The sequence below is a fragment of the Sminthopsis crassicaudata genome, chromosome 4 (assembly GCF_048593235.1).
Source record: "Sminthopsis crassicaudata isolate SCR6 chromosome 4, ASM4859323v1, whole genome shotgun sequence".
NCBI lineage: Eukaryota > Metazoa > Chordata > Mammalia > Dasyuromorphia > Dasyuridae > Sminthopsis > Sminthopsis crassicaudata.
The window spans coordinates 96,430,428-96,571,598 of record NC_133620.1 but is presented as its reverse complement, the minus strand read 5'-3'; the positions used below and the strand labels follow the sequence as shown (position 1 = coordinate 96,571,598).

At 39.2% G+C, this 141,171-nt stretch overlaps 3 protein-coding genes across 10 annotated transcripts; all 3 read left to right on the top strand.

The window, feature by feature from the left end:
- Positions 1 to 34,437: 34,437 nt before the first annotated feature.
- Positions 34,438 to 52,264, top strand: TNNI1 (troponin I1, slow skeletal type). 3 transcript variants are annotated; one of them, XM_074308758.1, is made up of 8 exons: positions 34,438 to 34,616; positions 38,809 to 38,843; positions 44,865 to 44,906; positions 46,316 to 46,447; positions 47,301 to 47,390; positions 48,711 to 48,887; positions 49,669 to 49,779; positions 51,739 to 52,264. In XM_074308758.1, the coding sequence occupies exons 3-7, from the start codon at positions 44,898 to 44,900 to the stop codon at positions 49,774 to 49,776; spliced, it is 516 nt and encodes a 171-aa protein (XP_074164859.1). In that variant the 5' UTR covers positions 34,438 to 34,616; positions 38,809 to 38,843; positions 44,865 to 44,897; the 3' UTR covers positions 49,777 to 49,779; positions 51,739 to 52,264. The 3 variants fall into 3 exon arrangements, with proteins under 3 accessions (XP_074164859.1, XP_074164861.1, XP_074164860.1); XM_074308760.1 differs by lacking the exon at positions 38,809 to 38,843 and having other exon boundaries at positions 34,438 to 34,634; XM_074308759.1 differs by lacking the exon at positions 38,809 to 38,843 and having other exon boundaries at positions 34,440 to 34,620; positions 44,845 to 44,906.
- Positions 52,265 to 64,864: 12,600 nt separating this feature from the next.
- On the top strand, positions 64,865 to 98,913 carry LAD1 (ladinin 1). Of its 2 annotated transcripts, XM_074308751.1 has the most exons (10): positions 64,865 to 65,231; positions 84,842 to 84,979; positions 86,337 to 87,375; positions 88,464 to 88,568; positions 90,773 to 90,816; positions 93,598 to 93,670; positions 93,914 to 94,051; positions 95,926 to 96,015; positions 96,301 to 96,375; positions 97,390 to 98,913. In XM_074308751.1, exons 1-10 carry the CDS (start codon positions 65,194 to 65,196, stop codon positions 97,393 to 97,395), a joined length of 1,746 nt encoding a protein of 581 aa, XP_074164852.1. In that variant the 5' UTR covers positions 64,865 to 65,193; the 3' UTR covers positions 97,396 to 98,913. The 2 variants fall into 2 exon arrangements, with proteins under 2 accessions (XP_074164852.1, XP_074164853.1); XM_074308752.1 differs by lacking the exon at positions 96,301 to 96,375.
- A 2,400-nt stretch (positions 98,914 to 101,313) lies between these two features.
- On the top strand, positions 101,314 to 131,686 carry TNNT2 (troponin T2, cardiac type). Of its 5 annotated transcripts, XM_074308757.1 has the most exons (14): positions 101,320 to 101,519; positions 106,621 to 106,672; positions 109,104 to 109,114; positions 113,974 to 114,036; positions 114,633 to 114,671; positions 118,277 to 118,310; positions 120,685 to 120,745; positions 121,267 to 121,383; positions 123,976 to 124,053; positions 125,034 to 125,144; positions 126,825 to 126,934; positions 127,637 to 127,727; positions 131,060 to 131,100; positions 131,378 to 131,686. In XM_074308757.1, exons 2-14 carry the CDS (start codon positions 106,635 to 106,637, stop codon positions 131,421 to 131,423), a joined length of 840 nt encoding a protein of 279 aa, XP_074164858.1. In that variant the 5' UTR covers positions 101,320 to 101,519; positions 106,621 to 106,634; the 3' UTR covers positions 131,424 to 131,686. The 5 variants fall into 5 exon arrangements, with proteins under 5 accessions (XP_074164855.1, XP_074164854.1, XP_074164858.1 ...); XM_074308753.1 differs by lacking the exon at positions 109,104 to 109,114 and having other exon boundaries at positions 101,315 to 101,519; positions 106,621 to 106,676; positions 113,945 to 114,036; XM_074308754.1 differs by lacking the exons at positions 106,621 to 106,672; positions 109,104 to 109,114 and having other exon boundaries at positions 101,314 to 101,585.
- Positions 131,687 to 141,171: the final 9,485 nt, after the last annotated feature.

The following is a 141,171-nucleotide window of genomic DNA, read 5'->3' as shown; positions in this document are numbered from 1 at the left end:
TTCCTTGTCAATTGATGTGCCTAGTCCTTGTAGTATTAAAAGAGCTTCAAAGTTTCCCAAAGTTAATTGAGCCTACTCCTCCAGCTTAATTCTGAGCTCTATTTACTGAGGCTCTTAATAATCAGTTATTTAATTAAATTTGGTGCTAAATGCTAGATTTGCTGGTCGTACCTGTTTGCCTTGTTCAGGCTCAAATTCTAGTCTATGAGCCTTGCTGATGCTGTAGAAATGGAGCCCAGCTATATATCCTCAAGCCACTAGGGGCCATGACAGACTTTTGGGAATCAAGGAATCAGTTAGACTGATCATGGGTGGAGCCACCACCTCTTTAGCAGAATGTGCTATAAATAGCCAGCAGAAAGCTTTTTTTTTTTTTTCTTCATACTGGTCATTATTTTTAGTATTCCAAATCACCCTCCCCTTCCTCACTCCCCTACCCCATTATATGCTATATCTTTCAAGTGGAAGAACTCTATGCTCCAGGAATATCTAGGTTATCTCTGACAACTCCTTTTTCAGAGAATTGTCTGATATCTTATCTAGTGTCCCCTGTAGGTCTGAGTGTTTTGTGTTTTCCTGGGGTTTGAGATTTGTAACCATTCCCAGTCAGGGATATCTAAAAATGCTTTGAGGGGTGTGTGTGTAAAATTCCTTATTGAATCTTCTAAGGAAGTGGAAATGGGAATGCAAAAAAGTCAGCCACTATATTATAAACACGGGTAGAAGCTTATATTGACAATTTCACTCTGCAGCCAAACCTTACCATTACTACCTTCCCAACTCTTAAATGTCTTCTCTCTTCTCACAGACCTTTATCACCTCTCATTATAACAATCTTTTCAGCCTTCTATTTGGTCTCCTATTCTCCTTCTCTTTTGAACACTAATTCATCCTCCACTCAGCTGCCAAAGTGATTTTCCTAAACTGCAGGTCTACTCATGTCTCCTCTCCCCTGCTCCTACATACTTAATAAACTCCCTCATATTTCCAGGATCAAATATAAAATATTTGATATCATTTAAAGTTTGGTATAAATTATTGGTATTTAAAATTCTTCATGAATTAATCTCTTGTCTTCTTTCCCTTGTTCCTCTATGATCCAGCTACACAATGTTCCATGATCTTGTACATGACACAATGTCTATGCCATTGTACTGACTGTCCTCCATGTCCTTCCTCATACCCACATTTTAGAATCCCTGGCTTCTTTTAAGATTGAGCTCTAATCTCACCTTTTTAGGAAGCCTGCCCTAGGCTCCTGAGCTATTCTTAATGCCTTCCCTTCTGAGCTTATTTTATTTTATCTTTCCATTTACTCTGAATATTTTGTATATGTGCCTCATTATTTACAATGTTCTTTTCTGAGGCCCACATGTGCAAAATGTTTGTGGCAGCTCTTTTTATGGTGGCAAGGAACTGGAAACTGAGTGAATGCTCATCAGTTGGAGAATAGCTGAATAAATTGTGGTATATGAATATTATGGAATGTTATTGTTCTGTAAGAAATGATCAGCAGGATGATTTCAGAGAGACCTGGGGAGACTTACATGAACTGATGCTAAATGAAATGAGCAGAACTAGGAGATCATTGTACATAGCAACAAGATTACATGATGATCAATTCTGATGGATGTGACTCTTTCCAACAATGAGATGATTGAGGCCAGTTCCAATGATCCTGTGATGAAGAGAGCATCTGTACCCAGAGAGAGGACTGTGGGAACTGAGTATGGATCAGCATTTTCACTCTTTTTGTTGCTGTTTGCTTGCATTTTGTTTTTTCTCATTTTTTTTACCTTTTTGATCTGATTTTTCTTGCACAGCAAGATAATTGTACAAATATATATAAATATATTGGACTACATATATTTACATTACATATGTATACACATATTGGATACACATATTTAACATGTTTAACATATATTGATCTTGGGCAAATCATAGAACCTCTCTGGGACTCAGCTTGCTCATCTGTAAAACGGCATCTATGTAATATCTAAGGATTTTCCCAGGAGTAAACCTACATCTCTATGATTTTACAATTCTTTAATATTCAATCTTCCTCCTGTTTTCCCATCTTCTTCTGCTTTCCAATCATTCTCCTCCCACTCCTATATACTCTGCAGTGATGGTGAGATGCTTAGACTTTGGCCTCCTGCTTATTCTTCAAATAAGACTCCATCTCCTGATGCCAAGCATTTCCCCTGGCTGTCCTTAATATTTGGGATGCTTTCCCTCCTCATTTCTGCCTCCTGCTTCCTTCAATTCTCAGCTTAAATTCAACCTTCTATAGGAAGCCTTTTCTGATTCCTCTTAATTCTAATGTCTCCCTCCCTCATTGATTATTTCCAATTTATCTTATATGTGGCTTTTTAATTTTATTTAATTTTATTTTTTTTTACATATAGTTGTTTGTGTGTTGCTTTCCCCATTAAACTGGGAGCTTCTCTAGGTCATAGCTTCTTAAATTGTGGTCTGCAACTCCACACATGGGTTCCTGTAATATAATGTGTGGATCATGAAAAACTTGGCAAAGTAAAAGGTATCAAATATTCCCACCAAGATTTAATTCTTTTTTTTTTTTAATTATTAAAGCACTTTATTTTTCAATACATTTGCATGGAAAATTTTCAACATTCATCTTTGCAAAACCTTATGTTCCAAATTTTTTTATTTCCTTCCCCCATCTTCTCCCTCACAGGTAAGTAATTCAATATATGTTAAATATGTGCAACTCTTCTATATATATATATTTCCATGATTATAATGCTGCATAAGAAATATCAATTCAAAAAGGGGAAAATGAGCAAGAAGACAAAATGCAAGGAAACAACAACAAAAAAGGTGAAAATACTATGTTGTGGTCCACACTCAGTTCCCACAGCCCTCTGTCTGGGTGTAAATGGCTCTCTTTATCATAAAATCATTGGAACTGGCCTGAATCATCTCATTGTTGAGAAGAACCATGTCCATAAGAATTAATTCTTTATGTAAAAATAAATAAGTACTTCCATCTCACTAGTATACTAATTTACTTTCATTTTTAATAAATGGTTAAATTATGTATATGTATATATATAAAAGAATTATTTTAAAATAAATTTGTTTATGATTTATTATCAGCACAGATTTGATTTGTATACTTATTTTATATACATTGCATAAAAATTTCTCACGTGAAAAGGGATTGTGAGTAGAAAAAATTTGAACAAATCTTGATCCAGATTAGGGATTGTTTTGCCTTCCTTTGTAACATCAGGGCTTTAGCAAAATGCTTAATAGATCTTTATTCATTCACTGAATGAACATATTGGGTAAGGATGCATAACTCACTTTACAGATAAAGAGACTGATGATCAAAGAAATGGTTTTCTTAGAGCCACAGAAAGAACTAGAGGCACAGTCTAGACTCTGCGTGGTAGAGTCCAAAGAACCCTAAAGTTGGAATGTTAAGTTCTGGGTCCAAATCTTGTTTCCGTCCCTATCAGTGCATCTTTGGGCATGTTAGTTCAGCTCACTAAGACTTCATTTATAACTGCATGGTCTTTAAGGCCCTTGCTGATTCTAAATCTCTAATTCTATGAAGACTCATCATTTCTGGGCCTTCTGGGTCTCAGAATGTAAACGAATCTATAAACTAGAGATCTGAACTGGCTGGTCTTTAATCTTTCTTCTAGCTCTAAAGACATGATCCCCTGCTCACAGGTCATGGAATTCTCAGAATTACAGTTGATTTCAGTATATGGTAATATCACTTTTAATTCCCTAGGTATTTTGCTCCCAAGTCCAGTGTTCTTTTCTCTGTCTAATCATTTCTTCAAAAAATGGAAAGATCAGAAGATTTTAAAGATGGAAGTGATTGTAAAGAATCCCCTAGTCCATTATCATTTATTAACAGATGAAAAAACTGAGGACAGAGGTGTTGAATGACCTACTTTCCAGGATTCAGTAGGACTCATAATATTCTAGGCACAAGGAACTGTACTACGGTTGGGATGAAATGGTGTAGATCTGTTGCTAATTAGCATAAAGGATCTGAAAAATCCCCTAAAATGCTTTTTCTGAGAATCGGAAAACGATTCCGTTTAAATTTGACTTATTCCTTGCTCTGCGTTGCCCCCTAGTGGCAGCAATCTTTGCTCAAACTGCACCGCCCCCCCCCACCTCCACTTTTTAATCCTTTTAGGGGACGCTGTTGGATACTATCTTCATGTAGCCTCTCAACACTGGCTAGACAGTAGTTCTTTAGAATTGGGGGTTTTAGCTCAGTATGAGTCAGCAGTGTGTGCTACAAGCCTTTAAAACCAATTTATCTTAGGCTGTTTTAGTAAAGGTACTAGTGTCCTAACAAAGGGATATGATATCCCTGCTGCTCGGGTTTAATCCGGTTCCATCTGGAGAACTGCGTCCAAGTCTGAGGTTGGTATCAGAGGTATCAAACTTATAGGAGCTCCTGAGTGCCTCAGGAATTAGATAAAAATTTATTGGGAAATATTTTACAAAATAAATATAAATACAATTATCATTTAGTCATTTCTGACTCTCTGTGACCCCATCTGAGATTTTCTTGGCAAAGACACTAGCAGGGTTTTCTATTTCCTTCTCCAGCCCATTTTATAACAGGGTTAAGTTACTTGTCCAGGGACACACAGCTAGGAAGTGTCTGAGAATGGATTCTGACTCCAGAGGATTCTCCCTGACTTCAGTCCTGGCACTCTTCCCACTGTGCTACTTTGTTGCCAATATCCATAATGTTACACTTGTTGTTTTCTAAGTCAATGTGAGATCAGTTTCTACTCGACTTTGATATACTTAAATAGACCAGATCCAGAGGAGACTACCAGGATGGGGAGAGCATTTGAAACCATGTTAAAATTAATGAAAGGAAATCAGGATTTTTAAATGTTAAAGTAAAAGATACGCTACATGGCCTCAGAACTAGGGACCAAGAAATAGACATTAGAGGGAAATAGATCAATTTAATGTTAGGAAAAAATCAGAACTTTTCAAAAGTGCAATGGACTGCTGTGGGAATTATTATGTGCTCTGTGATTGGTGAGGTGATAACTTTTTCTGTTTTTAGATTTGATTGAACTCTGAGGTCTCTTAAAACTGGATTTCGACCAGCAGGATGAATACAGAGAGGCCTGGAGAGACTTACATGAATTGATGCTGAGTAAAATGAGCAGAACTAGGAAATCATTATACACTTTAACAACAATATTGTATGAGGATGTATTCTGATGGAAGTGGATATCTTCAACATAGAGAAGACCTAACAACTCAGATCCAATTGATCAATAATGGACAGAATCAGTTACACCCAGAGAAGGAACACTGGGAAATGAGTGTAAACTGTTTGCCTTTATGTTTTTCTTCCCAGGTTATTTTTACCTTCTGAATCCAATTCTTCCTGTGTAACAACAACAAAAAAAATCAGTTCTGCACACATATATTGTATCTAGGATATACTGTAACACATGCAACACGTATGGGACTCCCTGCCATCTAGGGAAGGGGGTGGAGGGAAGGAGGAGAAAATTCGGAACAGAAGGGAGTGCAAGGGATAATGCTGTAAAAAATTACCCATGCATATATACTGTCAAAAATGTTAGAATTATAAAATTAATAATAAAATTAAAAATTAAAAAAACTCTGGATTTCTGTGATTTTATGTACAAAAGAGGGTGCCCCAAAGAGGTTTCTTCAAAAGCTAAAAGTCTACGGAAGCAGAAATATTTCAGCAAAAGCCTTTAGATTCAAAAGAGACATTCCCAGAGGCTTGATTAGGTCAATTCCCAAAGGAGGATGGGAGTTGAAACTGACTGAATTGAAACTATATTGAGGTCAAACAGTTGAAGTTATCAATTTCCTTGGCCATGTGTGTTCCTTTATTAGTGTCTCCCTGTTATTGTGCTTTAAGCCAATGCTCACAATACTATGGGTGTATTTGTGAGAAAGAACACTCTTGTCTTTGGAGGAAATGCTTTGTAACTATGATTCTTGCTAAGTCATTTGAGTAAATAACTTTTTTCCTTAAAAAAAACACAACAAATTAATTGGGGCAGCTGGGGGTTTGGTGGATAGAGTGCCAAGCTTGGAGCCAGGAAGATCTGAGTTCAAATCTGCCATCAGGCACTTATTAGTTGTGTGACCCTGGGCAAGTCATTAAACTTAATTCCTCAATTTCCTCATCTGTAAAGTGAGCTGGAGAAGGAAATTCCAATGTCTTTGCCAAGAAAACTCCAAATAGGGTTACAAAGAATTGAACATGTCTGAAAGGATTGAACTGCAAAAATAAAACAAATTGAATCTACTGGCCAATATTTAAGCAGAATAATAGCAGAAGTTCGTGAACTTGGGAAGATAGTTGCCCAAAAACTTTTAAAATGGTAGCCATTACTTCTTGGGATACCCAACTTGCCAGCCCAAGTGGACCAGAATCTGACTTCAGTTTTTGTCATTGACTGTCCCCATGACTGGAAAACTTTCTCCTTATTACCCACTCCTGGCTGGCCCTGGCTTTCTTATATCTCACCTTCTGCAAATAGCCTTTCATGATTCCGCCTTAATGTTAGAGCCTCCACTTTTCCTCTATAGAATCTAGCATAGGTTCTCATTAAATGCCCATTGACTGATTATTGTATCAGAACTTACCAAAATTCATAATAACAAAAAAAAAAAAAAAAAAAAAAAAAAAAAAAAAAAAAAAAAAAAAAAAAAAGGGATGGTGGCCAAGCTTGAGGTTGACTATGTGAATGACTGATCCTTTAGGACTGTGGGATGGACCATGTGACTCTGGGAAAATTTCCTTTCCTCTCATTCTACAGTTCTCTCCTGGTTCCACCCACCCAGCTGATAAGGTATCAAAAGGGCCTTCCTGTCTGCCAGCCTTCCTTATCCTGCTCTAATTTTCCCTTGAACTGCATTTCTTTTTCATAGTTGGGTAAGCAAGACCAGTTTCTGGCTCAAAGCAAGGACCAGGACAAGTATGAGCCTCAAAGAATCGCAAACTGTTGAAGTTGAAAAGGAGTCTAGAGATCATCCAGGCCTATGCCTAGCCAATCAGTTAGCAGAGAAGAAAATGTAGATCAGGAAAATATATAGCAGTGAATTGCCCAAGATCTTGAAACTTATCAAGTCAACAAATATTTTGTAAGTGCCCATTATGAGTCAGGTACAGTGCTAAGATCTGGGAATACACAAAAAAATATTCCTTAAAGGGGCAGCTAGATGGTACAGTAGATAAAGTACCAGCCATAAACTCAGGAAGACCTGGGTTCAAATCTAGTCTCAGACACTTAATACTTACTAGTGACCCTGTGTAAGTCACTTAATTCCAATCACTTCAGAAAAAAAAAAATTCCTTGACTTCAAGATGTCTGATGGGGGAGACAATAAACAAAAAGCAAACAAACAAACTATGAACAAATAATGAATAGAATAAATAAGATTATGTCTTAGAAGAAGATCTTTCAAAGTTGTTTTTTTTCTTTAATATTGCTTTAGTCGTGTGTCCTTCTTCATGACTCCATTTGGGATTTTCTTGGCAAAAATACTGAAAGAGTTTGCCATTTCCTTCTCCAGATCAATTCATAACTAAGGCAAACAGGGTTAAGTGACTTTCCCAGAGTCACATAGCTAGTGTTGAGGCTGATGTTGAACTCAGATCTTCCTGACTCCAGGCCCTATGCTCTATCCACTGCATCACCTAGTTTGTCCTGGTTATAAATATATACAAAATATCTCCAGGACTTTTTCCATGAGAAGATACAAGTGGAACCCTCATCTATTCCAGGAAAATGCTCTGGTATCCTCAGGAATGGGAGGGAAGGAGAAATGAAAAAATAAAAGAAGCAAAAAGAAATCAAATATCTTAGTCAGGGACAAGGAGAAGATAGAGAATGAGGAGGACCAGCAGAGGGAAGGGAGCCATCGGGAAGAGAAGACAGATTCCAGCTGGGACTTCAGGCCAAAAGAATCTTAGGGTACATGGGAAGGTCAAGGAAGAAAGATTCACATGATCAGATCCTGAGAGCTTGAAAGGACTACGGAGGCCATCTAGGGTAACTCTCATTTTGTAGATAAAGAAGCAGAAACCCAGACCTATAAAGTGATTTGCTCAATGTCACATAGATAAATGGCAGAAATGGGATTTTTACCCAGTCCACTCACTCCAAAGCCAGTAATCTTTCTAGCGTACTATATAGAGTCTCACTTTATTCTGGAGAAAGGAGTAGAATAATGGCAGCCTCTCCCTCATGAACCTTTTCAGAATCGAGCCTTCCTGATGAGAACATCCAGCCAGGTAGGGGAAGTTTGTCCCATTATTGCTATGAGGAATAGATCTAATCATCTGAGAAAGGGAGTTGAGAAGTGCAGAGAACAAACCCCATCCCTGCAACTTATTACCTATGACCTCGAACAAATCATCTAGTGGCTTAGGGCTTCCTTTTCCTCATCTGCAATAATAATAACAACTGAATTTATATGGTAGTGCTTTTAAAGTTTACAAAGAGATGTACAAATATTATCTCATTTGAATCTCACAACAACTTTGGGAGGTAAGTGCTTTTATTATCTCCATGTTACAGTTGAGGGCATATGAGAACAAATTACATAGTTATGGGCAACCAGATGGCACAGTGGAAAGAGTGCCTGGCTTGTGGTCAAGAAGATTAATTTTCCTGAGTTCAAATCTGGACAATGTAGCCACTTACTAGCTGTATGATCCAGGGCAAGTCACTTAATCCTGTTTGTCTCAGTTACCTCATCTGTAAAATGAGCTAGAGAATGTAATGAATGGATAACCATTCCAGAGCCTTTGTCGAGAAAATCCCAAAATCATCATCATGAAGAGGTGGATATGGTTAAAACAATTGAATATAATTGAGGAAATTAAGATAGACAGGGCTACTAAAAGTTTGGATTTGAATTCAAGTCTTCCTGATGTTAGGGTTAGCACTTTAAATATTCTATCCATTAGGCCACCTTTGCTGACTCTCAAATGAAAACTTGGAATAAAAGGACTTTAAGGTTCCTTTTAGCTCAAAATCTATGATTTTCTAATTTTTCAGCTTGAAATTCTTAATACTTTAACCTTAATACCTCCCCCATTCCATCCAGGACAGACCTTATTCCCACAGTGGTGGGATAGAGCATCAGAAAATCTATTCCATCCTCAAAACAACTTTAGAGTGGGCCGTTGATTAAGCCAACATGAGGGTGGGATAAGAAGAGGGAAATCTTTTCCAGACTTCCTATGGAGTATTTTGCTTCATGACTCTGGGGTAGGTTCGAGGTGAAAAAGAATAAATATAAAAGCAAGAAAAGCAAAAGAGTTGGCAGTGGGGAGATGATTCCATTTGGAAGGTGGGGGAGTTAGATGAGTTGGGAGAAGGAGTTAGGGAGGATCCAATGAGCTCATGAATAGGGTTAGGAAAAGGGGCTAGACAAAGCCTTACAGGGGAAAGCAGGGCTGCTTTGGCTCTCAGCCTCCCCACCAGGCAAAGGGCCCCAATACCCTTTGTCTGAGTTGGCATTGTGTACTCTGCTAACATTTCATGGTCCCCAGATTGGGCAGGGGCTGGGGGTGGGGTGAGATGCAGTCATATTTCAGGGGTGACCTCTGAGGGGCTATGTTTAAAAACCAACAAAAGCTCAGCTGTTGTTTCTATGTCTGTCTCCAGTAGCTTTTGTTGGAAGGGAGGAAGTGGGGGAGGGAGTAACATCACCTATTTCAAGGGCAATGAGGGGATGAGGGAAACAATGGTAACTTTCTCCTAGGATAGAAAAATTGCTCCTGGCTCCATATTAACCCCAGGAGTTTCATAAAACAGATCGCTTCTCACCTAGCCTCTAGTAGTATTGGCAAAGCATCCAGATACACCTCCCTAGGGTCTTAGACTTCTCCACAGCCAGAGAAAAAATTGATCAGTCAATTAATCAGTCAATTAAGTATTTATTTAATACTTACTATGCACTTGGCACTGTGCTGAGTTCTACAAGTACATAGGATGAAACGATCACTACTCATAAGGAATTTATGTAATAATAATAACTTGTATTTCTGTAGCACTTTGCTAATATCATCTGCTTGGATCTCACAACAATGCTGTGAAATAGGAATTATTATCCCCATTATATAGAAGAGGAAACTGAGGATGCAAGCACTTAAGGGACTTGCTTAGGGTCACACACTTAAGTTAGTATTTGACAATTAATTTGAACTTAGCTCTTCTTAACTACAATATGACTGCTTAGTTATCCCATGGGAGAGATAAGTATATGCAAAAATATAGACTATATAATATGAAATTAATGAATATAACTACATACAAAGTAGTAAAATATAAAATAGTCTGGGAAATATGTATAATTATAACTTCTAATGATGTAAATTTTAATATATATGACCACTTTATGGGATTTATTATTTGTCCTAATCAGGATCAACACGTTTTAGAGTATTTCTATATTTCTTATTTCCACATTCTTTCCATTTCCCTTCTCCTGCATTTAATGCTAACTAACACTTAATAAGTTGAAGGGAACATAGCCTGAGTACGATATCATCCCATTTCCTGCACATAAGAATTCTTATAAAATATTTGTGATCAATTAGCTAACATGACAGAAAAGGAAAATGAGGGAATAGGGGAAAATGGGGACACTAATGCACAGTTGCTGTAGTTGTGAAATGGTCCAATCCTTCTGGCTATAAAACTGTGCATATCCTTTGACCCACCGATCCCACCACTTGGAGGTCTATATTCCAAAGAAATTAAAGAAAAAGGAAAAGGATTTGTATGTACAAAAATATTAACAAGAGTTCTTTTTGTGGTGGCAAAGAATTGGAAATTGAGGAAATACCCATCAATTGGGTAATGACTGAACAAGTTGTGTTATATGATTGTGTTAGATTACTACTCTGCTATAAAAAATGAGTTTCAGAAAAACCTGGGAAGACTTCTATGAACAAATGCAAAGTGAAATGAGCAGAACTAGGAAATCATTGGACATAATAACAGCAATATTTCTGTGAAAGATTTAGCTACTCTGATGGAGGCAACAATCCAAGACAATTACAAAGGACCTATGATGAACAATTCTACTTACTTCCAGAGAGAGAGAGATCAGATGAAACATGGATTTTTAACTTCCTTTTTATTTCTTGCTCTTTATTGTTTTTTTCAACAAGGCTAATATGGAAATATGTTTGATATTATTTCATATCTATAATTGGCACCATACTGCTTGCCTTCTCAATGCATAGGCTAAGGGCAAAATGGATGGGAGGGATAGAATTTAGAGTCAGAGTTTTTTTTAAATAGTTTTTTAATAGTTATAAGACATATGCATGGGTAATTTTTCAGCATTGACAATTGCAAAACCTTTTGTTCCAACTTTTCCCCTCCTTCCTGCCCCCCCAGATGGCAGGTTGACCAATACATGTTAAATATGTTAAAGTATAAATTAAATACAACATATGCATACATGTCCAAACAGTTATTTTGCTATACAAAAAGAATCAGACTTTAAAATAGTGTACAATTAGCCTGTGAAGGAAATCCAAAATGCAGGCGGACAAAAATAGAGGGATTGGGAATTCTATGTAGTGGTTCATAGTCATTTCCCAGAGTTTTTTTCTCTAGGGTAGCTTTGTTGGAATGGATTTGGTTCTTCTCATTGTTGAAGAGGGCCACGTCCATCAGAATTGATCATCATATAGTATTGTTGTTGAAGTATATAATGATCTCCTGGTCCTGCTCATTTCACTCAGCAGCAGTTCATGTAAGTCTCTCCAGGCCCTTCTTAAATCATCCTGCTGGTCATTTCTTACAGAACAATAATATTCATAACATTCATATACCATAACTTATTTAGCCATTCTCCAATTGAGGGGCATCCACTCAGTTTCCAGTTTCTGGCCACTACAAAGAGAACTGCCACAAACATTCTTGCACATACAGCTCCCTTTCCATTCTTTAAGATCTCTTTAGGATATAAGCCCAATAGTAACACTCCTGGATCAAAGGATACGTACAGTCTGATAACTTTTTGAGCATAGTTCCAAATTAGAGCCAGAGTTTTTAAATTAATGTTAAAAATAAATAAAAGTTTGTGATGTCATCCTATGAAGAGCTTGTCCTCATCCTCCCTGCCTGTCCTATTCCTCACTACGCTCCATGTCTTTGAAACTAGATCTTCATGAGTTTCCTTGACCACAAGCCCCATTCATCCTCTTTTGGTCATCCCCATGTTAATGAATGCATCTCTCTGAATTTAGTCAGCCTGGTACTTGTAGGACAGACACAGCACACCCCAGACAAGGAGCAAATTCCCTTCCCAGCTTGATCAGACCTGCCAGAGCTTGAGCTTCATTGGTATAGGTTTCAGGAACCCAGACTCACCCTTATGTCATGATGAGGCATCAAAAAACACTTGAGAAAAAGCCAGATAATAACAGTTCAGATTTATATCTGCTTTACAGTTGCTGAACACTTTTTTCACAACCACCTCAAGAGGTGGTGAAAATGTTATTAGCACCATTTTACAGATAAAAACACTGAGGTTTCAAAAAAAGGATATGATTTGCTCAAGATCATGAAATGATAGAATTTTTGAACTGGAAAAGATCTCAGCTGGAACTTAGGCCAACCCATACCTGAAAGGAATTCCTATTAAAACATATAAAGCAGCCATGTATTCATTCTTTGCTTGAAGACCTCCATAAAGGGGAACCTACAACCTTCTGACTCAGTCATCTCTGTCTCTGTCTCCTTCTCTTCCTTGCTCCTTTCCCTCCTTTTCTTCCTCCTCCTCCTTCCACCTCTTCATCTTTTTTCTCCTTCTCCTTTTTCTTTTTCATTTAATGGTTTTTTACAAACTTCTATTTTTAAATTTATTCCATTACAACTTCTATCCCGTGGCTCTTGGTTCTGTTCTTTGGGACCAAACAGAACAAGGATAATTCCTTTTTCATGAGTAAGTCCTTCAAATATCTGAACCGAACTATCATTTCCTTTCCTATTCCTGAGTTTTCTCTTCTTCAAGCTAGGCATGCCCAATGCCCTCAATTTATCTTCATGTGACATAGAGACAAGGTCCTTCATCATCATACTGGTCATCCTCCCCTGGATACTTTCTCTACCTTATCAGTTTTCATAAAATGTAGAATTCAAAAGAACTGAATGATAATCCAGATCACTGTTGTTTTTACTTAGCAGGATTGTTCCCATTTGTGTCTTCAGAATTTTATTCTTGATCATCTCTCAACAGTTGACTCTGTAGAATTGTAAACCATGGATTATTCTAAAAGCTAACAAATATAGCATGTTAACCTTTGCAAAGTTCTTTCAATTCCTAGTTCTCCCTGATAGATTGGATCCTCAGAAAGCAGCTGCTACATCTTCCATCAGAGTCCTGGGCATAGTCCTGAGGTATTGTGAATGTTTAAACTATCACTTTGCTTCTTAAATTTTTGAATGTGGCAAAGCCATTGATCAATTAATTGAAGTATTGGGGAAGAGTGATTGGAAATGTCCTAGGAGGGTAGAGAGATAGATTTGAAAGTGGTATGTTTTGCCAGAGTGAGATTTCTGGCCAGGGCTCAAAGCTGAAAAAGAACTATATTGATATTAATATTATCATTTTAAAATTTCCTAAGCCAGAGAGAATATGTTCATGGGGGGTCTTTGGGCAAATGAATCAGCAACAATTGCATTAAACTGACTTGGCTGACATTGAAAGGAAAAATACTCCTGCAGAAGGTAGGAGGTGGAGAGAAAAACTAGAGTCACACCCTAAGGGGAAGAGAAGCTTGGCTCACAAAGGTGGGGAGACCGAGTTGGGTGGAGGGAACCAGTGAGTAAGACTGATTGACAGCCCAGCTCAGCCTCCAGCCACCACCACTATAATACATATTTTAAATCATGATCCAGAAATCCATATCCCTTTCTGAGACATCATCTTCTTAGCCAAATATTTACTGACCCAATAATCTTCTTTTTGGCATTCCTGTGTCCAATGGGTGGAAATGAGGGAAATAGAACTGAGGCCCTTGCAATCTTCAGTTTTTTGTCCAAAATTTTGCAACCGTTGGCCATACATTTTAAATTCCTTCTGGCTGTATCAGTTGAGTCCACATGATTCATTAGAAATGTGTTAGCATCTGTCTGCCCAGGTTGCATGTACCTTCGGATTCTAATGTTTATTGTGCAACAAGAAAATGATATTCGCACACATGTATTGTACCTAGACTATATTGTAACACATGTAAAATGTATGGTATTGCCTGTCGTCGGGGGGAGGGAATAGAGGGAGGGAGGGTAAATTGGAAAAATGAATACAAGGGATAATATTATAATATATATATATATATATATAATAAAAAAAAAAAAAGAAATGTGTTAGCAGTCATCTTCATCTGTCTTTGGAGGTGCTTTAGTGCTTCTTGGACATGTACTTTAGGAATACAGCTGCAAATGTAAAGCTAAAAGAAGGAACCCATGTCTTCTGACTCTATGCCTCTTGATTTTTCCACATGTAGTGGGAACCATGTTAGGTACCATGAAAAATCAGAAACTCATTTCAATGAAAGATTAACACTAAGAAGGGACCTCAAAGAACATCTTGAAGAAACTCCTAATTTTATAGAAAAAGAAAACAAGGTCACTGCCTTACACCTATTTGATTGGATAAAATGATAGGAAAAGATAATGATAAATGTTGGAGGGGATATGGGAAAATTGCGACACTGATGCATTGTTGGTAGAGTTGTGAACGGATCCAAACAATCTGGAGAGCAATTTGGAACTATGTCCAAAAGGCTATAAAACTGTGGATACCCTTTGATCCAGCAGTACCACTATTGGTCAGTATCCCAAGGAGATCATAAAAAAGGGAAGAGGAGTCACTTGAACAAAAACATTTGTAGCAGCAGTTTTTGTGGTGACAAAGAATCGAAAAATGAGTAGAAATCCATCAATTGGGGAATGGCTCAATAATTTATGATACATGAAAGTAATGGAATATTATTGTTCTACAAAAAATAAAGAACAGGCCTATTGTAGAAAAGCCTGGAAATCTTACATGAACTGATGATGAATGAAGTAAGCAAAACCAGGAAAATATTGTACACACAACAAGATTATATGATTATCAACAATGACAGACTTGATTCTTCTCAACAATTCAGTGATTCAAGGCAATCTCAATAAAATGTATGGAAAACCCTACTGATATCCAGAGAGAGAAAGAGAGAGAGAACTATGGAGACTGAATGTGGATCAGTGCCCACTATTTTCACCTTTCTTCTTTTTTCTTTCTCATGGTTTTTCCCCTTTTGTTCTGATTTTCCCTCCTAATTTGACTCATTTGGAATATGTAAAAATGAATGTACATATATAATATTATATATATATATATACACACATATATATATATATATATATATATATATATATATATATATATATATATATATATATATATATATATAAAAAAGAAAAAGAAACCAAGGAGTAGGAAGACTAAGCAGCTTGTTTGCACAAATAGTAAGCATCAGAAATAGATTGTGATCTCATATCCCTTGATTCCAGAACTATTCCTCTTTCCTTTATATCCTATTGCTTGGCATGGATGCTGCTAAGCAGCAGGAGACATAGAAATATATTTAAGACTCATCTCAATGTCTGTTAGGTGGAGAGGTAGCATGACATTGTGAATAAAGATCCAATTTTGGAATTACTGAATAGTTGCCTCTATGCAATGGAAGATGGAGCGCTCTCATGAGGGACTGAGTAGAGGAGGGTATTACCAAAATTAACCAAACTGGATAAATAATTGTACAAGATGTTTTTTTATGTGCTGGTTATTCAAAGGCAGAAACAAACCCTATAACAGTAACCACTTCTAACTCCACCCCCCCAGGAACTTACATTTTACTTGGGGATAGAACATGTAAATAAAAAAGCAAATACAATATAATTTGAGGAAGGAAGAAGCAGTTCTAACAATGAAGAGGATAAGGGAAATCTTCCTGTAAGACATGGCACCTCAGGCTAAGCCTTGAAGGAAGCTGGTACGTGCTTTATAATCTAGTCATTGGAAAAGAACATTCATAAATGTGAAAATTTATATAAGGCAGAGTAAATTAAATCCAAATGGTGCTAGAATTTATATTTTGAAAGGACTTGAGAGGCCAGATAGCATATTGAAGCTAGAAAAAAAAAATGCTAGCTTTAGAGTCACAGGGCTTGAGTTCAAATCCCAGCTCTGATAACTCCTACCTTTGTGACTGGACAAATAACACTATTCTTTCAGGCCATAGTTTTTTTCATCTGTAAAATGGGGGGTAGGCTGGACTAGAAGATCTCCAAGGTTTAATAGCTAATAATAATTGGTAGCATTTGCATTTTAAGGTTTGCAGAAATATTTTCCAAATATTACTTCATTTGATCCTCACAACAACCTTGGGGAATTGGTGCTATTATTATTCTCATTTTACAGATGAGGAAATTGAGGTGGATAGGGATGAAATGACTTGTCTAGGGTCACATAGCTATTAGGTGTCTGGTGTCAGATTTGAACTTGACTCCACGCCCAGTGCTCTATCCACTAGGATTTCCAGCTTTAGATCTATGGTCTAAAAATTATTTAACTTTTCTGAGCCTGCTCATTTGGCAAATGGAGATTATAAAACCTGAGGTACTTACCTTCCAGGGTTGCTGTGAGGATCAAGTAAGATAATGCACTTAAGGTAAACTTTAAAATGCTATAGGTCCATAGTCCAAGACTTCTCATTTTATAGATGAAAAAACTGAGGCTCTAAAAATGGTGAGTCATCAAAGTTTGCAGACATGATTTGATCCCAGGTCTTTAGACCCCCAAATGCAGTATTTTTCTCACTCTGCCCTAGTGTGGAATTCTAGGAGTTCAAGGGAGGGCTAGGAAGGCTCCATAGAGGAGGGTCATAAGATGGACTTAGAACAATGAATATAATAATAATTAAAGAAAAGGGGGGAGGGAGACATCTAAGGAGGAGAAACAGAACAAGAAATGATCCCAAATTTGGCAATCAGAAGGATTCATAGAATTAGAGATTTCAAGTTGCTAAGGATCTCACATCAGAGGTCTAGTCCAACTCCTTCTTTTACAAACAGGGAAACTGAGGCTCAGGTTGGTGACGTGACGTTGGAAGCAGTAAGAAAGTTATGTAGAGGAATAGTGGGGAATAAAGCTGGAAAGGTCAGGAAGGTGGTGATAAATGGTATTTGGGGCAGAGGGTGGGTCCAGTGCATAAATGAGGTAGCCAGCCAGGAGCCCTCCTTATTGAAATAGATCTCCTGTGACCTACTATCCCAATTCCCACTAGTGAAGGTCTGCACACAGCAGGTATATTTGTGAGAACTTTGGTTTCAAGGGTGGGGTCCACTTCCTGACTCGCTCCTCTCCCCATCCACGCCCCAGCCCACACACTCCCAAGTCTCACGGGGTCGGCCCCAAACATCACCTACTTATTACCTGGGTTTGTTGAAAGGCCCATGCAGCAGGCAACAAGCTAAGACATGGTCTCTAGACCCTTGGCTCACCATCTGAGAGGAACAAGTTGCCAACACAGCAGGGTAGCAACAGGAGGAGGAAGCCGCAGGAGGTCCTGGCCCACCCCCTGCCCCCTCAGTCAGAAGGCTTCACCCCAGTAAGTGGGTGGGGGAAGGAGATGCACCTGGGAGATGAAGGGTTTTAAGGAGGGTCAGGCCAGGCTGAGCCCTCTGGCCTGATGTCGTAGGAGGAGCTGCCTTGGGACAGGCTTGGGGGAGAAGGGGAAACCAAGGGAGAGGTTAAGTTACAGGTTAGGGCAGGGCCAGCAAGAGGGAGAAAGGAAGGGAAGAAATCTGAAGCTTAAGATGGGAAAGGGTGGAGGTTAAAGGCAAGCGCAAGGAAAGCTCAAATTTGATTCTAAAGGCAAAGAGGAGGCAGCTCCTCAGAAGAGCGAAACAGGAGGAGACAAATGGCAATATTGCCGGTCAGGTGTCATCTGGCTGCCTTGAGCATCCACTGTGAATCATGTAATACCTTGTTCTGCTTCCATTGGACCTTGGAGGATGTCTCATCTCCACTCCCACCCCCAAGGGGGCTGCGGTACTTTGTTAGCTATTTGTTTACCTGGAATCAGACTGCCACATGGGTCATGGCAAGGCAAGTGACCCCAAGCCCTAATCCTTAGCCCCACCCTTGGGTCACTGAAGCAAAAAAAAAAAAAGCATTCCAGAAGAATATTTCAGAAGAAATCCTATCAAGTACCCCACACCCTAATGCTGCCAGAACCATCCCTGGGGAGCTGAAATCAGGGCATCTTATAGAAGCACTTTGGGGTGGAGCAGGGGGGTGGGTCCACTTGGCAGTGACTCAGCTCTGCTAGTTGCTTTTAGAAAAGACCCAAGGCCCTTGTGGATACAGTTAGGAAATGAGTTTCTTATGATCAGGAGGATGATTTTAGAGAGGCCTGGAGAGAACTGATTTTAAGTGAAATGAGCAGAACCAGGAGATCATTGTACATGTCAACATCAATATTATATGACGATCAATTCCAATGAACGTGACTCTTTCCAACTATGTGATGAATTATGCCAGTTCCACTGATCTTGTGATGAAGAGAGCCATCTACACGCAGGGAGAGGACTGTGGGAACTGAGTGTGGATCAAAACATAACATTCTTACTCTTTTTGTTGTTGTTCACTTGCATTTTGTTTTCTTTTTCATTTTTTCTTTTTGATTTGTTTTTTTCTTGTGCTGCAAGAGAATTGTATAAATATGCCTACACATATTGGATTTAACATATATTATCACATGTATAACATATATTGGATTGCTTGTCATCTGGGGAGGAGTGGGGGAAAGGAGAAGAAAATCTGAAACACAAGGTTTTGCAAGGATCAATGTTGAAAAATTATATATGCATATGTTTTGAAAATAAGAAGCTTTAAAAAAATAAATTGCCAGCACAGCGGGAAAAAAAGAGGAAATGAGTCTCTTGTTCCCTCTGCCCTCCCCAAGGTAAAGCAGATTAGGCTCTTCCACTTTCCACCCCTGACTTCTGTTTTGTGGTCCCCTTGGAACCACATATATATATGTGGCATATAGGAGGGTCACTGGATTTGAATTCATAAAATCAGTTCAAATTATGCTAGTAGTTGCCCATGTTTGAACCTTAGTCTGAAAAAGGAAGCAATTGGAACTAGATGTTTTCTAAGGACTCATCTAACCCCAAATCCTAAGATCTTATGATTTATTTTTCCCTTCTCAAGATTACCCTAGATGTTGGGAGCCAGCTGACATAAAGGAAAAGGCAAACAAACCAAACCAAACCAAAACCAAAACCTGGTTCAAAGCCCAATTCTGCCACTCACTAGCAAGTCATATGGCACTTTTTTATTCCTCAGCTTCTCGGCAGTGAAATGGGTGTAATAATATTTATACTACTCAACTCATAATGTTATTGTAGGAAAAATGCTTTGTGAACTAGCTCAGAATCCAACACATTTCCTTCCACATGGTAGGTACTCCTCAAATGTTTGTGGAACTAAAATGGATTAAAGCTACTATAGAAGTGTGTGATGGGAAGGGGAGGGTTAATGCTCAATGTGTTCTTCTCTATGCTTCTAAAATTAGTTGGATGTTTTGACTCCTGGAATGATGAGACATGTTACCTTCCCCTGTCCCCCACCTCCACCAAGAATAACCAAGTTAATGCCTCTGGCGATGAAGAAGATGATAGGGGCCAGTTTTTTTTTTTTTTAATCATCTTTAAAAATTTTTTTTAAAGTTTTGAATCCCAAGTTCTATCCTTCTCTTTCTCTTCTTCCCTCCCTGAGATGATAGTCAGATACAAGTTATATAGCACAATTTTGTAAAATATTTCCATATTAGTCCTGAGATAGAAGAAGATTCAACTAAAAGGAAAAAAATGAAAGAAACTGAAACGAAAGTAGAAAATAGCATTCTTCAGTCTATAGTCAATCATTATCAATTCTTTCTCTGGAGATAGATAGTATGTTTCACTTAGTCTTTTGGGATTGTCTTACATCATTGTATTGCTGAGAATAACTAAATCATTCACAATTCTTCATTGAACAATTTTGCTGTTACTGTGTAACAGTCTTTTGGTTCTCTTTACTTCACTATGTATCAGTTCAAGGAAGTCTTTCCAGGTTTTGCTTCTCATTTTTACATCACAAGAATATTCCATTATAATCATATAATCCACAGCTTATTTAACCATTCCTCAATCAGTGGGGATCTTTTTGATTTCCAATTCTTAGCTACCACAAAAAGAATCTCTCTCTCTCTCTCTCTCTCTCTCTCTCTCTCTCTCTCTCTCTCTCTCTCTCTCTCTCTCTCTCTCTCTCTCTCTCTCTCTCACACACACACACACACACACACACACACACACACACACACACATCCCTACGAAGTGTTAAGTATCTGAGTCTAGATTTGAACTCATGTCCTCCTGTCTTCAGGGCTGGTGCTCTTTCCACTGCACCAACTGGCTGCCCCCATCAAAAGAATTTCTATGAATATTTTTGTATAAAGAGGTTCTTTTTCCCTTTTTCTGGGATGTCTTTGGATATAGGCATAGTAGTAGTATTGCTGGATCAAAAAGTATACGAAGTTTTATAGCCCTTTGGGTAATTCCAAATTATTCTCAATTGTATCAGTTCACAACTCCACAAAGAGTACATTAATATTCTAGTTTTGATTTGTGTTTTAATAGATTGGACTCGGTTCTCTACATATTTGAGAAATAAAACCTTTATTAGAGATATTGGCAAAATTCCCTCCCCCAGCAGTTTTCTGTTTTTATGATAATTTTGATTAGATTGGTTTTGCGGTGTCAGCAAGACTTTTTAAATTTTATATAATCAAAATAATCTATTTTACATTTTGTAATGTTCTCTATATATTTTTTGGTCCTAAATTGTTCCCTTATCCATACATCTGATGAATAAATTATTCTAAACGCTAGCAATGTCTAATGCAGAGCCCTATCTCTCTTTAAGCTGCTGTAGCAACTCCTAAGATCCCCACAGAGTAGCTGGAGGGGTCAGAAAGAACTCTGTAGATCAGAATCCTCCATGTTATGTCCTACTTAGGAATAGTCTTATCTCCTCCACCAGCCACTTATGGGCCAAAAAACAAGGTCAGATTTACCTTCCATCAATCAATGAATATAACACTTCCTCAAATACTATGAGCCCTTGATGAATGTCAAATGGAAGGTGATGGCCATTGTCATCTTGGGGAACATCACAAAATTTCAATTTAATCAAGCAAACCCTCAGTGAATACCTACTGTGTGCTAAGGAATATGCTAAAAGCTGAGAAAACAGAAATGACATTGAATCAGTTCCTGTCCTCAAAGAGATTACATTCTAATCAGGCTATGACACAAGTACACAAGTTAGTATAACCAGTAGTTTAAATCCTCCCTCCATTTTACTTCATTGTGGGGAAAAAGTATTTTTTTTTAAATGAGGGCTCTCCTAGAAGACTAAAAGCATGGATAGGTTCCTTGACAAGTTAGAAAGGCATCAGTTATGATGTGGTTATGAACTGTATGTTAATTGTCCAAATTTGGGTCTGGCTTAGTTTCATCAGATTTCTGGTGAAGAGAATTGGGAAGTAGCATAGCAACTTGGGAAAGTGACCCGTTAACAGTAGAGGAAGTATCCATTGGCGAAGTAACAGATCTTTTTATGTCTTTAAATAGTCATTTATAGGGTTTGGGTAACAGATCACCTCCATATCATCTTTTCATTAATTGAGGCTTATAAATTTAGCTTAATATAAATAAATCTGGACTATAAATGCCTCTTAGTATAGTGTTTAGGATCTAAGGACACTATTTGTCTTGGTACATTTTTAAAATAAAAAGCACAGTCTGTTGTAAGGAATGGGACAACAGCCTTGATATCAAGAAGATTTGAGGTCAATACCCATCTCTGAGGCATTCTATCTCTGTGCCCTTGTGCAAACTACTTAACTTCTCAGCTCTGTCCCCAAATATCTAAGATTATGAATTATAGACAAAATGCTAATCTGTATTTGTGAAAGAAGTTTCTACACTTAGAGTTCCAATGAACTTTCCTATTCAGACAAAAAAAAATATAAAGGCATTTAAAAAAAAAAAAATGAAACAAACAAGCAAGCAAACCAAACTCCACAGGTTTTATTGATTTTTTTTTGTTTCTACATCAGTCCTAGAATGAATTTCCTTTGTGATAAAGAAAATTCATTAAGCAAAAACATCTGAGATGGACCACATTTGAAAATGTTTACAACATTCTGTTCTGACTTCTCTGCTTTAAAGGGAGAGTGTAAGCCTCCTTAATTGTTCCTCAACATCAATTAGTTTTTCAATCATTGTGAGTCCTACATGTAACAGAACTTTGGAGCATACATACTATTTATTTAGATATACACAATATGATTTTATGTGATTGTATATATGTTTTGTGTACATATACATATATACGTATTTGATGAACAAATGACAATTTTCATTTATTAATCCTTTTTGGGCAGGAGAAATTAGGACAATCTATTGGAGAATTGGAAAAGCCTCAGCATGTCAAAGAGTTAACAATGATATTGATGTTACTGGGCAAATGATCTTTTCTCTCTTTGTTCCTTTTCTGCCCACTGTTCCCTCTCCTCCTTCTCCCTTCCCCAAGTCCCTACGCTTGTTCTGAGCCCCTACCCCCAATTCAGAAAGTCAGCAGGAGCGGAAACCTGATCTTAGAACAACTGACGAAGCTTGCAGAAGCAGAATCTTTTCTCTACTTGCTGTTACAGCCCCCGAGTGGGGGTTGGGTAGCAATGGGGCTGGGGAATGTTGGGGAAGTTGACCACAGCCTGGAGTTGTCACCTGCTAATTTTGGATCCTCTGTGCTGTGAAAACAATCCCTGAGGAGGCACAGGCTGACAGCTGTCAGCAAGCCAGATGCTTGGGGCCCTGTCTCCCCAGGATCCTGCCCTTATAAAGGTTTAACTGCATCTGTTTAAAGACTTCCCTCCTCCCATCATTCTAGCCTCATGAAAGCTATGGGGAGGGGACAAAGGTATTAGCTGAAACAAGGGAAATTTCAAGTTGGGAATCCTTCAGACCCCAAATCCCTTTTTCTTCTGCTCTTCTCTTTTTACCTACTGCCTATGACCTTTTCACTTTTTCCTTTTTCATTGTTTCTTTTCCTTGATTCTTCTATATCCATTATCACCTTATCTGGAAAATGGCTGAAAGGAAGAATTCCATATTGCACCTGGAGACAAAAGGCCTCAATTGGACTCTGGATTGGCCAATTCCTATAGGTGTAACCTTGGGCAAAATTTTCTTCTTTCTGTATCTCAGTTTCTTTATTTATAAAACAAAAGGGGTGGATTAGATAGCCTTTAATGTTCTTTGCAAATGTAACAATCCAGCTCTACAATCTCTTTGTGTGTAGGGATATATGTACAACATATATGTTATACATACATATAGTCACAAATGCATGTTTGTATATAGACATACATATACATATAATAGACACACATATATCTGTGTCTTTCTGTGCCTTCTTTCTGTCTTTGTCTCTTTCTCTCTCCCAGTCTTTCTCTCTCTTTCTATCTCTCTGTGCATCTCTGTTTCTCTCTCTGAAGTGTTGTAGAATGCAGGCGTCTAGAACTGGAAAAGGTCAATATGTCTAGTTCCATGATTCCAGGGAAGATTTAAGACTTAATTTTAAGTCTTAGTCGTATCACTGGGCACTTCAAGTTAACAGTTATTAAACAACTTTTGCTACCCGGCCCCAATGTACCTTCCTAGGCTTATATCTCATTACGCTATGGTCTAGCCAAACTGACAATTCCCAACCTCTCTTCATGCTCAACCTCTATTTCTCACCTCTGTATCTTTGCACAGGCTGCCTTCCATGCCTAGAATATAATAAATTAATTGTGAAGTCCTCTCTCCTTTTTAGTGAATCTTATAGTCCCTCTCTTCCTTCAGATATTGCCTTCTATGGGACTCCTTAACTGATCTCCCATTGCCCCTCTCCTAGTAAGCTCTCTTCCAAAAATTACCTGTTTTGGTTTAGTACATGAGATGTTTATATTTCTATAACCAAACCAATGACAGAACAGGGGTTTTTAGATTTAGATCACTGTTGGTCAGTCCCTTTCACATTCATTTACTTGTGTCTTGCCCAATAGAATGTATTTTCCTTGAGGGCAGAAGTTGTTTTGTTTTTAAATTTGTGTGCATAGTGCCTATTAAATACTTGAAATTTAGAAGGAGATAATTTTAGGTGCACATTGTGCTAAGGTTTGGGGAAACTACAAGATATAGAAGTCATATAGGGATCGATCATTCTTAAAGTAATCCCAATATTTATTGTTGTTCAGTCATTTTTTTGGTCATGTCTGACATTTCATGGTCCCAATTAGGGTTTTCTTGGCAAAGATATTGGAGTGGTTTGCTATGTCCTTCTCCAGCTCATTTTAAAAGTGAAGAAACTGAGCTGTGCTGAGTCACACAGCTAATACGTGTCTGGAGTTACATTTGAACTTAGGCCTTCCTGACTCCCGACCTGGCACTCTATCCATTGTACCACTTAGTTTCCCAAATAAGTGTATTATGGAGGTACAAAATAAAATGCTATGGGGATAGGTTGTTAAAGACTTGAGGGATAGGCTTTCTGAAAGAAGTAGCATTCAATATAGCTTTAAAAGATGAGTGAGAATTCCAAGAGCAGAAAAAAGGTATTCTGACATAGGAACCCATGTAAGCAAAAGTCGGAGGTAGGAAAGGTCTGGGTTGGGTCTGCAGGGACACAAACTAATCTATTTTTGCCTGAAAGTAGAATATGTAATGTGGAAAAAGGGAGGAGAAGGTTGGGAATTGAGGGAGGGCACCCACTTACGCAGGGCCTTCAACACCAGGCTGCAGAATTTAAACTCTGCTTAGGCAGAAGAAACATAAGCCAGTAGTGATAATGAGGGAAAGGAAAGGGGGAACTCCATTTCTCGGCGCATAGATAATCCCATGAGGCGCAGTGTCCCCTGTAAAATGAATTTACAGGCCCGAAAACCTAGATTGATAAATAAAAGGTTTATTGTAGGAATTTGGAAGTAAAGCTCAGTTAGAAAGACGCCAGTGCCAGAGGTAGCCGCTGGGTGGGCAGTAAACCTTACATGGCCGGCAGGATACCGTGTGTTGGCTGGGAGGGCTCCTGCAATGAAGGCATTCTGGCTCACCTCCTTTATACCCAAAAGATGATGGGCGGTACCCCTAAGTTCTCAGCAGGCTTTTCAGTTAGCTCAGATCAGGTGAGGGCTGGGGGAAGCTGAGCTGAGGGTGGGGGGCTGGGCCCAGATATTCAAAGGATGCCTTTGACCAGGATTTGTGAATCAAGGTCAGCCTGGGTTGGGCAATTAGAAAGGAATCTTAAAGGGACCCTAACCCTCATCAGTGATATGAAGAATGTTTAGATCTAGAGAAAGTAGGGGTTGGTTAGAAAACTAAGACTATTATGGCTGTTTAAATGAGTGACAAGAAGGGCCTATACATGGGAATAGAAAGGAGAGGATAGTGCTGATGTAGAAATAAAAGGGTTTAGGAACACAAGATGGCAGAGTGGAAGAGCTGGATTTCAGCCTTGTTTCTGACACTTAATGATTATATGATCTTGAGCAAATGACTTAACCTCTCTGAACTCAGTTTCCTTAATAGTAAAATGAGGGAATATCTTACATTGTTGTAAAGATCAGATGAGATAATGAATATAAAGTGTTTTGCAAATCTTAAGAACACCCTATACTTATTATTAACTGATTAGATTTAGGAACTAGGATAGTCAAATATGGGACAGCTAAGTGGTACAGTAGATAGAGCGCCAGGCCTGGAGTTAGGAAGACCTGAGTTCAAAACCAGAATTAGACACATACTAGCTGTGTGACCCTGGAAAATTTACTTCATCCTGCTTGCCTCCATTTCCTTATCTATAAAATGGGATGGAGAGCAGAATGGCAAACCACTCCAGTATCTTTGCCAAGAAAACCCCAATTAGAGTCGCAAAGAACTGGACATGACTGAAAAACAGTTAAACAAAGACAACGATATTACAATCAAATATAGCGCCAAGATTTTTTAACATGGAAATTAGGTGAAAAATAGTAAATCAGAGAAGGAGGGAGATTTAGAGGGAAAATTCTCATTTTTTTGAGATTTGAGAGGATATTTTATCAAATATTCAGATAGAAATACAGACGAAAGCTTAGATTTTGGAAACCTTTCTGAACTTCAGTTTTATTGTCTGTAAAATGGAGATAATAATTCCTGTACTTACCTATTGTTGTGATCCATCTCAAATTACTTTGAGCAGATTTAGTCTATATACTTGTTGCTTCCCTTCCTCTTCCTCCCCTGGTTAGCTTACTGAGAACTTTCTCTCTAAATGTCCCTCTTTCTCTAATCTATTTCCTTCTCTCTGTATCCTTAAGACTTAACATTATGCCTAGAACACATTAGATGCTTGATGTTTACTCGATGAATTGAATTAAATTGAGATATAGATGTGAGTTATCTACATGAATGTGATTGTTAAGTCCATAGGAATAAATGAAATTGAAAGGGAAAATGGAAGGAAACAAAAAGGCGGCTTAGACCAAAATCCTAGAGAGCAAAAGAAATCAGTAAGAGAATGAAGAGGCAATTAGACAGAGAGGGAATAGTTAGTGAAATGGGAGGAGAACCCAAGGAATTCAGTACTTCTGAAAAAGGGAGAGAATATTCAGAAGGAAGGGATGATTGACAGTCCATCAAAATGTATGACTGAACCTTGTCCATGGTGCTGATCAAAACTTCTATTTTGTGGGGGGAAAGGAGAAAAATGGAAGTTGCAGCCCAGAATTTCCTGTGTAGGTTTGAGTCAGGATCAAAGTGAGGAAGTGAGAAAAATCCTGAAGAACAGGCCCAGAGCTAAAAGGACCAGACAAGGAGGATGTTTGTTTCTGAAGCAAGGGCAGGATTAAGACTTAAGATCATAACAAGGTTCAAGACAGGACCAGCATCAAACTAGGTTCAAGGTTCAGGATGGCCAGCAAGGATGCTGCAATTGATTTCCTATATTCAGTTGGTCTCTAGGAGTCTATTTTATGCTTAAACATGTCTGGCCAGTTGCACATTCTCTAGTTTCTTCTGATATTCCTTCAGTTGCTGCCTTCATTATACTTGACAGTGGTAGACAGTTCCTGAAAGTATGAAGCACATAAGAAGCAGTATGGGGTAATGGATAGAGAGTTGGCCTTAGAGTTAAGAACACATGGATTCATGTCACATCCTCTATCCCATACTACCTATGTGAACTTAGCCTCTTGTCACTACCCCCTGCCCATCCTGGAAATGTAATTCTCAATTTAGCCTAATAAAGAATTGGAAATTAAGGGATGCCTGTAAATTAGGGAATGGTTGAACAACTTATGGTCTATGATTGTAATGGTGTACTATTGTGCTATAAGAAATGATGAAGGGGATAGATTCAGAAAAGCCTGAAAAGATTTATATGAACTGATATAGAGTGAAGTGTGTAGAACCAAGAGAACATTGTACATAATAACAATAAGATTGTAATAATGTTCAACTGTGATTCATTATAATTCTAATTCATTCTAATGATTGTCATTCTAATCAAAACAATGACCCATCCCAGTCCCAAAGAACTCTTTCTAAAAAATATCATCTATCTCCAGAGATAAAAATAATGAACTTTGAATACAGATTAAAACAAAATTTGGGCCACTTTTTCTTACCTTTTTTTTTGCAATATGACTAATATGCAAGTATGTTTTGATTAACTTCATATATATAATGGGTATCATGTCTCTTGCTTTTTCAATGTCTTGGTTAAGGTAGAGGAAGGGAGTGAATCTGGAATTTAAAATACAAAATTAATATTAAAAAATGAAACTAAATAAGCTGATTATGAATAGATAGAAAACAAACAAAATGAAGTGACAAACAGAAGCTATTTGTTCTGGCTCAACCTGGAGTTTAGATTAGAATTAGGACTAGGATTAGATAGGGTGCCAGACTTGATGTCAAATCTCACCTCAGATATATTTTAATTGTGTAATCCTGGGAAAGTTATTTAATGTCTCTAGGCCTCTGTTCCTCACCTGTAAAAATAAAGGAAGAAGGGAAACCCTGAAGTCTTTTCAAACGGTATATCTATGATCCCATGATTTTAGGATGATTTCATAGATTCACATAATTGGGCCCTGCTTCTGGCTAGATGGTATTATAGGGATTCAAGTACAGATACATAATCATAGATTTAGGGCTAGAGGGAATCTTGACAGCTAAGTGCTACTCCCTCATTTTACAGATAAGGAAATTAAGTCCCAATCACATTAAGTGACTTGCCTAGAAAGCCACATCAATAAAATAGCAGTCAATAAAAGGACCTCTAGACTATCTATGCATTTTATTATTTTTTGAATTTTTAAACAACTTTTAACTTTCATTTTCCTAATATCATAAGTTTATAGAAGGCACATCAAAAATGAGAAAGTCCAAATCTCTCATTTAATAGATGAGGAAACTGAGCAATGTGGTCATTTGGCCAAAGTCACATAGATAGTAAATAAGCAGCTTAGAAGGGATTTCTATAATATTCTATAATTCCATTTCTACTGCCTTTCTGATATAATTATTCCCGTACATGTCTCATTCTCCTTGTTGTTGTTCAATCATTTAGTTGTGTCCAATTTGTGACTTTACATGGAGTTTTCTTGGCAAAGATACTGGAGTGGTTTGCCATTTCCTTCTCCAGTAAAGTAAAAATTAAGTTACTAACCAAAGCTAGTGAGTGAATGTCTGAGGATGAATTTGAACTCAGGTCTTCCTGACTCCAAGCCTAGTGCTCTATCCACTGAGTCACTTAGCTATCTCTTAGTTCTGGTACAGAACCCAGGATAATGTAAGCTCTTAAATATTTGTGGTTGAATTGACAATATGGCTCATGAGGTCAACTGACCTTTGTGTATAACCTCAGACATGGAAAGGGTCCAAGGAAGGATCACAGGATAGAAGGAACTTTGAAAGCAAGCTAATCCTTCTCTCATCTTACAGATAAGGAAATTAAGTCCCAATAAGATTTAAGTGACTATCTACTGAGCCACCTAGCTGCTTCATTCCCCTTAATAGATTGCAAACTTTCTGAGGGCAGGGACTATGTCATTTTGTGTTTTTTTTTCCATCAATATGTTCTCAGTACCTGGCAAAGGATTTTGCAAATAGCAATTGCCTAATAAAGTGTTTGTTCTATTGAATTTTGAATTGAAAAGAGAGGAGCAAGAAGTCAGCTATGAAGAATCCTGTTGACACAGCAGATATGAATACCCAGCTTTAGAAATGTGTAGTCCCTGCCCTGGAGCCAGAAAAGAAAGGTGACTGTAGCACAGAGCAGGATATGTGCAGAAGGGGGATGACAGCTTTATGGGGAGTGAGGTAGTTGCAAGAAGAGAAGACTGCAGAAAGATAGTCTCCGGATACATGCCAGCATACTGCTGCTGTCCCCAGGAAAGAAGTAAAACTATGGGACCCCCGGTGAGGTGGGAGGTAAACAGGGACAGCTTACCCACCCCAACATACTGTTTCTAAGATTAGTGTGCTTCAAGAAAAGGGGAGGGGCATTAGCTAGGAATGCAAGAGCAGAATGAACATTAGTCTTCATTTATAGAACTTACTGCAAGAGACTTTGGAGACCATCTAAATCCCTTTCTTTTCTTGGATGGAGGTTCAAGGAAAGGAAGTTCAGTGCTCAAGATCATACAGCTGAGTCCTGATAAGTTCAAATAATGAATCTCACAAAGTGATTCCATATATTAATCCACCCTATTCGAAATTATAATTATGTACAATAGGATCTTTTGTTCCAGTTCAATGGAATTGATGCAGTGCAAATTTAAATAATGGGAACTATAACCCATAATTCATTGGTTGCACTAAGTGGGATCCAATTGTATCACAACTAGAAACCAAAGCCATGTTGGTTAATTCCACTCCCAGTGCTTATTACACAATGGATTCAGGAGTGACAGGGAAAGCTGGGGATTTCTGATTCCACATCTCTTATTTCAGTCACAGACCTTGCAAGTCACTCTCAATATGTCCTAAACTGCCCAAATTACCTTGTATTTTTTGTCTATCTCCTGTGGATACTTATCTGTGAACATTTATCTTTTGGAAGAATATGAATGCCTTAGGGCAGGACTGTCTCATTTTTGCATTTGTACTCTCAGTGCCTAATGCATATATTAGACATTTAATAAATGCTTATTGATTTTTAGATAATAAATGCTTAATTGTCACCTTTGAAGAGAAAGTTAGAGAACTAGGGGAAAAAAAATGCCTTCCATTGGTTCACAAAACCATCAATCAGCATTTCTACTACAAAGAAAAAATATTTAAATAAATAATGAACCAATGAATTAAAAACACCAGAATTCTAATTAAGCCCCTATAGACTTTGTATGCCTCATTTCTACCTATTGGGAGGATACATCTATTGGAGGAGCCTGAGCTATCCTTAAAAATCCCTTTTCTACCTGACTTCCTTGCATAGAGGTAAAGCTTCTCAAAGGCAGGGATTATTTAGTTTTTATATTTGTATCTCCAGTGTTTCACACAATATCTGGCACATGGTTGGTAATTAATAAGTGATTGCTAATAAATTGATGAAGCCTCTCTTTTGATATTGAGCTAGATCTCCTTCTACTTCTCTCTCTCTCTTTCCTATCTGTCTGCCTATCTCTCTCTCTCTCTCTCTCTCTCTCTCTCTCTCTCTCTCTCTCTCTCTCTCTCTCTGGTTATTGTTAGTCCTTTGGCCTTTTTTTGGTCTTTTTAAATAGATTTTAAAAAATTAAATGCTTTTTATTTACAAAACATAAGCATGGGTAATTTTTCAACATTGAGCCTTGCAAAGCTTTCTGTTCCAAATTACAGGTAGTCCAATACATGTTAAATATGTTAAAATATATGTTAAATACAACATATATATATGCATATTTATACAGTTATCTTGCTGCACAAGAAAAATCAGATCAAGAAGGAAAAAAATGTAAGCTTTTAAATATCTGTGGTTGAATTGACAATATGGCTCATGAGGTCAACTGAAAGAAAACAAAAAGAAAAACAAAATATAAGCAAACATCAACAGAAAGAGTGAAAATGCTATGTTGTGGTCCACACTCAGCTCCCACGGTCCTTTCTCTGGGTGTAGATGCTCTCTTCATCACTGAATAATTGGAATTGGTTTGAATCATCTCATTGTTGAAGAGAGCCACATCTATCAGAATTTATCATTGTATAGTCTTCTTGTTGCCGTGTATAATGATCTTCTGGTTCCACTCATTTCACTCAGCATCAGTTCATACAAGTCTCTTCAGGCCTTTCTGAAATCATCCTGCTGGTCATTTCTTATAGAACAATAATATTCAATAACGCTCATATACCACAATTTATTCAGCCATTCTCCAATTGATAGGCATCCATGTAGTTTCCAGTTTCTGGCCACCACAAAGAGGGCTGCCACAAACATTTTTGCACATGTGGGTCCCTTTCCGTCCTTTAAGATTTAGTGGAAACACTGCTGGGTCAAAGGGTATGCACAGTTTGATAACTTTTTGAGCATAGTTCCAAATTGTTCTCCAGAATAGTTGAATCTGTTCACAATTCCACCACTAATGTATCAGTGTCCCAGTTTTCCCACATCTCCTCCAACATTTGTCATTATCTTTTCTTGTCATCTTAGCCAATCTGAGAGGTATATAGTGATTAGATCTCCTCTTCTCAATCTTGTCTGTTCTCATTCCTCAAACCAGCCTTTTTTTTCCTCTTGGAAATCCATCCTACTTTGATATTGTCCAACTCTTTCCTCACAACTCTTTCAGCAAATCTTCCTGGATTGAATAAAGGAAATTTGTACAACCAGCAAACCTGGGGGCTCTTTAAGAATGAAGAAGAAAACATCAAGAAAGCTACAAAATCATGCAAACCCTTTGACCTAATAATACCATTACTAGACATGTATTCCAAAAGAGATAAAAAATAAAAAGGAAAGGAAAAGAACCTATTTGTGCAAAAATATTTATGCTAGCTCTTTTTGGGGGGCAAAAAATTGGAAACTGAGGGGAATGGCTGAATAAATTGTGTATGTGATTAGGATGGAATACTATTGTGCTATAAAAAATGATGAGCAGGAAGCTCTTGGGAAAACTTGGAAAATTTCCATGAGCTCATGCAAAATGAAATGTACTGTATACAAAGTAACAACAAATAATATAAGATGATCAGCTGAGAATGACTTTTCTATTCTCAGTAATAAAATGATTTGAGACAACTCTGAAGGATTTATGATGAGAAATCCTATCCATACAGAGAGAATGAACTGATTGTGTCTGAATACAGATTGAAGATATTTTTGAGAGGTTTTTTTGGGGGAAGGATATTTGTTTTCTTTTAAAACATTACTTTTATGGAAATGTTTTACATGATTTCACATGTGCCTTTTGGTGAAGGGATTAGGAATGGAAAGGGAGGAAAGGAGAGAATTTGGAACTCAAAATTTTCAAAACAAATGTTTACAATTGATTTACGTGTAACTGGGGAAAATATTAAATTAAAAAAGAATGGAGAAGAAATTTACAGACAGGAGGAGAGCAATCAGTCTTGTCTCCAAAGAATTTAAGCTCTTGAAAATCAGGGGGTAGACTCCTGAACATCATGAACCATGAATGGGTGGTGCTTCTTCTCTCTGTTTCTTAGGTCAGTGGTATTAAATCCAAATTAGTGGGCCATTAATCAATATCTAAGGAATTCTATTGGTTTCATATTGACTTAATTTTTTTTTCCCCCAAGGCTGGGGTTAAGTGACTTGCCCAGGGTCACATAGCTAAGAAGTGTTAAGTGTCTGAGACCAGATTTGAACTCGGGTCCTCCTGAATTCAGGGCTGGTGCTCTATCCACTGCGCCACCTAGCTGCCCCATATTGACTTAATTTAACATGCAACATTATTTTTATTGTATTTATATTATAAAATATTTCCCAATTACATTTTAATCTCATTCAGGCTGCATTCCATTGTGTTGTGAATCTGCTGTCATGTATCTGGCACCTGTCTTAGAATATATACCTGCTATATCTTATGAGGAAAGGGGGGGGGGAGGGCAATGAAAGCCAAAAAGAATTCTTAAGGGGATATTGGATGATAAAGGTTCCCTCCCTTAGTTCTTCTATGAAGAGTCGGTCTCCCTGTCTGTCACCAATGTTCCCTCTTCTCCCATCCTGGGAATTCCAGCCCCATGCCCAGGCTGAGCCCAGCAACTTAACTATAATAACCTTGGGGATTAACATAGCAAGCATTGTCTTTCCCTGACTATAGGGCTGGTATTATGTGTTCAAAAACTGTCTCCTAAAAATATCCAAAGAACAGGTGCAGTCCACGAGGTTCAGGCATGTTAAGAGTCCTCATCTGTGGTTTAGCTAGAAACAAAGATGTAAAGGGAGGACCCTTGCATATGGTTTGTTCTGAATTCAGTGAACTGGGTTCCTGGAAACCCACCTTTCTAAGGTTTCATAGCATCTCTAGATCTTCAGATGCATCAGTCAAGGAAAGCAGGATTTTCCCATTTTACCCTCACTCGTATCAGTAATACTGGCCTCCTCTTACCAGTGGACATAACAAGGTCTTAAATGTTTATTGACTGAGTATGGCTCACCAACCTCAGCTCTATTCCTCTTTGCTGCTTCAGCCATTAGCCCCCTAAAACTCAAGCATCTCCCCTATCCCAGATACACTCAGGGCTCTCTTGTAAACACCAGAGTCAGGGAAACATACCAAGAAGGAGAGGCAGGGATGACCATATATCTTGGAGAATTTCAATCCAATTTCTTTTAGGCCCTCTGCCTGACTTCATTTAGTTCCTGATCTCATGGGCTTTGGGAGCTTATTTTCGTGTCTGCTCTTAAGGACAAAGAGCTAGGAATAAATCCACAGCTTAGCAGCAACACACCACTTCCCCCTGAAAACCCATCCCCTGCCTCACAGTACCCAGGCACCCAACACCCCCCACATCTCCATTTTTTTTAATGCCTTCTACTCTCATCTCATTGTCCACTTGTACAGATCCTGCCCAGCTCTCATTTCTCCCTTCCTCTCCTTTTTCTGCCCAAGGATGGTTTTGCATTAGTCTATGGACTGTGTCCACAAATATTTGTGTGTGTGTGTGTGTGTGTGTGTGTGTGTGTGTGATTGTTATGGTGTGTTCTGAAGTTGTGTGTGCTTGGACAGCATGAGGAGTATTTGCTCAGATCCTGGATGTATCTATAGTGTGTGCCTATAGTGTAGGGGGTGGGGAGAGGGTGGGGGTGCACAGGAGCGTGTTCTATTTTTACTGGCCAGTTGCTGTGGACCGTAGATTTCATAGTCTCCACCAGGCTTCAGCCCCTTGCAGTCTGCAGTCCTCCAGCAGCCCTAGACCATCCCAACTCTCCTAAGACTGTAATAGGTAAGTGTCTGAAGCCTGGCTCCTGATTTTGGAAAATGAATCTGAAACTATCTGAGGTTTGAATCTAGGTAAAACAAGAACAAGAGGTGAAGAGTGGGACTAGATCCCAAAGAGCGTAGGAAGGAAGAAGGGGATATTTTGTGCCCATCCATTTAAGGTTTGGCAGTCTAACCTACTACCTGAAAAAACTCCCAGAAAGTTTCTCCTAGGTGAAGTAATGACATTTTCTTCAAAGAAAAGTCAGAGGAGAAAGTTGCATCTTTAAGCAAAGTGGCAGAGTCTTTCTTTTCAGGCTGGGTTGCCTCTACCTGGACTAGGAGGATATGCGTTTCCCACTTGAAAACTCTTCCAAAGCAGGACTTGATTGCAAAGGAGCAAAAATGGAGAAGGCAGATAGGGAAATTTTGGAGAATGGAATTTGAGAGCCTTGGGAATAGGGATAAGGAAAAGAACTGAGAAATTCCAAATATATCACTAGGGAATTTTTTTTTTTCTTTTTCTATGTCCTGGAAGGAAGATAAGGATACATCCTTATCATCTGTGCAAAAAGGAGCTGATAGGACAAGCTAGGGGATAAATACCACCTGGAGCAACTGTCCAAAATGGCATAGAATTCACTCCTCTGCTTCCCACCAAATTCACCACTGTGGGCACTAAGGGATGGAGAGCAGTGTCTAAAGGGGAGGGCAAGGCTGGATGGAAAGTAATGAGAGCATCCCTCAATGCTGTTCAGAGTTGGGGTGCATTAGGTCAGTCAATGCAGCCAATGCAATACAAGTGTGAGCTTCTGCAGGTAGGTGGAGATGTCTGAAGTCTTTAAGAACAATGGATGCCTTTTTCTTGTCTTTTTTTTTTTTTTTTTAAGTGGAAAGACAAATGGAGCTGGAATGTGTCATCCAGACAGTTCCCTCTAGAGAGGGAAAAAAGATAAGAGTTTCTTATTGACAGCTATAGAAGAGAAGAGGTGACCCAGAACCCAGAGTGATAAGCACAGGAATACTGTACTAATTGGCTCTCCTATCAAAGAGGAGAGGATGCCTTAGCTGGGGACATAATGTCTGGGGTCAACATGCTTGGGTGGGGGTGAAGAGTGATGGGAGAGAGGACAGAAGTAGAAATAAAATTAAGATAGGATTAAACATCCCTGTTTGTTAAGATTAATGAGAATAGTTTCTTGCACACACACACACACACACACACACACACACACACACACACAAGTACACACACCCCACACAAATCCCTTTGCCTAATTTTTAACCCAATGTTTAATTTTGAAAAAATCTTTCTCCAATCCTCTGGTTTTTGTGAAGTGAAAACCCTGACTTGAGAATGTTTTTGCAGCTCTCACTCCAATCAGATCAGCATTCCTGAAGGACTTCTCACTCATCCAAGGTTAGGAATATGGGATCTTGGACTCTGTAAAGTCTTGATGCTCCAGCACCATATGTATCCACCTGCTTTATCTCAAGGATATTATGTCTTATATTCAAGAAACAGTACCATATAGTCAAGTCAAACTCAAAGCTGTTGGCAGATGAAAGGCCCTCTCTGTAGAGTGTGGGGTGTCTGGGTCCAGATTTTCTTTGTAGAGAGTTATCAATGACTTCTTTGAGGGAAGGGGTCCCAAAAACTCAATAGTAGTGAATAGAGATAAGCCCAGGATGGGTAAAATGGAGTTCAAATTTGGTTCATTTTGGTTACAGGAGATGTGGGTACCAAGCAAGAAAGTGCAAAGACATGGCAACACTGGTGATTATTTGGTGAAGTCTGGGTTTACCCGTGGGCAATAGCATATGCCTACTGAAATGTTGGCTTTTCTCAGGGAAGTAACTATAAAAACTGTCCATCTGAGAACTGACTTCAGCAGACTGAGATTATGAGAACAGGATAAATACTGATAAACTGATCTAGGGAGTGGAGCTTGTGGGACACCATTAGCTCCTATTTCTCTTTGTACTTGCCCAGAATCGTGGGATGAGCGGGAATAGCAGATTAAGTAGCCGGCCATAAAAGGTCTAATTTCAGCCAAGCATTTCAGGAATTTATAAGTTGTCTTCTGGGTCCTGGGGCAGCTCTGCTTCTCTGTCTCTCTCCGAGTAACAGGAAGACAACTGGGACTGTGGGGTCAAAACTTCAGCCTTCCATCAGGGACAGTAGCAGGGGCAAAGGTGAGGGTTTAAAGGTCTTCCTAAGAGAGATAGTGAGGTCAGACAGAGTAAAGATTAACTAAAAACTCTTCCTCTTGGGGGATCACAGGCAATTATTTTACATAGGACAGAAGTGGGATAGGAAAGAGATGTAGGGGGAGAGGATGAAGGGAATAAGAAAGGGAAGAAATCTAGAATGAATTTTTAAAAGGCATATTCCTTTCTTTGGAAATGGCTTCCTGGATCAAGTCCTAATTCTTAATCTCAAATTTCAAGGATTTTCCTTTGAGGAATCTCAAAGATTTTCTGGTACCTCATGAAGGCACATATGATCATAGGATGCTAGAGATGGAGGTCTCTAGAGTTGATCTAGAGATCAACTAACTCCTCATTTTGCAAATGGAGAAATAGGCTCTTACTCCAGAACATTATTAATTAGCTGATAGTTAATTAGTTAATTGATTAAAGCCATGCTTCAAATCCAGTCCCTCTGATTCCAAGTCAAGGGCTCTTTTCCCTATTCAATAGCTCATTTATCAAGGCATATGTCAGCTTTCCCATTCTAACTAGGCACTATCATCTCCCCACCCTATCACATCCTGTACATACATTATCTTCACTCATCTTCACAGAATACTTGCATTTTTAGAAATGGAAGAGACCTGAGAGATCTCTTAGACCATAAGTACCTCCTTACTTTATAAATGAGAAAGTTAAGGCTCTGAAGGGTAAAGCCCAAGGTAAAAAAGATGGCCCTTAAGATATTCTTCTGAAGCCAAGTTTATTGCCTTGCAATCTCCCAATAAATCTCCCTTCAAGCCTCAGACAGCACAGGAAAAGTGTCACTACTCTCCATGCCCATATATAGCCTCTATCACCCAGAACTTACTTTTACCATAATTTTCCCTGTATCCCCCTCTCCATTATTCCTAGGCCCAAGTATCATTGAGATAATCTGAGAAACTTGGGCTAATGTATCAAAAAGTGGACTTTTCAGGCAACATTGAACCCATTTCTGTTATTGGACTTATTAGTGAATCCAGGAGTGAAAATTTCAGAAAAAGTAGGAGAGGACCAAAAATTTCTCCTAATATACTGTTTTCCAATTGCTCATGCTACTCAAAAAATATAGTTGTCCTTCCTTTTTGCCAATCCCAGATAAAACCCTCCTCTTCCAGGCAGTCCTCCCCTAGGAGCACTATTTGATTCAGGCCACTGAATTTATTTGAAGACCTGCTTTCCTTTCACTCAGTTCTCATCACCTGTGTCCTAATTCCTCTATTCTTAGTGTTTCCCTCTTGTCCTTGAGCTGAAGAGGCTAACTCTGCTTAAGTGCCCTACTAAGCTCCTGGACTGGAGTGTGAATTGGGGGTCAGTGGATGGGGTGGACAGTGGCAATATCACAGACACTGAAGCTAAAGGGCCTTGGTTTAAGTTCTACCTCTGAGGATGTATGCTGATGGAAGTGGATTTCTTCAACATAGAGAAGAGCTAATCCAATTCCAATTGATTAATGATGGAAAGAACCAGCTACATCCAGAAAAGGAACAATGGGAAATGAATGTAAACTGTTATTTTTACCTTCTGAATCCAATTCTTCCTGTGCAACAAAAAAATTCGGTTCTACACACATATATTGTATCTAAATTATACTGTAATATATTTAACATATATAAGACTGCTTGCCATCTGGGGGAGGGGTTTGGGGGAGGAAGGGAAAAAATCTGAATAGAAGTAAGTGCAAGGGATAATGTTGTAAAAAATTACCCATGCATATGTACTGTCAAAAAATGTTATAATTATAAAATAAAATAAAAATAAATTAAAAAAAAAAAAAAAAAAAAAAAAAAAAAAAAAAAAAAAAAAAAGTTCTACCTCTGATATTATGTGAACTTGGTCAAGTCATTCCTTCTTTGGACGCAGTTTCTTCATCTCTAAAAGAGGGGGATTGGACTAGCTGATCTCTGAGGTCCTCACAATCTACCAAGCTTCAGATCTATGGTTTTCCCTGGCTAATTAGCTTATATCTGTATTGATTATAGGCGCTGCTTTCCTTGCCACCATGCCCGAACCGTAAGTTAACACTGATTTCTGTTATTTCCTTCCCAGAGAAAGTATTTATGTGCATCTCTGTGTGTATGTGTGTGTGTGTGTGTGTGTGTGTGTGTGTGTGTGCAAGCATGTAGGGGGATAGTTGAGGGAGTGGATGGGTGTTGGAGGGTGGATGAGGGGGTTGGAGCCTTGGACACATGGTACAGCCCAGTATATCTGTCATTTAAAACAAGCTGCTTTCTTGGAAAGGGCTCTAAGTCCTTTATGAAAATCCTTTCATCTGAGACTTGCTTTAAATTCCTCAATGCAGCTGCTGTTAAAAACCAACTCCCATCAATAATGAGCCCCTTGAATTTGCATAGTACTTTAGTCACTTTCAGAGCATAAGTCAAATCAACAAATACTTATAATGCACCTACTATGTGCCAGGAACTATGCTAAGCATAGACACAAAGAAAGTATCCTTAACAGTAGCAAAAAAAAAACAAAAATAAAAAAACCCAAATAGCCCTGATCTCATTTTCCACAATTGGTCTCCATGTGACCACAGCTGATACTTATAACTATGTGTTAGGAAGATTAATTATTACTGTCACTATTTAAGAGATGAAGAATTGATTGAGGAATTCAATTGTCTGATCTAAGGCTATATAAATGGCAAGAAGAAAAGAAGGCACTTAACTGATAAATAATTATTAACTTCCTGCTATATTCCAGTCACTGTGCTAAGTACTGGGGATACCAAGAAAGAAAGAAAGATAGACCTGCCCTTAAAGAGCTTACAATCTAATCAAGGAGACAAGATGAAAACTACATACAAATAAGCTATGTGCAAGATAAATAGGAAATAATCAAAAGAGGGGAAACACTACAATTAGAAGACTTCCTGTAGAAGGAAGGATTTAATCTGAGTCTTGAAGAAAGCACTGAAGAGATGGAGGCAGAACATTCTATTCCTAGAGAAAAGAGCCAGGAAATGGAGTGACTGGTGTCACTGAATCAAAGAATAGGGTGAGATTGCCCCAGGAAGGGTTGCAAAATACTGGAAGGGTGAGGGGTGGGGGGCAGGTAATAAAGGGCTTTGAAGACCAAAAAGAGGATTATATATTTTATCTTGGTAATGGGGAATTAGCTGAATTTAAGTGGAAGGCTTGAAGTGGTGTCAGACTTGCAACATTAGGTAGAGACTAGAATCATCTTTACTTCCAGGTTAATGTTCTTTCCATTATCTTGCCAGTTCATTACTGTAAGAACTTTAAACCAAGTCAGATTCTTTAGTTGGAATTACCTGGTCTATTTTTGGGTCCTTTTTGTATTAATTAAATAAACTGAGTGGATTCCAAATACTTTTTTACTTTTCACTGAGGGGACATGGCATCATTAAGTAACTGATGGGACTGAATGTAATATAAATCCACATTTGTGTCATATTTTAAAGCTTATAGAGTCTTTTTTTTTTTTTTTTTTTTTTTTTTTGCAATGGTCCTAGGATATAGGAAGTATGAGTAGAATGAACTATTGCTAAGTAGAGTGAGTAGAATCAAGAAAACATTGTACATAGCAACAACAAAATTACATGGTGATCAACTCTGATTCATGTGCCTCTTTTCAACTATGAGGTGATTCAGGCGAATTCCAATGGACTTGGATCAGGGAGAAGAAGCATTTGCATCCAGAGAGAGGACTGTGGGAACTGATTGTGAATTGCAACATAGTATTTTCACCTTTTTGTTGTTACTTGCTTGCTTTTATTTTCTTTTTCATTTTTTCCCTTTTTGATCTGATTTTTCTTAAGCAGCATGATAAATATGAAAACACGTATAGAAGAACTGCAGGTTTATCCTATATTGGATTACTTGCTGTCTAGGGGAGAGGATGGGAGGGAGGGAGAAAAATTTGGAACACAAGGTTTTTGTAAGGGTGAATGTTGAAAACTATCTTTGCATGTATTTTGAAAATAAAAAGCTATTTTTTTTAAAAGTACAAGTAGATCCATTTTATATATGAACACAGGTTTCAGAAAAGTCCAAGATCACATAGTTGCTAAATGTCAGAACCAGGATGTGATGCTGCTATTGCAGCTTGCTAGAATCTAAGTCATAAGCGCAATGCCTTGTGCACAGTAAATGTTTGTTGAATTCCCAGGAGTTAAGAAGGACCTTATAGATAAACCATGTCTTCTGGCCTGTATTTGAACAATATTTTCTAAAATATGCTAAATAAGTGATCATTCAACATGTGCTTGCAGACCTCCAATAGAAAGGACCTCTGAGATGTCCTGCTTCATTTGTAGAGAGCTGTAACCCAAGTGCCATTAAGCCCAAATCTGCTTATTTGTGACGTCTATGACTGTTCCTAGTTCTGGTCTCTGAGGCTGAATAGGACAAACCTATCACCTCCTTTATTTGACAATCCTTCAGAATACTTGAAGACAGCTATCATATTCCTACAAAACTTTCTTCTTAGCTTAGGTGAAATAGACTCAATTCCTTCATACAAAACAAAGATATTTTCCCAATCTGGTTGTCCTCTTCTGCATTCTCTAACTCTTTTTAATGTTCTGCCTAAAATGTGATTGTCAGAAATGACTTGTTGAGGATCTTACATTAAGGCTGAGAAAAATCTGCTACAGAATATGAGGCATTTTACATTGAGAAGCCCAAGAACTGAGAGTGATGATTTATAGCAGGAAGTATCACTTTTTATTCTGTTTTAATTTGCTTCCTTTCCTGCCCCTCCCTTGATCCCTTCCTCTCACCTCCCAGTGTCCCCACCACTGCCAGATTTCGTTTGTGTCAGCTATTATTCTCAGGTGTTTGTTTTTTTTTTTTCCCCAGTAAGTCTTCATGTCTTTATTATAATATATATTTATGCTTTCTATTGACTCTTTGTTCTAATTTTTTTTCTCTCCTTGCCTTTCCTGGTATGGATGCCTGAAGGGAGGTAAGTTATTTGGGCTACCTAAGTTGAATCTCTAGCCTGATGAAGATGGGCTGGACATTTGAGGAAAGGAGTAGAGCTAAGGAAAAGGCAGTCCCTGTTCCTTATTGTCTCCTTACTTGCAACTCTACAATTTTTTTTGCCTCTCTTGAGATTTGTCCTCTTCAAGTCTGATGATGAAATCAGTCAGTGAGTCAGCTACCAACACCATCCACTTCCTTTTGTTTATAGAGATCAGTAATAGACACCATTATAGTATGCAGAAAAAGGAGGAGATAGATGTGGTTTTTGACCTCTCAGGTTCCCAGTGTGATGTGGGAGAAATAGTTCTTACCCCTAGAGAGTTCTAAGTCTTAGGAAGGAAACACAGTCCATGTCCCTAAAGTTCTCTCAGTCTGGTGGGAGAACCACAGTCTGAGTTGAAGGTGAGATTCATCTGATAAGGGAGACTCTGGTCTTGTCCTCAGAAAGCACTAAGTTTGTGGGTCAGGACCCGGAGAGCAGATAAGTGTGGCTGACAAGGTAATGCCCAGATTTGATCCCTAGGGGGGAAGATTCCAAAGACAGAACCCATGGGAATCAGTGACATTTTGTGTGATGTCTATCACTGAGGGTCAAGCCTTTCTTCCTTCTCCCTCTGCACTTTCTTGCAAGGAAACAAATGCCCTTTAGAACTAATCAGACCCTGGAATGATCTCTATGTTTCTGCAAAGGTGAATCAGAACAAGTTCCTCTGTGAGAGAACACTGGAAAGGATCCTGGGTCCTTCTACCCCAGTGCAGGGAAGATCAATGATGGAATCCTGGGAGAGGAAGTTAAGCAGGCTGGGAAACCCTGATCCTGGTGCTTCAGTTTAACCTGGATAGGTTAGCAGCGTGAAGTTGTTGAGCTCTTGGCCATTGTGGTTTCACCTCAGCTTATGATTTGGGGGAAATTTTGAGCCTCTCATAGCCCTGAGGCTCAGAGCTATATCAAAGAGGCCTCAGAGCTTAGCAAGTTTGGAAGAGTTACTGTATTTGCATTAATGGAATAGAGTATTAGTATATAATTTAAAACAATCTGAGGAGGCCTCAAGAACTATTGAAGAAGCTATAGATTTATATCACAGTTTGCTGGATCTCACATTAAAAAAACAAAAAACAAACAAACAAACAAAAGAAAACAAAAACCTACTTTCCCAGAGACCACATTGATAGATGATGAAGGGAAGTGGTCCATAAATGTCATAGGGAATGGAGAAATCCTATATAAGAAAATGCCGGGGGCAGCTAGGTGGCACATGGATAGAGCACCAGCCCTGAATTCAGGAGGACCCGAGTTCAAATCTGGTCTCAGACACTTAACACTTCCTAGCTGTGTGACCCTGGGCAAGTCACTTAACCCCAGCCTCAGGAAAAAAAACAAAAACAAAAACAAAAACAAAAAAACCAAAAAACAAAAAAAAAAACAGAAAATGCCTTGGGACAACAAGGAACTAGCATTGCTACATAGAACCCAGGCTCATTCCCTGGGGTACTTTGGAAAATTACCACTAGTCCTTCTCTCTTGGGTTCTTTTGGGGTTCTTCCAGTTCTTCAGACCCAGGCAATCCCACCTCTTCTTCCCCTAACTTATCTTAACAGAACAAAAATGTATTGGAATAAAGCTTTACTGAAAAACTCAGGGAAGAAATAAGCAGAGAAAATAAAGGGTACATAGCTTAGGTAAATCTTTTTGAAGTAATAAAATGGCAAATTTGAAGAAAAGGCTCTTGCTCTAGCTTCCCCTTGCTTTTTCCAAGTCTTCACATGTGGTGTCACAATCTGAAATTAAACAATCTTGGAAAATTCACAGAGGATAATTTAGCTGGGACTAATTTTTTTTAAATATTAAAAAGTCACTTATCTGGCAAATTCACCCATGTGGAATATAAGTGAAAACCAGGAAGTGAGCAAAACTGGGCCTCTGAGCTGCCAAAATAGATCATAACATCTAAAATGGGAAGAAATCATCTAGAGCCTTTTACAGATGAGGAAACTAAGTCCCTAGAATAAAAGTTACTTACCCAAAGTCAAATTATAAGTAACAAAGACTGAATTCAAACTCATTTCTTCTGATATAGAATTCATACATTCCTTTATTCTCTTTATGCCACCACATCCATACATTAAAGCATATTTATTTTGCTCAGAGAAAAGCCCCTCACTCAGAATGTATTTACTTTTATTTTAGATACAATTCTAACATATTTCTTTATCTGGTTTCCGGCTCTACAGCAGATTAGAAATTTCAATTAGAGTAACAGAGCAGGGGGAATGCTGATTATAGCAAGACGTGACAGCAGACAGACTCACACGGAGGAAGGAGACAGGAAAATTATAAAAAAGCAGGAAACAAAACTCGAAAGCCACAGAAGCCTGGGACTGTTTAATATAGGGTTCCACCCACCTCAATGGCCCCCAAGGGTATCTAGTCTTAAGATAACCATTGATATTTCTAAAGATAAGAAAATGAAAATTGTGTTTAAAAGTTCAGTTTAAGAAACTTGAAGAGTAGATCTTATATTTTAGAAAGAGATTAATAGTAAATGATTAAAATTAAATTAAATTGATATCATTTAAAGGACAATTTTCAGTTGCATAGGAAAAAATGACTTGTATTGACATTCACCTCATTTCTAAAATGTACTTGACAAATGACATGTGACTCTATCTTTATCACTATAACTTATAATAATTGTATGCATTTTGAGGTCATTTCATATTCAATATTTTATTTTGTCTTTACAACAGCCCTGTGAAATAGATGAGAAAGAGATTATTATTTTCATTTTACAAATGAGGAAACTATGGTTGGTCAGAGGAGCAGAACTGATTAGTGGAGGATCACCCACTAAGTTGACAATACTGTCTGGGCCAGAACATAGTCTCTTGTTTTCTAAGTTCATCAGACATAATCTCTTTTCCTGAATTTAGGTTCTCAAATCAAATCAAAAGAAAACCTTTTTAAGAGAAGATTCTAGATATCAAAATGCAAATTCCCCTCCAACTCCCAATCTATTTCAGAATTACAGACCTGCAATGTTTATCTTATCTGCCTCTCCCAAGTTTTTCTTTTTTTCTCTTAGAGAAAATCCAAGATCACTGCTTCCCGAAAACTCATGCTCAAGGTGAGTCTGAACTTGAAGCTTTCCTGGGAACTCTAAATGGGAAGAGGTAAAGATGGAATCCAGTCCTTGAGGATGAATAGAAGCCATGTATCTTACCTGACACCATTGCTCTCAGCTACGAGAGACACGATTCCTTCTTGTCTCTATATCCTGCAATTGTGCAGTTTTGCTGCCAGTCTGAGATATTCCTTTCCAAGTTCAGACACCTTGACAGCCAATCAATCAATTAGTTCAACAACTAACAGCCTTGACTGACATCCTCATGTGTATAGAATCTTATTCTAGGTACTGTGATAGAATCCAGAGGAAGGAGAGATATGGCTTTTACCCTTAAGGAATTCCCAATCTGATAGGGAAGATAGATACTATTTCTATCTATATAGTATCTATCTTTGGTGAGCTTCCAGCCTGATGGAGGAAACATAGTATCTTCCAAGATGGGGGATGGGGAGTAGTTCCTGCCTTCAAGGGGAGACATAGTCCCTTCTCATAAGTTTTCTGTTTTGATTGGGGGGGGGGGAAGAGTAGTCTCTCTCCCTAAAGATCCCAAGTCTTCTTCCGTCAGGAAGATAGGGGAGACTCAGTCCCTCTTCTGAGGGAGCTTCCTATAAGCCCAGGAGGGCCATGACCAGTAGAGAAGATGAATGTGTCTGGATAAAGTCCTCTCCATCCTACCAGAGGATGCAAAGGATGAATAGTAGATGGGGGTTACTCAGAACCTAGCTTATTTATCTCCTAATGCATCAATTCACAAAGGATGGGCAAACAATTCATCCTAGGTGCCTGAGAAGTGTTTTAATTATTCCCTGGGATGGAGGAGGTGCCAGTGGTGGTGAGAAGCAGGATGTACATCACTCTAGAACTCTGTGAGTCTGGAAGAGGCAGAGTTTAAAGTAGGGAAGGAGAAGGTTTGCAGGAAAATGACTTAGGCATGGGGGCAGCTAGGTGGGGTGGTGGATAGAGCACCAGCCTTGAATTCAGGAGGACCTGAGTTCAAATATGATCTCAGACACTTAACACTTCTTAGTTGTGTGACCCTGGGCAAGTCACTCAAACCCAGCCTTAGGGGAAAAAAGTGACTTAGGCACATGGATCATCCTTTTTGTGTTCTGTTCACTCTCTCTATGTGTGCATAAGTACCTTGGAAGAACTTCTCACACACATACCCCCTGCAATTAATTGCACCCATTCTATCATGTATGCAGAAATGCAGAAAGCCCACATGATGTGCTCAGATATACCGACATAGTATCAGCTGCCTAGTGCAGCATGTTAGGTGCCCTTACCAGTCAGATGCCAGAAGGTCTTAGGGTTCCAGTCATATTTGGGGGAGGAGACCAAGGGGAGAATGAGAAAGGTTAAAAGACTCCAGGATTTCTATTTCTCTTGACATCCCTGTGCCTATTTAGAGCTTGATGCTGGCCAAAGCCAAGGAGTGCTGGGAACAAGAGCACGAGGAGCGGGAAGCTGAGAAGGCCAGATACCTGGCTGAACGGATTCCTACACTCCAAACCCGAGGCCTGTCACTCAGTGCCCTGCAGGTGAGTGAGCTTCAGGAAGAGGACAATATAGATAAGCATTTATTAAATGTTGACTGTGCGCAGAGCTCTGTGCTAGCCATCAGGAAAGAGGCAAAGTTTAGGTAAGACTTTACCATAAGGGAGCTTACATTGGGGGGCTGAGAAGACTCCAATCTATATAAACTATATAATATGACATGATTAGGCCATTGGAGGGGGACACAGCAAAGCATGAGAAAAGGACTAAAAAGAAAGTATTAGTAACAGGAGGACATGGTGAGATTTTACTGCAGGTGAGCATCAGAGTTTGGACAAGAATTTAATAGGTGAAAAATTCAAGTGAGGGTATTTTAAGTATAGGAATGAAAGCAAGAGTGCGTAGTGGACTTATTACGTGGTCAGTGGACAGAGAATTGTTTGGAGGGTGAATGGAAGAAGAGGAAGCGATTCAGAAGATGATGCATTTGAAACCTATCTTACAGGACTGTGATTTCATACTAGGTAGCAAATTCCCTTCTGCCACTTAAAAATCTTCTCAACCTAGCCTGTTTCAAATTCCACTGATAAAATTCATCCCTTTGATTTAAGATTTGGGGCCTTATGAAGATCCAAGTGCCCCTGGGAAGGAGCAGACTTTAAGTCTCATTAGCCATGATTACCTTAGTATGAATAAGTTTATTTTTTTTTTTCTGAAATACCTAATTTGATAGGGTGGGGAAGGAGAAGGGAAGGTTAAAAAACAAAACAAACAAACCAAAAAACAAACAAACAAACCAAAAAAAACCCCAATGAGATAAAATGACTCAATCTGAGTTTTACTTCACAGAGCCAGTTGCCTAATTTCATTATTTCTCTCAATCTGTGTTTCTTTCAGGACTTGTGCAGAGAGCTACATGCTAAGGTAGAGGTTGTGGATGAGGAGAGGTATGACATTGAAGCCAAATGCAACCACAACACCAGAGAGGTAAGGATTTCCATAGACTGAGGGGAATGCTGAGCTGAGAGCATGGAAGAAAGCTGTAATAGGATGAATGAGTAATAATAAAGTGCAGACTTTTAAAGTTTAAAAAATGCTTTCCTTGCGAAAATCCTGGGAGGCAGGTTTGTTTTAGATTGTTTTATATTCATTTTATGCATTAGGATATAGAAGTTCAGAGAGATGATTCATGGTCCACACACTCAGGGCACTTAAAGCTAGGACTTGATCCTGATCCTCCCTTCAAATCTGGTGTCCTTTTCACTACAACAAATTATAGGGAGGTCAAGGACTCTCTCCATAGCCAAGTGCCTCAGTTACCTACTATCCCATTTAGAAATAGGGGATCTCTGGGCTTGCCTTTTGAATAGTAGGAAAACATTTGAGAAATTAGTCTTAGGGAAAGAAGACTTGGTTATGAAGTACAGTTCTACCACTTAGTTTTGTGTTCATGGAAAATCTCTTGTTTTATGTCCATGGACAAATCTAGCTCTGGAATTTCTTAGTGTGCAAACTGAAACAGGAAAGAAGAGCCATATCTGAAAATAACTAGGGGAAACCAAGTCTATAAACTTTCCACCTTAGAAAGAGCATGATATTGTGAGTCTGAGGTTCTCTGCTCCTTATTATTTATATCAGTGTGCTCAAATCACTTTTCCTGATGGACCATTAGGACTAGTGAGATAGATGCTAAAGGTCTCCATTTAATTAGTAAGGAATGGAATCTCAGAGAGGTTGTCATTTGCCTGGGGTCACATAGCTAAGGAAACTGACACGTTGCCCATCAAATATATAAAGTGAGGAGATTAGGCTAGAAGATCACCGAGCTCAATTCCAACTCTGAATCCATGGTGTACCTGGCCATACCCTAAGTAAGTCTTCACAATGGTACTTGTCTCCCTGTGGATATTACAGCATTACTAAACAGGAGGGCAGAGATGAGACATCCCACTGAAGGGCTACTCTCTTCAGGTTTACAACTCACCTGTTGGGTTGAAGTGGATAGATGGGTAGATTATGCAAAGTATTTTATCTCTGTTGTTCTGGGAGGACTGGCCCAAGGGTTAATGAAGTTCATAGATTTCTATGAATCAGAATTGGAATGGGGTCAGAAGTCACATAAATTCAACCACCACATGAACTGAAACCTCCTTTAACATATTTAAGAAGATATTGTTTGCTTGGAGAGCTGGGGTGGAGGTTCCTTTTAACTCTGCTTTTAATACTCTGGCATCTCCTTTAGGGGCTGAATAGTTCTTTTGAGGGTTTCCCCCTCTCAATAAACTTCTCTCTTCATCCTTCTGCCAGATCAAGGACTTGAAGCTGAAAGTGCTTGATCTTCGGGGAAAGTTTAAACGCCCACCTCTGAGAAGGGTCCGTGTCTCTGCCGATGCCATGCTCCGAGCACTGTTGGGCTCAAAGCACAAGGTGTCCATGGACCTGAGGGCCAACCTCAAGTCTGTGAAGAAGGAGGACACAGAGAAGGTAGGGCCTCTTCTCTCCACAAATCCATCCTTTCAACCACTAACTGTTACTTCTCCTTTCAGATCTCCTGTTGGAAAGATAATGGTCTGTCCAATTGGCTCAGACTAGCATGTGATCATTTATTTATGTCTTTATAAAAGAGAAGGTATAGATTTATGCAAAGTGTTTGAGATGTAGGTGATCACCAAATTCTATCATCTTGTGTTGTTATTGGCTGGAATTGAGAGAAAGTTGTTTTTTCCTTTGAGGAATTTCTAACTCAATGGTGAAGCCATAATCTCTGCCCAGAGGAAATTAAAATAGGATATTATTTTAGAAAATATTGAAGTTAAGTACTGATGAATGATTGGACTTAGAAGGCAATAGTAGATTGAGAAAGATAAGAGTAAGACCTCTACTCTATCACTGGGACACTTTCATCTGAAATAAAGTGTCCTAGGGATTGAAATAAAGACAGATGGTGTAGTTGACTATTTCTCAACAACTACTAAGAACCTCTTTCCCCAACATATGATGTTTCCTTCGATCCCATGGGAAGATCTTTACATTATCTTTACATTTGAGCCTTCCTTCAGTTTCAATATTTTCTTCGTTTTCCCTTGCAATCATAGTCTTCTAAGACTTAGAGATAGAGAGAAGGAAAACAAGAGGGGGAACTTTGTATTTTTTGAAGGAGTTGATTTTTTTCCCTCTGCCTGCTTTACATTTTGGTGACTAAACCTAAGCTCATTTCCTGACTGTCATTTCTCTTGCAACTTTGAATTATGTCTCTGCCTCACAGGAGCGGCCAGTGGAAGTGGGAGACTGGCGGAAGAACGTGGAGGCCATGTCTGGCATGGAGGGCCGGAAGAAGATGTTTGATGCAGCCAAGTCTCCAACCTCCCAGTGAAAGGTACCAGGGTACCCTGACAGCCCTAACCCCACCTTTACTCCAGTTCTTTGCCACTTTCTTTTTTATCCTTCATCTCCCTTGTCTTATGTGGGACTTGGTCTGTGATTTGGGTGAGAATCATGACCAATGTTAGGATCAGGTTAGACTGGTCATGCTGAGGGCAACTTGGAAGACATTTTGCATGGAAGAAAGAATATTGGATTTGGAAGCAGAACGCATAAGATTGAATGTTGGCTTCTAAGCTGTATGCCATTGGACAAGGCACATCATTTCATTAGTCTATGTTGCCTTATCTGTAAACTGAGGCTCTTGGGCTATCTGGTTTCTTAAGTTCCTTCTAGTTCTATCAATGTCCACTACATATTGTAGTGAGGGAGAAGTGGGTTGAATCTGAGTGAGGAGTCTGGTTAGCCTAGGGCACTCACTCCTTGCTCCCAAGAGAAGAACATAATAGCATGGTTCTTGGAGACCAGAAATTCTGGTGATATCACCCAGCACTCTGGATATTTCACCTAATAGTAAGAAAATATGATTCTAGAGCTGGCTGTAACCAAAAAAGATGGACACAGATAATGATATTGGAGGAGAGAGTGAGTAGTGAAGGGAAGTAGACAAGAATATGGATAAAGTATGATGCCAGAAAATGGGGAATGGGTTTATTCACAGAATGCAAGGACATTATTTTGCATTGTCTCAATTTTCTCACTTGAGGATAAGCAACTAGATAGCAGAGTGAAAAGTCCTGGAATCAGGAAGATCTGAGTTCAAACCCCGTTTCAGACATTACCTCTGTGATCTTGGACAAGTAACTTTACCCTAATCTACTATAGAAAGAAATGGCAAATCACTCTAGTATCTTTGCCAAGAAAATCCCACGGATAGTTTTGACATGGGGTTGCAAGAGTCAGACATGGCTGAACATCAATAATCTGCTATTACAGGAAGAGTCAGGATATGAAGAGTCTAAAGCAGTAAATCCAAGGCGATAGCCTCTTGTGACTTTGGTTCTCTTAAATAAATATTCATTTGTCCATGGACTCATCTCTGCTACCAACACTATTCTCAGAAATTAGAATGAGGACTAAAAGATGCAGTCATTGCTCTTCAATGATTTAGAGTTCAAGATAAATCACATTTGCAAAAAGCCACTAAATGAATGTGGTGCAAAACACCACATGAATGAGGACAGGATTAAAACTATTATCGAAACACAATCTTTGAGGGATAAGAGACTCAGGAGGTCATTCAGTCCAATCTAAATTGAGACAAAATCTCCACTGGAATATCCCCACAGTTATCCCAGTGCCTTAAGACTTTAGCTGATGGAGAACCCATTGCCTCCTGAAGCACCCTATTACCTTTTTGGACTTGCAAACTTTAAAACATTATATGAATGTCTATTATTATTATTATTATTATTAACATAAATATTTTTAGGTATGTTACAGTAAGTGTAGGGAAAGAAAACTTTTTAACAATTACTATCATAGATTTAGAACTGAAATGGGCTTTATCTAGTCTAATCTTATTTTTTCTAATTTTATTTTTTCAGATAAAGAAACTGAGGCATAAAGGTAGATAAATAACTTGCCCAAAGTCACACAGAGAATTAGCAACATCTGGGATCTTAAACCTAGACCCCTGACTCCAAATCCAGCATTCTTTTCAATTACATTGCCTTCTCCATTTCCCTTCCCCCAACCCCAGGAGTCTTTGAGACATAATGAGTTCTTTGTCATGAGAGGTCTTCACTTGCTGGCTGAATGATGATTTGTGGGATGAAGTGACCTCTGTTTTCCCTTCCAATGCTTGGATTTTATGATTCTATAGAAATTAGTTTGTTCTTCCTTGAGTATACACTATCTGCCTGAGAAAGCCAACCTGTAAATAAGAGTATTATTCTATGTATAATTCACAAATAACCGGGACTGACTATGTTCTATTTCTTTATCTTTACAGGTTGCTTTCACAGACTTTGTAGGATTTCCTTGTCACCTATAACTCTTCATCTCATCCTCTGCTCTGTTCACCTGCCACATCCTTTCCAACCCATCCAATTCCCTATGGTTTATGCTCGGATCTGTAACATGAATTGATGATGGGGGACTCCTGCAGCCTTATCACACTCCTAACACTCTCAATTCTTCACCATAGTCAGATCTTATAACATCCCTGCTCCAGAACTGGGAACTCAATAAATACCAAAAGGAGGAAAATGCAAATATCCCAGGAGTAAGGAAATAAAAACCATTAGTCCAGACCATACTCAACTAAGTGGATCTCCTTAGCTCATTTTTAGGCACTGAGGCACCCTGAGTTATTTTCCCCTCACTCTTTTTTTGTCCTCAGGCCTCAGAGCACTCACTTTGCCACTAAAAGTTGATCTGGATCCTCCACCCTCTTCCACAGTCTTCCCCTTCCCTTCTTTTATGTGTGGCCTGAGTGAGTTGTATGCTGTCCATTAAATGTTGAAATTTCATGGTCATTTTGAGTACTCTAATGATTTATATGGGAGGGGGTAGTAGGGAAGACATTTGGTGGGGCTGTGGGGAGGAGCTTATAATTTATGATCTAGAGGGAAACCTTCATTTTTCTGAGAAAGAATTAAAACAGTAACAGCTTCTGAGATCATCTCTCAGTATCATTGCCATGATCACAATATATTTTCTAAGAATTAAAATGGAAAAATTCATTGATTTTGCTGAGGGCTTTTCAGTTAAGATGGATTTATAGTACAGTGACTTGGGAACCTGGGGTGGGAGAAGGCTTTTTGACATTTCTAACTCCCTAGCAACATACACTGTCAGTTTCCCCAGATAAGCTTTCCCATAGAATTTGTGAGGCTAGATAAGAAAGAGATTTGAGTTGAGTCATGGGTTCTAATCTTACCTCTGCTTCAAGGTAGCCATGTGACTTCTGGAAGCTTCAGTTTCCTTATCTGTATAAGGGAAATAGTACCATAAATACCATATCTGGAGTACAGGGTTCAGTTCTGTGTGCCACATTTTAGGAAGAAGATTGTTAAGCAGAGGATGATAGTCATGGGGGGAGGGCTTTGAATATGTGGATTGGTTGAAGGACTATTTGGCCTGAAGATGGCACATGATAGCTGTCTTTAATTATTTGAAGGGTTGGCTTTCTTGTGGATCATCCACAAAATTAGATTTGTTCCACCTGGCCCAAGGCCACAGAATTAGAAACAGTGGGTGGCAGTGGCAGAGGCAATTTTGGTGAAATGTTACTGAAAATCATTAAGCATTTAAAAGTGTCCATAAGTGGAATGGGAGTAATGGTTTTCCCTTTACTAGAAATCTTCACAGGAAGGGCCTCTTGTTAAAAGTGTTGTTGAGGGCATGATGGTTCAGGCATGGACTGGATTGGGAGACCTCATAGGTCTTTTGAACCCCGTATTTCTGTGATTATCTACCCCTCACCCATTTCCTCATTTTATAAACAAGAAAGTTGAGAGTCAGAGAGATTGATTGACTGACTTGTGTGTTTACAAATCACTTGATGCACTATAATCTTGTGTGTTAAGATGACTATTATCAATTTTATTTTGTGGATAAGGTCTAAGAATGGTATGGTGAATTGCCTAATGTTACAAAGCAATTAAATATCCAAGGGAACTTGGGCACTCCCTTAGATATTAGGAGTCTGGGCTTCTGAGTTGAAGATCAATATTTTCTGTACTATTGTACCATACTTAGACCCCTTGTGACATCACACAGAATATCCCCTTACATTATCAAACTATTAATGGTATTCTGATCCTAAAAGCTGTGCTCAGTGACTAAATATACCAGTAGTATGATGAGAAATGATATTCCAGAACTGGTGGTATGCAGTGCTCCCTCTTCTTCCCCATTTTTAGTTTAATACTCATCCCATAAACAGACCTAGAACTCCTTTCCCCCGAGCCTGGTCATCCTGACAATCTATCACAGGCTTTCTATCCCCATTTGCCCCATCTTTGTCTTCTCCTTCAGGAATGGGAAAATCCAACCCAGATTCTGAGCTCTCTCTGCTAGTTCTGGGATATTCAGTTGTAACTTCAATTTTTCTACGGGCAATCCTACTTTAAGCTCATATTTGGAGGATAAAAATTAGATGAAAGACCACTGAACTTTCCTTGCTGTCCTTTATTCTGATTTTTATTCCCTATTTCTGTCTTGTGGAAAAAAAGAATTAGGCATTTTTTACTTGATCCAAGACTACAAAACTAGAGACAATGGGTGGAATCAGTGGGTGGCAGTTGCAGAGATATTAACTAAGTGTTAGGAAAAATTACTTAGCATTTAGAACTATCCACAAGTGGAAAGGGGGTAGTGATTTCCCCTTTACAACCCAGCCAGGCTCCATTTTTGCCCTTCTCCTGCCTGGTGCCAACCTTCTACCACCTCCCTCATCTGAGGGTAACTGGATTTCACTGCTTTCCACATAATCTGAATCAAATTGGATTTAACTGTTTATATAGGCATACATCTCTTTATGGAAAATGTGTTACAGAAACATTAGCAAAGTAAATTTTTGCAAATTGAATTTTTCCCATTAAATTCTTTTCTAAATTGTAATGGGTAGCAGTTGCAGAGAAGCAGATTTAATCTCTACCTGTGGAAAAATCTTTGAACAAGTTGAGTTGTCTCAAAGTTTAATGAGCTGTTCAGGTATAAATTTATTAGATTGCCTCTGAAGTCCATTCTGTAAAATTTAAATATCTGCGACCACTGTTTATCCAAGAGGAGACATTGCAGTTCTCATTATTGTCACCAGGTGGCTCCTGCCATAATCATATTTCCCACTCTGAATAGTGGACTTTTTTCCTTTTTCTTTTTTAAACTACTTTTCCTCAATCGTAGCCAGTGCTTTCATCTGTATCCCTTTGACCCTTATTCTTTCCCCTTCACATGCTATTCCCTAAGACCTCACTACTTTCACTAGCTTCCTATTTTTACTAGACCTTGAGAGACTTGGAGGTTCCACCTATGGGCGAAGACCTTCCCACCATCCTGCTGCCTTCCAAATACAGATCCTCTTCTCTTTGTAACCTAGCTAGATAGTTAGTTGAGTTGTCTTTTCCATGTCAGGAAGAGAATTGGCAAGGAGAGGAGAAAGCAGACGAGCCTACCTTTCAGGACAAAAAATGGGACATCTGATTAGAGGGACCAAAGTCCCCAGATGAAGTCCAGGCAGGATGTGACAACTCTTGACACTGGCCCCAGTTGGAACTGGCTATTATTCCCTGAGCGGTGACTGCTTTCTAAAGCTTGTTGGCCACCTCCAGGTTCCACAGACAGTGGTAGCAAATGAGAAACCATACTGCCTGAATTTGTCTGACTTCTTACCCTCTCTTGAAACTAAAAATGTACTAGGCCCAGCTCTACCCTCTATTTTCCTTAGAGCATTTTCAGTTATTAAAGCCAGGAGAGAATGAAGGTACAAAGGGCAGGGCCCAGGCTCCTCAGGGCAGAACCTACAATCTAAGACAGAGAAGCCTGTAAACTCCAGTAAGGGCTGTTGGACCAGGTTCCCCCAGAGGGGCAGTGGGGTATTCACTCCCAGAGCCTTGAGGACACTTTCCACTATGGCCTGGTCCCTGAGGATGGACCTAGATGTTATACTATAAAGGAAAGTCATTTCATTTTGTTAAGATTGGTGACATGACACAAGCAACTCACTGGGCTGAGCATGGGATATATATATATATTTAAGGATGTCTCTCCCAGAATTCTCTCTCTTTCTGTCTTTGGCTCTGTCTCTTTTTCTGTTTTCCTCTCTGTCTCTGTGTCTCTGTGTTTCCCTGTCTCTCTCTCCCACCCCACCCACTCTGCCTATCTCTCTGCATCATTCTCTGTTTCTGTCTCTCTCTCACAGACATAAACATATATACATACATACATACACAGATGAAGAAGCTGGAAAACCTGTTGAGCTTGGTAAACCCAACAGAAGATGGGGTTTGGGCCCTATGCCCAACTGGCCACAGAAACCCACCCCTCCTCATTTAGACCCACCCTGCTGGCCTGGGTCCAGGGAATAGCCTTCTCCTTCCTTATCTTTGCTTTTCTCTTAGGTACTGCCCTTTTTTTATTAGGGCCCAACCCAAACACAAAAGCCAAATCTCAGTCTTGCCAGTCTAGCCCATTAATCGGGGGACCCTGGCAGATTGCAGCCTCCACCCTGCCATACAAAGGCTATGAGGACAATCTGTGGGTTGGAGTTAAGGCAAACACCTGGTAAACACAGGGCCCCAGGCCTGCGGCTGTGGGAAGCAGGGAGGGACTGAGGGAGAAGCCAATCCAAATAGACAGATGGAAACAGCTCTCTCAGCCTAACCCTCTGAGAATCTCAACCCTGCTGGGCCCCATCGAAAGGTATTCCTGAGGTCATCTGCTGTCACTTTCTGTCTCCCAGCAGGGGATTGTATTGAATCTATTAGTTGACTGTAAGCTCCTTGAGGGCAGAGACTTTTCCCATTTGGTTTTTAGCACAATTTAGCACCAGGTCTGACAAATAATAGGTATTTGGCAAATGTTTGTAAAATTGAATATGATGTTGCATATCCTCTGGGAAAGGAGAAAGATGATCAGGTGGCTTTTGGATGCATTGAGAGCAATCCAAGCTAGATGATCAATCAGTCGATAAATATTCATGAAACACTGACAGTGAACCAGCAACTCTGCTAGACTTGAGATTTAAATATCCTCTGCTTTCAAAAAATCCTCATGTTCTATTGGAAAATAATTTACAAAGCTCTGGAAATGATGGGGAGGAAAGGATAGAATTATTATCTAAGAGTTCTTAGAGGTAGGATTGATAGTTTTATGGGATGATTTACATGGAACCCTAAGTGGAGACAGAGGGCTGGATTGGATGACTCTGAGAGTATATCTATTCTCTTTTATACATTTCTCATGTATATAAGTAACCACTTAGCTTTCAAATCCAATCATGAATACAAAACAGAAACCTGGCTCTTTTCTGGCAGGAAATTTTTACCTGATTAGACAGGAACCTGGTTTCCATCAGTAGGCTTTGTAGGCAAAGTACAATAGTACAACAAACGTAGGGTTGGTAAGGACTTGTGAGAATTTAGTTTAATCCCTAGGAGAGTTGACTTGCCCAAGCATACCCATGTGATAAGTGGCAGAATCAGGGAACAAGGAACAGTTGATTTCCAAATTCAACACCTTTCCCATTGTACCGTGAACCTCTTGAGGAATTAAGAAGAAAAAAAAGGGTGGGGTATGAGGACTTGGAAAACCTTCTGTACTTTGAGAGAAAAACATAAGCTACAGAGGATATACAAGGAACATGTGTGAATGAGTCAAGCTTGTGCCTTTACCCTTGGTACTACAAAGTGGAGGCTTCTCAGGGAGCTTGCTCTTTAGTTGACAATAGTTCACCAGGCAGGGCTCCATTGTTGTTGGAGGGTGGAGCATACTTGTAGTACTTCTCATTGGCAGGATCAGAGTAAGACAGTCAGTCAGTCCCCAGGGCAGACTGGGTATCTATAACTCCAGAAGCTAAGCCCTTGGGGAGAACATCTAACACTTGGATGACAGCTACCTCTTGTCTCTGTTGTATAGAGCCTCCTCTCTGAGTCCATACTCCACTACCATATGGGGAAGTCTCACCCTGGGAGTATAGTATATGGCAGGGCAGGGCTGGGTAGGGCTGGTCTCCGGAAACTGGGGCTAAAGTGCTGAGCCAGATGAGGGAGTGGGGAGTTAAACATTAGCTCTGATGGCCCCCCACGGAGGGAGCTAGATTCTCTGCATGGCTCAGGTCAGCCTAAGGGTCAACCTTGTTCCAGGTGGATGACCAGACTGCAGAGCCCTGGGGACCAGTTCAGGGAGCAGCTTTCCTTCCTACCCCCAGCAAAGCACTTTTCCACAGCACCCTTAATCATTCAACTCCCTTTGAGCACGTGAAGATGCCAAGGAGTATTCTAAGACTCATAAAATTTTATAGCTTTAAGGGACTTTACAGAGCATCTGGTCCACTCCCCCCCTCATCTTACAGATGAGGAAACTGGGACTCAGAGAATGTCAGCAATTTGACCAATGACCAACAATCCTATTATAGCTGGAGTCTGGAACCTTGTTTTCTTGAGTAGTTGACTCAGTGTTCTTTTTACTTCATTACAATGACTGATTGAGGACTTCTGAAAGGAAAAGTGGGATATAGGTTAGAGAGTTCACCTTTATTCCCTCAGCCAAGAGTACAGGTAGCTGAATCCCTAGTCCAGTATTGGACTAATGTAGCATCTCTGCCTGGCATGAGTGAAATAAACTAGTCTCTTACCAGCCTTCTCCAGACAGAATGGATCTTGTTGGCCCTTTCTTCTGGCTTCATCTAGGTTGGGCCAGAACTCTAACACATTGGCACTGAACAAGGTATCCTATCTGCATCTTTGTGTGTTTTATGTGTAGTTCCAACTTGATCATATTCAGAAGATTTGGATGAGGAAAGTGATTTGAGCCCAGTTTGAGATTGGGAGTCAAGAAACTATCAGTCCAACAGATAGGAGTTGTTTCTCCCATGAACCATGCCTTCTGTATCTTCCAAAGTCTTTCTAACTCTCGTTAATGTAGCCAATCCCAGGATAGAGAATTTAAATGCGAATAACTGTGCTGCTATATATTCATACCTGTATGTTTTGTGACTATATCCATATATTTATTTATTTTTACTTTAAAAATTGTTTTCTTTTTTTCTGATTATACATGTACATTAGTTTTTAAGATACATATTTCTTTATGAATCAGGTAAGAAGAGAAAAATCAGAACAAAAGGGGAAAACCATAAGAGGAAAAAATGCAGAAGAAAAAGGAAAAAAAGTGAAAATGGCATGTGTTGATTTACATTCATTCTCCATAGTTCTCTCTCTGGATGCAGATGGTGTTTTCTATCCAAAGTTTATTGGGATTGCTTTGGATCATTGAATTGTTGAGAAGAACCAAGTCCTTCATAGTTGATCATCGCACAATTTTGCTGTTGCTGTATACACTGTATTCCTGGTTCTACTTGTTTCGCTCAGCATCAGTTTGTATAAATCTTTCCAGGCTTTTAAAAATTACCTTTTCATAATTTTTAATAGAACAATAATATTCTATTATTTCCAAATACCATAACTTATTTAGTCATTCCCCAGTTGATGGGCATCTATTCATTTTCCAATTCTTTGTCACAACAAAAAGAGGTGCTACAAACATTTTTGCATAAATTATTTCCTTGGGATACATAACCAGAAGCAGCACTGCTGAATCAAAGAGTACACACAGTTTTATAGCCCTTTGGTCATAGTTTCAAATGACTTTCAAGAATGGTTAGATCATTTCACAACTCCACCAACACTGCATTAGGGTCCCAATTTTCCCACATCCCCTCCAACATTTTTCTTTTATGTTTTAGCCAACCTGAGAGAGTTGTTTTAATTTTTATTTCTCTAATCAATAGTGATTTAGAGCATTTTTTAATATTTGGCTTTAATTTCTTTATCTGAAAATTGTTCATATCCTTTGACCATTTATCAGTTGGGGCTATAAACACATTTATAAAACAATTTATAAAAACATTTATAAAACATAAATATACATATAGATATTGTGTACATTTAGATATTGCATACATATAGATACATATTGTAAACATATGTGTGTATGTATGTTGTTAAGTTTATCTGTGAATAATTTATAGATGTATGTGTGAGTCCTCTGTGTATGTATGTATGTGTTAGTTTGGTTTGGATATGACACCAGTGGGATCTCCCTAGCTCTCCATTCTAGCTCATTTCCTGGCAGGCCTAGGAGAAAAGAGAACTGTTCCCTTGCCCAGGGAAAGTGGAAGTAGGGAGTCCAGAATCCAGGATCGCATAGAGCAACAGGATCTCAGCTCAGCAACATAGATATACAGAGATAGATAAATCAAGTACTATAGACATGTAGATATAGATAGATATAGAGAGATGAAGATAAATAGCTAGCTAGCTAGATAATAGATAGGTAGGTAGATAGATAGATAGATAGATAGATAGATAGATAGATAGATAGATAGATAGATGATAGATAGATAGATAGAATTTTTATTTGGCATTATGTGCCAGGCATGGTACTAAGCAATGGAAATTCAAATATAAGCAAATCTCTTTCCTCAAGTAGCTTATATTCTAATGAGGGAAGACAATACTTTGAATATAGGAGGGATAGTAACATGGTGTGGCTATGGCTGCCAAGTGTAGACCATTGTTCAGGGCAACATAAAAAGTAAACACTCATATGTCTGCACTTAGCATCCCTGGGACAGTCTAAAGTTCTGGTGAGAGGAGGTAAGATGGCAACAATGGTTTGAGTGGAGGCAGCATGAAAGGGATATGGCCCCTAGAACTTGACTCAGACCCTTTTTGTGGACAAATGCTCTTTAAAACATGGATTACAAAGCAAAGATGACATAGATTATCTTGAAGATCTCAAAAGTCCCTGGATTTGGCTTGGAAATCCCCAATAACAAATACCACCCCAGTTGACCCTTTGTTGGAATCTCCCATCTGATTTCATACCCCATGGACTGATAAGTAAAAAGGATGAGATTTCAAGGGTCCTTCCTTGTGGGAGACAGCTGAGTCCCAGCTGGCATGTCCCTTGGCTTGGGTTCCAAGCAATGTGTGGCCTGGGAGCTCCCAGTATGGTAAGAAAAATCAAGTAGCCCAAGGAAGAATTTGGGCTAAAATTTTTTTAATTCCTTTAGATCTAGGCAGAAGTGGAGGGAGGAAGAGAGTGAATTAGGCCTTCAGATCATGCTTATGTTCATGTGGAGTGAAACCTGTTACCTAGTACCTATTTCTGCCCCAGATTCCTTTCTTTGTAGTAATACCATGATGGCAACTTTGAAGAGGGAAGCTGTGTGTGTTTCACTGTGTCTTCTCTCCATTCTCAATTCCAATACCTGTGATGTATCTGGCTTTAGGATGGACAGTTTGACAGATACAAAAATTTAAGGTGTAGTCCCTGTCCTCAAAATGCAAATACATCTCTCAACCATAGGTACTAAAGACCCTGATAATAAAGTTCTCACCCTCAAAGTCCTTAGCACAGTCAAATGAATGGGTATGAATTTATCAAAGCAAATAATGCTAAAGAAGATCCACTATCATCTACCTAGCTGCTGTCCCCTAAGAAATACTAGGTCTTTCTGTTTCTAAACCATATTAGAAAGTGAGCTTTTTGAAAACAGGGATTGTCTCACTTTTCTATTTGAATACCAGTTTTCTATTCTAAATGTTCCACGAACTATTTGTGTCTGATCTGAGGTAGAACCTTCCAAGCTCATATTGGTCCAATCAGACACATTGCACATTGACCCCAAGATAGGGAGGTCATTTTGATTTTCTTTGTCTACAAAGGACAACAACCAGAGCCACCACCCAGGGATTAGACATTTGGCTTTGAACAAAGCATTTTTTTTTATTCATTCATTACACTCAAGTCAGACTCCCATAATCAGAATGGGATCATCTTCTGAGTAGGGAAGACACATTCATAGGATATTTCATTTGGGCAGAGTAGTTAGCCCTTGGTCCAGCATCCCAGGCCCTCCTTAAAGGACAAAAAAAAGCTCAGTTTCCACTGAAGGTCATATGCATGAAGGCAATTACCTGTTCTTTAATGGTGTCTCCCATTGCCCACTGCTCCCTCTACCTGAAGCTAGTCCACTAAATAAGCCCCAAACTTAGCACAGTGGTTAGCTAATTACCACTACCAGTAATAGATGAGAAAAGCCCTGGCTCTGCTTTCTCCACTGTCTACTCCCCTTCAAGGAAGCTCCAGGGCCACTCCTCTCAGCCTGATTTTCTTGATCCTTCTACTTGTTGGTTCTATTCCTATCTTACCAAAATTATTATATAGACATTTAAGTTAATTATTAAAGTTATATATTTACATAGATATTATATATGTATATTGCATATTTTATGCTTCTGACTTCAGGGCTAGTGCTCTATCCACTGCATCACCTAGCTGCCCCATATATAGGAATTTTTGTCTTTTCCCCATGTAAGCTCCTTGAGGGAATGGACTGTTTTCTTTGTCTTTGTATTTCTAGAGTCTAGCACAGGGTATAAAATATAGTAGCTTGATGACTTGCATTGAATTACTTATCTGTGTGATTCTGAGGAAGTCACTTAATCTAGGTCTCAGTTTCCTTTTCTGTAAAATAAAGGGATTGGATAAAATAATCAATAAGTTCCCTTCCAATTCTGAATTTTTTTACAAATCTTTTATCCCTGTACATGGGAAAAGAATGCAGAGACCCCAGGACATTACATTCAGGCTAAAACAAGTCACCTTTTAAGTAAGAAATCAACAAGTGTTTACTAAGTATCTACTTTATTTCTGGCACTGTCCCAGGTGCTAGAGATGCAAAGACAAAAATGAGTCCTTCACTTTAAGGATCTAAATAGGGGAGGCACGGTAAGTGAGGAGGGAGTCAGGAAAGATTTTAGGGAGTAAATTAGCACTTGAACTAATCTTTGACTAAAACTAGGGCTTCTGAGACATGAAGATAGGGAAGGAAGAGCACTCCATTCATGGGAAACAGACCATGTATACAAAGGAAGAGACAGAAGAAGAATAAGGAACAGCAAGTAAGACAGTTTCATTGGAACAGTGTGATTGAGGAAGAATAATAATGTATAATCATTTTAGAAAACTGGGATCCTATTGGCCTGTCCAGCCTTATTGCATGTTATTCTAAATAAATAGAATTTCTTGTTTATATATCTATTTTTCCAATGCATATAATGGCTGATATGAGGAATAAAATATAAAAACTAATCTTATAGTAATTTTTTTCTCATCATGTACCATCTCAGTCTATAGTTATAGATAGAATAGTTGCTAAGAAAATTTTTTTTTGTTATTGAAAAAAGTCTTCATTCTAAAAAAAAAAAAAAAAAAAAAAAAGTGGAAATCACTGACATAATACAAGCCTTCCCTTTGACAGAAAAGGCAGCAGAAGCCCAGAGAAAGGAAGTGAGTCAGTGAGTCATTCCTAACAGTACAGGAAAATTTCTTTTTTTTTCTTTTTCTCAATCACAAGTTAAAAAAAAATTGACATTTGCCTTTTTTTTTTAATACTCTCTCTTTCCCTTTTCCCTTTCCCCTCCTTGAGAAGGCAAGCTATAATATAATATATTATATAATATATCTATAATATATAAATTATGTGTGTGAAATCATGCTAAACATATTTCTATAATAGCCATATTCTAAAAGAAAACACAACCTATCCCCCAAGACAAAAAAAAATAAAGTTTAAAAAGAATGCTTCTATCTGCATGTAGTCTATCAGTTTTTTTTCCTCTAGAGGTAGATAGTGTTTTTCATCATAAGTCCTTTAGAATTGTGTAGGATCATTGTATTGGTGAGAAGTTAAATCATTCAGTTGCTCACTGTACAATAATACTTTACAATATTACAATATTACAAAATAATATTTTGATACTTTGTATCAGCTCATATTATGTCTTAAAGGAAGATTTCTTGAGGGAGTTGGATACTCCTTGGAGAAGAAGATGATGGAACAGACTCTGCATTTGTGCAATGTTTATTTAGAAGTCAATCTGCATCCATGTCAGTGTCTCTGTCTTACATAAGAGTTTCTACACTAGATCTGTGTAGCCTGATGTGCAAAGGACCTAGCCAGGATACAATCCTCAACAGAACGTAAACTTTTCATGGGTAGAGATGGTTTCACTTCTGTCTTTATGTATCTTGCTCTTAGCTGGACTAGTTCCTAGCAGAGTGCTTAGCATTTAGTAGATCCATAAAGAATTCTTGTTGATTGATTGATTGGTGGTAATCTAACCAGGGTATATAGCATGGGTATTCCTATCTCCCTATTCACTTTCTTATTCTGAAACCCAATTTCATTTTTCACAGAATCACAGAGCACTAAAACTGATGTTCCAATTCCAACTCCCTCATTTTTTCCGAACGAGGAAACAGATTCAGAGACAAAGTGATGCCTTACTGACCTGGGGCTGCCTCTCTTTGAGCTACTTTCTCATACTCACGGAGAGGTTGGAAAGTTTTTCAGTACTTGCTGGATCATTTAGAGGAGATAAGACTTTCCCAATTCCCAGCTTCCAAATTCACCGCAAATGAGGCTGCTATAGAGCAGAAAGTAGCTGGTACTTCACCAGGCCCAGGATACTGTCACTAGAGGGTGTTAGAGAGGGCCTAGATTGTTCCCAAAAAACCGAATTTGGAGCCCGAAGTCCTGGTTTCAAGTATTTGCTCTTCTCCTTGTTTTTGATTTTGGCAAAGTCACTTCCTGTTCTCGGGGCTGAGGTCTTTTCATTGATGAAAATAAAAAGGTTGGAATAAAATAATCTCTTAAGGCTCTTTTTAGCTCTAACATTCACTCTGTGATCCTATTCTCAGTCCAGGACTATGGCCTCAAAGGCTGTTTTAGATACCTGTGTCCCAGTTACCTCTTCTGGGGGAAAGGTGTCTGCCCCATCATACATCTTTCCCTGACTCCCATTTCCGTCGCTTATCTTAGAGCTCTTAAGGTTTTCGGGCATTCTTTCAGAGAGCAGGGGGGAAAGATTTTAGAGTACCCTATGCTCTCTACCTGGTGTGTGGCTTAATTCATTATAGTTTGGGAAGCCTAAATTAGATGGAGGAGGTGGGAACTGTTCGCATGTTCCGCTCAATGAAAGGGTTCCAAAGCCAAGAGTAGGGTGTGTCGGGGGGAGGGGAAGGGGGGTGCCGCTGCGTGCTTTAGACATGACATTACGGTACCCACTCTACCTTTTCCGCTTCACTTCCTGCTCTTGGATTTCTCAGGGCTAAGTCGGTTTACCGGCAGTCGAGCTGAGCGGGTGAGATCAGCTTGAGCCGATCCTCGGGTTTCTCGTCCCCCAGCCCGGCTTCCCTGACACCCCCACTAGCCCGCGCCACCTGCAGGGGGAGGCAGCCCGGAGCCCCAGCTGGTCCGACTGGTTCTGAGCAGGAAGTCGCCCTCCCTCGCCCGGGGCGGCCAACCAACCCCAGCTCGGTCCCCAGCGTCTGTCCGCGCCGTCCCCGCCCGGGAAGCTCCGGAGACGGGAGCCCAGGGCCCCGGACAGCTCCCCCCGGCCGAAGGAGCCCCGCGCCGCTCTGCGTGGGGAGGTGTGACCCGGGCGCGGAGTCCTTAGTGTCAGCGAGAAGGGGTGTCTGCGCGCGCGGGGGGTGAGATAAGGGACCATGTGATTCACCTGGGCACTGGGCTGGTGCGAGGAGGAGGGACCCAGGGGCAGGTGAGGGAAGGCACAGAGTGGATAACTGTAGGAGGTGTTTGGAGCCAAATAGAAGGAGGAAGAGGAGGAGGAGGAGGGTACCGCTCGTGGGACGAAGCTCCCCAGTGACAATGTCTATTAAGAGGAAGAACTGGTCAGCACTATCAAGGTGAGTGCAACAGGGGAGAGGGAGAGGTCTGAGGGGGACTGGGGAAGGAAATCCTGGCTCCCTTCCAGGTGGAGGAGAGGCCCTCAACACCTCGGCTCTTCTTATTTATTCTTTTTTCTTGATCAGAGTTCTAAAAGGAGAATTATGAGTTGGACAAAAGATTAGTGGAGCCTGCCCACTGGGTCAGACCCAGTCTACTGGGTCAGGTGTCTCCTCTCCCTGGACCCTGCGCTGTCCTGCTTGGGTAATCACTAGAAAACTCCTAGAATGAGAGTGCTAGAAAGATCTAATCCAAACCCTTTATTTTAAGGAGGTAAAATGTAGAAGTGGATTTGCTCTGAGAAATTTAGCACTCTAACTCAGCTCCTATAGCTTCCTTCTCCCAGTCTTTGCAGGCTCATATCTGGAAATGGGATTCCCCCAAGCTTTAGGTCCTCCCGACATGAGTGTGGGTTTTCTTCAAGTAGCCTGTGTCCCTTCCTAGTAGGGTTATGGCCCCAGAGGCTGGGGATTGCAGAATGCTGAGCCAACTTCATCCTGCTGCATAGTGGTCTGAATGTTTTGTTTTTGTTTTTGTTTTTTCCAAAGAAGGACACAAGCAAGAGGGATGTCTGAGAAGGGAAGTTGGAAAGCCATGTCCCCAATACTTATACTTCATGGCCTCTGGTTGCTTCAGAGTGGTATTTCATTACAAGAATTCTAATCCCATTCATTTTCACATTTTCTGGCCAGAACAGAGTGATGCTATGTAAATTAAAAATCTAGACAGCTAGACAAGGGCCACTATTTAGGACATATGATGGCCCAAAGGAGAGACTCTGTGTGTGTGTGTGTGTGTGTGTGTGTGTGTGTGTGTGTGTGTGTGCATCAGGAGGTAGATGTTTTGTTCCTCAACCTCTCCTAAAGAGAACTTAGCTTTGGCACACAATTGGAAACTTACTCATGTTCCGGGTTAGCTTTTAGTGTAACTGGGGAAAGGGCAAGAGGACTCAGAACCTTGAACATTTGATTATGAAAGTCATGTCAGGGTCAGAGTAAGTTTAGATGAAAGACCAGAAAGATCACAGGCAATGGATTCCCTTACCTTCTTTCCCAATGTATATTGAATACCATCAATTCAATTATATCAATAATCTATATATGTTTCTTTCTACTTCAAGGCTGGGAAAACTAAGATTTACATAATGTAAAGTACTTGTCCAAGGTCACACAGTGATATGGCATCAGAGGTGGAACTGAGGTCCTTCAGATCCTAGGATGATATAGCCAGAATTAGGTTTATGGAGCTTGATGTGTATGTTGGGAGATTGAGGCGAAGTATAGATCCCAGTCAGTAAAGAAAATAGGGGGTGATTCTGTCTGGTCCTCTGCTCCCTTCCTCACTCAAGTCTGAATTTTTTCATTTCTTCCGGAAATTTCTTATCACATCCTTCTTTTTTTCTTTCTGTCTCCATACCCCCATGTCTTGGGGAGGCAGTGAGTTGTTGAGTCAAGAACCAGAAAGAGTCAGGCTCTTTACTTCAAATAAAATAGGTAAAGACTAGATTCCAGGCCCTAATTCAAAGGCAAGCAAATACCTCAGTGTATTCCAACTCCCAACTCCCATTAACTTTACCAGGCAGAAACTCCTAATGTCTAATGCAGAGGATTCTGGCTGGTGGGGTCTAGAAAGTGGGTGAGCAGGAGTTCCCAGCCTAATCCTGGCAGTGAGCCCAAAAGGAGGGAAGTCAACTCTCTGAAAAAGGGGCCCTGCCTGCCAGGGCTGGTGGAGATGCCCCAGGAAAGGGCTGTGATCAGGGTGTGGCCAGTGGGAGCATGGCCTTGGACTCTGTGAGTATGTCAGCATATGGCTTTTTCTGTGTGGGTATACCTGTCTCTGTATGTTTATGTGTGTGAGAGGAATGACTCAGTGTACAGATACATAGAAAAGGAATGCTAGAAGGCTGAAGTCAGAACAGGGTCTTTGGAGATCATCTAGGGAAAATTCTTCATTCTCCAAATCAGGAGGTTGAGACCCACATAAATCAGGGAAATTATTCAAACTCACACAGCTAATTAGTGGCAATTTCAGGACTAGCACTCAGCTTTTCTGATTTCTGGCTCATTGGTCTTCCCATCATTCTGGGTTATATATGTGGAAATATATTTATAAAATATGAATAACTTCCATTCATATAATACTTTAAGGCTTTGAAAAAACATTTTCCTACTCAACAAAACTCAAAAATTACTGTACTGTAATGTACAGTTACAAAACTGTAAAATGGAAGCAATCATGCATATACTTGTATGTATTGCACATACAAGTGTATTCATTATTGCTTCCATTTTACAGTTGGACAATTGCTAATTCTGTAAGATAGAATGTCTTTAATTTTTAATATTTAAAGCTGGAAGGGGCCTTAAAATTATAGTATAACCTTTTTCATTTTGCAGATAAGGAAACTGAGACCTAGAGAAATTAAGTCACATGCTCCAAGGTCATAATTAGTAGCAGAACCATGACAAGGTTCTGGTGTGTGGACTTTGAGTTCAATCTTTTCCAACTACCACATAACCCTTGAGGACATATTTATGGGGACTTTTAAGGTTGGGATGGAGGTTTGTTCTCAAGCTACCATTTGTTTCAATGAAAGGGCCATACCCTAGAATGTGGCTAATGCTTGGGAATCCCTTCCTTATAGCAGACTTAGCAGTCCCTACAGTTGACTTTACCTAGCCCTGAACCAAGGAATTAGGTCCCCTTCTGGAGCCAGCCCCCTCTGGGCATTGGCAGTTGTTGATGGACCATCATCACCCCGATGAGACACCCAGAGCAGAGAGAAGCTTCTTGTTGCATTTTTAAAAAAACAAGCAGTGAGAAGCATCTGTGAGTCACCCATCACTGTAACCTGAGCCTCTTGTTCTTCAGGGCCCCCAGCTCTTTGATGGGTGGGGCTGGGCTGAGGGTGGGGCCAGTGTGGCCACAGCCCAAGCCTATTTGGGAAGAGGACTAGGGAAAACCACCTAGGAGCTGGGTCACATTTTTAGATTTTAATTGCTAATAGGATCATAGATTTAGAGATTGGGGGGACCTTAATAAATGCTTTTAAAATTGAATTAGAGAGTTTGACTTCCTTTTTTTTTTTTTTTTTTTTTAAAACAAATGAGAGGATGGAGACCCATAAACATTAAATGACTTAGTTAAGCTTCCATAGGCAGCAAATTAAGCAGCAAACCAAGTTTCAAACGCAGCCAATATTCTTATCAATATCTCATGCCAGCTCCTGGGGAGCCTGAGCAGGACACTTGGAATGGGTGCAGAAGACAGATTCCTTGGGACAGAGCAGGAAGGGCTTGGGTAGGGAGGGAGAGCATTCATTGTTCTTGGGAAAGTGGCTTCTGGGAGAACAATCCAGCCTCATGTTCCCTCAAGGCCTGGCTGCAGATGGAGGGGACATTTTCTTTCTTTTCCCACTCCTTCAGTTGCCCTATGGCTCTGCTTCTGTTCTTCTTTCCCTTCTCACCTTGGCAAGAGAATCTAAGGTTGGTCTGTGGGGGGTAATAAGGGGAAGTGAGACAGGCTGGCACAGAGTAGTCCAGGCCCCGGGTTAATTATTTCCCTGAACATTGTGATGGAAGCTCGAGTCTTGCCCTGATTTATTTCCCAGACTGGGCCCTGCCCAGCCCTTTTAATTTACTAACCAGATGTGCCTGGTCTCCTGCTTCTTTGTCCCCCATTAGAGGTAGTCTCAGCATGTTATAGCCTTAAGTGAACTTATGTAATAACAACAACAACAACAATAATAGCATTTATATGGTTTGCTAAACACCTGACAAATTTATCTCCTTTGATCCTTAAAACAACCTGGAGCAGTTGGTGCTATTATTATACCCATCTTCCAGTTGAGAAAACTGAGGCAGATGAAAATTAAGGTCTCAGATTTAATAAATGACTCAGAGCCTTTTAATTCAGACCCAGGACCCTATCTACTAAGCCAGGTGTATAAAACTTGGAGATCAGCTCATCCAGTAACCCCCACCCCCCACCCCTTGATGTAGCTGAGGCACAGAGAGGGATTGGGTGATTTACCGTGGTCACACACCTAGTAAATGGCAGAGGCAGAGCCTGCCAACTCTCTTAGATAATCTCTAAAGCTCCTTTTCTTTCTAAGTTTTGTGTCTCAGCCAAGGTTACATCCTAGTCAGAGCAGAGATGAGAACCCAGTACCTGACTCCTGTGACCAGCACTTTTCTTCACAATAAGTGCTTGAAAGTGGACATTGCCGCCACACATCAACCTGGTTTATTTCTTTTTAAACTTAAAAAAGTATGCCCCAGTCTTCAGAAAAGTGTTCCTTGACACACTTTGAAGAATCTCTGTATACAGATAGAAATTTCCCCATTTTAAAGATGGTAAAAACCAAATTTTTCCTCATGTCTGTGAAATGATTCTTTCCCAACCCCTTAGAAAATCTCCAAGGACCTAATTTTCTCAGAATTCTATGATCCTAAGAGGAGGCAGCAGACTATACTGGGAAAAGGAAGAAGATCAAGATCCCAATTCTTTTATTTGCAAGTCATGTGAGCCTGAGAAAGTTATTTAACTACTTTGAGCTCTGAGCTCCCTCATCTGTGAGTAAACTGGACTTCAAGAACTTTTTAGCTCTGAATCTAATGCCACAAGATCTTATTTTAAAACTTTGTGGCCTCTGAGTGCCCTTCCAGCCTCAGGATGCTGGGCTTTCTACTCTAGCACCAACAACAGAATGGGGCCCAAGAAGGGCTTCCTTTTGAGATGGGAAAGGATTTAATAGTTTCAGGAAGGGGGTGAAAGCTTCCCTGGCTGTGTCTGAAAGAAGGAAACATCCTCATTTTGCTTTTGCTTCCTTTCCTATCATTTAGCTTTCTGAGGGCTTGCCTCATCTTGAGCAGAATTAAAGAGGACATTCAGAAGAGGAATCCAATTATTGGGAAGGGATCAAGGATAGAGCACTTTGTTTCAGTCTGTGAGACTAAGGCAGGAATCTTTTATTTTTATAAATACCCAATCATTGGTATAGGGAATTCAGGTAAGATACTTATGCCTTTACAGATTGCTACCTTCTCCGAAAATGAAAGACTTAGAGAGTTGCTTGGTGGTATCGAGGAGCTAAGTGACTTGCCTAACATCACTTCATGTTAGATTTGAACCTGCATTTTCCCAACTACCCAGCATGCCTTTTAGCATTAGGTTTTGTGTTTGCTGCTGTTTGTTTGAAGTTCTGTTTTCTTCATTTCTTCATTAAAAGCTCAGATATTTGCAGGAGGCTTACAGGCATTCAGAGATCATTTTATCATTTACCCTATCTGAATATCTGGCAGTTATTTTACAGAATCACGACAGGAGAAGTACCTCTCATCATTCAAGAGCATAATTTTTTCTACAGTAATCAATATCTGGAAATTCATACTGATGTCTGATCTCTCTCTCTTGCTCAGGTAGATCTCACTTCCACATCCATCAAAGGTACCTCCAATCATAACTTCGACTTTCCCAAGATAAAAAAAAATCTTCTAAAGGTTTTTAAGTTTTAGCCATTTTCTTTTATTAAGATATCTATAGCTATTCGAATTCTTGGAATCACACTTTTCTTGGAGTTGGTATCTTGTTAGGAAGGAAAGAGAAGACAAAGGGAGCCAGTGATTTCAGAGCTGAACATAGGAGAGATGAATAAATTGAAAACAGCAACAACAATGTATTAAATGCTTACCATGTGCCAAGTTTTTTGCTATGTGCTAAAAATACAAATAAAAGATAAAAGACCATTTCTATTCTCAAGGTTGTTCATGTTTTTGATTAGTTTTTGATAGTATTTTATTTTTTTTCCAATTATATAAAACAATTTTTAGCATTTATTTTCACAAAATTTTTGAGTTCCAAATTTTTCTCCCTTTCTCCCTCAACTTCCAATTTTTTGCTACCATAGAAAGACATGTTATAAATATTCTTATACATGTAAGTCCTTTTCTATTTTTTTTTAAATGAAGATATTCATATTCTCATAGAAGAACAATATTTATCAGCCTTCAAATGCCCCTGGATGGATGATGGAAGCAGACTAGGGATATGAGGGCTAAAGCTGCAGATGTCCTGGGCCTGGATGACTAGGACTAGCCTAGCAGAGTGATTCATTTTTAAGCTCTGATCAATAAGAAGCTAATACCATATAAGGTTGCAGAGGAGGCTGGATAAATAAGTTACTTCATTTAGGGAGGAGAACTTGTGGGAAGTGTGGCTTTTCAGGGCCTTGAAGGTTACTCCAACTCAGTCTTGGGAAAGGTGACTTACCAGACAGTGATGCGGTTTTCCCTTGACATAGCTAGCTCTACTCTAGAGGGGAAGCCTTGTCTCAGAATCTGAATTGAAATGAACTTTAGAGGTCATCTAGACCTATTGAAACTTAAATCGAAATCCCCTCTAGTGATGAGAAACCTATTACCGCCTACTGCCACTCTTGGATACTTTCAGTTTTTAGGAAGATTTTCCTTACGTTGGAGCCAAAATATGCCTCCTTGCTCCTTCCATTCAAAGCTTAGTTCCCCTTTCTAGGGCCAAGAAGAAGCAGTTTAATCCTTTTTTCCTGTTACCATCCCTTCAAGTCCCTGGAAAATAACTCTCATGTCCTCCCAAATTTTCTTCTCTGTGTTCAATATTACCAGTTCCTAAATCAATCCTCATGTGGTATGCTCTCTGGTCCTCTCTGGTCTCTTCCTTCTCTTTTCAATGTCCTTCCTAGAATGACTGACCTCTGACTGAGAGACCCTCCTCTTAGCAGGAGTTGGCTTAAGAAAGGGGCTTGGCTACTGAGAGAAAAGCCCTAGAGGACAAGTCCAGGAAACTAAGAGTGACTTAGTCGGGAAAAAAACAGCTGGATAATGGAGAAGATTCTTCCCAGATATGACACAATTCTCAGGTTCTTGTTCAGTTTTGAAAACTGTATTAATGATCTTTCAGGTTTTTACATCATTAGAGGAATGCTTTTATTGAGCATTTGGCCTGTGCATAAAGATAACGTAGATCTGGTCCTTGTCTCAATGGGAAGCAACAGCTCATAAATCTCTGCCATGGGGCTTAGCACTTAGCCCCTGTGTGATGTTGGGCAAGCCATTTAACCTTGTTTGCCTCAGCTTCCTCAGGTGTAAAAGAAGCTGGAGAAATAAATGGCCAGCAAGTATCTTTGCTGAGAAAACCCCAAATGGGACAGGACTGAAAAAAATAACTCAACAATAGTATCTAGCTGAACCTTATCTAATTCCTATGTTCCAGAACATAGAAAGAGATGACTTGTCCAAAAAAGGAGGAGGGATATATTAAAAACATCCTTGAACTAGGAGGCAGACAGCTTGGTTTGTAAGTCTAAACTCAGACATTTAGTAGCTTGAGTATATCACAATTCCCTGACCCTCAGTTTTCTCATCTGTAAAGTGGGGATATTAACATGTGTGCTGATTAGTTGCAAAGGCCACTTGAAAAAGTAGATAGAGTCTGCCCCTGGAATTAGAAAGACCTGGATTCAAGTCCTTCCTCATTTAGCAGGATGGCCATGTGTACATCATTAGTGCCTCTAGTGAACTTTCTGAGATTATAAAAATAGCATTTATATAGTGCTTTAAGGGTGATAAAGAGCTATGTACAGAGTAAATATATGTGTATACATAGATTATATATATGTTGTGAGGGACAATTTATATGCAAAACATAATTATATGAGATATATATATATATATATATATATAACATATATACAAATATATTTGTGTGTATAATTTGCTCTTTATAACAACCCATGTGAGAAAGGTGATATTATTATCATTTGAATTTTACAGGTGAGGCAACTGAGCCAGAAGAGGAGAAATGGCTTGCTTTAAATAACATGATGAATACATATCTAAGTCAGGATTCAAATTCAGCTTTTCCTGGCTCTAGGTCCAGCATTCTATCCATTGGAGAACCTACCTTTGCAGAGAAGTTGTCAGTCTGGTTTGGTAGAGGGAATTTTCTCACCAGGAACTCCCTAAACCAGTAATATCACAGGCCAGAGCCCAATGTAAATAATCGCTTACCTCACAGGGGTAGTGTAAGGAAACAGAGATAGAGAATGGGGATGAAAGCCTTTGGTAAAAGGACCCTTCAAATAGAAAGTGTTTTATGGGGATGAGATGAATTGTGTCCCGATGCTAAAATGGACAAAAAGGAATAGATTCAAGCTATAGTGAAGAGGATTGAGACTAGACTTGAGAACTCTTTAATGGCTGTCACAAAGAAGGAGAGGGGAGAGGAACCGAGCTTTGTCTCAAGGACACAGTTGTAGCATCTCTTTCCTAGAACAATGGGAGAATTTTGAAGGTAGATTCTATGGCATGGAGTAGAACCTTTTTGTTTCAGGACAGGAGCCTCTAGATGAACTGGAATGCTCTGATCCCCCTATATTATTATGAAATTGTTATATAGATAACACAGGGAGCTTAAAAAGGTCTGCATATTTGCTCTGAGTCCTTAGGATGCTGAGAGGGAGTTACCGTCTGGGTATACACTCTCTTAGACAATGGGGAATTGTCTATATTTATAAAGAATGTGCAGATAGAATACAAGCTTCTTGAGAGCAAGGACATTTAATTTTTGTCTTTGTTTCCTTATTGCTTGGTAAATTTAATATATGTTTTCTGCAGAAGAATATAACATTCTTTTCCTAGAAAGGGCATGATGATGATAATGATGATGATAATGATGATGATGATGATGATGATGATGATGATGATGATGATGATACAGTTGGTCACAGAGTTAGGTTTGGAGTAAGGAAGATGTGAGTTTTAAGTCTACCTTCAGATACTTAGCTTTCTCAGCTTTAGTTTACTCTGTATTATTAAGAGCTAGCCCTTATATAGTTGTTTAAGCTGTTATTATTAATAACTAGCACTTATATTAATTTAAAGTTTGCAAAGTGCTTTAAAATATTATCTCATTTTTATCTAGATTCCATTATTATCCTCATTTTTATAGATGAGGAAACAGGCTGATTTACCCAAGGTCACATAGCTAATAAATATTTGATGGGATTTGAACTCATCTTCCTGACTCCAAGTCTAGATTTTTTATCTGCAGAGTAATGCAGCTACTTCCAAGGAAGGGTACTTAATGGAACCCTCAATCAATTCTCTTTTTCCAGATGTGGAAACTGAAGTGTAGCAAGGGAATGTGATCTCCTGCTGAAAATGAATTAGCAACAGTATTGAACAGTATTGAAATTAGAACTCTACTCACAGAATAATGCACTGATCTCTCTCTCTTTCTTTCTGTCTCTGTCTCTGTCCCCTCTCTTTCTCTCTCTTTCTTTCCTCACATCTCCCAACCCTGCAGTCTGAATTTGAAGAAAGGTTCTTCACCTTACAAAAGATTGATTTACAGGATTCTTTTATTTCTAATTTTTGCTCCCTTATAGTTTTTATTTTTTATTCTTCTAATTTCACAATGACCAGTAAATATAAGCCCTTCCATATATAAAGAAATGTATAGGAAACTGTCTCTATTATTTAGAGCTTGTTTTAAAATATAAAATAAAATTCATCTTCATTTCAAAGCTGTTCTGCTTTTCTTTCTCTTCTCTGAATAAAAAAGCCTCCAAACTTCAATGACTCTGTTTTTCTTTTTTGTAAATCTATCCTCCTTCTTTAACCAATTCCCACCTAAAATTTATTTTAAAAGGCTCTCATTTGTACCAAATAAGCAGAGTCAAACAAAAAATTCCATATGCCAACCAAGGCTGACAATATTGGTCGTATGTTGCACCTCAAGTTCAAAGCTTCCAGCAGGGGAAGGATGCAAGCTTTATCACTAGCCCACTGAAGCTGAACAAGCTTCTCAAATGCACTTTGTAGGTGATTCAGCTTTAAAAAATGGGATTTATTCTCAGATTTTTTTAGTGGCAATCAGAAGAATTCAGAAAGAGAAGGAAGTTTAATACATGGCAAAGGAAATATGGACATTTTGACCAGGGAGAGGGGAGATGAGAGAAATGGGATAGAGAACTGGGTTGAGGGAAGGCATCAGGGAAAGGATCTTAGAATAGTCTCTAATTACCCAAGACAAAAGAAGTCTCCTTCCCCAATCCCAAGTCAGGGGCTTAGAACACATTGGGGAGAGATTGTTGAGAGAGCTAAAGTCAGTGGCTCAGGCAAAAGCCTCCCATAGTCTGGCTAATCTCTGCAAGCCTTATCTTCTATCTGAACATGCCCTAGAAAGCCAGTCCCTTTACCTTTTCTCACAACCTTGATTTGCTCAGAGTACTCTCTTCACCCTTTTGTTCCCATCTCTGCTTCTCAAAGTCCCATTCCCCATTCAGGCTATCTTCCATAGTATGGCTCCCAAACCTCCCTTGAGCCTGCTCACCTCTCAGTAACCTCTTGCTCCTCTGGACTCCTGCAGCCTTTCTTGGCAGTGAGCACAGCACAAGATAATAGTATTTGTTTTTGGCTTTCTTCTCTTCCTCTACATCAGAGACAGCAAGCGACAGTGGAAAACCACTGGCCTTCACCTACTACAAATTCATGGCATATGATCTTAGCTAGGACTTTAGACGTACTGGAGAGGCCTTCTAATATTCCCTTATCAGTTCCTTAGGTCATGGCCCATAGGGACTCTTCCAAGCCTTTCTTCTAAATTCCTACTTCCAATTAATGCTCTTTTATTTTGCTTAGATTGAGGAGAGAGAGAGAGAGAGAGAGAGAGAGAGAGAGAGAGAGAGAGAGAGAGAGAGAGAGAGAGAGAGAGAGAGAGAGAGAGAGGAAGAAAGAAAGAAAGAAAGAAAGAAAGAAAGAAAGAAAGAAAGAAAGAAAGAAAGAAAGAAAGAAAGAAAGGAAGGAAGGAAGGACGGAAGGAAGGAAGGAAGGAAGGAAGGAAGGAAGGAAGAAAGAAAGAAAGAAAGAAAGAAAGAAAGAAAGAAAGAAAGAAAGAAAGAAAGAAAGAAAGAAAGAAAGGAAGGAAGGAAGGAAGAAAGAAAGAAAGAAGGGAAGGAGGGAGGGAGGGAAGGAAGGAAAGAATGGAGGGAGGGAGGAAAGAAGGGGAAAGAAAGGGAGGAAGGAAAAAAGGAAAGAAGGAAGAAAGGAAAGAAAGAAGGAAGGGAAGAAAGAGAAAAATGAAGAAAAGGAAGAAAGAAGGAAGGAAAGAAGGAGACAAGAAGGGAGAAAGAAAGAAATGAAGGGAGGGAGGAATGAAGAAAAAGAAAGGAGGAAAAAAGAAAGCTAAGAGGGAAAGAAGGAGGAAAGGAGAAACAAAAAAAGAGAAGGAAGAAAGAAGAAAATGAGAAAAAAGAAAAAGAAGGGAGGAAGGAAGAAAAAAGAAGGAAGTATTAATAAAGTATCTTTAAAATAAATAGGAGAAAAATTCATAAAATAGAACAATGTAATTGTTACTACTATGCTAAATTTAATGTATATTAAACAAACTACCAATAGCTAACATTTGTATAACACTTTAAGATTGTATATATGTATATAATCTTTATGTATATAATCTTATTTTATCCTCACAATAACCTTAGAAAGTAGATGCTATTGTTATCACCATTATTTTATAGACAAGAAAATTGAGGCAAGGGAGCGCTAGAGCGCTAGATGGAGAATGGATAGAGTACCAGTCCTGGAGTAAGGAGGATCTGAGTTTAAATCTGACCCCAGATACTTACCATTTATTATCTATATGGATAGGCAAATTACCCTAGGCAAACTACTTAACTCTAATTGCCTTGAAAAAAAAAAAGAAAAGAAAAAAAATTGAAGCAAAAAGAAGTTATTGTGATTGTTTTTTCAGTTCTTTGTATACTGAAATGGTCATGTGTATTGCAGACTAAGTTCATAATAAAAAAGAGAAATTGGTGCCATCAGACTATGAGTTTCCTCAGTCTCTGATCCTTCATTCCTTAAATTTTCTTGGCATTACTATCCTGTCCCCCTCTCAAATGACAAAGAAACAACTATCACTACTCTTTATTCAAGTTAATTCCTATACTTGTTCCTTTGATTTCATTACCTCCTAGTTCCTCAAGGACCTTGTTCCCAGATTCTTCCTTTCTCTCTCTATGTATTTTAAGCCTTTCCTGCACTGATTTCTCCCTGTCTTCAAATATGTTAAAGTCTTCCCAGCCCTTAAAAAAGCTCAAAGTTTTCCCTGATGTTTCTACCTCTTCTTCCCTGAACTTCTTGCAAAAGTTGTTTTTGTTGTTTTTAATTTCACTCCCTACAAACCTTGAAATCTGGCTCCTGCTCTCTACCAAAACTGGTCTCTTTTACATTACCATTGACCTCCTAATTTCCAATTCCAGTGGCCTCACCATCACCAACATTAATCCATATCCCTCCTTAACCTCTCTCCAACTTTTCACACTGTTGATCACTCCTACTGGATAACACTTCAAGATTCAAGAACATGATATTTTCCTACTTCTCCTAGGTGTGTCTTTGCCCCTCTTCCCTTCCCTATCCTTATCCTCTTTCTTGGGGAATTTCATTCACTGCCAGGATTTTGACTACCAACCCAAAAGAAGTTGACTCCCAAATTTAAATCATTAGTCCTGACCTCTTTTTCTGAACTCCAGACCCATATCCTGAACTGGCTACAAGACAGGTCTACTGGGATGGATGCAAGTTCATAGTCAACATATCTTCAAATTGAACTTATTATTTTTTTTTCAAACCTGGTCTTCCTTTGAAATACAAATTCCAGTTTATGGCTTTCATCCACATGAATGTTGTTGTCCATCCCTTATCCCATGTTTATAAACTTTGGATTGTCTTTAATTAGGATCTTGGACTTGGAAGGACCTTCAGATGTAACCCAAGTCAACATGAAGAAGAATCCTTCTTACCCCATTCCAAATAAGTAGTCAGTAAGTCAATGCTTGGAAACCTGCAGTAAAGTCTCAACTTTTAGCCTAAAATTCCAGAATGTCTTAATAGAAGGATGGTTTGTGAGCATTTAGAAGGGAAACTATTAATATTAAAATTATAGATAGCTTTATCAATGATAGGTCATGTTGGAATAACCTTATTTCATTTTGAGGGTGAGGAATAGGAATTAGGTGGGTAAATGGGGAAATGCTTATAGTAATGAAATACTTAGATTTCAGCAAAGTTTTTGGCTCAATCTCTTATGTTATCATTGTGGATATCATGAAGAAATATAGGACCCACTACTGTCAAAGCAGCAGCCCATTCTACTTTTGAATTTTAATTTTTAGAAAGGTTTTTCTTATATAGAGACAAAAACTCAACTCTAAAATCCTACTCCTAGTTATGCTCTCTGGAGGCAAGTAGAAAAAGTCAATCCTATTTCTTCCATTTAACAGACCTACTACTTGATGACAATCATCATGATTGTTAGGGAATATAGTGGCTAGAGTGTGAAATTTGGAACTAGGAAGAATTAAGTTCGAATATTCCCCTTAGACACTTATTAGCTGTGTGACTCTGGGCTAGCATATTTATGTAGCAGTTTAAGGTTTGCAAAACACTTTATAAATATTACTTCATTTTATCCTCACAATAACCCTGGAAAGTGGGTATTAATATTATTATATTTATTATAGTTAAAGAAACTGAAGCTGATGTTTATTAAGTCTTGACCAGGGTCACAGATCTAGTAAGTTCCAAAGTATCCAAAAAAATACTGATTGTAAGTCAAGTGCTTTATTCATTTCTCTATTTAATTGCTAATAGATGTTAATAATTATTATTAAATTCCATTTTCCACATCACCTGAAATCTTGGATTTTCTAGGCTAAACACACCTTGTTCCTTCAGCTGATCATCATGTGGCACAATTTACTGTCCATGTCCTTGTCATCTTCATCTGCATACACTCCAGATTTTCAATTTTCCCCTTTTCCTTTCCTCTTACACCCAGTCTCATATGCCAGGTCTTGTCAATTCTATCTTAGAAACATTTCTTACATCTGCCCCACTCCTTTCTAGCCTGTCTTCTCTATTAAAATTAACCATCTGCATCAGGGGTTCTCAAACTACGGCCCTCTGCCAGATGCAGCCTGCTGAGGACGTTTACGCGGCAGCCAGGTTATGGCAAATGGGCTGAGGGGCAGAGAGTTTTTATTTTTACTATAATCTGGCCCTCCAACAGTCTGAGGAACAGTGAACTGGCCCCCTATTTAAAAAAATTTGAGGACCACTGATCTGGATAAATGCAATAGATTTTTAATAAGTCTTCTCACCCCTTTTTTAGATTATATGTGTACATTAATTTTTTTTTTATATATTTTTCATACGAATCATGTTGGGAGAGAAAAATCAGAACAAAAGGTACAAATCACGAGGGAAAAAATAGAATGAAAAAAAAGCGAAAATAGTATGCATTGATCCACATTCAGTCTGCATAGTTCTCTCTGGATGTAGATGGTGTTTTCCACCTCAAATTTATTGGAATTGCCTCCTCCAATACATCTTGATCCCTCTCCCAAATCCATTTTTCTTATCGATGCCAGAATCATCTTTCTTATGAAAAAAATCTGCTCATGTTACTTTTTGTTAGGTTCTTACTAAGTGCTAAGTTGGTACTTAACAATTCTCTAGTTCACAGAATTGTTAAGTACCGATTTAGCACTTAGTAAGAACTTAACAACTTTTCTGTTAAAAAATGTTATAAGTTGTTTTCAATTGATTCCCAAATAAAGTTTGGACTATTTTCCCTGAATTTCAAAACTTTTCATGATCCATCTCTATCCTACCTTTTAAGTGTTATCTCAATATAATTAAATTCCCATTCTTTTCCAGCCAGATTGGACAACTCTCTGTCCCCATGAAATTAGAGATTGCATTCTTACACTTCCATGCCTTTATCCAGTCTGTTTCCAGTGGCTAGAATAACCTCCCTTCCTTCTCTGCCTGTTGAACAGAATATTTTCTTAAGCACAAATCAAAGCCTTCTTTTTCAGGAAATCTCCTTTTATCTCTCTATTTGGAAATAACTTTTTCCCACCCTCCACAGTGCGCTCTCTCTCTCTCTCTCTCTCTCTCTCTCTCTCTCTCTCTCTCTCAAATTTAAGTAATAGTAAAAATTACTATTGTGTATTGCTATGAGACCTTGGAAAAGTCAGTAAACCTCTTCTAATCTCAGAGTCTTATTTGTGAAAATGGTGATTCATTCATTCAACAAGTGTTTATTAATCATGTACAATTTCTCAGGCTCTGTTTTGAGCACTGAGGGTACAAAGATAAAAACAAAACAGTCCCTGTCCTCAAGGAGCTTAGGTTCTATTGGGGGAAGGAGTAAAATAATTATCTTGTAGTACCTACCTTTCAGGATTATCAGATGAAATTAAATGATACAGAAAAAAATGCTTTGTAAACCTTCAAGTGAGATATATATATATATAGTGAAGAAGAAGAGAGGAGGAGAAGGATATGGGACTCCTTCACCTCCTCTTTTTCCTTTCCCTGCTCCTCCTCAAACTGCTTCCCTTTCCTAGAAAACTCCTAGAAAAGAGAGCACTGTGTCTTAGACAAAATTTGTGTTTCTCCCGGTAGTTCACCTAGTGTTTTTTGCACATAGGAGATGTTTGAAAAATTGTTGATTTGTGTTGAAATCAGATTACCTGGGTTTAATTCTGCCACTTAATTTGTCATATAATCTTGAATAAGTTATTTGTAGAGTCATGTTGTAGAGTTATATTATAGACCTAGAATTGAATGATCTCAAAACAATTAATTCCAATTCTCTCATTTTCCAAATAAGAAACCTGAGCAGAGAGAATTGAAAAAAAAAAAAAACTTTCTGGAGTCATATAGTTGGAAAATAACCAAGGTGGACTTGAAATCAGGTCTTTCTGACTCCAACTCCAAACCACAACCTTATGGGAAAAAAATCTAGAACACATAATTGAAGATATTTGTAAGCATTTAGAAAAGTAAAGCAAAAGGGGAAAAGGACCAATATATACAAAATTATTTATAGCAACTTTCTCAATAGATCACATATCTGAAGACTGAAGGAGTGATTTGAGGAATGATTTTAAATGATTTGAGGAATGATTTTAAAACCTAGAAAAACGTGTCAATGTATGCACAGTGAACTGAATCAAAAGAATTTATCAAATAACAATATTATAAAGACAAATAGTTTTGAAGACTTAAGAACTTTAATCATTACAGTGACCAATTATATTATTCCAGAGATGATGATATTTACCTTTTGACCAAGAGATAATAGATTCTAGACACAGAATATGAGAACGAGGTTGTGGTATATGGCAGGGCTTCTTAACATTTTTCCACTCATAACCCCTTTTCACCCAAGAAATTTTTATATGACCCTGGGAATATAGGTATAGAAAAACAAATCAAACTTTTATTTATAATAAATCATAATTTCATGATCCTCACATTCTGTTACATGACCCCCATATAGGGTTGCAATTCACAGTTTAAGAAGTTTTGGTATATGATTTTGATGAAATACTATTGTGCTTTAAGAAATGATGCATAGGATATTTTCAGGAAAAAAGCTGGGAAGACTTATATGAGATGATGCAATGTGAAGTGAACAAAACCAAGAGAACGTAATACATAATGATAGTGATGGTATGCTATGATCAATTGTATTCTTACCAATATGATGATCCAAAACAATTTAAAAGGATGTTGCCCATCTCTAAAGAAAAAAAATTGATGGAGTTTGAATGCAGATCAAAGCATACTTAAAAAAACTTTCTTCATTTTTCTTTCTTTTTTGTGTTTTCTTTTGCAACATAGCTAATGTGAAGACGTTTCACATGACTGCACATGTATAATCTTTAGCAAATTGCTTGCCTTCTCGAAGAAGGGAGAAGAGAGGGAGGGAGAGAATTTGGAACTTAAAATAAAAAAAGATTAAAATTGTTTTTACATATAACTGAGAACAAATAAAATTAAAGAAAGATATAGTATGTGATATACTTTTTCAGACAGGGTTAATTTAAGATTTTGTTTTTCTTGAGTATTCATAGTGTTATGAGGACTTTGTTTTTTCTTTTTCTAGTGGAGGTGGGAGAGTAAGGAGTAAAAAAGATAGCAAAAAATGAAAGGAGATTGATAAGGCATATTTTTTAAAAATGCAGAAAAAAGGATTAAAAATGTCAGAAACAATAGCTTTGAAAACTAGAGATTGAACTTAAATTCCTAAAAAGAAAAGCAAGCTACTCAAGAGATCTGTGGTTTTCATGAACAATCCTCTTTTTTTTTTTTCTGTTCTATTTTGTACTTGGAAATACTCATTTTATTTGGCATTTGAATTCAGAATAAAAATGAAATTTTAAAAAAAGAAAAAGGAAACAGACCCAATAGGCCATGTCAGAAATGGTCTTTTGTGGGGCTTGGGTTATTAGACTATGATATTAGTTATTAGAAAATGAGGGAAATTCTCTAAGTTGAGTGTACTTACATTTCAGTGGAACATTTGATAAAAAGTTTTAGGGTATCACTACAGACAAGATATAGTGGTCTGGGCCAGATTTCAGTAGATCTTTAGTGACTTAACATCAATAAGCCAGTGTCAGCTTCATGTCTACAGTGGAGTGATGAAGGATTCCTGTCTTTCCCTAGCCCAGTGCTTTTTGAGATTTTTATCAATAACTTGGATAAAGGTATAGATGGGACACTTATCTAATTTTCAGATGATGTGCTGAATGCCCAAGTCAGGATACAAAAAGATCTTGACAAACTCTAACAATAGAATTATTCTAATAAGATTTAACTTAATCTAAATGAATATAAACTTCCAGACTTTGGGTTTTTTTTTTTTTTAATTTTAAAAAATTAATCTCTTGAATACAAGATGGTAGACAATATTCTAGTGAAAATTCTCACAGAGGAAGTGGATAGCCTCCTCTAGGAGGGCATTTTTCTCCTGAGGAAATTCTTCCCAGATGCACCATCAAGACTCACTCATCTCGGCTATCATTATTGTAAAGATTATTGTAAAATCACAGAATAAAAAGAAAATTGATTAGAGAGGTATTAAAGGGGGAGGGAGAGACCAGAAAGAAAAAAAAAAAAGAAAAAAAAAAAGAACCTAGGGTCAGAGTCAGAACAACAAGCTATTAGATTAGTACCTTATCTTTCAGATTACTTTCCATTTACTTTGTATATGTTTTACATATTGTCTTCCCTGGGGCAGTGAAGTAGTATAATGAGCTTGGAATCAGGAAGAGCTCTTTTTCATGAGTTCAAATCCATTCTCAGACACTTAATAGCTGTGTGAATTTGGGCAAATCATTTAGCTCTGCTTCTATTTCCTCATCTTTAAAATAATATGGAGAAGGAAATGGCAATATTGTTACCAAGAAAACCTCATATAAGGTCACAAAGAATTGGAAATGACAATAGCTAAAAATGTCTCTCCTGTTAGTACAAGAGCTCTTTGAGAGCAAGGACCAAGTTTTTGCCTTTCTTTGTATCTCTAGTTCTTAGTACAGTCCCTGCTAAATAATAAATATTAAATGCTTCTTGACAGGCTGAAACCCAGCTCTGCTATTTACCAGTTGTGTAATATTGGGCAATGTTTAACTTCTCAGAAACAATTCTTTCATCTATAAAACGGTGATTATAATAGTTGTACTACTTCTGTTGCAGGGGATACTGTGCAATATTGTAAGGAAAGTGCTTTATAATAAAAAAAATACTAGATAATTTTAAACTATATTAAATTATTTCACATACCAACCCCCTAACATACACACATACACACATTGAAACACACATACACATACACACCATTTACAAGGATCTGGGGATTCTTATTAGGCTGGATAAGAAAATTTAAGGTAGAGATGGGACATGAAATCTGCCTTCAAATATTTGAAAGATTGTTATAAGGAAGAAGGATTGGGTTTGTTATACTTTCCCAGCAGGGCATAACTTCCAGAATAAAGGGTGAAATTTATTGAAAGAGAAAAACTTGAAAGAATAAAAATGATGCTCAGTGAGAGCTTTCTAATTAGAGTAGATTGCCATCTTGGAATCAGTGGTTTCCTCATTGATGGAGATTTTGGAGACTTGAAGATTATTTCTCTGAAATGTTAGTAAATGGTTTCCTCCATTTTCCATAATTGTATGGCCTAGAGGACCCAATTTGAAGCATCTTCTGATTCTAGTATTCTGGGATTCAATGATTTGCAGAGAAGTTGATTATTTAACCATGCTCAACAATGATGCTCTCTTTGTATAAAGTATAAAGTTTATAAAGTATAAAATTTAAGCTGCAATGCTTTATGTTTTCATTTCAGGATTCCTGAGAAGCTCCAATAAAAAAATCCTTGGCTTTTGTCACTATGTCTTTAATTTTAGCTTTACTAAAAGCTAGACCTTTAAACTTTCTGGGGCTCAGTTTCCTGATCTGTCAAATTGGGGGTTGGGCTAGAAATTCCCCTCTGGCTCCAGATGAAATGAGAAAATGTGCTTAAAGTGTTTTGCAATCCTTCAATTGCTACCTGTAAATTGGTTATTACTGGGTTTCCCATTGGACTACCCTGAAAATCTAGAAGCTCAGCAGCTCATGTGGTCTAAGACCTCTTTTATATCCCTTCATTTCCTCTTCTCAATTGCAGCTTGGCAAGGCAAAGGACCTTGGAGGATGAGGAGGAGCAGGAACGAGAACGTCGGCGAAGGCATCGAAATTTGAGTTCAACCACAGATGATGAAGCCCCAAAGTTTGCCCACAATGGAGGTCAGCCAGCAGTGGAGAGGTACGTATCTGCTTGTGCTCCCCAGGAGTTGGGGAAGGAGAGAGAAGAGGAGAGCAGGGAGTTAGTTTCCCCTCTGTATCATAGTAGAAAGGTGACTAGTTCTATCGTTTGAAGACTGGGGTCCAAAGCTCTCTCTGACATTTATTGCTTTGTGTTATCTAAGGCAATTGACTTCTCTGCTCCTCAGTTTCTTCATCTTAATAAAAAAAGGTTGGACTAGATGCATGAAGTCTTTTCCAACCTTAATTCTATGAGGTTAAGACTCTATGACTTAACTGAGTGAGGAGAAAAGGAAGCAAAGAGATACTGAGGCTGATGTGATGAAAGTGTGCCCCAAGGCTCTTCTCAAACCCCTTCCTCAACCCAGTCCAAACTATTTTCTCTTCCATAATTGAAAATTAAAAGTCAAACCATTGTTGGGATGGCTCGGTAGCACAATGGACAGATTATCGCGGCTAGAGTCAGGAAGATTCATCTCCCTGAGTTCAAATCTGACCTCAGATACTTATTAACTGTATGATCTTAAGCCAGTCACTTTACTTTGTTTGCCTTCATTTCCTCTTCTATAAAATGAGCGGGAGGAAGAAATGGCAAACCACTCCAGCAATTTTGCAAAAGAAAACTCCAAATGGGGTCACAAAGAGTTTCAAGCAACTGAAAAAGACTCAGCAACAAAAATTTCAGTATAGTGGAAAGAGTACAGAAATAAACCTTGGGAATCTTGTATTCTGAGCCTAGTTATGTCACGTTGTGACTTTGAATGAGTCACTTTGTCAGACTATCCTTACTTTTACCATTTTATCTATAAAAATAGAAATTGAGTGCTCTTTGATACCCCTTGTCAGTTTTCCACGGGATCATCTAACTCACATGTTACATAAGACTTGTCCCAAATCTCTATTAAGTTTAAGAATTTGTGCTGTGTTGACTATGTACACCCTACCCAAGATTCTTTGAATCCAAAGTTTAAAAAAGCAGTTCTATTCTCAAGGAGCTTATATCCTACCAGGGAGAAATGGTAATAGGAAAGAATATACAAAATATCTACCAAGGAAATAGAAAAAGTAACTTGGGGTGGGGAAAGAATATACAAAATATCTAACAAGTAAATAAAAAAGTAACTCTGGGTAGTTGTGGTAAAAAGAAAACTACCAATCAGATTAATCAGGGAAGGCTCCCTATAAAAGGGAACATCCAAACTGCTTTGAAAACAGCAAAAGATCCACATAGAAAAGTAGAGTAAGCTTTCCAGACATAGGGAACGAGAGCATGTAGGCAAAATATAGAAGTTCATTCATGTATAAGGAACAAAAAATAGACCCAGTTGTCTGTATTATACCTGCCTCCTCTCTTACAGGCTCCCAAGCCTGGAGGAAACTGAGACTCCTAAGCGTCATTCATCCATCAAAGATGAAGAGGATGAGAATTTCCAGGCAGTTCTAAGAACGAGGCAGGAGCGGCGACTGCGGAGGCAAGCCATGGAGGCTTCCCAGTCCTCCATCAAGGAGCAGCTAGAGGTAGAGAAGAAAAAGGATAGCCAGAGTACGGAGTCAGCCACACAGGAGCCCTCAGTGCCCCAGAAGGACATGGTACCTCCACCCAGACGAAAATTGAGCCAAAAGCAGAGGGGACTTTGGGCCATAGATGAGAAGAGTTCAGAGGGAGGAGAGACAAAGACTGTGAAGACTTTGGACCAAAGGACAGTTTCGACCCCAGAAAAGACACCGATCCAGGACCAGACAGCTCCAGAGAGAAAACCATCAACAGAAAAGATGCCGGCCCCAAACCAGGCAACTCCAGAGAAAACATTCACTTCAGAGAAGATACCAGACCAGGACCAGGCAGCTCCAGAGAGAAAAAGAGCTTCAGAGAAGACATTACCCCAACACCAGACAACTCCAGAGAAAAAATTAACTTCAGAGAGGAGATCTGTTTTTGAAAAAGCATCATTCACAGAAAAGACATTGGTTCCTGAGGAAGCATTAGCCCCAAAGAAGGTATTAGCTGGAGAGAAGGCATTGACTTCAGTGAAGACATCAAGTTGGGAGAAGGTATTAGTTTCAGAGAAAGGGTCAGTCTCTGAGGAGTCTTTAATCCCAAAGAAGTTATCAACTCGGGAGAGAGCACTGGCTTTTGAGAGGACATCTCAGGAGAAAGCACTGACTCCAGAGAAGGGCTCAGTTAGGGAAAAAGTAATAGCCTCCAGGAAACTGGGTCTGGAGCAGCCTCCAGTTCAGACTCAAGAGCAAAAGGACTCTGAGAGAGATGTGCCAGAAAAGAAAGAGCCAAAAAGAAGGGAGACCTCGGAGAAGTCACCCTCTTCAGAGGCACCTAGAGAGGAGATGAAGTCTGAACCTCAGCCAGTGGCTTCTCGTTTCCGGCCCTTCACCCTCCAGGTGGGTAATGTCTTGGTCCTTGGCTCTATTCTCCACCCTCCACCTTTGCCCCATATCTTCCTGTCCTATCCCAACTTCAACCAGTATTACTATACTCTGTATGCAGTAAGTGCTAAATAAGTGCTTTTTCATTCATTCAAACAACTTTCCTCAGAAGCCTTTGGAATCCTTAAAAAGCCCTTCAGACATCACTGACTGAGTTTGGTCTTAGAGAAAATTCTTCCTTCATGTTTTTCAGAGCAGAGGTGTCAAACACATTCAGTCTCTGGACTAGATTAAGAATGGGAAATATTAAACAAAATAAACAAAAATACAATAAACATGAATTACATTACATTTTAAATTCAGTTGATATGAGTATTAAAGGAATACTTATGGACTGAGTGGGCCTATCTCAAAATTTGCTACTCCCCCTTCTTCTTGAACCTTTCTACATTTACTCTGAGACATCAACAGTTTCCTTGCTGCCAGAAGCCCTGCCCTAGGTACCTAGTTGTTCCTAGTTGTACCTTCTCCTAAAATTATACTTAATGGACTGATATTGGTATTTATCCCAGCCTTGGAGATTGGACATGCCTTCCTGGAGGAATATTGGACTGGGGATGAGAGTGGAAACACTCTATACCCACCTCTACTTCACATTATCTCTAAAGAGCTCCTCTGTTTTACCACATAACTAGGAAATTAAAGAAAAATAATATTTTTTAGTTTATTTTTAATATACTTTTAAAATGAATTATGTTGAGAGAGAAAAATCAGAGCAAACGGGAAAAACCATGGGAGAGATAAAAATACAAAAAAAAAAAGAAGTGAACATAACATGTGTTGATTTATATCCATCTTTTTAGTTCTTTCTCTTTTTGCAAATGTCATTTTCTGTCCAAAGTCTATGGGATTAAAGGAAAATAACCTCCAAGTTTCCTTTCAGCTTCAAACTCCATGATTTCATATTTTCCTCACCAGTTATGGGTTCAGCTTAGTCTACACCTGTGGGGTCCATTCTAGCTCACATATGAGGTTCCAAAGAACTGTGACAAATACCCTATAAGTGTTCCAGACCTAGACAAACTTGCTGTTCTCTCTTCCAGGTGAAAATCCCAAGCAAAGAGGCAGAAACCGAAGTGACCTCTCCAAGCCAGGGCACCTACAGCAGCTCCCTCACACGCTCCAGCCCTAGAACTATCTCCTTTCGGGTAAGGGTCAGAGGAGAGAGAAAGGTCTCTATTCAAGCGAACTATAGACTACTTGTCTCTCTACATGGCATGGCATGGGTAACTTTTATATATAGCATGAGGGAGTTAGGTAACTGTCATAGAAGACCTTCCTGATATTAGGTGACTACTGGAGGAGTTAGAACATTTTACAAATAAGTTAAATAGAAATAAGCAATCAGTACCTTGCAGAGGACCTAAATGGCCAAATTGGTACTTGGGTGATAAATACAGGGTTTTCTAACATGGGCAGCCACACCTAGTGGGGAAGACAAGAGTTGCAAAGCAGATCATGTATATGGGGGTGGCTGGAGCCATGCCCGCTTTCTCCTTTATCATACAACTACCACCTTTCACCACCTACCCCTCCTTCCATCTCACAACTCTCCACATCGCAGATCTTCCTGTCTAGAAATCACTTTGTTTCTCTGAGTTTCAGTTTACTCACCTATAAAATGAGTGGGTTGGGCTAAATGGCCTCTAAATCTAGACTCATGTGAAGACTTGCCTGGTGGAATGAGCAGATGAGAACAATTTGTTCTAAGAGACGTGAAGGTGGCTAAAGTGAGTTTAATCAGGCATTTAAGATGCCAAGGTCATGCATTGCCTCCTGGGCCATCTTGACTTTTGTCCTGCCACTGGACTTGGATGACTCTGGAAGAGAGAATAAGGCTCATGGCTTTTGTTAGCTCTGCCTCACTTAAATCCAATTCTCGAACAAATCAAGACATTATAGTGTCATTGGCTCTCTTTGAAAACAAAGGACAAACAAGTCCCATGTGCTGGGAGTACCCTGTACCCACCCACCTCTACTGTACATTATCCTTAAAGAGCTCCTCCTTTTTACCACATAACTAGGAAATCAAAGGTTTTTTTAGTTTATTTATTTTTAATATACATTGTTTTATGAATTTTGTTGGGAGAAAAAAATCAGAGCAAATGGGGAAAACCATGGGAGAGATAAAGGGACAGAAAAAAGAAGTGAACATAGCATGTGTCCCTACCAAAAATTTCCGCTGTGTACAATCTAACCTCACCCACACCAGACATCTTGGTATAGATGACTTCAATCCCATCTCTGACACTCACTTGTCTATATGAGTCTTAATAAACCATAGACCTTCTCAGAGCCTCGGTTTCCTCCTTTATGGAATGAGGGAGTTGGATCGGATGCCCTTTAAAATCTTTCAACTCTAAATCTATGATCCTGTATATCTAGGAGCCATAATTCCTTGAGGATACTCCTACCATATAATTCTCACTCTCACTATATAACAGAAATCCCAACCTGTACTGTACAATCATATAATTCCTAAACCATGACTCCTTCTTCCCTGTACAATGTAAACCTTATCATATAATTCATGCTTATTACCGTGTATTTCCCAACTTGTACTTTATGAGAAAGTATTAGTTGTACAAAGACTGTTAGACCTAGAATAAGGGGAGACCCAAATTCAAATCCTACTTACTGACAGTGTGGTCATTCGTATGTCACTTAACCTCTCTAAAACTCAGTTTCTGCATCTATAAAATTGTACCTATGGTACCAACCTTACCAGTTTATTGAAGGGTTGTCTTAAAGATTATGTAAAGTGCTTTGAAAACTTTAGGATAGCATGTGAATGTCAAGTATTATCATTAATAATTTTTATTGTTTAATAAAGTATTTTATAATTTATAATCTTGCTTAATAATCTGTAATTGGATTATTAATTCTTTAATTAACTATAACTAATAATAAATCCCATATTATATCCTATACTTCCCTAATGGCTTCTAAATCATTGATCCTTTCCACCTTATGGCCCATTCCACAAAACTCCCACTTACCATTACCACCATACACAAGGAGCTCTCATCTAATATCCATAGAACACTTTCTGGCCCACAAGAAGGTAAGAAATGAGGGCAGTATCATTCTTTTCCCAGAATTACCTTATTACCTGAGCTCTATAATCAAGGCTCATAGATTCACTGTCTAATTACACCAGTATTCAAGTGTAGACTATGAAAGCTGTTTTTCTCACTGAATTTTGTGAACATTTAGCCAGAATTTTCTTTCTTTCTAACAAAGAGGTAATATGAGTAGATAGCTAGGGATAGAAAGACTCTGAATTCGCAATCCTTAAGGGGAGTCTTCTGTGTTTTCCTTCCTCACTATCATTTTTCCTCTCTCTTTTCAGATGAACACTAGGAAAGAAAACCCAGAGACAACATTGACCCGTAGGTAAGGGTTTGGGGAGGGGCTGCCCCTCTCTTTTACCTCTACTAAACACTTTCCCTGTGCCCAGCTCTGTATGGGATTGCAAGAGAAGTCCAGAATGTGGCTCCTCTACCCAGGGACCATATAGTCTCATCTAGAGAGGCCAAAATCATAGTGATGAAAGAAGGGATTCTGGGAATAAATTTTGAAGGAAGTCACAGAAGGCCTGAGGCTGGGATGATCTGGGAGGACTTCATGCAAAAAGGTGGAAAGCTGGGCTTTGAAAGTTGGATAGGAATTGAGAAGAGTGAGGGCAGCCCAGATAGGGATACAGAATAAATATAGGGGAAAAGAGGAAGATGATGGTTCTTTGAGAATACTGCAGAATATAGCAACACAAGAATAACCATATTGGTTTTGAGCAATGTTGCAGTCAGTCTAGAATGTACAAGGGAAGCTTAAAAGGAAAAGTATATTTCTTGGATACTCTGATTTTTCTTACTAATGATATCATTGAAATTCTTTTTGAATCAATTTCAGTTGTAAATGTAAATAATGTCCCTGGAGAATACAAGAGCACTGTGCTAAATGTTAAAGAAATAATCAAGATACTGAGCCTGCCCTTGAAGGCTTACAATCTAGAAGTCACTTAGCCTCCCTTGGTTTCAGTTTATCACATGGTCTCTAAATCTCTGCTCCTATAGTCATTACTGACTTTGGAGGAGGAGGGGATTCAGAGGTACCATTTGAGCTGGGTTATGAAGGATGAGAAAAAATATGGGGGAAAGGGGCATTTAAGAAAGAGAGAGCAGACATAAATTTGGAATTGTGCAATATTTTGAGGGAACCCTGGCTTAGAGCCAGAGCATGTGGGGGAATAGTATGAAAGAAGACCAAAAGGTAGAGTGGTGCTGTTACAGAAGACTTGAAAGAAAGAAATCTGGACTTTATAGTAATTTTATTGTTCAGTTGTATCTGACTCTCCATGACCCCATTTGGGGTCTCTTGGCAGAAATACTTTGGAGTAGCTTGTCATTTCCTTCTCCAGCTAATTTTACAGATAAACTGAGGCAAATAGGTTTAAATGACTTGCCTAGGATCATATATCTAGTAATGTGCAAAACTGAATTTGAACTCAGGAAAATGATCTTCCTCACTTCAAATCCAACACTTTATGCACTGTAGCTCCATCTAGCGGCTCATTTGTAGTAATAGTCCATATTTATATAGCTTTTCTTAGTTCATAAAATAATTTCTTCACAATTCTGTGAGTCCTGTAATATGCCATTATTATTGCCCTCATTTTACAGATGTGAAAACTGAGGATATATATTACCAAGCTGACTTGTTATAATCAATCTTTAAACTCTAAGATTTTAAACTTCATGGGGGCTCTTTCCTCCCTACTTGACAACTTCTCATTTGGAAGGTGGGAGCCATTAAAGACTTTTGAGCAGAGGATGGATGCAATCATAGATCTGAGAATAAGGAAAACTAATCTATTTATATGCCTATGGCATCTGATGCATCTCTTGAACCAATGAATTCTCAGGGTTTATTGCCATTATGTTCCTTTTGTTCCTTAGTCTTGATGTTCTTCACCCAGAGCCTTTCCTGTCCTATCTGGAACAGAATCTAGCTCCTTTTTTAGTGAAGGGTTTGATAAGTTAGGGTGCCCAGCAATCCTTAGAAATAATGGAAGGGAGAAGATTGGGAGGTCAAAAGGAAATTTTGAGGTGGACTAGGCAGAAATGGGAAGTGAAGAAGGCTTGTTTAAAGGAGATCTTTAAAATTAAAAAAGAGATCTTTGAGGAGAACTGGGCATGAATGGGACAGAAAGTTGGAGGGTTCCTAATGCCTCAGAGACAGTTAAGGAAAGACCCTTAGTTAGAGTACGTAGTTAGGCTTATTCATTTCCAGCTTCCATCCCTCTGCCCAAGGAAAGGTGTAATGGGCAGCTATGGGATTTGGGATTTTTGATGAGGGCAGAGCAGTGTCAGTCACTTTGCCATACTGAGAATTGTCTATATCCTGAGTTAAGGGATGGAAAGTTGGGGATGCAGAATAGGGTGGGTGTATAAGGTGGGGCATGAATGACCCTCTTTCTTAGATATTTTCAATCTGATGGAGACTGTCTTACTTTTGTCCTTAGGAAACTCCCTGGCTGAGGCTGGAAATTCAATCCCCACTTTCAGGGAGTTCCCAATCTGATGAGCACATACCTTAAGGAAAAAATTAGAAACATTGTTCCCTTTATTCCTCCTTCTTTTCCTTTCCTAAAGTACAAATAGAATAGATTATAATCTACTGAGCACAGCTGGCATTGTTCTGGATTGGAGCAAGTGGGGGGCTCCACCCCCAAAATGTTCTTTCTTCTTAATGTTTTTTTTTTCTTATGTAATCATTGTTCTAAGGGTAGTTTTGCTGGGCAGAGTGAGAACCAAATGAACAACTGAGCCAGAAACCATTTTCAGCTTCAATTGGGAGAGTATAAATCAACAGAATCCTTGAAGTGCTCATCTTTGGCACCAGGTGGCAGGCTGGGTGCACAACTGCTCTCTTAATGGTTCTAGCCCTTTAGGGAGATGGAGGGAGAGAGATTAATTGATGCAGAACCCCCAGCCCTGCCCTCCATTCCTAGGGATTCAGAACAGAGACTTTATCTTGGTGGATCTTCTAACCAACTCCTTTCTCTTGCTATACTTTCCTCCATTTCTCTCTTCCTCTTTTTCCTCTTTTACTTCCTCCCCTTCCCTCATCTTCCTCTTCCTATTTTTCCTCTTATTCTCCTCTTCCTCCTCCCAGTGCCAGCGTGAGGCTTCCGAGCAACACAGTCAAGTTAGGGGAGAAGTTGGAGAGATACCACACAGCTATACAGGTGAGTGGGCAGAATCAGGCCCAAATATGTGGAGAAAGGGAAGGGCCCTATCCTATCCAGGTATATAGGTAGAAGAAAAACCTGGAGGAGTAAGGGGGTTATCCCTTATGCCAAAGTCCCTGGAACTTATGGAGTTCATTTTCCTTTCCTTTCTTCCTCCCATCCCTCCCCAACCTTTGTTCCATCTCCCACTCTATCCTTGCCTCAGAGTGATTGAATGATTTCTGTTTTCTTTGTTCTCAGAGATCAGCATCTGTCAAGTCTCCAGGCTCTTCCCGGACTGAGTTCTTTGTGACTCCTGTTGGGGTGGCCAGCAAGAGGAGCCTTTTTGAGAAGGAGCAGGTCAGGAATAGCAAGGCTGAGCCAGCATTGAGCAGGAAGGTAAGGAAGGTCCATGTCAGGCTTCTCTCTCTGTCTGAATTTCTCCTCTATCTGGGACCTTTTCTAGAGTGGGGAGGCAGGGGAAAATTACCTTCCTTCTACAACTCCTGAAGTAGGGTGGTATGCAAATCTCCTGCATATTCTGGAATAATTCTAATTCCAAGGCAGGAGTAGAGGGGGACGTGGAGTATATTTTTAACAAGGCTTTGCAAAAGGAATATCCTTTATCAGACCATGTGTTCTAATTATTGGTACACAAAGTATAGTAATCTTAGGTATATGTTTGTAGGCATCCTCCTGACACTAACCAGACATACCATCCCTGGCCCAGCACCTAGAGCCTTGCCAACACCATGGCTGGCTCAGATGGAAACATTTTCATGGATAGCAGTGGGGTGTTAGGGACAGGTTATACCTCATTTTTGCTACATCATTTGAGCTACATGTTACAATCAGACATTTATTATGTGTTTATTATGTGCCAGGCATTACACTAAGCTATAGTGGGTAGAGGATTGGACTGGGAGTTACTGTGAAACAAACCTAAGATTGGGTACTTAACTTTCATAGTCCTCAGTTTCCTCATCCATAATATGAAGAAGCTGGATTCCATTATCTCTAAGTTCTCTTTCAGCTTTAAATCTGGGCTCCTAAATCCTTACTTTGCCCATTTTTCTCTTTATTGACATCTCCTAGTAGAGCCTACTCAGCCCCACCATGTGCCTCTTCATTGACATTTGTGGAATTTAATTTTTCTGAGACTGTACCATTCCAAGACTCTGTTACATAGCAGCACAGGAAAACTACTCAAATACTCAAGAAGAATAGCAATATTAAAAAAGACAGGCCTTTGTCTCAGAGAGGATCTTGAGAATTATTAAAAGTTCTGCATAAATTCCCAAAGGCAATCCAGCCCAATCTCCTTCTGTTTAGGTCTGGGTCCAACTTATCCATCAGCATTATCTGTCTGAACTATGATGGGTCAGCTCTGTGAACTGTTTACCCAATTTTTTTTTTTTCACTGTTTATCCTTCCTCATGCCTGCAATGCTCCTCCTCCTAGCTTTTTCCAAAGCTCAGCTAAAGTTTAAGAGACCTTCCCCAGACTCCTCAGTCTTAATACCTTACCTCTGAAATTATTTCCAATTTATATTTTTTATATCTTGTTTATATGGAACATAATTGTTTACATCTTGTCTCCCACATTAGACTGTGACCTCCCTGAGAGCGGGATGATTGCTTAACTTTTTTCATATCTCCAGCACTTACTATAGTGCCTGGTCCATAGTAGGTGCTTGTTGTTCAATTGTGTGCTAATGACATTTGAGATGGGGAAAGTCCTTGTTTATATCATATATAAATTCACTCTACAAGGTCCTTGATAAGGAGTCATCCTTTATTTCTTAAGATATGCAGGTGTAGCCTGGGCCAGAGCCAGGACAGCCTCAGGTGCTCAGGTGCTGGAGAGGAAGCGGCAGAGCCTGTAGCAATCTGGTTTCTTTTTGAAAGTGCCCAGATATGTTGTCTCCAGTAACCCTAAATCTTAGACTCTTTGTTACCTTGTGATCTAGAACTTTCTCTCTCTCTACCTCTCCTCCCCCCCATCTGTCTCTTTCTGTCTGTCTGTCTGTGCCTCTCTGTCTCTGTTTCTGTTTGTGTCTCTCTGTCTCTTTCTCTCTGTCTCTGTCTCTGTCTCTGTCTCTTTCTTTCTGTCTCTGTCTCTTTGTCTCTGTCTCTCTCTAATTGTCTCTGTCTGTCTGTCTGTCTCTCTCTCCATCTGTGTGTATGTCTCCCCCTCTGCCTGTCTGTCTTTCTCTTTCTCTCTCCCTCTCCTTTCTGCTCTCTTCCTCTCTTTCTCCTTTCTTCTCTCTCTAGGAGTACCTGAGACTCTCAGATGTGAAGACCTCACGGCTCAACCTATGGATCAGCAGAACCCAAGATTCTGGAGGAGACCAGGACTCTCAGGTAATGAACTCCTTCCTGTGGTCAAGCCATTGCCTTGGAGTTCTCCTATTAGCAGCCAACCAGAGACAGTTGAGGCTGAATTTCAGAATGCAATACCCCAAAATGAAGAAGTGCGAGTGGATTGGGCTTTTGGTTAAAGGGAGTTGGGTTGAGTTGTTCCTAGTAAGACCAAGCCAAACACAAGAGATTGGATCTGGAAACCTTGAAGTCTAGACAGACATTGGGAAGACAAGTATCCAGGTCCAGAATCCTTCTCCTTCAATCAGTCACTGTTCTTCTCATCAGGACATAAAGAAGGAGGCAGTAACTACTAAGAAGAACTCATGGGGAAAGCAAGCCACATCTCCTCCAGATAGCCAGGTGAGATATCCAGGAAGCATTCCCAGAACCACTTGAATTTGGGATCTCACTGGCTTCGTTTGGAGAATTCTCCTTAACTCGGGTGTCTTCTTAGGAAAGCAGGTGCCTGCCTAGTCTTATCTCCTTTCCTATTCTCAGTAGTGAAATAGTAGGGTGAGGGTGTAATTGTGTGTGTGTGTGTGTGTGTGTGTGTGTGTGTGTGTGTAATATGTATGTCTGTATTGCCAAAAAGGACCTTGGTGCAATGGATAGAAGACTGGATTGGAGTCAGGACATCTCAAGTATGATCCTTGCTTAGACATTTACAGTTTATGTGACTTTGGACAAGTCAGTTAATCATTGTCTGCCTCAGTTTCTTCATCTGTAAAAGGGTGGTAGCTCCTACTTTACAGGGTTGTTGTAATGATCAAATAAGGCAAGATATGCATAGAACTTTGCATACTTTAAAACACTATATATATCTTAGCTATTATTATTACTATTTCCTTCCATTATGTTTATTTGCATATTTTATATATTAAATATATACAATCTAGAAATCTTCCATCTTTTGCTGTAGCGGGGTGATTTGGACCAGTACAGAGAAATGTTTGGTTGAGTTCCTCAGTGTTTTCAGCCTCAATGGAAATTGAGCCTACAATTCCTCTTCGCAAATTCACAGCAAATATTTTTGGTTTTGGCCACTATATCTTTGGATGTTGAACTGGGGGTGGAGTGGACATTTCCTCCCTTCCCTGAAGTTTGTGTGTTCCTCCCCCCCGACCATGACAGGATCAAGTGATTTTCTTCTAAGCCTTCCTTTCCTTTCCTTTCTTTTTTTTTCTTTTTTTTTTTTTCCTGAGGCAATTAGGATTAAGTGACTTGCCCAGGGTCACACAGCTAGCAAGTCTTAAGTGTCTGAAATCACATTTGGACTCAGGTCCTCCTGACTTTGGGCTGGTGCTCTATCCATTGCACCAACTAGCTGCCCCTCCTTTCCTCATTTTTAATGCACTAACACTTTTATGCCCACAGATCTGACCGGCGTGTCCAGATGAGAGGGGCTGAATTTGCAGCCTACATGCCAGGCCCGGGTATTTGGTCAATGCTGTCCACTTCACATTGCTCCCTGCAAAGCTTCCTTTCTAGTCCGGGAATCTCAGAACTGACTTGACTTCAGTCCCTGGAGCACCCAAGAATACTTGAGAGAAATATCACTGCCAAAAAGGGTGAAAAGGGAGAGAGAGCTCCTCCTTTGCTGAAACCTTTGGACCCAGGAACACGTTGACATCTTCACATTCTACCGTAGACACTCTGACACCTTTGGAAACACTGGACAGGAGATCAAAGGCCTTGCCACTCCACTCAAACCCTCTCTGACCTAGCAAGGAAGAGAGAAACTATCCTGATCATCCCTGTGGGAGATTCTAGGAGGGAAAGAGGAAGGCTAAAGATAGCTAGAACAGCCCTGACTGGGGTTGAAGAATTATGGCACCTTCCGAGTCTAGACCGAGTCCTGGCTCATCATTAACATGTCCAGCAGAGCTACTCTCTGGAAGGTTTGCATCCCTGGTATTGCCTCCCACCTCTGCAAGTAACTTCGTCTGCCTCTGATTTACCTCCCTAACTACATCCTTTCCCTCACTGGCTCCCAAGACCAGCCATCCTGTCCATCCTTATCTACCCCAGGGCCAAATGGTGAGGGAGAGAATTTTGACTTTGATGTGTCCAGATGCCCGTTCCTAGGTTTCTTCCTCACCTCCAAGGCAGTTCCTTCAGCTTCATTCTTCCCTTGATCTTTTTCTATGCTTCCCTTCCGAAATTTGCTTTCAGGAAAGGATCTGATAAGTACATTCTTGTGAAGGTTTAAGTAACCAAAGCAGCTTCCACTCTTCTCCCTCCCAGAGGAGTTTGGTTTTAAACAAGGACCAAAGCTTTAAACTATGAAGATTAAACCAGATGTGGAAGTCTTATCAGTACCCTTAAAATTACTGTCTATTTCTGGTTCTCTCTGTAGTCCAATGTCGGCTGGGCCATTTTGCTTCATTGTCTGTTGGGAGGGGACTTAAAGGCCAGAATCATCCTATCGGGTCACTCCTGCCTACTCAGGATACAAAACTGATGTTATTTAATGCCAGGTCTCTGTGACTTTTATGACGCTTGTTTACTTTGTGAATGCTCCAAAGCTGGAGTTCATTGTGAACTGGTGAACTCCTATTAATCTGATACATTGACCCCTGTGTGCTCAGGAAATGCAAAATCTTTTAGAAGCTTCATTTCACTGCTGATTGATTGATAGCCTTCTGTAAATTGCTATTTTCCAGATGTTTTCGCATTGATTTTGGGGATATCTATTGTTTTAGAGCAGGGTTGGGGCCTGTGGACCATATAAAGCCCACAAAATCATTTGCTAAGGCAATCTCAGGCGATGATGACCTGAAAGCTAGGTGCGACAACTTCCCACTGCTTTAGTTCTATAAGATGATATTTTTTATGGCCTGTGAATGATGTTATAGATATCCAAATGATCCTTGGCAGAAAAAAAAATGTTTTCCATCACTGTTTTGGAGTATTCAGGTACCTGTTTCTTTCTCTGTGGAAAATCAAGAATTAAATCCTTAGACACCTTGAGGGAAGCTAAATTGGCAATGTTAAGGCAGGTAATCATACTGAATTTGGTAACTGGCCAGGATCCCATATGACTCTTGGGAGCACTTCACAGCCCTTGTGGAAGCAGTGAGTCAATCAACATTTATTAAGCACCTTTTGTGTGACAGGGACAGGGCCAAGCGGAGCAGAACGGACCCACCTTAAATCATTTGGTTATTCTCAGATATTGCTTTTGTGTCCATTGTGTGCCAGGATTGTCTGGGATATAAGAGAAAGACCTGGAATTCCTGTCTGGCTGAACTAGTTTTCCTTGTCTCACTCTCAGAATTTACCTGCATTAATAGGGGACATCTGAATTGTCCCCACCCCAACTCAGGGTGCAGCGAGGAACTTTAGGAGAGATCAGATCATATATGTCAAACCAGACAAGGCCTTAGAAGTAACTAGCCTAATTCCCTCATTCTACAGAGGAGGAAACTGAATCAAAGTGATCGTGATTTGCCCAAACCCAACATCCTTGTTCCATTGCTCATTGCAGTGTGATGAAGGCCCCTGACATCAACTTGCTTCCAGGGCTTCATAGGTGTTCACAGATCTCTGACCTATTGCCACAGGTTCAGGGAGCACTGAATCAGGCATGAGAACACTTCCAAAGCCATCAAGATCTGTTTCTCCCCTCAAGGAACTTTTCCTCTAAGGGGAAGAGATGAGGATGGACACATAAATATAATAAAAATTGGAATATGATAAATACATAAAGGAATACAAAATGCTGCCAGCTGAGAGGAGAGAGGTCTTATTAACTGAGAGATCAGGGAAGCCTTCATGGAGGAGGCAGCTTTTGAAGTAGATTGCACGCTTGAGCTGGTCTCATGAACTCTTTCTAGTCTGTTCTCTCTGATCCTGCTCTCCCCTCACTTGACAGACCTTGATGGAAACTGCCCAGTTCCTGCTTCCAGTCATCCCAGAATTCCTCTTAGAATATCTTTCCAGGGCTGAAATAAAATTGTTTCTGACTCCACAAGATATTTCCTTTACCTTTGAGCATTATCTTTCTTGTTACCAAAAACCAAGACTCTAAAAGGAGGGTTGAGATCTAATTTTAGTATTTGACAGAGACCATCAGGACTCAGTCTATTCCCAGTCTCTAGATCTCTTCAGGTTTTATGGGGGAAAGGAGGATGGAGGGATGGTGGGTGAGGGGAAATTTTAATTCTAAAAGCCCAGATCTCAGCACCAAGACACAACCTGAGATTTCTCATCTCCATCCCCTTGTGTCAAACTTCTGTCTGGAGACCTGGGAAATGTCATGGTCATTCAAGAAAGATAAAAATTCACAGGCAAAGAAATTGATACTATAATACCTTTAATGGCAGCAGCAGAGGAATGTAGGGGCTGGGATGCAAGTTGGCAATTGTTTTATCTGGCATTCTGGGCTCCGGCAGAGATCAGTGAGGGAGATGAGCCAAGACGGAGAGGAAATCTGTGCTTCGGCAGTCCCTCATTCTAAAGGCACTGTCTCGCCCACTTGTCTTTGCCTCTCTCCAAATCAGAGTTCTTGTTCAGCTCCATCAAGGTTTTGACACATACAATCCTGTGTATCTTTGTAGAGACCTTTAGGGAAACAGGTGCTCAAACACTGCCCCTTCCCACCCCGGCTGTCTGTTCTGTTTGTGGCCCAACTGCTTCTACTAGTCAGTGTCCAAACTCCGGTCCCTTTCATCAGGGTCCACTCCTCACCCACTCTTCTTTTCCCTGGGGACCCTACTCCTTCCCACCACATCACAGATCCCAGGAGAAGAGTCAGACCATATAATCCTGCTTAACAAATGGAAACTCAATTGCCTCCTCTCTGAGTGAGATGTCAAAAGAGGTGGTCTTTATGGATGCTTCCAGTACATCAATTAGTCAACTCCTATAAGTTGAAGCCTGGAAAGTAAGTGGAATGCTGAAGGTCACAGGCCATTATGGGGGAGCAGATGACATAATGTCATTTCAAGGATGATACAGAACTTGGGAATGTCACCTTGCACACACCCCTCCCTCCACCAAAGGACAGAAGCCTGGGCCAGCCACGTCCCAAATTGCCGGGTGACTTAGGTTTAAGGAAAGTTGAAATCCATCCATCCTTACTACTCTACTCCCATCCTGGCTCTCCCAGTTTCTGGGGCCCCAGTTCACAGCATCTGCTTATCAGACTTTTCAAGAGAGACAGCTGGCTAATGTCACATCCCTCTCCCCTCCACCTACCTCCCCATCAGGTCCCCCATATCTGCCCTAGTTTAAAATAGCCTGTCTCAGCAGCTGGACAATAGCTTGGGCATATAAGGCGTGGGGGACAAATTCCTCCGGCCTGGTCCTCAGCACCTGCCAAAATAGCAGCAAACCATTCCCCGCCCCACCGCCTGTGTCGACACATTCCTTTCCCTGCAGGACTTGGCTCCTGAGAACAGGGTCTCTCACGCTCACCCTCTTAAACCCTTGTCCTTCCCTCTGCGTACAGTTAGTTCCCAAGGAGCAGACGCTAACCAGATCTCTGTTGAGCCGGGCCCAAGGTAAGCCTCCAGCCTGAGTGTCTAGAGAAAGGAAGGCAGAACCAGGGATGGGAGGAGAGGAGGGAAGTGCTGGTCCTTCTGGGTCCTGGTGTGGGAGAATTGTAGATCTGGGTGACTTATTGGCATCAAACTTACCATATTTGAGTGAGAAACCGAAAACCAAGTCTTTAAAAGGAGGGTTGAGATCTAATTTGACAGAGACTACCAGGGCTCACTGGGTCTATTCCTCAGTTTCTAGATCTCTTTGGGTTTTGGAGGGGGGCAGGGGGAAGGAGGATGGAGGAATGATGGGTGAGGGGAAATTTTAATTCTAAAAGCCCAGATCTCATCACCAAGACACAACCTGAGATTTCTCATCTCCATCCCCATGTGCCAAACTTCTGTCTGGAGACCTGGGAAATGTCATGGTGATTCAAGAAAGATAAAAATTCACAGGCAAAGAAATGGATACTATAACTTCTGAAGCTTCCATCCATGCTGACATTTTGAGCAGACTATATTCAGAGTAGTCTTCTGTTTCTTCCCTTCTGTAGGTTTAGGGAATGAGTTTAATGGATGAGGAGATAGGTTAGGGTACCTTTCAAAAAGTTGTGTTTGAGATTTGGTCCTCTCTCATTAATTAGAGGGGGTTAACACCACGAACAGCTGTCCCCACAAACATTTGCTGATGTCTATGCTGTTGGAGCAGTTAGTGAGACTATCCCTTATTCTCCAGAGTAACTCCTTTATTTAGTTTAGACAAGTGGCCAAAACAAGACTCCTTCTAGAGGGCTGATATGACATTTAGGGGGTCTGGGGAGTGTAAAGGAATTGGAATGATAGTGTCCATTAGGGCCCTCGAAGGGCTGAGCTCTGTGGATTATCTAGTCCATCCCTTTACTTGGTGTAGGCATCTTCTCCACAACATCTCAGGAAAATGGTCAGTCAGCTCCTGCTTACTTCTACCACTTAATCAACAAGTATCTATATTAAGCACCTACTATGTGCCAGGCACTCTAAGTGTGGCCAGGCTATTTCTGCTTTTTCCACCATTCTATTGATGGTGGTTATTGTCCAGTCATTTGGTTGACTCTTCATGAGCCCAGTAGAGATACTAAGTGGGTTACCATTTCCCTCGCTAGCTTATTTTACAAATGAGTAAACTGAGGCAAATGGGGTTAAGCAACATGTCCAGCAACATGTCACAAAACTAGCAAGTAATAGGCCTGGCACTCCATCCACTTCGTTACTTAACTTCCCTATCTTTCTGGGGATTTTAATACCTCAAGATATGTTCACTTGCATACTTTCTTGGAAAGTAATGTCACCTTGCTGCTCCCTTGTACTGCCTCTCTCACCATTTTTTGTTCAGACAATTAAGAAATTAGAGAGCATCAAGATATTAAAATGATCAGGAGCTAAATTATAGCTTTGATCCCTGCCTCTTCTTCCCTTTCTGAACCATCCTCCCATCCCAAGCTTACAGCAGGGAAGGATAGAAGGCCAACTAGAGACAAGGTTGTGCAGTAGATAGTGCTAGACTTGGAGATAGGAAGATCTGAATTGAAATCCTGCTTCAGAAACTTAGATGTGTCACACTGGTCTCAGTCTCCTCATCAATAAAATGAGGATGATAATAGCCTTATCTCAGATTCATTTTAAGAATCCAAAGAGGTAATATATGTAAAGCTCTCTGCTAGCTTTAAAGCTCTGTATGAACACTAGATTCCGCCTCTCCCCATTAGATTGTGGGCTCTTAGAGGGGACAAGGACGGTTTTTCACTTTCTTTATATCCCAGGTGCTTAGCACAGTGCCTGGCACACAGTAGACATTTAATGTTTCTTAAACCTGGGGACAAAAATTGAGACAAAAAATGAGACTTAAGCCCTTTTTCTGGGGTGCTTCCTTTTGAAACCATACAATGTTAGTTTAGAGCTAGCAGGGATTTAAAAGTCAACTCATTGGAATACCCTCATTTCACACAGGAAGAAACTGAGACCTGGAGATTGAATGTGGATTTGCTCAAGTCACATAAATAGAGTTTCTTGACCCCATTTGGATCCCTCTCCTGACCTCCTTCAAATGTATTCCCTTTAATTGTGCCTCATTGGATGGCCTTCATCACCTTTTAAGAGAGATTTTTATAAAACATGAGCATTGCATAGCATCTTAGAGTTTGGAAAGGACCTTAGAAGCTGTTTTGAGTGGTGGAAAAAAAGCAAGTGGGATGGGGGGTATCTTCAACAGCCACAGGGGGAATCTGTAGAAAATGTTGGCTGGGAACAGAGGAGATTTAGGAGATGGCTTGCCTCTATCAGGTCCTTATCTAATCTCCCAGGGAACTCAGAGCCTCCCCCCCAGATCCTGGGGATCACTAGCCCCACTCCTCTCCTTGTCTTGTCCCTCAGTAAGAGATTAGCTTGGCTGTGATCTTGGGACTGTCAGAACCCCATCACCCACTTCACATCCTGCTTGCTATTTCTGGAGATGGATGATGGTGCCAGAATACATGGAGAAGGGCCTGACTTATACTTATCTGCCCCACAGTCCTCATGTTTAAAGCCTTCAATGGGAGATCCAGTCAGACAGAGCAGGACACGATGAGCATCGGGTGGACAGGCTGTTGACTAAAGAGAACATTTCATAGGGGTCCAAACAAAGCTCAATTTTACAGAAAAAAAAACTTGTCTTCACCCCACCCTGGTGGGGGCATGGGCTACACTATAGGGATGGGCTCCTTGTAGGACCAAATGCTCAGAGAGGTGTAGATAATTGACTTACTAGTTCCCAAGGCTAGGCTAATTTCTCTGTGAGCCTTTGGATGGGGGTAGGTTCAGTTTAGGTTAGAGCTCAGAACTTTCTCAGAATCCAATGGATTCTTGTACAAACATACACGTGCCACACCCACACACAGTAGGGGAACCTCAACCAGTCAAGTGCCACTGATTCAGTGTCCCATTCTGAATCAGTCTCTCTTGGAACCACTTTAGACTAAATAAGACTGCTATGAAAAGGGATATCCTAAAGCAATGCTTCTGGATGTGTGACTCGTAGATGGTTCTTCAGGATCACTCAGGTGTTCACAGACTTGGTTCAAAGTTCAAGAGTAAGATGTGTTGCTATCTCTAGACAGAGAGAGAGACAGGCAGACATTTACGTAAGGACAGAGATAGAAATAGACAGAAGGAAGGGTTTGTGAGAGAAAGACAGAGACACAGAGAAAAGACACATACAGAAAGAGAGAGGAAGAGAGGGAGAGAGAGAGGGGGGAAAGAGAAAGAGAGGGAGAGAAGAAGGAAGGGAGAAAGAGAGAAAGGAATTAGGGAACAAGCATTTATTAAGCATCTATTATGTACCAGACACTGTGCTAAATGCTTTACAAACATTATCTCCTTTGGTCCTCACAACAACCCTGGGAGGCAGGGGCTATTATGAATACTAGCTTATAGTTGAGGAAACTGAGGCAAAAGTCTACGGTTACATATAGTGAGTAGGTGTCTAAGGCTAGATTTCAACTCAAATCTTCCTGACTCCAGGTCTGCATTCTTAATTCTTATTCACTGCACCATTTAGCTATGTATAGAGAAAGGACACCTACTGTTTGTTCTGAGGGACATGAAATTAGGAAACTCTGGAAATATTGCTTTGATTAGACTCAGATTATTAGGGTCTACCTACTATTTTTGGAATGGACATGTACATCAACTGCCTTATGACTCCACTCTCCATCCCTGTGATTTCTCTGAGAGAGAAAGAGAAAGACAGACAGACAGACAGACAGAGAGGCACACACACACAGAAAGAGAAGGAGGGAAGGGTAGTGGGAAGGAGAGAAAGAAGAGGGAGAGAGAAAAGAAGGAAGAAGAAAGGAAAGAAGGAAGGAAGAGAGGGAGGGAGAAAGAGACTAGGGAACAAGCATTTATTAAGCACCTACTATGTGCCAGACACTGTGCTAAATGCTTTACAAATATTATCTCACAAGAACCCTGGGAGTCAGGGGCTATTATGAATACTAGTTTAAATCTGAGGAAACTGAGGCAAATGTCTAGGGTTACACATAGTAAATGTCTAAGGTTAGATTGTTAATGTCAATTGTCAAATGTCAAATCTTTCTGACTCCAGGTCTGGCACTCTTATTCACTGCACCACTTAGCTATATATAGAGAAAGGACACATACTATTTGTTCTGAGGGACATGATTTTAGGAAACTATGGAAATACTGCTTTGATCCGACTCAGATTATTTAATGACTCCACTCATCATCCCTATGATTTCTCTGACAAAGTTATTTTTTGCTCACTAGCCAGAAATCCCCTATATGTATTATCTTCTTCCACATGAATGTAAACTTATTGAAGGCAGGACCAGCTTCATTTTTGTATTGTATCATTAGGTATCATCAGGTACTTTCCTAGTACTGGTACCTACTTAATACTCTTCTCCATTCATTTAATTTTTTTAGACTTTATATTTCTCTTTTTTAAAAAATTTTTTGGTGAGACAAAGTAGACCTGTGATTTTTTTTCTTTTTTCTTTTATAATTTATATTTAATTTATATTATGATTTATAAAACAATCACTTTCACAAACATAATGTCTTCATTCATTTATGAATTCATTAATCTAATTACCAATCTCATTTTACAGATGGGGAAACTGAGACAGAGACAGGTTAAATGGCTTGTATTTACTATACAGATAGTAAAAGAATCTGGATCCAGTTTCTCTGAATCCAAATCTAGTGCCTTACACAAAATCACACACACACACACACACACACACACACACACACACACACACACACACATATATATATAATGAAAACAAATGATTGGAGGAAGCAGTGCTAGAATCCAGATCATTTTCTTCCCACTGCCACAAGTGAAGCTTGTGTCAAAGGACAGTGCTCCCAGAGACTTTTGACTTGGAGAATACAATAAGTGGAGCCTGAAGAATGCTGAGAAGTCACCGTGTGAGGCTCCCAAGAAAATGCTCAAAAGCCCCTATCTTTGCCCTTTCCCAAGTCACAACCACCATGGCAGTCCTTCTTACAGAGCTGCAAAAGGAATATAAATTGAGTCTGATTCATTTCCAGTTACTGACTTTCTTTCTCTTTGGAGGGGGAGCAGACACCATGTCGGATACAGAAGAAGTCGTGGAGGAATATGAAGAGTAAGTGATGGACTCCATCCCTTCCCTGTTTTTGTTTTGTTTTGTTTTGTTTTTATATGAAGAGTAAGTGATGGACTCCATCCCTTCCCTGTTTTTGTTTTGTTTTGTTTTTTATGTGTGTGTGTGTGTGTGTATGCACCTTGTGTGTGTGTGTGTGTGTGTGTGTGTGTGTGTGTGTGTGTGTGTGTGTGTGTGTTTTTCCCAATCCCTGGCCATCTGCCCCTTGGAGGTGACTATTTGAGAATGGGTTCCCTAGAGATGCATATCTAGAAATGACTCTTCATTTTTAACACAGTCTATGGGGGAGGAAAGTTTTGAGATCACAGTCATTACCTTAGGACTGGAGATGGATTTGGAAATTTGTTAGGACAAAATTTCAGGTTCACAATAGTGTTGGGTGGGGTGGGGAGGAAAGGATACAGGCATTCTACCTGTGTGAGAGGCTGGTGAATGATCCAAGGAATCAAGTCAATGGCAGAGTGATTCTGTTGAAAAGCTGAATCTTGGAAAGGTTAAATGGGTCACCCTAGATTACATGGGTAATGTTATTCCAAAAGAGCCTAGACTGCCGATTGAGGCTCTAGATAGAACATCTTCCTCAAGAAATATCAATCCAGCTTTGGAAATAGAGATCTTACCTCAGTATCCTGGACAACTCTCAGGGACAATAAATTATAGAGAAATCCTTGATATAATTCAGGGAAGAGAGATCATAAGTATTAAGTACCTATAATATACTAGGCGCTTTATTGAGTATTTTATAAATATCTCATTTGACCCTAATAATAACAATAATAAATATCTAATATTTACATAGTGCTTACTATATGCCAGGCATTATACAAAAGAATTATCTTATTTGACCCTTACAGCAACCCTGGGAGATAAGTGCTATTATTGTCCTCATTTTACAGATGAATAAACTGAGGTTAAGCGGCTTACTCAGGGTCACATGGTCAGCAAGTATCTCAGGCTATATTTGAACTCAAATCCTTTTGATTTCAGACCCAGGGTTCTATGTATTATACTACCTAGCCACCTCTCTCAGGGGAAGAAAGTGTCCTCACTAGGAATTCCTCACCCAGATAAAATCACAAGTCAGAGGGAAGAATTCCTTTTCAACTGGAATGTGTCGTCATCCATCTTATCTTTTTTGTTTGAAATGATCCCAGAATATGTCACTAGCCTATTATTCTGTCATATTAAAGGTCAGTCAGTCAGTCAATCAACATGTATTAAGTGCTTACTTTGTGCCACGTTCTGAGCTAAGCATTTGTGGAGACAAATAAAGGTAAAAGACAGTCCCCCTTCTGATGGTCTGTAAACTATTATGCAGGTGGATAAATGGCTTGTAATTAGGTTAGAGTTATTGGAATGTAAGCTCATCCAAAGATTCACTGAACTATTGAGATATTTTTAGTATTATTATTAACTTCCTAACTCATCTTCAATTATCATGACATATAAGCATTAAAGATAAATTTAAAAGTTACTAATTATCTATAATATATTAGGTAGTTGGGGAGAAAAAGAAGTAGGAGACATAATTCCTGCCTTCAAGGAACTTAAGGGACCTGACTATAATACTATATAATTATAATACATAATACTATAATCAAATACTATTATGTTATATATACTATGTTCTAATACTAATAGTAACAATAATGACAACAACAATAATAATTATTTGCAAACCTTAAAGTGTTACATACATGCTAAGTGCTTTGCAAAGATTGCCTTATTTTATCCTCATAACAATCCTGGAAGATAGGTGCTATAATTATCCCCATTTTACACTTGAGGAAATTGAGTCATAAACACCATAGGGTATATCCTATAAGATAAATACTATTGGATATAAGTACTATTGGATAAATACTATAGGATAAATATTATAGATAGAAGAAATAGATAGAAATCACTGTGGGTAGGAATAACCAGGGAAAGTTTTATAGAGGTGTTAGGACTTTAGCTAGGTTCTAAAAATACTCAGGACTTAGATAGTGGGACAGGAGAGAGAAAGGCATTTTCATAGTTGGAGGTTAGGGAATGGAGCACAGATAGGAAATAACATGAAAATAGTACCAAGTTGGAAATGAGGAGAGCATTCCCAGGAACAGCATTGCTAGGGGAGAGAATGCATTTAGGGAAGTACTGAGAGATAATATAAAAACAGGTTAGAATCAGATTAAGGAGGGATTTGAATGGTAGATTAAGGATTTTGGACTTGATGTCAGAAAAATAAAGACTCCAGTAAAATCAATCACTTAGAAAGCTGAGACAGGACAAGTTTGTGTATTTACACTCACATGTGTGTTTGTGTGTTCACATGTCATATGTTCATATAGATGTGTGTGTATATGTAGGTAGGTAAGAATAAAAGATTGTGTTGGCTGGCCATGAAATAGCATTTTGCTTTTCTTTTCAGGGAGCAGGAAGGTAAGAGCAGGAGATTTCTCATCATTTGGATCTAAAGAAGTTTTGGCTGAAATTCACTCATCTTTTTTTTTTTTTTTCCTTCTCTTCTCCCTTCTTCACAAAGAAGAGGCTGAGGAAGGTAAGTGTCTAATATTTTACTGCATATAATCGGGGAAAAAGGAGATGAGTCCATGAAATCAAGAATAGTCTGTTATCTCTGAATTATCAGAATCTCCATTCTTCTTTTCCCCATCAGGTAGATCCCAATCAGAAAGCCAAAAGTGATCAACAATTTTTTTTTTTATTCAGTAGTATTTTATTTTTCCAATTACATATGAAGATAGCTTTTAACCTTTATTTTTGTAAGATTTTGAGCTCCAAATTTTCTTTTCTCCCTCCCTCTCTCCCTTATTTTCCTTTTCCCTGAGACAGCAAGCAATCTGTTGCTTATCATTCTTAATAGACCAATCAAATGCCCTCTTCCCCCATGTATAAGGTCTAGCCATTTAAATATATGATTTCAGTGATATTGGGATTCCCAAGTAAGGAAATTCCCTCTACCAAAACTTATAGAATTGTCTTTCCCAAAGGGTCTAGCTAAATGTTCTCTCCTTTTATTTAAAAAAAAAAGCCACTGTCCTTTTCTTCCTGCCATTTTACTGTAATAACTTCCTAACGCATTAACTATTTATTCTCTTTCGAGTTCCCACAGTGAATCAGTAGTCAGCAAGTATTTATTAAGAACTTAAACTGTATTCCAAGGTAGTGTACCAAATTCAGGGAAGACAAAGAAGGCAAAAACATGGTCTCAGCCATGATACAGGAGTTCATATTTTAATGAGGAAAAAACATGGGAAATATTGTAACTATATGATTTTGACAGTATAAATGCATGTACCTATATTTCATTGGATAACCATAAGACTTACAGAATGTCTAAAATGTCTGAAAAAAGGCATTTCTGGGGTGCTCATAAACCAAGTTGGACAACTTTCCTTTAGTACGAGGTAATTCTTTTTTCAAGTTCCTGCATGTAGCTTCTAAACTCAGGAAATGAGTTTTCTATGGGGAGAGGATTTTTCAGGGTTTTGTAATCTCCTGGGTGATGACATTAGGAGTGGGTAAAAATGAGCAAAGTGTTCTTCCTTGCCAAATGTATAATCCATTCCTTTGTGCAGGCTATCTCACAGGTCAAATGGTCTTTAGGATAATATATATCTCTGCTTATGGGAGAAACCAAATTGGGGAGAGCAGGAGAAGGAAGAGGAGGGGAAGGGAGAAGAGAAAGGCAAGATTGAGAGAGCTATTGTGAAGACCACCAAATGGTTTGGGAGCTGTTTGGGGTTATTTCTTACATTGCCAAAGCTGGACTTAGACCTGCACTGGCATTCCAGGAAATATCTATGTAAGGTGGATCACCCTTGGGGCTTGATGAACCTGGGAGATGAGCCAACTTTTTACAACAGGGTCTTGGGTGGGGCTTAGGTTTCTTGGCTTTGGGATCAATGTGTCTGCTATGTATACTGGGATTTGGTTTTAATGCTTTCCTGTTTGGTGGCGTCCTGAGCTCAAAGAAGCATCAAAGAGCTTGTGTGATTTAATGGGTTCTTCCTTAGCAGCTACATTGCTGTGTTGGCCATGAAGGATTTTCAAACAAACCTCCAGAGGCTCAGAGAAACAAAATTATTCTGATTGAGGACCAGGTCTCCTGATTCCAAGTTCAAGGCTCTTTTTTTATCTTACTGTAAAAACTATCCCTTATGTGGCCTAACAAATTTTTTATAGCTGTACTAATGTTTATGGCTGAAATGGGGTGGGACAATTGCCAGTTTGAATCTCTGGCTTGTAGAGGAAATAATGGAAGACAAGGGAACAATGTCCCCTATTATCCTTGGCTTTCTGCTGCCAAACTAACCTTTCTCACTTTTCCCTTTGCTGCTGCCATTCCCTGTGTCTCAGAAGAGGAAGATTGGATAGAGGAAGAGGACGGTAGTACAATATTTCATTTTACTACACTTCCTACAACTTTCCATAATTATATATCATAGACTTTTTTTTTTTTTTTTTTTTTTTTTTTTTTTTTTTTGGTGGAGAGACAACCATTTATGGGGAGGAGGAGAGGATATGATCAGAATGTTCATGTCTTTAGGTTTCTGTTCTTTTTCTGTTAGCCCTTCCATAGCCTCTAATAATGGCCCTAGAACTCTGCCTTCTTCAGAAATGTCCTACATTCTTTCTCTTGGGCTAAAAGTTAGGGTCCTCTCAAGCTCTTCACTTCCTGGCTGCTTCATCTCCCCACATGCTTCATTATTCTACAAGATCTAAGAGGTCACCGCCTGCCGGAAGCAGACATGCTGCTAAAGAAGAAACTTGTCCTCCTCTTGCTGCCATGGGCATCAAAGAAGTTTATCTCCATAGCCGGAGAAAGTCAGAGAAACTTAAAGCTCCTAAAAATACTAAGTCATGTCCTTAGAATGATACATTGCCAAGAATAGTGGATTGGAAGTCAAGAGACTTGGGTTCTAATTCTAGCTCTACCATTAACTAGTGACACTTTATTTTACTTTCCTTGGTCTCAGTTTTTGTCCCTGAAAAGTGAGGCTTTGGATTAAATACACTTAAGGCCTTTTATGGTTTTAATGTTGTGTCTAAGCCTCCTAACCAGTCTTTTTCAATCACCAAGACTTTACTTTCTATCCAATGAAGATGCCATCACTTTATTAATCACTAATTAACATGTATCCATGGTACTATGGTATATTAGAAACTGAGTAGAAGGAATGGCATTGAAGGATGTCATCAGATATATTACAAGATAAAAATATAAGCTAGTCATTTAGGGAGAATGAGAGACAACTGACAAACATTCCATATTAAATACTCTATTGCTATCCATACAATGGCAATTAACCTAGAAGAAAGTTCTTAGTATATTGAGTGACTGTGATGATTCATTTATGGCAGCACATAGATAAAAGTCACTCGGGATGAGCAGGTGGAAGAGCTGAGATCTCCATCATTAGTGATATAGTCCCAGGTCTATTGATATTGTAGAAGTCCTACCCTAGATGGTATACTGTCTACTCCAAGGTAGATGGAATATTTTTATATATAAATAAATATAAATATTTATAAATATACAAATATATATATTTATAAATATCAATTGTGTATAAATATATAACTAAATATATATTTTGTATAAAATTTATGTATATATATGTATATATATATACATATATATATGTATATATGAAAACAGAACCATTTGATCAACTTTCTATACTTATTAATATACTTGATTTTTTGAGTACAGTGTAGACTTACAGCCACAGCTGCTCCATATGAACAAGTCTCTCCAAACTTTAGAGATTTACTTTCAAAGATGGTACTAATTTCAAATACTAATAACAGGAAATGAACATAATTCCAGGATGGAATAACTCCTCTTTGCTCTTTACATTTCCTCGTCCCTGACAAGAGTGGGCATAGTTTCAAATACTATGAGATCAAGGGATAGAAATTTCACAAGAAGAATTCAGAAGATTTGTTAATCCAATGACACAAACATTTGTTAGTTAAATACTAACACTAGTCCTTAGAGGTAGTAAAGCAAAAAAAAAAAAAAAAACCTGTTCTGCATTCTCAAGGAACTTGCATTCTACTGTAATATCCTTTTTGGCTGCCATTAAGGAAAAGGGATGGGGAGGAAAGGTCAAACTAGTTGCTACTCCCTTATCTTTTTGAAATATGGCAGACTGGCCAAGTTCAATCTAGCTTATTGGAAGTATTGGGGTGATATCTCTCCACTGTCTTCCACTCAGAGCAATGTAAGGTCTGGGTGCATTATTTTTCTGTAGAGTTAACCAGGTCACCTTCTTGTTCCAGGTTTTTTGATGTGTGTGTGTGTGTGTGTGTGTGTGTGTGTGTGTGTGTGTTTCTTTTTTACCTTTAGAAAAATCTTAATGAATTCTAAACTTTACTTCTATCACCTCCAATTAAAAAAGATAAGATTTCATTCTCTTCCCTTAAAATACTAGAATCATGGAATCTCAGATTTGGAAGGAACAACAGTAGAATGCAAGCTCCCTGAGGAGCTTTTTTGTCATTGTATCCTCATTGTCTAAGAGTATAATGCCTTGAAGATTAGTTGAAGTTTAATAAATGTTGAATTGCATTGGATCTAGCCCAAATCATACTTGAACAGACATCTCCTTCCAAAATCTCTAACAATTGATCATCTAGTCTCTAATTAAAGCCCTACACTAATAGAAAATCCACAATCTTTTGAGACAGCTGATTATACTTTTGTATAGGCCCAATTTTAGAAGTTTTTCCTTACTTGGAAGCAACATTTGCCTCTCTGCAACTTCTACTCATTGTCTTTTTTCTAGCACCACACAGACCAAGTCCAATACCGAAATTTCTACCTGAGAGCTCTTCAAATGTTTTTCTTCCTTTCCTTTGCCTTTATTTTCTCCCGTTCTCAAATTACACACCTGCTGTTTCTTTGATAGATCTTTCTATAGCATTCTCCTCACCTTTGATTGTCCTCTTTAGATTATCTTTCATGCTATATAGTTAATTAATGCCTTACTCCTCAAGGCTATGACTGTAACTGAACATAATGAATGAATTGAAAATTCACTTCTAATTGCACCTTCTCAAATTCTTATTTCTTGGGTTTGAGTCTTAGGTAAAGACATGGGTAGCTTCTTTTATCCAGAACATATTCTCCAGTTTCACTCTGTGTCCTGATTGTAACTACAATATGTGTCTCCCAGTCTATTTTCAAAGTTCTTTCTCTGTCCTTAGTCCTAATTGTCTAACAAAAGAAAGTAGAAATCCTAGTCATTCATTGCCGTTTTCCCATAATCCAGAACAAGAGGCGGCTGCTGAAGAGGAAGAGGCTGAGCCAGAAGTGGAAGAGACCAAGATAGAAGGTAGGGCAATTAGTTAGGGATAGGTGGAATTGATAGTCGAAATAAGGAAAGTAACACCTAGGTGAACCTAATTGTTTTTTTTTGTTTTTTTTTTTTGTTTTGTTTTCTGAGGCTGGGGTCAAGTGACTTGCCCAGGGTCACGCAGCCACGAAGCCAGGAAGTGTTAAGTGTCTGAGACCAAATTTGAACTCGGGTCCTCCTGAATTCAGGGCTGGTGCTCTATCCACTACATCACCTAGCTGTCCCCACCTAATTGTTTTTTAATAGCCTGGCTAGTTTTGGAGATTTCCTTTTTTTTGTTTTTTTTTTTTTTTGTTTTGTTTGTTTGTTTGTTTGTTTGTTTTTTGTTTTTTGGTTTTTTGTTTCAAAGAGAATTCCACCACAAAATAATGGCCTTTAGTTACTTTAGTAACTCTCAAGTTTATGAAGCTGCTCCCTCTGTCTCTCATTCAGAACCTACAATGGCTTGAAATAGTCTGGTGAACAGGTTTCAATCTTCTCTGTGGGTTGACAATCAGACCAGTAGTAGGAAAGGGCTATATTCATGTGGGATTCTTGTATCCTTTATCTGCCTTTTCTTTTTTTTTTTTTTTTAGAAACAGAACAGCAAGAAGAAGAAGTTAAAGAAGTGGAAGGTAATTTTGGGCATGGTATCAACCTAGGTGGGATAGAGTTGGGCCATGGGGTTCATGGAATGTGGGGAGGAGGAGGTTTCTAACAGCTGGAGAAGGAAGGAGAGGGGGAGTTTTGTTCATATTTCTTCTTCTGGTGGAGATGCTCTAGACTCCAAATGGGATGAGTAAAGTGAGGAGGAAAGATGTGTTAGAGCAGATGAATAGATCAAATCTTCCCTAGCAAACACAGGGTTTGGATATTGAAATCTCAATGTGTGCACCTTCTAGTTCTCTGACAATTTACCAGATTACACATAGATAAATTGAATCTGGGGCAGGTAAAAAGACCCCATGTAATACTCCAGATACCTTACTATAGAGTTCACATTTGTGGTCATTTAATCATTTCAGTCATGTCTGACTCTTTGTGACCCCATTTGGGATTTTCTTGGCAAAGATACTGGAGTGCTCTGCCATTTTATAGATAAGGAAACTGAGGCAACTAGGTTAAGTGATTTCCACAGAGTCACATAGCTACTAAGGGTTTTAGGCCAGATTTGAACTCAGGTTTTCCTGACTCTAGGCCCAGGCTCTAACCACTGCACCATCTAGCTTTCCCAGATCCCACATAACAGTAATTAAATGATGGAGGCCAGAGCTGTAGCTAGGATTTGGCCATGGAGGATGGAAATGCACAAAGAGAAAGAGATATCTCCTCACTATACACTCAGCCCCTGCCTTCCTGAGATTGTTGGGTGCAGACAGTTTCAAAAAGCTGAGACCCCAAAATAGCAGATAATGAAAAAGACACTTCTATTTAGCTTTAATAAACATGATGATTTGGATGGTGAGGGTGGAGCTGAGGAGATAAAATATCTTTCTAGATTTACATTCCTTTAAGATAAATCACTCAAATTACTTTGTATCCTTTAGATGGGAAGACGTAGCTGACCACTGTCTATAATCCACAGGCAAATGAATGCAACGTGGCTTCAGTGTCCATTTCAGTAGTTCTTGGGCATATACAATGAATAGTTTAGCAGAAAAAGCAGGTGTTGAGGATAATTTGGAAGAAAGGGAGGCCAGAGGCTTACTGTGGGCTTGAAACACCACCAGCAGCTGCTCGAGTTTTGGGTGACTCACCCTTGTGGGCCTCTATAGAGTCTAGGGGGAGTAATCTGAGAGGGCTGGGGGATGTGGGAGGGGAGGAATTCTTGGGTAGCAGCTTTGGAAGACTATTTATCAAAGATCTCTCTTAATCAGAGGTGGGGTAGGAAATCATGTGGTGGGGGTAATGCTATGTCTGCCTGGGAATTTGGGGATCTTAGTATCAAGTACACATAATGTGAAACTGGAGAAAAGACACTGGATTGGGAGGCAGAAGACTTCTCATTCAAATCCTAGTCTTACTATTGACTAGCTTTGGGACCTCAAGCAAATCTTTTCATTTCTTTGGGCCTCAGTTTCCCCATTTATAATATGAGGGAGTTGAACTAGATGAGGAATCATTTTTTATTTTTTAAATTTAATAGTATTTTATTTTTTCTAATGACATGTAAAGACCATTTTCAACATTCATTTTTGAAAGATTTTTTCAAATTTTTCTCCCTCCCTCCCTTCTTTCCCCACCTGCTCTAAGACAGCAAGCAATCTGATGTAGGCTATACATGTGCTATCATGTAAGACATATTTTACATTAGTCATGTTGTGAAAGAAGAAATATAACAAAAGGAAAAAACCACAAAGAAACCTCAGCAAAAAAGTGAAAATACAATCTGCATTCAGACTCTGTCAGTTCTATCTCTGGATATGAATAGGATTTTTCATCATGAGTCTTTTTTGGAATTTTTCCAGCAGATCAGGAGTTCTTAACATAAGGTCCATAGACCACCCCCTTCTGTTAATGGGTCCATGGGTAGATTTCAGGCATTCTATGAAGTTGGATAGAGAAAAAGTCTTTATTTTCACTAATCTTTAACTAAAATTTTGAATTTCTTTCAATAATCTAAAAGCATTATTCTGGAAGGGGAGCCCAGTATTTCCCTTGACTGCCCAAGGGATCAGGTGATAATACAAAAAAAAAATTGAGAGTTTTTTTGTTTTGTTTTGTGCTTTTTTAACTCATGTGATCCTCTGAACCCTCAATCCCAACACACCTACAGGGAACTTAGGCTTACCTTTTTCCAATAGGTATAAAAGGGTAATAAAGGGATGGAGACAGAGGACCTAATTTTCCATTGCTTCTTCTCTTGGAGGAATATTCTAATTGGTTTGAGGAGAAAAAAATAAATCAAAATCTTTAATGATTAGGGAGTAACTGAGGAACTCTCCATTCTTAAAACTATAGCAAGAGTATATTTATACTCTGGGTATAAGCACTGGAACTGTATTAAGGAACCCTTGGGATTGAGACATGCTTAAAATAGCGAGCATTTATGCCGTGCTTTTAAGATTTGCAGAACTCTTTGCAAATATGATATAATTTTATCCTCACAATGTGGGATATGTGCCTTTATCCCCATTTACAGCTGAGGAAATTGAAGCTGAGAAAGATTAAGTGACCTAACTAGGGTAAAATTTGAACTTGGATTTTCCTGATTTTAGGGCAGCTAAGTGGCACAGTGGATAGAATCCTAGAATTGGAGTCAAGAAGACTCATGTTTGTGAGTTCAAATTTGGTCTTAGTCACTTACTAGTTGTTTGATCTTGAGCAAGTTACTTAACCCTGTTTGCCTCAGTTTCCATCTGTAAAATGAAATAGAGAAGAAAATATCAAATCACTCCACTATTTTTGCAAAGAAAAACCCCAAATAGGGGCTTAAAGAGCCAAACATGACTGAAAAATGACTGACCACACACACACACACACAAATACTTAAGTCTAAAACTATCTATATCTTGCTATCTATGGTGATCTGGGTAGGGGAGAAGCTGCAGCTGTGCTCTAATGTATTTTGATTTTACTCCTAATATTTTTCCATTATATTTTTATTTTACCTATTTGAGCCTATGGTTAAGTAATATAATATATAATCAATTTTTTTATGACTGACTCCATGATACAGGGTTCATGTAATTAGAGTGTCTATGCAGCTCAAAGGTAAGAGGGCAGAGTTCTCCAAGTGGGTGGTAGTTGAGCCAAATCAAGTTCGTTATTGGGCAAGTCCACACTGACCAGATCTAGAAACTAATCAGATAAACCCTGCCACCCACAAAAGGAGGGACACAAGGAGAGATGATAGAAATTGCCTTCTCTTTGAGAACTCTAGAATTTGGCATCTTCCTGAAGTTGCCCTCAGCTGGTGAATAGAGTGTATAACAGCTGAAGTGAATGGGAGATGGCCAACAATAATTGGACCCTCATCGCTGAAAAAAGATAAAATGACTGTCTGGCAGTGCCCCTGTTTGCTAAAGAACTACAGAATGTTAAGAGATGAAAGGAAACAGATAAATGGGCCCAGAATAATTTTAATTAGAAGTCAACTGAAACCCAGAGGGTTGATATTGTTTGTCTAAGTTATCACAACTGACAACTTGACTTAATTTTTGAAAGATCAGGCTCAGATGCAGGTCAGGACGAGAATTCAGATCTCAGTTCTTAATTGTTTTTCCTCTCTCTTTTGTAGATGGCCCAGTGGAGGAATCGAAACCCAAGCCCAAGTGAGTATGAAACCCTTTTGATTGGGTGCTAGAAGATAGCAAAGATAAGAATGTCTCAAAGATAAGAGAGAGTAAATGTAAATAGTTATGACTAAGATTGGTTCAGGGACACCAGAGAGTGGGAAGAGAGAAGGGATCGACAATCCTTTTCTGTCCAAAGGGAGAATTAGATCTGAGACCTTTTCTGCAGCTGAGGCTGAAATAGGGAAGAAGGGATACCTAGATAGAACTCAATTACTTTCTTTTAACAAATAAATTTTTATTTTGCTTTTACACAAATCTAATTATTTTCCTATATCCATCCCTTCCCCCTCCCAGACAGTCACCTCATATAGCAAAAAATTTTTTAAAAGAAAAAAATTAGCAAAACAGATAAATACATTGAAAAATAAGTACTATATGTAATGTTCCATGCCTGGAACCCCTCACCACTCACCCTTCTTCATAAACATCTCTCTGCAAAGCAGTGGGAAGATGTCTCTTTATATTTTCTTTGGGGCTTATATTTTGTAATTTTGCAACATTCATTTTTGTTTGTGGTGGTTGTTCTTTACATTTGTATAATTATAAAGATTCTGTATATTGTTTTGGTTTTAATTGTTTATTTCTCTCTGCATCAGTTCATGTAAGTCTTCTCATATTTCTCTGTAGTTATTATTTCTTATGATTCTATAATAATCTATCACTTCATGTTCCAAAATTTATTCAAACCATTCCTCAATGAATAAGCATTTATTTTGTTCCCAGTTCCTTGTTACAACAAAAGGGACAAATGTTTTGATGGAGCCTTTTTTTTTTTTTTTTTTTTTTTTGATCAATGAGCATCATTGAGTATATGGCTAGCAGTGGAATCTCTGGCTCATGAGTATGAACTTTCCAACTAGAATTTTTTCCAGGTTCTGGAGTCAGTCTGGATCATAGGGACACTTGGGAGGAGGACCTGGAGTGGCAGAAAGAGGAGGAGAAATTTGAAAACTCCATAGTGTGAGGAAGATCCAAGGTCAGGGGTTCTGTGTTAGCCTTCATTCATTAACAAGGTGCCTAATCAAAGGTTCTTTAGGACTCTGCTTTTATCCATCTTCAGACATTGTCTAGAGATGAAATGGAGAGCAGGGAGTTGAAGAGGGAAACATGCAGTACAGCCAGAGTCTCAATAGCTCCTCAATTTTCCTTCCATTTCGATGTAAGCTTCTTAAAATGAATAGAGATTAGTCCTAATTACAATCCTCATTCCTTATAGAGACATATACTGGGGTTTAGAGCTGGAAAGGATCTTAGAGATTAGACTCCAATGCTTTTTATTTTACAGATAAAGAGACTGAAGCTTACGTGATAAAAGATGAATTCAAATTCACACAGCTAGTAAGTCAGGATCTGAACCTACATCCTCCACCTACTTTCAACATATTGTCCTGCCTTCCTCATGTCCTTGAAACACCTTTTTTCTTCCACAAATCTATAAGGCAGCATCTTTCTTTGAGTTCAGTTTGGTTTTTTCACCTGTAAAAGAGACTAGAGACTAGATGATCTCTGAGGTCTATCCAGTTCTAACACTATCAGCTTATGATCTTATGACTCCATTCTCTATTGAAAGACATATTTCAATTGTGATTGACTCTTTGTGAGCCCATTTGATATTTTCTTGGCAAAGATACCAAAGTGGTTTGCCATTTCCTTCTCCATTTCATTTTATAGAAAAGGAAACTGAGGCAAACAGGGTTAAGTGACTTCTCAGGGTCATAGCTAGGAAGTGAACTCAGGTCTTCTAGACTCCAGGCTTGGTACTCTGTCAACTGTGCTACATCTGAATTCAAACACTTAACACTTTCTAGCAATATGACCCTTGGCAGGTCACTTAGCCTCAATTGCCTCAGCAATATATATATATATATATATGTATATATATATATATATATATATACATATATATATATATGCGCAAAGATAATTTTCAACATTCACCTTTGCAAAACCTTATGTTCATTATTTTTCTCTTTCTCATTCCCCTCCCCTAAGTAATTTAATATAGATTAGACAGGTGAAATAGCAGGAAAATGTCTTGAAGGCTGGAGTTAAAGAAGCTATACCCCATGTAACTGTCCTGAGGTTAGTTGAGAATTGACTGTTTTGGAACCTTGGGGTTTGGAGAAAGGAAATAGGTCATCTATGCTGCCTGCTCACTCTGGTCTCCTATAAAATAGCTTTGCTCCTTACTTCCTGGGACTTCAGACAAATCAGCCACTCCCCTTGTCTGGCCTTAGCTTTTCTCATACATAAAATGGGAGAGTTGGACTAGATGGTCCTCTCCAGCCACAAATCTTTATAACCAAGATGATGGTGATCTTCACTAATCCCATCTCATTCTTCCTTACAGGCTTTTCATGCCCAACTTGATACCACCAAAAATCCCTGATGGAGAGAGAGTAGATTTTGATGTAAGTGTTGAGTCTGCAGAGAGCAGGTCAAAAAGTCAAGAGAACTCTCCTTCATGAGCAAGAAGGGAGCTCTGTATGGGTTGGAGTCAATCTGGGTGGGATGATCTTCTACCCTCCAGGACATGCAGGTCCATGCCTAAACAACTGAATAGTGTCAAGGGTCCTGGCCAACATCTGCTTTGGATTGTTCTTCTGTTGCTCACCATTGTGCTTGACTGTCTGCTTGGGAGATGTCTCCTCACCACTGTCTTATGCCTATTCCAAGTTTGGGAATCCTAATTTAGGACTGGAGGCTTTGCTAGATAAATGGTGAAGTTCATAGAATATTGGAGTTGGAATGAGAGACCAGAGTTCAAATTCTCTCTCAGCTACTTAGCAGTTGTGTGACATTGAACAAGCCATTTTTACTCTATTGACCTTCTCTTCCCAAGCTATAAAATAAGGAATTGAATTTAATGAACTCTAAATTTCCTTCTGACTGTAAATCTCTGCTTCTCTGAGCACATCCTCCTCTCTGGCAGGACATCCACCGGAAGCGCATGGAGAAGGACCTGAATGAACTGCAAACGTTGATTGAGGCTCACTTTGAAAATCGAAAGAAGGAAGAGGAGGAGCTCATCTCTCTGAAGGATAGGATTGTAAGTAGAAAATTTCTGTTCTTTTGATCAGGAAGCCCTACAAGGCAGGACTTTTGGACTGGAGTCTTGTTCCTCTGGCTAATGTGTTCAAGTTTGGAATGCTTCTGAGTTTTGTCCCATCTAATAGCCTACAATCCAATATTATTTATTATATTATTATATTTGCAAAGCTCTTTACAATTTATAAAACACTTTCCATAGAATGATCCTATGAAGTAAGTAATCTAAGCATTCTTACTACCATCTGATGGCCAGGAAGCTGACTCAGAGAATTTTGGGGACTTGTGTAGTGTGTTCACTACTAATAATGAAAGACAGTATTTATATAAAGCTTTACAAAGTATGCAACATATTATATATGCATGTATATAACATAATTTTCTTCAATCCTCATAACAACTCTGTAAGATAGGTGCTATTATTATACCTATTGTACCTATGGAGAAACTGAGGCAGATAAAGGTTTAAGTGTCCATTTTACAGATGAGGAAAGATAAGTGACTTTCAGAAAGCATTAGTGACCTCCCTAAAGACATATACTTAATTAGCATTTGAGAGGGGATTTGAATTCAGTGTTTCCTATCTCCAGGTCTTCCACTCTATCCACTATGCTACCCAGTTACTAATTAGTGATGGGAGCCATGATCTGAATGACCATCTTTCTAAGTCTGGTGTACTTTGCACTCAGATCCAGTGACATAATTCATGTCAAGCCAAGCACTTTGAAAACCTCAAAGTTTGCAATTTTAGCTGTTGCTATTATTCTTTCTTGCTTTCTAGGTATCCCACTCTTATTCCTCTCCCCTCAAATCTCTGCTCATATCAATCCCATTCTGCCAATGAATCAATTCTGTAGCCTCTTCCAATTCACTTGTTAGATGATAGAAAGAACAGCTGTGACTTAGTCCTGGTGTATAAAAGATAGTTTTAAATGTTCTTTTTTTTTTTTTTTTTTTTTTTTTTTTTTTTTTTTTAACATACTTGTGACTTCACTGCTCTAGGGAGTTCCTTGTGAGGAAATTCCCTCTGCTCAGCACCAACTACTCAGCACCTTTTCTTTTTAGAGAGTTTCTCAGAGCACAGAGAACTCAAGGAACCAGGATCACACTGATGATGATACCAGTGTGTCAGAAGCAATATTTGAACTGGTACTTCCTGACTCAAAGGCTCATTTTCTACTTTCCTCTGCTATTTTATAGATAACATATAAACTGGTTAATTCACACACACACACACACACACACATGCTTACAAACACACACACACATATACACCCCTATTTACTATCTGTATTTATGGAATCAATACACATAGGCTTATAGATGTAGAGGAAGATATAGATGACCTCAGAGGTCGTTTGGCATATCTTCTTTATTTTAGATGAGGAAAGGGATGCCTGGCAAGATCAAATGACTTTGCCCACATCATCCACGCAATACTGAATTAGAATTTAAACTCAACACTTCCTAACTTTATCATTCTTCCTATGACATCACTTCTTTTTACTGCCCAAAAGTCTGCCCAGGAATAATCTTATCTGTGTTTTTCCGGTGGTCTTTGACTAGTAGTAAATTGTCCTGTGCAGCTATTATTTCTGAGGTCAATTATGGAGTAGGAGCTTGGGAGTTTGGGACAAAGCTTTAACAACTTCAATAAGAATTTCTTAATTATCTGTTGTATACAGAACATTGTATTTAGGGCTAAGAAAGACGTGAAGGTTAAATGAAATAGAGCATCTACTTCATGACACATACAATCGATAAGAAGGATATGATCTTTCTATCAATAATTATTGTGATGAATTACCTGTCCTTCAGATCCCATCTCAAATCCCATTTCCTCCATGAAGCCTTCCTAGATACTCCTCATCAATAAAGAACCCTCCCATCTTGGGTCTCATCTAACACTTGGTTTGGGAGGGTTCTTTATTGATGAGGAGTATCTAGGAAGGCTTCATGGAGGAAATGGGATTTGAGATGGGATCTGAAGGACAGGTAATTCATCAGGAAGGATGATGGGTGGAAGCCATTTCAGACTTAAAGAATATTGTAAGAAAAGGTAACCAATGGGAGGGATACTTATAATCATTGATCTGGAGCTGAACGCAATCTTTGAGACCATCTGATTCAACCCTTCCAAATTTCAAATGAGGAAACTGAGTAAAGCTGGAAAGATGGTGCCAGTTTGTGGAGGGACTTGAATTCTAGGCTAAGAATTTTGGGTTTTATAGGTAATAATGAATATTAAAGGTTCTTGAGCAAGGAGTGAAATGATACAATCATAAAGAATATTAATTATCAGGCAGTTAGATCAAGTATTGATTAGAAAGGTGAAAGTGAAATTGAGATCAGACAGCTCTATGTTGGATTTTGCTCTTATTACATTTTCCCAATTCTTGCCTGATGGCTCTTGAGAAAAGAGACTTCTGTTAGAAAAATGACAGGGTCACAAACTTTCAAATTGTAAAAAAAATGCAATATCTTCAAAGTGCAATAAGGCTAAATAAAATTTTAAAAAGAAAAGAAAAGAAGCTCCTCCTTCTCTCTCTCTCTCTTCCCCTTTACGTATTGGTCATAATTCTTTTCCTTGTAGGAGAATCGGAGGGCTGAGAGAGCAGAACAGCAGCGCATCCGGAGTGAACGGGAGAAGGAGCGTCAGAACCGTTTGGCGGTAAGTGACCAATAATGCTTTCATACATGGTGTTCCTACCACCCATCACCACCACCACCACCATTTTATTGTGCCCGATTCAAAGAAACAACAGAAGTTATACCCCCTAATACATTGTTTCTGACCAGGCTGTGCTGGTCAGAATGCACAAACCTCATTCAAGCTCCCTCCAGACTCTACATGGAAGGAAAATTGGTTATTCCTGATTCATTAAGGTTTGGGATAGGAAAGAAGCCTCATAGGTCACAGAATTTAAAAAAAAAGGAGGGGAACTTTAGTAATCATAATAACTTATTCAAATTCACACAATTAATAAAATAGATGAAATTAGGACCCAGGTATCCTCATTCTACATCAAACAATATTTCTACTCTATCCCACTATATATGTTAATTAAACAGTTACTATATTCTAAGCACTATGCTAGGAATGCAAAAAAGGGTAAAAAAAATTAGTCCCTGTCCTTGAAGATCTTATGTTCTTAAGAGGGAGTCAATATACATACTGACTAGGTACATGCAATACATATATATATATATGTGTGTGTGTGTGTGTGTGTGTGTGTGTGTGTGTGTATTTACATATATGTATGTCTATATAAGGGTGTTTGACTAAGATGATTTAGTTGGAGATTATGTTTCATAGTTGAGGGAAGAACATAATGGGGTAACATAGCCCTTTCTGTGGTGCTATGTTGGAAAGATTACTGGGACTGGAGTCAGCAAAAGGAGATTTGAACCATTTACTAGTCATATGATATTAGGCAAGTGGTTTAACTAGAATAAATGTCAACATTTGTACCGATATCAAAAAATAAATTTTCAGAAACTATCCCAGACCAGTTATGGTCTTCTATAAACTGTGTATCTTTCCACTCAATGGCAAACGTTTTCCCCAAAGACAACAGCTGGTTTCTTTTCCCTGGATTTTCTATTAACTCCTCATCCCACTCTATTCCCTTTCACCTTACATCAATACAGGAAGAAAAAGCCCGACGAGAGGAGGAAGAGAATAGGAGGAAGGCTGAAGATGATGCTCGGAAAAAAAAAGCTCTCTCCAATATGATGCACTTTGGTGGTTACATTCAGAAGGTAGGAAGGATGTGTCATGGAGACAGGGGCCCAGTCCCTGAGTAGGGCATTAGTAATAAGTGAGGAAATGTCAATAGAATACATGAGTAAAGATTAGACTACAGGATTCATGTTGGATATTCAGGAAGAATCTCCCATTTACTGGTTATAAACCTTACCCTTTCGAGACTTCTAAGTGTGAGACATCTCCTAAACAGAGATCCCTCTCTCAACCCAGTGTGTCCAACCTTCCTGATTCCCTTAGAAGCTGCTCTAGCATCTCCTGGGATACTTCTCCCTGTTCAATAGTAGCAAACCCAAGTCTTCCCCATTGCTCTATTGATTCCTCCCCACATTGGTAGGATTGATAGTAAGAGGTACCTAAAGGCACTTAATAGGACCCCAAATTTTATCCCAGAAGTAGCACTGCCTCCCTTAAGCTGTCACCCATCGTATTCTCGTGTTTTACTTACTTATTAATAGGATTTAGCAATATATGCTACAGGGCTATGTTTAGGTACCCTAAAGTTTGGGGCAAGTCTTTATTCCAAGTCCCTGATCAATTGGAACTTGTCCCAATATTCCAACCCATGTGTCTAGGGGGTGGGAAGGTAGCTATCTACTTTTCATAATGTAAGGAGAAATTATCTCTCAAATTTCCAAAGTCTGAAACCTCCCATGCTGTTCCCCATGCCCCAGATATAATTACACTATTTTTTTCTGGAAAAAAAAGAATCCCTATTCCCATCCTACAGAGATTATATCATAATAGACAGACAATAGTTAACATTTGCTGCTTTTTCCTTTCCTCCTCTCCCTTTCCTTGTGTTTCTCTTTCTCTCCTATCCTACCCCTTCCCCACTTCTCCCTTGGGTCTCTGCCTGTATGTCTGAATTTTTCTCTCTTGGTTTTTCTCTCATGGTTTCCTGGTCTAGCAAGCTCAGGTAGGTCTCAATATTTGAAGTCCTTTCATAAATCTGGAAAGGTTCCCTAAAAGAGAAAGCAAGTCTGCTGAAGAACCACAAAAGGATAATGACAGACAGGGTTAGCTTAACAACCAAGGGACTGGTATTTTAGGTTGTTATTATATTAAATGACCCCTGAGGACCCTTCTTCTGGAGGTAATGGCTTTTTGAGTTGTTCAAGCAGGGACCGGCTTGCCAGGGTTACTTTAGAGAAGACCCTCATTTAGGTATAGGTTGGACTAGGAAACCTCTGAAGCCACTTTAAGTTCTGATATTATGTGACGTAAGGGTTCCAAATCTAATGGATTATAAAAAGGGAAAGATCCAGAGCTGGGGGATGCAAAAGTGAACAGGAATAGAGAGAAATCTGAGATTAATGCCATCACAGATTAAGAGCTGAAAAGGGGCTTCAGGAGCCATTTAGTTCAACCACCTTATTTTGTAAAAGAGGAAAAGGAGGTCCAGAGGAATGAAATGATTTGCTTGCATCTACACAGATGAAATTAAAGTTCAGGAGAGAAATTAAACTCAGGAGACCCCTCTCAGTAGTAATTTTCTAGGAAGTCTAAGCTTCTTCAAGGACTCGTGGGTGCCAGCTAGAGCCTGGGGTCCGAGAAGGGAATTGTTGGGGAGCTTTTGCAATCCTTAGGGCTTCTGTGGGATAGATATTAGTGGATGGGCAGGGGATGACAGTTTGTCCCTTCCTTAACATCCTCCTTGATCTCCTTCACTGTAGACAGAGCGAAAAACTGGGAAAAGGCAGACAGAAAGAGAGAAGAAAAAGAAGATCTTGGCGGAGAGAAGGAAGGTGTTGGCTATTGACCATCTAAATGAAGATCAGCTGAGGTGAGAGGGATGGAGACCTGGTTTCAAGGCTGAGCAGATTTAGCTGGTTAGGGACCAATCTCAGCAAATACCACTAGAGGGCAGAAGTATCCCATGCATGGCCCTTGTTGGGTCTGAAGAGTGAACAAGAGTGAAATATTTGGAATACTTAATTTGAAGGTTCATTTCAGGGTCCATTGACCCCTTGAAGTGAAGGCGCAGATCTCTGCTGATAGCGACAGCGTGATGTGACCTCTTGAGCTGAAAAATTCCATAAGTTTCTATCTATGACCTAGTAGTGATCACCACTACCAACTTAAGTCAGGGCTCCTTCCGCTATTACTCTGCCTCACTCCTAGAGGTCCCTAAGAGACATATAACTACAGAGTTAGCCTACACCTTAGATTCTTTAATAAGCCCCCCTTTGGACCTTATACCCAAGGAGTTAGCTCAGCCTTCTATGATCTTGTAGGAAGTGTTGGCTCATTGACCCCCTCAGTTGGAGCCTTAACAAGGACCAGAGAAATTCCCAATATCTCTAGGACTGGAAGGAGGGGTTGGGATACTTCAGAGCAAGATTGCTTTAGGGCTTAGGGTTGTGGTAACAATCTTCTGGGTATCTTGGAACTTTGGTAATGAGTCCACAGGAGTGGCTTCAGTGACTCTATTGTTCTGACTTGCTTTCCTCCTGTCTCCCCTGCCTCCTACTTTCCTCTGTCACAGGGAGAAGGCTAAAGATCTATGGCAAACGATCTATAATCTGGAGGCAGAGAAATTTGACCTGCAGGAGAGGTTTAAGCAACAGAAGTATGAAGTAAGAGAAATTCACTCCTCCCTTTTCTTCCTGTCATCTCTTCTGCCATCCTGACCAATCCCTCGAGTTTCCAACGTGTTTCACTCCTTTAATTGCTGCTCAACACTCTCTGTCTGGTGATTCCTAATTATCCCAACCTAGTGCTCCTATTTCTTTTTGGAAGTCCTCTCAAGGTCTTTCAGTCTCCTGCTTATCCCCTAGCTATCACTAACAAAAGTGATATAGTGAAAAGAAACGGGCTGGGAAGTCAGGAAAATTATGTTTGAGTTCCAACTCTACCCCTAGCTATACTGACTTCTCTCAGTTTTATTATTTATAAAATGAGGGAAATTATCTTAGTCATTTCTAACACCCAGGATTTTGTAAGGATCAAATGAGGTCAGGGCATGTAAAAGATTTGCAAATTCTAAAGTACAACATAAATATAAGGTATTAGTGTCATTCTTTTCTTGCCAAAGCCTTGATTAAATACTTAATTATTCCCTGGGCTGCAGCTGGGTGAAAATTCAGTAAATGGGGCCACTGCCCTCATCAACCGGGGCTCACTTACACTGACAGGCACACATACACAGATATGTAATTTCTGAACTTCTGCTCAGCAGAATAGACACATCAAGGCAGTAGAGAAGGACCAAAAAGTGGGATGCCTCAAATGTGGGGTGAAGTCAGATGCATATTGAAGATGAAATGTTGTGAATCACTGCTACTAATAGCCAAGGACTTGGAACTTCTTTCTAGCTATGACCTTGGGGATTTGTGATTTCCCATAAGCAGTAGAAGCAGCATGGACTCAATTCATCTGCTCCTTGACCTTCTCTCTAAAATGGGAGAATTGGATAATTTTCCAGCTGTAACATTCTATGTCAATGTCTTTCCCCTCAGATGCTGGTAAGTGATTTAAATGAACCAGACTATTTGCACTGTTCCTATCAATCAACAGAGTACCAAGGATATGCTGTGTACCAGATAGTGTGCTGGTGACTAGGGTACAAAGACAGAAACTGGATGATCCCTTCTCATAAGGCGGTTACATTTTTATCAGAGGAGATACGTATAGATTAGTATATACGAAATCAATTCAATAACTTTTTTTCAGGAAAAGTCTCTAATAGCTTGGAGGATCAGCAAAGGCTTTATAAAGAAGGCAGCCCTTCAGATAAAGTATGAAGGAAACCAGGGCTTCCCAGAAGTAAACATGAAGACTAAGCTTAGTGAGGCTGATTTTACATTTCTTAGATACCTGAGTGATTCTGAGTTCTTGGGGTCAGACAATCCTAGAACCCACTTCTCTTATCCCAGCCCCTCATTCCTAGCCTTTCAGAAGTGTGGTCTCTAACTCAGAAATTTCCCTATCAAGTAAACTTATGTGGATACAAAGGTGTGCTGAAGCCAGCTCTAACTGCTGACCTGATTGCTAAATTTTCATTTTAAGCATTTATATTTTGGAAATTAACAAATGCTACAAATCTGGGCTATTATTTTGTTTATGGTCTAGACTTAATAAAGTGATGGGGAAAATGTTAATAATGCAGTGGAATATAAAAGGGTGTCCTATATACAATTTTAAAAATTGGAGTTGTTAAATATTTACCAATGTGTCCCTGATATAGGTTCATCATTAGAACACTTTTAAAAAGCCTATTATCATATAATCCTGGAGTGTGAAAAAGAAAAAACCTGACTCTCTTCCCTGGACTTCAGGGTGGACTTACAATCTTGGTTGAACCTTTTAAGTATAATCAAGCACTTAGTAAATTCCTACTGTATGCAGAATATTGTATAACATTTACAGAGGGAGAAACAAAGTTCTTTTAAACTGTGGCCCCTATCCTCAAGGAACTTAAAGTCTAGTAGGGAGCTTAGACACCAATTCAGATAGCTATAATTCACAATGTCACATGATAAGTACATTACACAATTACAAAATCGAGGGCTCTGCATGTTTGAGGGGGTGGCATTTAAATGGGAATTTGAAAGAGAGGTAAAAGTTCAAAGATAAAGGTGTGGAAGATTTGACTTTGACCTTTGGCTGGTTGTGTGACCCTGGTCAAGACACCTAATAATCTCTCTAAGACTAATTTTCCTCATCTGTAAAAGGGGGGTAAAAAATGCATGTTGTACTTACTTACTTCAATGCACTTATTGTGAATATGAAATCAGGAATGGATGTAAAATATCTCCCTCTCCCCAATGGATCTGGAACCTCTTTGATTATGGGGATATGGTCATTCCCTCCAACAAGGCAAATTGTGGCTGAAACCCTATGGATCATATCCTCTCTAAAAGTCTGTCATAAAAGTATGAACCAGCTTAAAGTACATCAGAAATTTCAAAGCACTACTATGCATGTGAACTCTTGTTGTCATTGAGTTCAGTTCAGCTATTTATTAGCTGTAGTTAAATACCAGTAGTGCCAGGGGGATTGAAAAAGAAAGACTAAATTTTTTTAAAAATCCTTAATTTCAAGGAGCTTCCAATCCACTGGAGGGCTGGGGAGTAGGGATGGATAATTACCAAATTTATACAAAGTAAATTATTTTCCTAAGCTGTATGATCCTGGACAAGTCAGACATCCCCATACAACAAGACAGATTGTAGCTGAAACCCTATAGATCATATCCTCTCTAAAGTTTGTCAATATGAACCAGCTTAAAGTACATCAGAAATTTCAAAGCACTACTATGCATGTGAACTATTGTTGTCATTGAGTTCAGTTCAGCTGTTTATTAGCTGTAGTTAAATACCACTAGTGCCAGGGGGGTTAAAAAAGAAAGACTAAATTATAAAAGTCCTTAACTTCAAGAAGCTTCCAATCCACTGGAGGGCTGGGGGGTTGGGATGGATAATTACTAAATTATACAAAGAAAATTATTGTCCTAAACTGTATGATCCTGGACAAGTCACTTAACACTTACATTCTCAAGCAATTCTCTAAGACTGTGAAGTTCTCCACTGGGGAAGGGAGGTTCCACTACAAATAAATCATAACTGCTCCCTAAGCTTCAGAACAGATTAGACAAAAATTTTGAGGCAGAATAGCAAAGACCACGTCTGGGGTCCAGAGAATTGTCTGGGTCGGCAAAGTATAGCATGTGTTTGGTGAAGTAACATGAGATTAGGTCTAAAAAACAGGATAGCACCAAATTGCAGATGACCCTGAATGCCAGACAGAGGAAGCTGAACTTTAATTAGGAAGCAATAGAAGACAATGAAGATATGGTGTGTTTGGGCTCCCCTTCTTACCTATTGTCTCTTCCATTGGGCCAAACTGTCCTATTCCTGGGTTTTCCTGATCCTGTAGCTCTGCTCACCCAATCCTATTTCTCTTGCAGATTAACGTTCTCCGAAATAGGATCAATGATAACCAGAAGGTGTAAGTGTCTACTGCTCTCCCTCCACACCCTCCTACCTAATTTGCTCTGTATACTTCCTTTGTCCCTTCTTGGTCCACATGATTCTCTTTTTGCTTCCCTTCTACAAAGCCCTTCCTGATTCTTCCCCCTTTCCCTCTTTCACCTTTAATATAGCCTCTCCAACCCTGATTTCCCCCTTCCTTAGGATCAGTCATTCTCTGCCTGCTCTCTAATGCCTTCTCTGATGAAACTTACTCAAACTCATTTTATATCTGAATATTGCTTTCTTCCTTGCAGCTCCAAGACCCGAGGCAAGGCCAAAGTCACTGGTCGGTGGAAATAGGAGAAGGTCAGAGTACCTCCTTGGCGTGGAGGTTAGGAGGATCTTCAGAGTCCCAGGCTTCTTTACTGATGAATCTGCTAGATGTTTCTCTACTCCTCCCTGACATCCCAATTCCACTTTGTCCCTGCTTCCTTTGGCTCACTCTGGAGATCAGAGAGAGTTTTGAACTTGGATGCACAGAGCTAGCCCAAGAGGGCAGTTACTTCCCCTTCCCCAGATATACATCCACATAGTGCCTCTAATAAAAGTCAACACAGACTAAACAGTGTCTTGTCATGTCTCCAAAATGAGAAGAGAGAAATCAAATGTAAAAACTTATTCCCTACAATTATGACACAAAAGTCAAGTCAGTAGAGAATCTCAAATTCAATTCAATGCAGTAAATGTTTGAACACTACTATTGACAAGGTAGCATGGCATCTTGGCTAGGTAACTAGCCAATAGAATAAGGAAGAGTTGGGTTCAAATCTTTCCTATGACTCATATGAACTCTGGGGCCCTGAACAATGTCTTACTGCCCCCAAGCAGTTTCTGACACTATAAATTGCAGAACAATTGCTGATCTGCATTGGTAGACAGTTTCCTTACCAGGCAATTCCCTGTACAATTCCCTGTACTGATGAAATCACAGATGTGGATTAAAAAAAACTCAAGGCTCAGCACTATATCAGGCCCAACAGCCACAAAAATGGAGAATGACATAGTCCCTGTCTTCGAGGAAATAAATCTAATAGAGGGCCATAAATTCATATGCACACAGTAATGATAGAATAGGATGCAAAACGATCCAGGTAAGATGGATTCAAACAGAGCACTCTGAACAAATTTTGGAGGCAAAGCTCATCTTCAGTTAAGGGGATCAAAAAAGACAAGGCATGTGAATTGATTCCTAAAATGTGGAGAGGATTTCAACAAGTAGAGATGTGGAGGCTGTACACGGGAGATAATTTGCAGAGAGGTCACTATGATAGTCCAGGCAAGAGGTAGTGAACTAAGGATGTAGTAGTAAGACTGGAATCGTCAGATGTTGTGGAGATAGCATTCCCAGGGATTAGCAGCTGATTGGATGGGGGAGGAAGACTAAAAGATTCTACCAAGATCTCAAGCCTGCATAATTTGGGAATTGTGAGGCCATTGAAAGAGAGAGGGGGGATAGCAGGGAAGAGGGAGAAGCTGAGGAAAGACTGTCAGAAAGCATTTATTAAGCAGTTTTTAAAGCATTGTGTACCTGGAATTGATCTAGTCTCTGGTAACATAAAGAGAGAAACTAACATTCTGCTCTCAAGGAGTTTCTATTCTGTGAGTGGAGACAATGTGAATATGTGTAAGTAGACATTAAATTTACATGAAACGAATATGAGGTAATATTGGGAAAGGGATTTTGTTTTGATCAGAAAGAGCTTTGACCTACTGAGTTTGAGATCCTAGAGAGACATTCAAAGGACAGTGTTTAATAGGCAAGTAGCATATGGAGATAGCACTTGGGGAAAAGCTCTAATATAGAAAAACATTTTCAGTCTCTGGAAATCCTTTATCTGTTTCTCTTTGTTCTTTTCCTCCCTCCTTCCCTTCTTCCTTCCCTTTTTCCTTCCTTCCTTTCCTCCTCCCTCTCTTTCTTCCCTTTCCTTCCTTCCTCCCTTCCACCCTCTCTTCTTCCTTCCTTCTTTCCATTTCCCCTTCCTTCCCTCTTCCTTTTTCCCTCTTTTCTTCCCCTTTTCTTCCCTCCTTCCTTCCTTCCTTCCTTCCTTCCTTCCTTCCTTCCTTCCTTCCTTCCTTCCTTCCTTCCTTCCTTCCTTCCTTCCTTCCTTCCTTCCTTCCTTCCTTCCCTCCCTCCCTCCCTCCCTCCCTCCTTCCCTCCCTCCCTCTTTCCTTCTTTCCCATTCCTTCCTCCCATTCATTCCTTCCATTTTTATCCTTATCTCTTCTTATTTCTCCTTTTTCCCCCTCACTCCTTTTTCTACTACCCTTCATCCCATATACAACATACACAAAACCAATACAGGGCTTCAGGGGAAATGATGTATGTTTTTCTCCAGTCTGAGAGGTGATCTAATCTGATATTCTTCCCACCCAGGGCAGAAAAACTAAGGAATAATAAATTCAGCTGCAGGGGATTATGATTTTAGTCTCTTGTGAGTCAGTAAGGGCAGCAAACACTCTGGAAGGGGGTTGTAAATTGGGGACTGTGGATTTTCTCAGCAGTGAGTCATGGGAGAAGAACAATGGAGGGCCTCCTTAGTATCAGTCTTTGTTTTCATTCCTGTCCAAGTACTGCTCACTAAAAGTCAGGAATCTCGGGGCAAGCTAGGAAGGCAGAGGAGGGGAAGGAGAGTTAAGTTAACCAGACAACCTTCTGACTCCCATTTACAGAGAGTTTCCTGGGCCCTCCATTTCCTAATGGAATTTTTGGACTGAAGAGCATAAACACTATGATTGGGTAGATACTAATAGATCAGTTTCTTAGGAAAAGGGGTTGTTGGAGGGAGAAATCAGGCAAGGAGGTAGAAGGGTGATTGTGGTCATCGCTTAGTGGGGAGAGAGGAGGTTTGCTTGGGAGAGAAAACCTGCCCAACAGTTTCCTTTACCATCAAATCTTGATGTTGGAGCTGAAAGGGTGTGAGAAATCATTTTATCCAAGTCTCTCACTTTACAGATGTGGAAACTGAGGCCCAAAGGAGAATGACTTTTCAAAAGCAAGCAACTATAAGACCAAGGTTAAAATCTAGACCTCTTGATTCTACCACATCTTGTTCCAAACAATGATGTCATGGTGATAGGAGGGTTGATGCTTGTCTACTTTCTGTTCAAAAGATATGTACTCATCAGGATCCTGAGGGTGACTGATAAGGGGAAGGCAGTGAGAAATCCTCAGTGGATGATTAGCCATGCCTGTGGTTGGCACTCTTTCTCCCCATCAGGTGGTGCTACCTGACTCAGTGTAGGGCATGAGCTTCATGCTCTCCCCAGCCCCCACCTTGGGCATATTTTCCAGAGCCCAGCCCCTGGTAGCTCCCATCATTGTCTCTGCATTCACCTGTCAGCTCTCCTGTGCACCACCCTGGCCCTTCCCCAGCCCTTCCCTAGCCTGGGTAGGACAGCTGAGTCAGCTTAAAATGTCTTCTTCCCATGGTGGGCATCCTTCCTTCCTCCCTTCATCTCCTTCTAAGCTCTGATTGGAGACCCTGAGAACTGTTGCCTTCCCTTAACACTGTTTAAACTAGAATGCAAGAAACCCAGTAGACAGAGTAGAAAGACCAAGAGTAAGAATTCTCCTTCAATTCAACCACTGTGCCTTAATTTTCAGACTGATAAACTGAAATAGTCAAGTTTGTCACCTTCCTATGGTAGCATAGGTTAGGTTCCTATAAACTCTTACTTCTTCTCTCCCCATCTCCACCAGAGATTAATACATCTGTCTCTAAAATGGGATGGGACCTTAAAGAAGAGGTTTCCAGAGAGATTCTGCAAACTCTTCATTTTCTTATTCTGGGGTTTCAAAACTCTTCCTATGTTCTTTACTTCTGCAAGTAGGCTCTTACTTATTCTATTACCTTCTGATTTCATCACCTCCCTAGTGCTCAATCTCCAGCCAAGGCATACATAGGAATATTTTGAGGTCCCTAGCCATGATACCTAGGAAAACCTCACCTTGCTTTGTCTTCAGGGTCTTGGGAGGAATTCCTGGTGCTGGCTCAGTAGGTCATGTAGCTATTAAGAAAATCAAGGGTTAAGCTGGGTGTTTCCCCACTAGCTTACTCAGGCACCTGCCTGTGCAGGAACATTTGTAGATAACTGAGTCTGGGGAGGCAGGTTCTGTCCCATCCCACTTACTAACAGCTTCCAGCAGCAGAGAAAGAGACAGTGTAAAATTTTGTTGGTGAAGGGGAAGGGGAAGGAGACCTATAGGAATACTGGGGGACAGGGAAACCAGCTGGGCCATCCACAGAGAGACTGGAGCCTCAGCTGCCTCTTCCTTCCCTAGGATACAGTGAAATTGAAAACCAAACCAGTTCGGGTCTGAAGGGAGCATGTAGGTAGGGTGGCTAGATGCCTTGGTTGGCAAGTTGTAATCTCATGGCCCCCTGCAAATATCTCTGGGAAAAGAAGAGAAGATAAGTAAGTGTAAGATAAGTAAGTATACTTGTACATTACCTGGAGATAAATACACACAGACATTCCCAGACACATGCATATATTTACCCAAACCGAGCTTTATATCATAATATTCACATTAATATGGTACCTTATACATTACAAAGTGGTTTTCTCAGTATAACCAGGTGAACTAGATGATAATAATAATGACTGAAATTTAGATAATGTTTTGAGGTTTTCAGAGAATTTTCCTCATAATCCAATAAGGTAATGAATGCTTCTGTAATTATTTCCATTTTATGGAGGAAGAAACTGAGATTTAGGGAAGTTCCATGACTTTCCCATAGTCACCCCTGTTAATAGATGGGATTGTAGATCTAGAACCAGACAGTATGTTAGAGGCCAGAGAGACCATTTTTGCAAATGAGAAAATGAGGTTCAGGAAAGTTGAGTTGACTTGCAATAGGTCACAAGGTGGTAAGGAGCAGAGGTGGAATTTGAACTCAGGTCTTCACTAGAACATCACACCACCATCATCATCGCCATCATCACCACCATCATCATTTTTATCATTATCATTACCACCATCATCATCTTCTACCTCTTTTACTATTTATCAGACACTTTTTCCATTCCAGCAAAAAGTGTAGTTAAAGTTATTTTATTGGCAGACATGTAAACTTATTACCATAGGGAATTGCTGATGTGGAAACTCCTGACACCAATATAAAATAGCAAGTCTCTTGCAATGTCAAGTTTTAGCCAATTTCTTGAGGGTACTGAGAGAGATTAAGTGACTTCTCCAGGGTCACACAGCTAAGATGTGGCAAGAAAGTGTTTGAAGCAGAAAGAAATCCTTACTTAAAGAAATCCTTCCCTTACTTAAAGGCCAGCACCTTTTCCTATCATACCAGACTATCTTATCTCCATTTTGCAGATGTTAAGACTGATCTTCAAAGACCTTACATGGCTTGACTCATGGTCACAAAGTCAATAACTATTAGAAGAAAGCCTTGAACCCAAGTCTTTCCTGATTACTAGCTAAGTGCTCTTTTTAACATCAGAAGCTGCCTAATTATTTCATTTTAACGGGGAAGAAATTAAGGATTAGAAAGAAGTGATTTACCCACAATCACATAACTAGTAAGTGGGATTCCAGTTTTTCTACTCCAAATTCATTAGACTCAGGTATATACATTTTCTGTTACCAAGGTTCAGCACATACTCAAGGAGATGTATCTAGAAAACATATTAGGATTAAAAAGTATCTTATACATATATGTGGCATGTGGATGTACATGTACAGAGAAAAAGGGTTGTAGTAGATAAAGCTCACAACTTGGAGTCATGAAGACCTATCAAAAACTCTTATTAGACCCTGGGCTAATGAATTAGTTTCCTTATTTGTAAAATGATGACATTAGGTTAGATGACTTCTAACAACCCTTTCAATCCTAAATGTAGGCTCTGACCTACATCCATGTCCTCATTCCCTTAACTTTCCCTATTCTTTCCCAGTCCTGCCTTTTTGTTAATCCCAGGACCCAAATAGGCAATGTCTTGCCCACTCCCACTTCTGCCTACTCCTATGTTGGGGTATCCCAGATAATGGGGGACTCTGACAGTCAAGCTCTTCTGGCCACTGTATGGGAGATGGTGACCTTCCCTAATCTGGCCATTGACATAATGACGCTAGAGAATGTTTAGAGAGAAAGGCCTAATTCATGTCCAGGAATAGATAGAAGAAAGACTTAATTTAGATATGAATTTCTTTGTGCATAATCTCTGCTCTCCAGTAGGCTGAGTCCAAAAATCTATCAAAGCTAGTGTTTGGGCTTTGTTTGTTAGTTTTTCCAAGAGCATCTCAGTTCTCAGTTCCTGCATTGCATCTGCCAAGGGCAACAGTACTCAGAAATTTTAGTCCTTCATTCTTCCCTCTTTTTGCAGCTTTGTTTTAGGAATGAAAAATAAAAAAAGACCTTCAGGCACCTAAAGGAGGCCCTCCCAGGGAGAACCAGGCACGTCTGTATACGTGCAGGGCATGTGTATGAGTATGGTATGCATGTTGGGTGTGTTTGCTATTTGGGGGGCCAGGAGACTGTTGGGACTGGCTCTAAGATTGACTAGTAAATTAATCAATCAACATTTATTAAATGCCTACTATGTGTCGGGCACTGTTCTAGGTAGTGAGTATCTAACTGCTAGGTATGACCATGTATAAATCACTCAACCCTATTGAGCCTACTAATCAACCCTTTAAAATCAACTATTCCCTATGGATCCTTGCCAGCCCTGTCATGAGGAAGAATTATTATGGATGGTAAGAAAAAGCCATAACTAATTGCAGAGTAATCATCATTATAATTACTGTTGCATTGGAGGCAAAAGAAACCTCTTTTTCCTTTTTCATATTCATTATACATGTTATTAATGTGCTTTTGCCTTCTCTCTCCCTCTATGCTAGCTTTCATCACATGCCTATTTTTCCATATTTTAATTTTTTTTTACTTGTGTAAATGAGATATCACTCCCAATTGAGTAAAAGCCCTTTGAGACCAGGAATTTCAGTTTTGTCTTTGCACCTCTTCACCACATATAGGGCCAGAACCTATGTTGTTCTTAGCATAAAGATCTTTCAGCAAGACAGTTTCCCCTTTCCAAAGAGGAATGTTATGCAATTTATCATACTGGAGACTTAAAAGACATTTGCTAATTAAATAAACAAGTTCCCATTATTTTTAACACATATTCATACACACAAACATCATTCAAACACCTCTAGGTATCCAAAAGATAGGACCTGGGATAAAGATACATACCTTCTCCAAGCAAGCTGACCAAAGTACTGGAGGTGCCAGGTTTTTCAGCAGACTAGATAAGATGTGCTCCCTAAATTACTTGATAAATGAGTATCCAATAAGATAAGATACATTAGGGGCAGCTAGATGGCACAGTGGATAGAGCATCCACCCTGAAGTCAGGAGGACTTGAGCTCAAATCTGGCCTCAGACACTTAATACTGCCTAGTAGTGTGACCCTGGACAAGTCACTTAACTCCAATTGCCTCAGCAAAAACAACAATAATAAAATAAGGTACATGGAAAGAGCTGTAAAAATGTCCTTTATTGAGAACTGGAAAACAATGTGACAGAATTTAGGGTTAAAACAACATTCTCTACCCTATATCATAATAAGTTCAAAATGGAGATGCTACTTGAATGTTAAAAGTCATATCATTTTTTAAAAAATTAGAACCTTTCTCAGTTAAGGTGAGGAGCTAAGTTTTGAATCAAACCTGAGACAGAGGTGATCATAAAAGATAAAACGGATAATTTGGGATGCATGAAGTCAAAAAGCTTTTGTACAAACAAAATTAGCCAACAGGGTGAGGAAAAACAGTCAATTGAGAAAAAAATCCTTAAGGTAAATATCTCTAATAAAAGTATGAAATTCAAGACATATAGAACTAAGAAATATTTAATATGAAAAGATACTCCTCAATCAACAGATAATCAAAAATATGTGAACAAAAAGTTTTTTAAAAAAAAAAAGAATTGCAAATTATCAACTGTCATATGAAAGAATGATCCAAATCACTGATAATAAGAAAACTGCAAACCAAAACAACTCTGAGGTTTTACCTCATACACATAAAATTAGAAAAATGATCAAAAATGGGAATATCCATAGTTGGAGAGATTGAGGAAAAGAAGGCACCCTAATGCTTTGTTGAAGGAACTAGGATGTGGTCAAAAAATTCTGGGAAACAATTTTAAATTTTGTTAAGAAAATCACTAAAATGACTATATCCTTTGACCTTGATATCTTACTGTTAGTTATATATCCCAAATAAGATCAGTGATAAAAAGAAAGCTCCCATTTATGGTACAATATTTATAATAACACTTCTTGTAGTAGCAAAGAATTGGAAACAAAGTAGATGCCTATATTTTGGAGAATGGCAAAACAAGTTCTGGCATATAAATATAATGGCATGTTACTGTTCTGTAAGAAACAATGAATACAATAAATAACAGAAAAGCATGACATATGTAACATTTGGGGTCATGTATCAACTTGTACAGGCACTAGGTGGCACAGTGGAGAGTGCTGGGCCTGAAGTTAAGAAGATTCATCTTTCTGAATTCAAATTCAGCCTCAGACACTAATAAACTATATGACTCTGGGCAAGTCATTTAATCCTATTTGCCTCAGTTTAAGGGGATAATATATTAAATACATTTATAAAATATAAATAGGGAATAATAATTACATCAACTCACAGGGTTGTTATGAGGCTCAAATAAGATGTAAAAGCTAGCATAAACCTTAAAGCATCATGTGTTAACTATTATTATTATTATTATTACTATTCTATTACTGTACTATTACTATCCATTTCTTGACTTCTCTGGCTTCCTTTAAGTCCCAACTAAAATTCCACCTCCTACAGGAAGCCTTCTAATTCCAATGTTTTCCCTTCTGTTAATTAGTTCCTATTTAATCTTCATATAGCTTGTTCTGTATATATTTCTTTTTTTATTTATTATTTTTATTTTTATTTATTTTATTCATTTTTCCAAATTATCCCCTCCCTCCCTCCACTCCCTCCCCCCGATGGCAGGTAATCCCATACATTTTACATGTGTTACAATATAACCTAGATACAATATATGTGTGTAAATACCATTTTCTTGTTGCACATTAATTATTAGCTTCCGAAGGTATAAGTAACCTGGGTAGATAGACAGTAGTGCTAACAATTTACATTCACTTCCCAGTGTTTCTTCTCTGGGTGTAGCTACCTCTGTCCATCATTGATCAACTGGAAGTGAGTTGGATCTTCTTTATGTTGAAGATTTCTACTTCCATCAGAATACATCCTCATACAGTATTGTTGTTGAAGTGTATAGTGATCTTCTGGTTCTGCTCATTTCACTCAGCAACAGTTGATTTAAGTCTCTCCAAGCCTCTCTGTATTCCTCCTGCTGGTCATTTCTTACAGAGCAATAATATTCCATAACCTTCCTGTATATATTTCTTTGCATATACTCTCCCCCATTAGATTGAAAGCTCTTAGAGAGCTAGGAATTTCTTAATTCTTTTTGTAGCTCTAGTATACAGTAAGCACTTAATAAATGTTTATTGAATTGATTTTGCAAGGTTATGTTGGGAAAAACTCTTTGGACACTAAAGAACTATAGTGGTGAGAGTGGCGGTGGCACATAGGAAAAAATTCCATCTCTGTTTTTGACACCTGGGTGAATTGGCTTGTTGTTTTACCTTCCAGAGCTTCAGTTCTGTCATCTGTAAAATGAGTTGGACTAAATTACCTTTAAGATTCCTTACAGCTTTAAATCTTTGAGCTTATGAGTTATGAAGAATTGTGGGTATTTAAATTACCCACAATTTGAGGACTCAAAAACCCCCAAACAAACCTCAAACCCATCTACAGAGTGCTCAAGCCCAGAGGTAATCTCCACCTCAAATCCTTGCACTCAGGCTTGGCCACAAAAGCTGCACCTCTAGCATCTTTGGTCCCAAAGCATTTTCCCCATTAAGTTACGAAGAAGAGGAAGCAGAACAGCACCAGCTATGTAAGGCAAGGCGGGTCCTGGCTGGGACCTGTATTTTAGGAGAGCAGCAGGGCAGG

Coding starts and splice junctions, on each gene's coding strand:
- TNNI1 (XM_074308758.1), top strand. Junction 47,391..48,710: donor GCAACCACAACACCAGAGAG/GTAAGGATTTCC, acceptor TCCTTCTGCCAG/ATCAAGGACTTGAAGCTGAA. Junction 48,888..49,668: donor AGAAGGAGGACACAGAGAAG/GTAGGGCCTCTT, acceptor TCTGCCTCACAG/GAGCGGCCAGTGGAAGTGGG.
- LAD1 (XM_074308751.1), top strand. CDS start 65,194: ATGTCTATTAAGAGGAAGAACTGGTCAGCACTATCAAG. Junction 84,980..86,336: donor GGTCAGCCAGCAGTGGAGAG/GTACGTATCTGC, acceptor CCTCTCTTACAG/GCTCCCAAGCCTGGAGGAAA. Junction 93,671..93,913: donor GATACCACACAGCTATACAG/GTGAGTGGGCAG, acceptor CTTTGTTCTCAG/AGATCAGCATCTGTCAAGTC.
- TNNT2 (XM_074308757.1), top strand. CDS start 106,635: ATGTCGGATACAGAAGAAGTCGTGGAGGAATATGAAGA. Junction 114,672..118,276: donor AGAAGTTAAAGAAGTGGAAG/GTAATTTTGGGC, acceptor TCTCTTTTGTAG/ATGGCCCAGTGGAGGAATCG. Junction 118,311..120,684: donor GAATCGAAACCCAAGCCCAA/GTGAGTATGAAA, acceptor TCTTCCTTACAG/GCTTTTCATGCCCAACTTGA.